Genomic DNA, 144,179 nt, shown 5'->3' on the forward strand with positions numbered 1-144,179 from the left:
TCTAGTTAAATGTCCTTTGTAAAGTCACAAAACCAGTTTTTTTCATTTCTCTAGCTATAAATTTTCATGACATTGGGATATTTGGAAGTTTAATAATTTGACTGTAGAAAACATTTGCAGCTGAACAGGATACTGAAATAATGTGACTATTCCCTGAATGCAATCTTTCCCTCCCATTACCAGTACAGGTACAGCAAAGCAGTGGAAATTTTGCAGTTCTGCAGTGTAAACATTCTTAGATATTAGACAACATTGTGAAGGACCAAAGTGGTGATCAATCTCAGTAAGTACTGTTTAGAATGGCTCCGAAAAACAGAATGTGCCCTCTGTATGCCTTTACATTTTAGCACCAAGAAACTAAATGCTTATTGCTACTGGAAGTTAATAATTATTCTCCAATCATATATTGCACATTGTGTGTTCTCATTCTTTTTTATGTGGTTTTTAATCATAGAAACAGAGGAATTTTACAGTTCCTGCTGTCTGGAACAAAACTACATCATATTCAGTAGTTTGCAACCTAATAACAAAAAATTAAGCAGAACAAAATCAAGTTTATAAAAGAAATCTACGAATATTTTAAACAAGCAGTCATGTAATAAAGGACTCATTGAATTATAGTTTCTCTGTTCTTTGTAAGGAACTAGTCAACTTTTCTGCAAAATAGGCGAGACTGAATTTCTCTGTGACTCAACACACATTTTAATCATCCTTGTATCACAGCTGACAGCTCTTTCCTGAAAAATTTGGTTCTGAGCAAGTTAATCAAAATTCCACTTCCAGAATTATGATATTTGGTATTGTTTCATTAAGTTTTATTTTTAGTAAGGCAGAAATTTTCACATGTCGAAGGCTCCTGAAAAGTATCCTTTGAGTTCTCTTTTCTAGCACTAAGTCATATTAAAGCTTTGCTAAGCAGAGCTACTGCTGGAACAAATCATTAATTGAAAGGTAAAACCTTAAGATGCCTACCTCTGACTCCAGGATATTTGATATTGCTTTGATTCTAAATAATTAACTCAACACAGAAAAAAAAAAGCACAGTAATAACTATCATCACTTGACAACTACCGTGTCGTGTCTATGTTTCCATGGAGATAGAGTTACTTGATTCTCTCACCTAATAATCATCATTTTAAAATCTAACCTGAGCATCTATGTCTTTGGATCAAACAGTTTTATGCATTTATATTTATTGTAATTACTGTTACGTTTGGATTTATTCCTGACAGACTATTTTACCCCCCTATTTACCATATTTTCTTTTTTCCACCCTCTCCTTTCCTATATTCCATTGGATGAATGAACTATCCTTTTGCTGGTTTATTTCTATACTTCCGGTGGTTACCACTAATTTTTTTGATAGCACACATTTACTTTCTCTTATCACTTTTTTTTTTTTTTTTTTTTTTGCAGTATGCGGGCCTCTCACTGTTGTGGCCTCTCCCATTGCAGAGCACAGGCTCCGGACGCACAGGCTCAGCAGCCATGGCTCACGGGCCCAGCCGCTCCGTGGAATGTGGGATCTTCCCGGACCGGGACACGAACCTGTGTCCCCTGCATCGGCAGGCGGACTCTCAACCACTGCGCCACCAGGGAAGCCCTCTCTTATCACTTTTAAGCCTATCCATAGCTAAATTTTTCCCTTTTAAAATGTCAAGAGCTAGCTCACAGGGCAGATTTGTGTGAATTAGAGAAAGGCAACTCTCCCTGAGGAAAATAATCATTTTAAGTTAGTTAGCCTGGGGATTTTTCTGGAGCCCTGGCAGGCAAGCAGCCCTACCTCCCTATATGCACATGTGTACTTCTCTTGGCAGTTCAAGTGACCCATTCAACTCAGATCTCACCTCCATCCCACCTATTAGCTAGTAAGACAATCACATGAGGGCCAGAACTCTGGCCCTAATTATCTCTCTGAGTTGTCTCTGTAATGTAAATGATGCCTCTTTGGTGGGATGCCATTAAAGCAGCATAGACCTGAAGCTCCCTATGCTGTAGGGTTGCCTGAACAAGGTGAAAGCTTCAGCATACACTTACAAGCTCTGGCCTCTCCACAACACTGCGGTCAGCATATAAAATGCTTTAGGTCTGGATTGCTTGGCATATATTTTAGCTTGTTTTCATCTTTCATTGTTTAAACAGTGAACCTTACCAAGTTAGTTACTCATGCTAACTTCCCTTATCTCAAAGTATCTTAGATTTATTTCTCTTCTTGTTTGAGTACTTTGTCCTAGAGCAGGAGTTGGCAAACTTTTCTGTAAAGGACCAGATAGCAAATATCTTTAGTTTGTAGACCATACATTCTGTCGTAACTACTCAGCTCTGCCATCGTGGCAGGAAAGAAGCCATAGATTATACACAAGCGAATGAGTGGCACTGGGTTCTAATAAAATGTATTTACGAAAACATGTGATGGACCTGTTTTGACCCATAGCCCATAGTTTTCTGACTCTTGTCCTAGAGTATGTTCAGAAAGGCTCACCATTGTGTGGTAAATATTCTGAAGCACTGTGTATGTCATGATTCTTTATGTGCATTTAAATAATCCAGCTGGGAAAAATTCTAGATTCAAATGTCTTTTTATTCAACACTCTAAAAATAGTATTCCATTATCCAACATTGCTATTGCACAATCTGATAACAATGAAATCCTTGTTAGATGGAGAGGATCTGCTTTTAATCTCTGGAAACTATTAGAATTTTTCTCTTAGACTTAGTTTTTCTTACATTTCACCATCATATGCATGGGTATAAGTTATCATTTTTCTATTCTATTTCCCACTGCATAAAATCTGTCAATTCATTGCATGAATATCTTTCCTTCGTTTAAGGAAAACATTCATTGTTTTTAAATTATTTCCTTCTATTCACTGTTTGTCTTGCCATCTGAAACACCTCTTAACAAATATCGATGCTACTTCTATTTTCCTTAATTCTTAATTTTTTGTCATGTGGTCCTTCTCTTTATCCCTTTCTGATGCCTTTGGAGTAAGGTCCTGGACCTCATCTTCCAGCTCTCTCATTTATCTTCCATTGTATCCATTTAGCTTCTCAATCCCTCTACTGAGTCCTTGATTTAAGCTATCATATTTTTCATACTAAGCCTTTCCAGTTGAATTGTATACATGACTGTTTTCGCCTTCATATGTCCAATTTCCTATCTGCATTTTAGGGGAATTACTCTACCTATGTGTAACATAAAATCTGATTAAGCAGGGCTTAAACAAATTAAGCTGTTTACTTTTCACAAATAGCAAGAGGTTTGGAAGTAAATGGTTGCTAGTAGTTCAAAGTGTTAGGGTCAAGATCTCTTCTTCCCACTGTCTTTCCCCCATGGTGGCTAGATGGTGAATGCCTCCAGACATCTTCCAGCTGCAGGTAGCTGGAAGGGAGGGCAAGGAGAAGGAAGAAGAAGCAATACCTTTATCAGGCAAAGACTTTCCCAGAATTCCTCAGCGGAATTCTTCTCTCTGATTAGCTACCACTGTGTTGCATATCCAACTCAAGCTGCAAGGCCATCTTGATGTTAGGTTTTTGGCTTCCCAGACTCTAACAGTAGAGGAAGGTAAGACAAAAGCTGGTCAGAAAGGATACTGAGTGAGCCTACAATGCACAGTATCTGCCACAATCCTTATTTCTCTGAGATTTTGTTTGCTTATTTTAAATTCTTTGTTTGGTCTGTGTATCTGTTCATCTGGTGTAGTTTTTAAATTTGTGGTATTTTTTAATGATGTTCTCAAACTTAAAATGTCTTAGAAAGACATCCTTTAGAAGAAAGAGGTGTTAGAGACCTCATCTAGCAATAGATGCCTCAGAGGAGAGGTGTGAGTCCAGGGCCTTTATTTTATTTTATTTTATTTTATTTTATTTTTTTTTTTTTGTGGTAGGCGGGCTTCTCACTGCTGTGGCCTCTCCCGTTGCGGAGCACAGACTCCGGATGCGCAGGCTCAGCGGCCATGGCGCACGGACCCAGCCGCTCCGCGGCATGTGGGATCTTCCCAAACCGGGGCACGAACCCGTGTCCCCTGCATCGGCAGGCGGACTCTCAACCACTGCGCCACCAGGGAAGCCCCAGGGCCTTTATTTAATGGGAAGGAGGAAGATACCCTCACGGTGTTGTTCTGGACTGTACTTCTCTCCTGGCACTGTTCCTTTGCATTTGCAGTCTCCCACAGTTAAAGGGATCTGCACCTACTGTTCATCTCTCTCTACCCCAGCTAGGCGTGGTGTTACCCAACTACCTATTGCTAATGCTGGCCTGGCAGCTGGTAAGCAAGCTAAAGACAGGTCACATAGTGACAATTCTCTGGAATTGTTGAAGACCAGCAACCTTGCAACCAGAGAGAGTGGGGATAGGATAGGGCAAATTAAAAATCCACAAAGCTGGGCTTCCCTGGTGGCGCAGTGGTTGGGAGTCCGCTGCAGGGGGGTTCGTGCCCCGGTCCGGAAGGATCCTACATGCCACAGAGCGGCTGGGCCCGTGAGCCATGGCCGCTGAGCCTGCGCGTCCGGGGCCTGTGCTCCACAACGGGAGAGGCCACAGCAGTGAGAGGCCACAACAGTGAGAGGCCCGAGTACTGCAAAGAAAAAATAAAATAAAATATAAATAAATAAAAATAAGATTGACCAGTAAGTTAATCAGAAAGAGAAATCTCATTTTAGGGAAAGAGGAAAGGCATCAACTTTAACTAGAAAGAACAGAATAAGTTAAATTATTAAATTCAGGTAACTATACTGGCCAGCCATAATTTGGAGTGGGAGAGAAACACTGTGGGGAGAAAACCTGTAGAACTGTGAAATGGTTTCTATTCTTGTCTTCTTTTAATGCTGAGAGGAAAAAAAGGAACACAGAGGGAATCTGACCAAGTACACCTAAGACTGCATTGTACAGACTCCATTTCTAGTTGCTTAACAATAGGAAATCCCCAACCTTACAGCATTATAATGAGAAAATCTACAAGAAAATGTAGTTAGCAATAAATAGGTGCTAAGTATTATTGTACGGTCTAGTGAGCTCTCCCTTAGTGAAAAATCTGGGGAGGCAGTGGAGAGATTTGTGCCCCAGGCACAGAATGACAAAACAAAAGAATGAGATTCATCTGTAAGGTGATCACGTATCCTGGTTTACTAGAAAAGGTTTAAAACTGTCTTGACTTAATTATTAATAGTTCCTCTTTTCACTTTCAGATATGTCCCAGTTTGGACAATAAATCATACGGGCCATATATGCAGTCACTCTACTTATATGTGACAACTTGAGCCAGTCACCTAGAGAGGGAGCTTTTTGACCCCCTGGCTTCTCTCCCTGACTGCCCTCAGAATCAGTGTGGCTGATAAGTCATATCAATTCCCATCCTCAACGTCACAACTGGTCTGATCAAGTTTGCTTGGAAGGAATTCCCAGATGCTCAGGAAGCCCAGCCTTGTTTTGAATAGGGGTTCAGAACAATCAGGAAGCTCACAGCTGGACTTTGCTCTCTCTTCCCAGCCTTTGCCATCACCCTGAGGAAAGGGAACAGGAGGGAGGGGAGCTGACTGGAAGTCAATCAGTGAATTCTCTACAAACGCAATGCTTCACGTTTTTAACCTTCTGGAAGGTATTATAAATGTGGACACATTTTGTTCTAAACAGAATACTTTTTTTTTTAACATCTTTATTGGAGTATAATTGCTTTACAATGGTGTGTTAGTTTCTGCTATATAACAAAGTGAATCAGCTATACATATACATATATCCCCATATCCCCTCCCTCTTGCGTCTCCCTCCCACCTTCCCTATCCCACCCCTCTAGGTGGTCACAAAGCACGGAGCTGATCTCCCTGTGCTATGCGGCTGCTTCCCACTAGCTATCTATTTTACATTTGGTAGTGTATATATGTCCATGCCACTCTCTCACTTCGTCCCAGCTTACCCTTCCCCCTCCCCGTGTCCTCAAGTCCATTCTCTAGTAGGTCTGCATCTTTATTCCTATCCTGCCCCTAGGTTCTTCATGACCTTTTTTTTTTTTAGATTCCATATATATGTGTTAGCATACTGTTCTCAGATTTCAGTATACATGTGGATTAAATGCTAATTAAACGATTTCTTCTGTCTATTTAGTTCTCCCAGGAACCCATAAAATCCTTTCTTTCTCTCCTTGACCTACTGTTAAAAACCTGTCCAAATACTCTCTCATAAGAACTTAGATATAAGTATTTAATTTACTATCTCATCCCCATTGGCCCTGCTAGAGGCTTCTGTCAAAGTTACTTTGATCTACTTTATCTTCCTCCTTCCTCGGTGCTTGTTAAAGGGCAGCAAACAACACATGGCTCATCCCACTACAGAATAACTCTGCCGCACACCCAGTAACGAGGACCATCAATTGATGGGTCAACAAAATAGAGCCTTGTATTTGAAATGTAACAAGCACCTAGAAAGATGGAAACCTGGAGGACTCAGGAATCCTATGAGCACAAGCACGTTTTCTTAGAAAACATACCACAATATTATCAGTTTTAACGACAAAATAATAAATATTATTATATATTATATTACTAATTGTCCAAATTTACAGTCATTCTACTTACATGTGATAACTTGAGCGAGACATGTAGTTATAGATAAGTCATTGCAGTTACTCAGCAGTGTAACTGCACACCAGTAGGTATGATTTTTTGAGTAGAAGGAATGTCACTCTAACTCCTCCTTCAGAAGAAAGACTTCAGGGAAATGATCAACCAAAAGATCTGAGACCAACTGGTTTTTAAACCACTGAATGCATTCTAACCAATATGGAAGAGAAGCTACCAAAGAAATTCAAAGCTCCCTTGAAGAAAAAAAGGGAGGGAATAAATAAAGAAAAAAAATTAATGAATGAATGAACAAAGAGATGTTCATTGTAATTTTAGTGAAAGGGAAAGAAGTTTTTTTCTTAATTTTTACCACACTAGTATTATGAAGATCAATATTTTTGTCATTATTTACAACATGTAAAATCTGTCATCCTCAAGTTCTTTGGATTAGATTATCTTCTTTCCAAAATGGTTTTAAAGGAGCAAATAAATGAACTCAGTGAATTAACACAACCTATTCTGGGCCTGGGATTCTATCTGTTTTTCATAAAACGCAATTTAATTTTCACAAGGTGATTATGCACAGCTCTTAGTAACACTGGATGCAGTGCCTGCCCAGCAGGGTGCCTCTCCTACAGGAGTAAAACCTAAGCATCAGAAGTTAAGATTTTAATAAATATCTGGTCCAATCTACTATTAAAGCCAAAAAACAAACAAAAAAAGATAACACAAATTTTGGAAAAGTCTAGGAGGCTTAAATTATCTAATCAATCAAGGTTTTTTCCTACATATCTCTTTTATTTTTTTTAATAAATTTATTTATTTATTTTTGGCTGTGTTGGGTCTTCGTTGCTGTGCGTGGGTTTTCTCTAGTTGTGACGAGTGGGGGCTACTCTTTGTTGCAGTGCGCGGGCTTCTCATTGCCGTGGCTTCTCTTGTTGCAGAGCGCGGGCTCTAGATGCACAGGCTTCAGGAGTTGTGGCTCACGGGCTCTAGAGCGCAGGCTCAGTAGTTGTGGCACACGGGCTTAGGTGCTCCGCGGCATGTGGGATCTTCCCGGACCAGGGCTTAAACCTGTGTCCCTTGCATTGGCAGGCAGATTCTTAACCACTGCACCACCAGGGAAGTCCCTTACATATTTCTTTCATATTCTAGTGTTTCTTTTCTAGAATTCCTTAGAGAAAGATAGGTCAAAACCTAAATTCAGAATAGAATTTTCTCCACTGAAAGGCAAAGCTAAAAAAGGGTTTTACATGGGAATTCTCTGGCGGTCCAGTGGTTAGGACTGTGAGCTTCCAATGCTGCGGGCTCAGGTTCTAAGATCCTGCAAACTGCGCGGCAAGGCCAAGAAAATAAAATAATTAATTAATTTAATTTAATTTAAATTAGATTGTGGTAATGGTTGCAAAACTTAAAAAAGGGGGGGGCGTGGTTTTAGACTAAGGGAAGGTATTTGACCTCATTTCAACGAATGTCTATAGTACACTTATCATGCCTAAGACTCCAGGCAAGCCATCATGAAAGGTAAATATAAGTACAATACATGCACCTGTCTTCTAGAAACTCTTGTCTCAGAGGAACAGTCATGTATAAAAACTCCACTGCATACATAAAATATTGACAAAATATTATAATAAAGAAAGAAACAAAAGATTGTTGGAAATGGTAGTAGTCAAAGTGAACTTTAAAGGATAAGCCAGAGTTCATCAATCAAATGTGCCCCTGACAATTCAATTAAAACACAGGTCTGGCACACACGGGTCCCCAAGAGTAAGACTAAGACATGTTGGTGTTTTCCAGCATAAGATTCTATAGGCAGGATTTTTTTCCTAACACCTAGGCCAATACTATCCACAGATATGAACTTAAGAAGTTACTTAGATAATAATCATTTTACTCATTTTGATCAAATAACCCCACTTCCTATTTTATACTTTCAATCGGTAGGTAAGAGCAAATGGAAAGTATTTTAAAGTGTGAGTCCTAAGGATGAAATAATCTGGTACGATGTTTAAACCAATAGGATTTGGACTTAAAATAGAGTTCAAATCCTTCCTATAACACCAGCTATTTGATCTTGGAAAGGTGACTTAGTAAATTTTGTGTCCCAATTTCCCCACCTACTAAAAAAGTAAGATGATATCTGCTTCATAGCCTTGTTGTAAATATAAAAGTAATAATACATCCAATATTCTCATCCCTACTTTACAATTAAGGAATTGTTACATTTCTCCAAAACACATGTTTTATTACAATTTTTACCGAGTTACCTGTTTGTGTTCATATACTGATTGTATCTGCTATTTACTTTCCAGTTTATTGTTTCTTAATGCCATGGACAAAGGCCAAATATATATGAGAAATATATTTTGGTCAACTCAATGCCCAAATATGTATTTCTTGGAAATCACAACACAGTACCTTATCCATTAACTCTGAGAATAAGTAATGTGGGAATTGAAGAGAGTTATATATGTGGGTATAAGTTAACTTCAGAAAGGTTTAATGGAGAAGAAACTGTGCTGCAGAAAAAGAATTTGGTTTTGATTAGGGCAGAAATGGAAGTCAGGATGGAGAAGAGATGGACCCATGAACAGCACTTCAACCTTGCCTCCCAGCAGGACTTTTCCAAGTTCCAGAGAAACTTACAGCAAGGTCCTTTATCCTCTTCCAGTCTATCCCTGGGCTATGCCTTAGCAGAAAGGAAAAAGTTACACAGAGGGTTCAGGAATCTAGTCCCGTTTTAACTACTTATCATTTGTATGACCTTGAACAAAACCCCCTGTGCCTCAGTGTTCTCCTCTGTGATGCTGGGATAGCAAGGCCAAGGCTGCCTGTCATACAGGATCAAGTGGGTCAATGAATATAAAACCCCTTGGAAGTGTGGGAAGAGCAACACACACATCAGTTATTATTGCCATCCCCACTGTCTCTCTTGCTATTTGCAAAAGCAGAGGGAACTGAAGCCTAGATATCTTCTATTATCTTTGAAGCCATAGAGCTATGTGTGCAAGATAAGCTTTCTTTTACTGACGACATAGATTTGGGCTTGCATAGTGGACACAGAGCACCAGCTTACCAGCTGTGGTTATGCAGTTCACTTATACAGTCAGATAGCCTTTCGGGGCAATTTGAAAAATTTCCTGGATGAACGCATATCTCTTCACTGATTGGCTGTACCACCTGTTTCCATGGCAATTCTGGAGCCATTCCACACTCACCCACCTTCCGTTCCCATTCACCGTAACACCCCTTTAACAGCAAGGGACAGAAAGTTTAATAAAGTAGAAGCATTTTAATAAATGGAGGTACAATTTAAATGGAAACTTTTGGCATTTTTTGAGTCTCCAGAGTTTTCTATATGTTGCAGTAAACTCATAGTTCTTTCCTCTAAGGGTAATGGAGGAAAGCAGACACTTTTAATAAAATTCCTTATGAGAATATTGAGAAAACATTGCCCCATACATCCTCTGCCATATTTTATGAATAGAGATCACTAGCCAACATTCAGTTCACCTTGTTCTCCCAGAAGAGAAATGGATGTTCTGAGTTCTCATTTGCCACACACACATCTTCATGTCCATTTCACACTCTTCCTTCTACACATCTTAGCGTCAACCAAGATGTGTCTTGACGGGAGGGCAGTCTAGAATTCGGGCAAGGATCACAGCCACACCAAGACTGGTATGTCAGGGTTCTGGGCAAGCTCACAGCAATCCTATGAAATAGTAGTATTTTTCCCATTTTTCTTTTGGCATTACTGAGGTTCAGAATATCTGGTTAACTGACAGTGTTGTAGGGTATGAGCCAGGATCCAAACTCACATACAAGTGTGTCTTGACCACACAGACTTGACCACATCCTTGGTGGCTGTACTCCCAGTACTGTGTGATCACCACAGTTTTGAAGGCTGCTAAATGACTCTGGTTCTTAGTTTGGGTTCCCCCAGAAATCAGAACCTGAGACAAAGGCTTGGGAGCAGGTAGTTTCTGTAGGAACTGATCTCAGGAAGCAGAAGCAGAAGTGGAGAGAGTAAGAGAGGTGAGAGGAAAAACCACTCTAAGTTGTTTTTCGAGGTCACAGATGGATTCCTCCAGGAAGGAGTCTCGATTCTACCAGGGCCTCTGAGAAGCAATATGGAAAGCCTTCTAGAATTATCCAGCTGACAATGGGAGGCTGGAGTGTTTATGCACTCCTCTCCCTCCCCCACCCTCGTTGGCTGAGAGTTGCCCCTGGGCAGCTAACTCTCCCACAACTCCTGGCTGTTCGTGTGCACAACGTAAGAAGCTCCTAGAGTGTCAGCGAAGACCCTGGGGTAAAGCACAGAAAGACCCATAACTGGCCTCCAGGTGGAGGGTGGCTGTGTTGAGTTGAGACTGAACTTCGGGATATCTGCCACCACAGCTGCTGCTAAAATCAGAGCTGGACCTAGAGACTGTGTGGCAGACACCAGGGGAGTCAGCTGCACCCGAATTCTAGGATATTTTACAACTTGCTGAAATAACTATTGGTTTAGCCTTGTGACTCGCACACTCACATCTGACATGAACATGACCTGAATGATAGTTATAGAGCAGCACTGTCACAGTACACACAGCTGATTCAGCAGGAGCTTCTCTGGAGTGGTGATCGTGTTTCAAGTGTGGGCTCTGTGTTCCAGGATCCACTCCTAGTTTCATCACTAGAAAGTCTGCATGCACAAGTCACTTAAACTCAATGTGTTTCAGTTTTCTCACCCATAAAATGGACATAACAAAATCCACCTCATAGTTTGATGTAACGTTACATGAAATAATACATGTAAAGCACTTTGAAGAGTGCCTGGATAAAGCAGGTGCTCAAAGGGGTGGATAGAATTTTATGAATAACTTGCAATTACCAACATTTCCATCTCCTCTCATAGCAGGAGGTTAGTGCATTAAAAGCACTCTGTCTTCCCACTCATGATTATAATACGCTAACCAAAAGCTTAAAACAAAATAACAAGTCCAAACACCAAACACCACGGTGACAGGAAATTTCACGACTCCAAACCCAACATTTTCTTAGCACTTTGTCTCAGACTAATGAAAAGCATTTGGTGGCATTCCTTTCGCACACAAACTAGAGCTAAAAGGAAAGATTTCAAAGGCTCATATTTCCACAGGGTAAAAATCCTTTACTCTGGTGGAATAACAGCTGATTAGAGAGGGGAAAAAAACAGCCACTACAGGAGCTGAGTAGCTTCTGGTCTCCAGTAGCAGTGTATCATACTCTGATCCTTTTAATCACCTAACTCCCTTAGGATAAAGAAAGGAGCAAGGAGACAAAAGCGTCAAGACAAAAGAAAAATGTCGCAATTTGTGGAATGGATGATGATAAGTCAGTAAACATGGCCAGGAGGTGACTCTAACCACCTACAGTTATGTGACATTTCCTTAGAATTACTCTTTCACTGAGGGTGATAGGTTACTATTGATCAGGCAGAGGTTAGTTGAAATTCACGACTCATTCCCCCCCACCTTGTATGCCACAGCACGTATGAAAGATGGCACCCTGGGGACGGGGGGTGGGGCAGTTTGCAGACAAGCCACAATTCATAGCAGGATGACTGGTCGCCACAGGAGTGAAATTCACGATACTTTTCTTCTTACTGTAAGCCTTCGTTTGATTTCTAGGAAAGATGCTGAACCACTTTGGAATGATCAGAACAGCATCTCAAAGCCAGACTCATGGAGCTCTGCTTCAGGACCCCTGGGGGCATTGTTACCGCACAGATTCCCAGGGCCGATCATCAGAGATTCTAACAGAGCGAGCCTGGCGTGGAGCCAAGGAAGCTGAATTGAACAAGCAGCCTCAGGGGGTCCTTATGCATCCTACACTTGGAAACCACTCATGTAGATCTGGGGAGTTACTCAAAAATCTAACTTTAGCTAACTTTCCTTCCCTCTGCTGTTTGTGTTGGCATTCAAAAGATCATTTATAAATGTGACAGATTCTACTTTTCTATAGATGACCTACAGAGATAATCCATTTTTGAGACAAATAAAACAACAACAACATAGGGAAGCATTCAAAACCACTGAAGTGAAAGAGAACAAAAATCTGTTTTGGAAAAAATAGCCATAAATTCACAATGAAAAGCGTAAACTTTGGCTTCACTAATTTTATTTAATTCCCTATATCACCACACCAATTATAGTAATGCCCATCTAATTAGCGTACAGAATATCTTTTCCTTTTTATAAGACAGAATTCTTATGTTAAAATACAGAAACCTAGTGCTGTAAATCACTAACTTATTTCAGACCTTCTGAAAAATTATACAAGTTACATTTAGATGCCCATCCAATTGTATTCAGAAATTCAAACGTTTACCAAGTACCTTTTAAATGCAAGGCAGTGCTCAATGTGCTGGAGTTAAAGGAAGTCAAAAACTCCTGCCAGGGCTTCCCTGGTGGCGCAGTGGTTGAGGATCTGCCTGCTAATGCAGGGGACACGGGTTCGAGCCCTGGTCTGGGAAGATCCCACATGCCGCGGAGCACCTAGGCCCGTGAGCCACAACTACTGAGCCTGCGCGTCCGGAGCTTGTGCTCCGCAACAAGAGAGGCCGCGATAGTGAGAGGCCCGTGTACCGTGATGAAGAGTGGTCCCCGCTTGCCACAACTAGGGGAAGCCCTCGCACAGAAACGAAGACCCAACACAGCAAAAATAAATTAATTAATTAATAAACTCCTACCCCCAACATTTTCTTAAAAAAAAAAAAAAAACTCCTGCCATCATAGAGCTTACATTCTAGGAAGAAAGAAAATAAAAGTTAAGTAAAATAGCTGCCATGTCAGATGGTGAAAAGTGCTACCAAAATATATAAAGCCAGGAATGAGATGGTTCCAGGTTTTTAAAACTGGTATGAAAAACCTTAAAAAAGATGATGACAATTGAGTAAAAATCCGAACATGATGAGGGAGCAAGTCTTACAAATACTGGGGGGAAATGTTCAAGGCAGAAGAAATAGCAAGGGCAAAAGCCCTGAGGCAGAAGCATACTTGGCCTCTCAGGAACATCCCCAAGGCCAGTGTGGCTGGAAGGGAGTGTATGAGGGAAGAGTAGTAGAAGATGAAGTGAAACATAATATCATTCAAGCAGAAGAGGCATATATCATGACCTTTGACTTTTATTCCAAATGAGATGGGAAGAAGCTACAGGAAGATTTTGCACAGAGAAATTACACAAGCTGACTTAGGTGTAAAAGGATCATTCTGGCATCTGATCTGAGGATAGACTGTAGGAGAGACAATGACAGAAAAAAGGAAACCAGGTAGAAGGTATTCCAGGGGTGAAATGATGCTCGATAAGACTAGAATGGCAGTTGTGGTGGTAAAAGAAGTGGTAAGATTCTGGAAAAATTTCAAGGCAGAGCCAAAAGGATTTATGGAAGAATCTGGTGTGGGCTTAAGAAAGAGAAGGGTCATGGTTTCATCTGAGAAACTGAAAAAATGGAGCTGCCTTTTACTGGATGTTGGAGACTGAGAGAAGCAGGTGTTGGGACATGGTACTATTAAATCATCTGTTAGACATCCAGGTGGCAATGTCAAGTAGAGAGTTGGATCCATGAATCTGAAGTTCAGAAGAGATACCTGGGCTGGAGGTATAAATGTGTGAATCTCCAATCTGGTTGATATACACTACGTAGTAAGTGTAAATAGAAGAGGGAAGTTCAATGTCAAAATACTGCTGCACCTCAACATCTAAAGGTCAGAACTGAATAGGAACCACCAAAGGGACTGAGAAGGAGTGACCAGTGAGGTAGTAGGAGTGTCCTTGAAGCCAAGTGATGAACACATTTCAAAAAGGTAGGAATGACCAGCAATGTCAAATGCTTAGGGGTCAGTAACATGAGGACTGGGAATTGACCATCAGTATTCACAACAGGGACATGAATGCTAATCTTCACTAGAGTAGTTAGATGGGCCTGTGGGATTAAAATCCTGATTTCATTGAATTTGGGAGAGAATAGGAGAAGAGTTGAAGAGAAACAATACAAAAAATTCATTTCAAGGTCTTACCTAATGTGAGGTCATGAAAAGTGACCTTTTCCTTTTCTTTCTTCCTTTCTTTTTTAGAATATGAGACTTTAAAGAATAGTTGCAGTGTAAGAGAAGATTCAAGTAGAAAGGGTCAATTTGATTACAAAGGACAGGAGGGAAGAATTGCTGAGCAATGTCCTTGAATGGAGGAGAAGGGATGAGATCTAGCAGGCAAGTAAGTGGAGGCATTGGAATTTTTTTCTTTGGTAACAAATTGTTCATCAATAACATTAGGAGAGAAAGCAGACGCATAAAGCTGTGTAGAAGTGGTTGCAGCAGCTTATGGGAGTCCTTGCTGTTTGATGTTTTTCTCAATGAAACGGGAAATAAGCTCATCCGTAAGAAGGGGGATGGTGAACGGGTTTTGGAGGTTTGAGCAGACAGAGAAGGATGAGAACCTGGCTGTGGTCCTGGAGCCTGGGAAGGGAATGGACTTGGGAAATATGATACGACTGCCAGCAACATGAGGGGTCATTTTGATGAAAGTAAAGGGAGACTAGTCAGCCATTGCAGCCTAAATATCTAAAGAAAGTGTAAGTTTAAGTGTCCAATCAAAAAAAAAAAACAGGGCCTCCCTGGTGGCGCAAGTGGTTGAGAGTCCGCCTGCCGATGCAGGGGATACGGGTTCGTGCCCCGGTTTGGGAGGATCCCATATGCCGCGGAGCGGCTGGGCCCGTGAGCCATGGCCGCTGAGCCTGCGCGTCCGGAGCCTGTGCTCCGCAACGGGGGAGGCCACAACAGTGAGAGGCCCGCATACCGCAAAAAAAAAAAAAATCTTTACTAGCCATCATAAAAAGCTTTCCAATTCACTTAAGAAATTTCTCCTTTTTTTCCTGCGGTACGCGGGCCTCTCACTGTTGTGGCCTCTCCCGCTCCGCGGCATGTGGGATCTTCCCGGACCGGGGCACGAACCCGTGTCCCCTGCATCGGCAGGCGGACTCTTAACCACTGCGCCACCAGGGAAGCCCAGAAATTTCTCCTTTTAATCTTGACAAAAATCAGTTTGAGTATTTCTCACTCTTCCTAAACAGTGCTGAATCATGACTATTACCCCTGCCTGCTAGATGTGAATTTTGGAGGGTTTGTCGCTGAATCTATCAGTCTTTCACTTTATAAGACAGTGAGGAATATTTTTTAAGTGCCTCACTCAATCCAACCTCCATCTTTTACTCTATGGTATAAAAATCTCTATGGTGTGATTTAGACTAACATACTTTCTAAGTTTATTCCTACCAATACTATGCTAAATGCAAATCAAAGGAAATCACTCTCAATCTTGAGCTTTTGAAGACTGAGATAGTTATACCAAAGGATGATGTAAAATTTCCCAAAGCTGAATTAATTTTAGTTCAAAACCATATGGCATATTACATATAATTTACTAATGGCAAAAGAAATCAAACTCAGATTAACCATGAAAGGATTTTACAGCTCAGAAAGTCAGGATATTTTATATGAATCACAGGAATTCCTAAAGTCAGTCCTGCTTCTGAATTCTTCACAAATCATGAGTTTCCATTCATTGCTTCTAATTAACACTGCTTCACATCTTGCTGCATTTCCCATTCATCCACTGGCTGCTGGAGAGTGACTCAAGTAAGCTGTGATAGAGGTATAGTCGGCATTTAGAAAAAAAAAATCGAGACTTATAGCCGCTTTGTAATTTCATAGACACCACCTGCCGTCACCAGGAACAACTGGAACTTCCTCGCCTTATCCACGGTGATACCTCAGGTGCCTAATATTACTTTATTGAAACATAAAAGTGGCAAGAGAGGGAATAATATCAATGCCCACCTTACAGGACTTCAATATATATTTTTTTCATTTTTAAGATGTCTTACAAGTTTATATTCAAGTGAATATGCTTGTTTGTGGCATATTTTGATCACATATGTAGTCATCTGATAATGGGTATTTATTGTCCGAGCCCTAATTATAGCGCATCCTTATGGAAAAGGGGAATCCGCCTTGCCACTCTGTTAATATGATGCCGTTTCAGGGGCTGCCTGTGTCTCTTTTGTGGATCCTTTAGTTGACTGGCTAATTGATTAAAAGACTGGTCTATGTCTATGGTGATGTGCTATAACAAGAAATAAATATTTCCAAGCATATACTAGTTTCTTAATAAATATTACTTCATCTTTGCATTTTTAAAATCTCTTCAAGGTCCATTCACCAATGAACATATCATCGAGTTTATATTTCTCCTCTATTGTGGGTCCTCTGTGTCGCTTTGACTTTAACTTTCCATTCATAAACCTTTCTTTCTGATGATCCATTCAAACAGAAAGTAGCTTAGATGCTGGATAGAGTATGATTAGAGTCAGATTATCCAAGCTTCAGTCCTGACTCCAGCACTTGGTACCTGTGTGATCCTAGGAAATAGACTCAAAGTCTATGAGCCTCATTTGTTACATGGAATAATAATAATGCACACATCATAATGTCATGGTGTGGACTAAACACACTAATTCATGTAACATGCTTAGCACTGTATGCCTAACAAATAGGAAGAATTCAATAAGTTTTATATGTTTTTATATATTTATAAATGTACTTTATACACACACGTATTATATATAATACAATTATATATATGTGTGTGTGTATATATACATATATATATATATAGAGAGAGAGAGAGAGAGAGAGAGAGAGAGAAGTTACTTTATCCAGACTGCCTAGGTATATGGGAAGTATTTAGAATGGGTTGATTCCAATTCTTCCATTTACAAGTTGTTTAACCTCTTTGAGACTCAGTTTTTCAGTTGTTAAAATGGGATAATTCTTACCTCAGGTAATTCATAAAGGCCTCCTAATATAGTCCCCCACACTTCATAGGTATTCATTAAAAGGTGGTACTAATTACTATCTATATTCATTTGCTAGATCTGTAACAAAATACCACAGAGCGGTTTGGTTTCTTCTGAGGTCTCTGTCCTTGGCTTGCTGATGGCCATCTTCTCACTATGTCCTCACCTGGTCTTTCTTCTGTGCACACACCATCCTGGTGACTCTCTGTGTGTCCTAATCTCTTTTTATAAGGACACCAGTGAGATTGGATTAGGGTCCACCTTAATGGCCTCATTTTAACTTAATTACTTCTTTTAAGGCTCTATCTCCAAATGCAGTCTCATTCATACACATACATGTAAGTGTGTGTGTGTGTGTGTGTGTATATATATGTGAATCTGTTTGCTGTACACCTGAAACTAACACAATATTGTAAATAAACTATATCTCAATAAAAAAAAAGAATCACAATACTGTGAAGTGAGAAAAAATTTTAACAGATATAAGAGGAAAAAAATTTTTATCAGAATTGATAACATTAACTTGCCAAAACCAACTTTGGCACACACCATAGCTTGCCTACTCAACAGTCATTTGCCCACCTTTGTGCCAATAAAACTAAATTGTGTCCATCCCCTTCAAGAAACCATGGCCACAGAGGAAGCTGAACTCTCCAGACCCTGGGGGTGAATCATGATTGGCTTAAAGCCAAACATAGTTATTTCACTCCCTTTTGCAGTGACTGGCCTAGGTGTAGACCAAAGAACATGAAGGTGAGTCTACAAAGAGCTGTGGAAAAAGGAATACATACAAGAAAGAAGTCATTTCTTTCAAGTACTGTTATATGAGGATATGATTCTTGGAGCTCCTGCAGCCATCTTGTTCTCCAGAGTAAATTCCTTTTCTTTCTCCCCTCTCAGACTGTGCACAAAATAAGAGAACAAAGCTTCTGAAATCAGAGACTAATTGTTCTTAATACGGAAATTAATGTAAAGGAATTGCTGAAAGACAAACAACCTAGATCACTTTGACACTCAGCTACAAGAAGATCAAGAGCAAATTACTGGGGAAAATATATGATTCCAGACCAGGATTCTTGAAGAATTGATAAAGGAAATGTTCATATTAGTGAGAAAGGTAAGAAATTGTTCTTAATTCCTTTTAAGAGCATTATCTTTGAAAATTATTCTTCTCTTTAATGCTATTTGTATAATAAGATTAATATACTGAATTGGAAAAATTTTCTGTTCACACAAAGAGAATTCAAACAGTAAGTCACTATGATCTCTTGCAAAACCAGCAGAGACAGGGTAGCCCTACTGTTGTCGACAGCACCTTGCCATCATTTGGCACCATTTTATTTGAGAATTAAAACTCAAGCTTAAAAATATTATGAAAAGATAGTAATTATTAGACTAGTATTCCCCTTTAGTCTGGACCAGTCACATTGGGGTATTTTTAAATTATGAATGAATCTAAATTTTACACGGCTAGAAAAGTCAACTTTTTTCACTGCTCTCTCCCTTTCATTTTCAAATTCACCATGACTATGTGTCCATGTAAGTGAGAGGTGGGACAGCTATACGTTCTCATGATATGTGGAAGACATGCACTGCAAGAATCTTAGCATCCAACTGGGAAACTCTAGGCCCCACGGGAACAGAGATTGGGTCTGTCCTGCTCACCTCAGTGTCCTCATTGCCTTGAGAACACAATAAATGTTTGTTAATGGGTGAACGAATGGGATGAATGAATGGGAGCTAAAAAGAAATCAGAGCTACCATTAAATACTAGTTCCCTCTATCCCTCACCCCACACCCAATTATTGTACTTAACTATTGATTAATCTTCACTGTACAACCTGATTTTTGCTTACTCCAAAAAGATTCTGTCAGTCATGACCATTAAATCCCAATTCAATACCTAGATTTATACTTACAATCACTTTTACCAGTGTTTCAAAATTTTTCATGTGTTTCTTGAAATAACTTTACATGCCCCTACCTGTCTATCTGTGATCTGGCATCGTTTTACAATAGGCCATTTTAACTACATTCAATAAATAAGACTATGGTTCTTCACAACTGCTAAGAAAGATGAATTTACCCCATGATGCTGTTTTCAAGGAGCTGGGAACAAAAGATGTGACAAAACAGGTCAGAAAAAAAAAAACTGATCATGTTGACGGGGCTCTGTAACACAGTAATCACACAAACCAGAGTGGCAAGATGATCACAGGCCTTTGGCGACAGGACTGATTATCTTAAAGAGCAATTTAGCAAGACAGGACAGTTCATCTTGTTCAGTGAATGGAAACTGTCAGAGTTTAAAAGCCATCATTTTTATAGCCTCTGTAGACTAGCATACAGAAAAAGGAATCATGAAGTTTAAATCCAGGTGATAATTTATTTCTGGTAAACACATTATTAAATAAGCACTTAATTTTAATTTGAATAAGTTAACACTCCCCTCCTGGACCCATACTATCCCTGTTCCCTTTTGAAGGAATGTGGTAAAGAGTGAGGGCAGGGAGTAGTGGGGGAGTAAGAGGAAGGCTCTTGGTCACCAGCTGATAACCACTCCCTCTTTTGGCACTGATTCTAAAAAGCTCTTAGAGTCAGATTGTCTCTTGGAGCAAAGGAATTTAATTAAAATATGGAAGATTATTCTTCACCTTGGAGGAAAACAAATATTTCTTGGCTAGGTTATAGACTTAGAGGCAACTGGAATGCCCACTCTTTGCAGTAGCCTGGATTAATGACTTCTGTCCTTCCAAATCTTCATGGAAGCCCATCTGGGCCAGTAGAAAGGCCAGGCAGAATCAGCAGTAATGGAACAAGAAACGGTTAAACCTTCTACATGGCAATTCAGTGCTTTTAATGTAATTACACCCAATGATCTCATCTTCAACTTTCTTAAAAAACACCCGCTGGCATTTCAGAGCAAGATTAGAAATATAAATTAGCACAGAGAAAAGAAGAGAGTCAGTATGGCATGCAAGACAGCAGTGCAACTTCTGAAATGAGACCCATCTGAGTACAAAACCCAGGCTCCCCATTTTTGCTGTGTCTACTGGGGAAGCTACTTACGCTCTCCAAGCCTCGGTGTTCCCTGTACGTTAGCGGAGATAAGCGTTCCTATGTCACAGCATTGATTTAAAGATCACATGAGATTATGTATGTAAAGCATTCCCAGAGTGCCTGCAGTTGGTAAGCACTCAAGAAATATTACTTACGATTATGCTACTACCAATAATGACCTATATTCCCATCTCACAAAGAAGCACTGTCAACATTTTAGCATGTAGTCTTCCATTTAGTTTTCTATGTGTAAGCTCCCCATATTTTTTATTCAATAATGGAGATCATAGTATGCTTAATGTCTGCAACTTGCTTTTTAAAAACAATCTTTCCATGTCAATAAAGTTTCACAATACAATTTCCAGTGGCTTCATAATAATCTGTTTTGTATATCTGCAATCATTTATTTCATTGATCCCCTTAACGCTAAGCATTTAGGATGCACCCAAATTTTTGCCATGATAAACAATCCCATGATTGTTGCACATAAATACCTCAATATAATCCTCACTGGGTTAAATTCCTAGAAGTGAAATCACTGGGTCAAACAAAGTGTACGTGCACTGTTTTAGATTTTTTGACACATTTTGGCAAATTCTCTCCCAGAAAAGCCTCTCACTGAGAATACATGAAATTCACTTTTTCTGAAACTGTCCACAACACTGGGTATTGTAATTTTACTTTCAAAGAGAAAAAGCACTGCCAATATCGTAGCAATGAGAAAGTGGTTCATTGCTGTCACTAAAAAACAAAAGCTCTTTAAATATTAATTGAAATCTCCTAATTACTATTTTCCAGTTGAAGTTTATTCTAGAGGAGGAATCGACAAACTATGGCCCACAGACCAAATCTAACCCACAATCTATTTTTGTACAACCCACAAGCTAAGACCTGTTTTTACAGATGAGCATTTGCAATTGATTTGATGACAGGAAATACTACCTTGAACTCCAATTAAGCAAAATGTTACTGAAAAAAATTCAATTCTTCTCATTAGCCAACCTGTATTACAAAACCTTGTATGTACTCAATAATCCTTATCATTATATTTTGAATTTTGTAAAAAAAAAAAAAGATATTTTGTGGATATTTGTTTTCTCTCATGTTATATAAGTATGTAATATTCTCAATTTTGTATCTTGGCCCACAAAGTGCAAAATATTTACTCTCTGGCTGTTTACAGAAAAATTTGTCAACCCCTCATCTAGAGTGTTCATTAAAAATACAAAAGTTTAAATATATTTTTAAGTATTTCACCTAATATACTAGAGTGACAAATTTAACAAGGGCATTCGTTTATTCTGCATGTCAGTACTTTCCAAACCTGCAGTTCTCAGGTGTCCCAGAGACGATCTCAGGAGGAAAATAAGGGCAAGAGAAGCCAAGTCCCCATACTTGAACCATTTCTATTGCCTTTTCTTTCACATCTGGGTCCCAAATAACATTTTATGTAAAAATTAATCTCACTATTTAAAAAAAGAGTCTGAAAGCTGCTTCCAAATACGGAACAGGGCTTCGCTTAAGCCACAGGCTGCTTCTGTGTATTCTCATCTAGGGCCTGTTGACAGGAAACAGTTCCCAGCAGGCCCAGCCCATCAGCTTTCAGACCAAACTGCTCCACTTCTTAAGAGGTTATATTTCTGATTGATGAAAATAACTAATGATCAATGCAAATAAATCTAAATTAGTACTAGTCACATTTTCTCCTTTCAGGAGGAGACTAATCTTGATTCATGCAAACTATTTCACACTTAAAACTGTTAAGCAACTATTCCCACAGCAAGGGAGGCAAGATAGAATGTACAAGGAGCGAATAAGCACAGAACAGAAAACGTTAAGCCTAACTTTCTTTCAGTTTTCTGAGCCATTTATTTAGGCTGTGAGAATAAACTTACACTGACGCTGTTCCTTCTCTCTGTGGCAAAATGTAATGCAATGGTTAGGAGCGAAAAAATAAACACAGGAATAAGGACTGGGTTGTTTTTCCATTAACTGTGACTTTTTTGATGATTGTGCATTTCCAGAAGGTTTAGCATAATTGCCTCTTCTCCCTTCCTGAAGCTCTTTTAGATACATCCTGACACATTCCCACATGCATAGCTCTTCTACCCTCTGGGTGCAGTTTGGCAGAGAAATTCTTTCAACTAAGCAAGAAAGAAAATAGTCTGTTCTTTACCGGGTTCACGCTATTGAAAGTCAACAACAAAATCGCGTATCAGTTCCATAACAGGAACTCTGGGTACTAGAATTTAAATTTCTGTAATCAGTTTATATCAAATATCTTCAATCAGGTAAATCAAGACAATGAGAATATAATCAATAAAACTGTCAAAAGAGTAACATGATAATGGCAATAATAACTAATGTTTGGGTGCTTACTGTATAGCAGGCCATGAACAGGTCACGAGAACCAGATTCGATTGACTTTCAATAATAATAACACTCACTTATTATAACCATGCCCTGTTCTAACTCCACTGTGTGTATTAACTGCTTCAAGGTAATGGCACCAATGAGGTAGGCGCCATTATTATCACCATTTTACAGATGTGGTTTAGCAGATCGCCATGTTTATGGAGCTAGTCACAGTGGACCTGGATTTGAGCCTGGGCCTCTTAATCCTAGAGCCATCCACAATGGTGCTCATCCATGACATTCCTTTGCCTCTCAAACCTGCCTGATGATGGAAGGTGAGATTATAGTAAGATAAGCTCTAGTCTTAGCTGTCACTGAAATACTGAAAAGAACAGCTAAAAAAAAAAAAAAGATATAGAAACTGCTGAGAATGAAATAGGAGGTAACTACTACAAAGGGTGCATTTGACCTCTGTCTGTTATCTTCAAAAAGCTTCTAGAATAAAAACCAGAAAGCTGAGCTCGATCTCAGTCTCAGTACATTGGACCAGTAGATGAAGAGGACAAGAGTCCTCAGATCTGGCCTACATGGAAGGGATGACCACAAGAGGGGCAACAGCTAAGGACCTAGCAGTTCCTCCCAAACGCTGATGCAACCACAGCATTGTCAACAGGCACCGGGATAAGTAGCAGATGCTATAAGAATCACAAAAAAAGGAATGAAAGTAGTCACCATTTCCAAAGGTGTATTCTAACTGATCCTACTAAGAATTATCCAAATATGGGGGGGGGGAAGGCTATGTGGGTTGATAATATGGGGAGACGCTGGGTCAAAAAGAGTTACACTGGCTTCTTTACTGCAGGACTTCTAGAGTCTTTGATATACTCAAGTGAAGCTCCATGGGATGACTACAATATGCAACACTTCTTAAACCTTTTGAACACAGAATTCTTTCTTCTTAGAAAAAGATGTTAACATTTTGTAGCTTACCCTTTTTTCCATGGAACACAGTTTGAATGATTAATCAACCTTTATTCTTTCTCTGTGGTGAAATTATCAGAGTGCATTGCTGGGGGAAGGCTTTGTGCTGTGTGTCCCAGGTGTTCACATCCACACACACTTGACATGTAAATCAGTGTTATAAATCAGCAAAACCAGCTGCCTCATCAGGTGCACTGCAATGTGATCCATAAACAGTACTGTTGAAACTAGAGGTTCTCTTAACTAGCTGAGTTGGGGAGGGGAGATTAACTGTAGACAATGTGTGTACGTATTATTTCTGCTGTATATGGAGAGAGGTACCCTCACGTTCATCAGAAATTCAAAGGATTCCAGGATCCAAAAAAGTTTAAGAACCAACTGTACTTTACACAGTAAAAATAATCTTTGCAAAGGTGATATTAACACTGAATCCCAGGAGGGTGGAAATCAAGATGGCAGAGTAGGAGGACACTGGCCTCCCCTCCCCTCACAAACATGCAACACTACAACTTGCATACAGAGCAACTCCCACTAAAGTCAACTTGGGGACTAGCAGAACAGCTCTTCCATAACCAAGGTGGTAAAGAAAGATCCATATGGAGTGGAGGAGAAGCAATCTGTCCAAGACCCACACCCCTACCAGGGGACCCAGAAGAAACGGGGGATACCATAGGCTTGGGCATCCTCCCTGGGGAGCAAGGGGTTCGAGCCACTTGTTAGGCATCCCAGCCCTGGGGTCTGACACTGGGAAGACGAGTGCCCTCAGCTGGTTTGAAACCCAGTGGGGCTTACTAGAGAGCTGTAAGTACCCCAAGACTCGGCTCTTAAAGCGTGCACACGGGCTTCCCTGATGGCGCAGTGGTTGAGATTCCGCCTGCCGATGCAGGGGACACGGGTTCGTGCCCCGATCTGGGAGGATCCCACATGCCGCGGAGCGCCTGGGCCCGTGAGCCATGGCCGCTGAGCCTGCGCGTCCGGAGCCTGTGCTCCGCAACGGGAGAGGCCACAACAGTGAGAGGCCCGCGTACCACAAAAAAAAAAAAAAAAAAAAAAAAAAAAAAAAAGGCTTACCTGGTGGCGCAGTGGTTGAGAGTCCGCCTGCCGATGCAGGGGACACGGGTTCGTGCCCCGGTCCGGGGAAATCCCACATGCCGCGGAGCGGCTGGGCCCGTGAGCCATGGCCGCCGAGCCTGCGCGTCCGGAGCCTGTGCTCCGCAACGGGAGAGGCCACAGCAGGCAGAGGCCCGCGTACCGCAAAAAAAAAAAAAAAAAAAAAATGCGTGCACACGTAGACTTGCTTACTCCCAGTCACAACGTGGAAGCAGAAGATAAAAGACTACGTGGGGCTCTGCTGGCTTGTCAGGACTGCCACAGTGTGCCCCGCCCCCAGCCCACTCAGGGGCCGTGCTCCAGCCCCTGTAGCACCGTTACTGCACCCCACGGAGGCAGGGACCGCCATTGCCAAAGACATTGCGCATGCTTGGAGAGAACAGGGCCGGCTCAGACCCCAGCCCTGCCTCTGATCACAGTAGAGGCAGCCATTGTCAGCGTGCACGTCACTGCGCACAATGGGGAGGGGCAAAATGAGCTCCAGGGCGGAGACTACCCTCGCAGGTGAGCGCCTGCCTGTGCACGTTTGGGAGGAAGTGAGGACAACGCCTCTGACTCCAGCCCCGCCTCTAACCAAGGCACGCACACTGGGGGGAAAGTGAAACCAGCGCAGAAGTGCAGCCCCAAAACCAAGGCAGAGACTGCCGTCCCACCTAGGAGAAGCCCAACTCCCTCAGGGCTCCTAGTCCAGCCCCTCAGGCCCCGATCTCTTGCCCAATAGCGCTGAGACAACCGCTGAGCATGGGAGAAACCCTGGCTTACACCCGGCTCTGGCCTCAGCCCCTCCAATTCCAGCCGTGACTTCCACCAAGGCGGTAGCTGCCAGCACACCCCAGGGGAAGACACAGCCCATGCTCGCTTCACATCCAGCTCGTCCACCACAGTCACTGGGCTCACACAGACTGCATAGGGACACTCCCACACAAGGACACAGCGTCAAGACTGGGATAGGTAACTGTTTCAGGTAATTTCATAGAGACAGAGAAAGTTAAACAAAATGAGAAGACACAGGAATATGTTTCAAACTTTGATGAGCATAAAGTGCTTATTATTATTATTATTATTATTATTGTAACATTGAATCATATTTCCGCTATCAGAGGCAGTATAGGAAAGGAAAAAAATCTGTAGCATTTTGAGTAATGTGCGTCTGAAAACCACCACAAACTACAAAGAAATAGGAAATTATCAAAGAAGAATTAAAACCAAAGCAAAGTTCTCTGTCAGGCAAGATCAACATGACAATTAAGTCATTTCATGAATCCATCTGAATCCAGGCAGGAATTCCACTGATCTTAAGTACCTATTGCAAAACACCAACATTTTAAGTGAAAATAACATTTAAGTATTTATCTTCTAAAATAATATTAGTAATATTCCTGCTACACGTATATACTTTCAAAGAAAGCAAATCTAGGGTAATAGCTAAACCTTAAAAACACCCTCAATTAAAATTCTTTGTAAACAATAATAAGCTCTATGGTCTTGTTACCATGAAATAGAAACTGTTATCTCTAGGTGATATTCGGAAAATGAAGAAGCTGATAAAATAATACAAGTTGAGTGTTTACCACTTACCAGACATGTTTCATGCATGGCCACTTTTAACCCTGCAAGACAGAAATTATTATCCCTGTTTTGCAGATAAGGAAACTGAAGTTCAGAGAGGTATAACCAAGCTCACATAACAAGTAGATATCAGAGGTAAGATTAAAAGTCCAATCTCTCTGATTCCAAAATCCTTTCCCCTTCAACGCATCTGTTCCTTCTATGGTTTTTTAAAAGCTAAATAATTAAAATTAATGAACTAAAAAACAACTGTAGAGAAATATTTTTAGTGATATAAGATCAAATCTAAAAACTTAAGTACCTGAAATAAACTCACAGTAAATTTTTAATAAGGAAATATTTCTATAGTTATCCCAGAAAGTTATTTTTATAATTACATCCATAGGAGAAACTTCAAAAGGAAAATTACTTTTAACAGAAGTACCACGTAGTAAGTGGCAGTATAAGTGGTAAATGAAAGAAATAATATAACATAATTTAAAATAGCAGAAGTACTTAATGGCTAGTATTTATTGATTGATTGGCAATAGACCAGCACTGAAAAAAATACAAGTGTTATATTTAATAAAATGTTCTCTGCTCAATATTACCTATTTTTATACAGATCTTGAAATAGCAATGGCAAGTTCTGTATTTTAAAACCAGGTTGAAGGATGATCTAGTTTCTTTGCACCCTCTGAGCCCTTCTTAAGAAAGTTTTTTACCTTCACTAGTTCTGTGAGGGTAGCTCACAAATCATTTATTTCAGTTTGATAAACAAACCATTCAAGGAAGACACTTCCCATTCTTTATTTGTCAGCAGAGAAATACCACCTTCAAAAATACCTTTCCCTGAATATCCATCCACCACCATTTCTCCAATGAATGAGTAAATGAGATTCCATACCAGCATCCCAGGTTGGAAACTCCAAAGTGTTGTCAGGAGATCATTCAAGCCCATGACTCACAATGCAAATGGAAGCAGGACAGCCAGTTGGGATTTCCACCTGGAAATTAAGAGCTGGGTAGCTTATATGAGTATAATGAATTATCCTCTTCCCCCAAGTCCATAACCCATTCCCCAGTGGAGGTGTGAGTTAGTTTAACAGCTTAAAGACACAGGGAAGCCCCATGAAGATGAGGGAATCTTAGGAATCTTAACCCCATCAGCAGAAGGTAGGGGGATGCAGCACCTGCACAGGGACAGCTCCATGGGCAGTGGGGCTGTTCAAGGACAGGAAGTTCCACAGGGCCAGCTTTCACACCCACTGCCCACCTCCAAGTCCAGGAAATCCCACCCTCTTTGATTTCCCAGGCCTCCTGGTGTTAAGCATCTTCCTTTTCTCTCTTCCTCTTGGAGATGATCCCAACCTCCCAACCTCACCGAAGCTTCTCCTCACCAAAGCAGAGATTGGAAATGGCAATGATTCTTTGGTTCCAGATTCCAGTCCCAAAAGCCAACTCCAAAAAGTGAGAAGCCAGAGCATCAGCCAGAAACTGCTTCTTCTTCTTCTACCCTGGAACAATCAGACAATCCCTGAAGGACCATTAAGTAAGGACCGGAAACCTATGAGAAAATGAACAGACCGGTCTGTCTGTTTGGCTTTTCTCATAAAATTTAGCTATTTAAATGTCATGACAGGGGTCATGGCTGGCTGAGCTCCTACGGGTGACAAGAGTTAGATAACACACTTCCTTCTGGTTTTCACAGAAGTAGGAAATCTTGGGAGAAAAAACATGAGTTAGCCTTCTTTTCTTCTTGATTTTGTGTGTGTGTGTGTGTGCGGTAAGAACCATGAACATGAGATCTACCCTCTTAACAAATTTTTAAGTGTACAGTATCGTTAACTCTAGGTGCAATGTTGTACGGCAGTTCTCTTGAACTTCTTCCTCTTGCTTAACTGAAACTTTATGCCTATTGATAAACAATCCCTATTTCCCCCACCCCCTAGCCCCTGGCAACCACCTCTCCACTCTTTGATTCTACAATTTTGACTATCTTAGATGCCTCTAGATAAGATACTTTTAGATAAATGGAATCATGCAGAAACAAAAGACACCAAATGTTGGCAAGCATGTGGAGAAATTGGGGCCTTTGTGCACTGTTGTTGGGAATGCAAAATGGTGCAGCCATTTTGGAAAGCAGTATGGAACTTCTTCAAAAAATTAAAAATATTGGGATCGACATATATACACTAATATGTATAAAATAGATAACTAATAAGAACCTGTTGTATAAAAAAATTAAAAATAGAATTACTGTGATCTAGCAATCCCACTTCTAGGTATTTATTGAAAAGAATTGAAATCAAGATCTTGAAGAGATATTAGCACTGCCATTTTCATAGCAGCATTATTCACAATAGCCAAGATATAAGAACAACGTAAATGTCCATTGATGGGTGAGTGGATAAAGAAAATACACTATATACATACAATGAAATATTATTCAGCCTTGAAATATGAAGGAAATTCTGCAATCTGTGACAACATGGATGAACCTGGAGGACACTATGCTCAGTGAAATCATCCTGTCACAGAAGACAAGTGCTACACAACTCCTCTTGAGTTTAGACATATAGAGAGGCATCTGGGGACTAGTGGAGGAGGGTGGCCCGCAGGCAGAGTTGGACATCAGAATTTGGATTACAAAAGGGAACACGCAGGAGGGCTGAATCAGTTCGTTTGTTTTGTTAGTAGTCGAAAGCAACTCAGAAGGGTTTTCTTTTTTTATTATTATTATTAGTTTCTGCTTTATAATAAAGTGAATCAGTCATACATATACATCTGTTCCCACATCCTTTCCCTCTTGCGTCTCCCTCCCTCCCACCCTCCCTATCCCACCCCTCCAGGCGGTCACAAAGCACCGAGCAGAAGGGTTTTCATGACTAGGAAAAGTGATTGTTACACACGTGAGGAAGTCCCAAGGAAATGCGACTCCAAGGAGGAGGTTTGTTAATTCAGCTGCTAAGGCTATCATCCTAGACCACAGTTCCATATTCTATCTTGCATCCTCAGCACATCACCTGTGTCCTCATGTTATTACCTCTCAAGGTAACTGTTTTCATTTGCTGGGGCTGCCATAACAAAGTACCACCCACTAGGGGGTTTAAACAACAGAAATGTATAGTCTCACAGTTCTTAAGGCTAGAAGTCCAAGATCAAGGTGTGCATAGCGTTAGTTCTTTCTAAGGGCTGTGAGGGAAAATCTGTTTCACGTCTCTTTCCTAGCTTTTGGTGGTTTGATGGCAATCATTAGCATTCCTTGGCTTGTAGAAGCATCACCCAATCTCTGCCTTCATCTTCTCTTGGCACTCTTCCTATGGGCAGATCTGTGCCCAAATTTCCCCTTTTCATAAGAACACTAGTCATAGTGGATTAAGAACACACTCTTCTCCCGTATGACCTCATTTTAACTAATTACACCTGTAATGACCCTATTTTTAAATAAGATCACATTCTGAGATACTGAGGATTAGGACTCCAACATATCTTTTTTTGTGGGGACACAATTCAATTTGTAACAGTAGTAAAACAGCTGCTCCAGACATCACATCTACACACAATGTCTCAAAGAAGTAAAGGGTATCTCTTCTTTTTAAGAAACTTCCCAGCACACACTGTCCTGTCTCAGGGATCAGAAACTGTGTCATATGCCTAAACAGTCACTGGTGAAGTGGTTGGAATTGCTGGGATTTGGAGGTGGGATGCTCCAGAGAATACAATGACCACTTTGACTGATAGCCAAAGGGAAGTAACATCACAAGATACTAAGCATGTCAGTTATGATGTTCTCCTAAATTTTTCTGTCCTCTGAGTTATGAACTGTTCTCCTTTTTTTCTAATTGCATTTATTAGGTTTTTTTTAGAATAAATGTTCACTGAAGAAAATTGAGAAAGTATTAAAAAAAACCCCAAGTTTTTAATGATTCATATCCCACCAGCTGAGATTTCTTCTTCTAAAACACTGGTATATATATGCATGTTTATTGAAGAAAATTGAGAAAAGGTTAATATTTGACCAAGAACCAATTTAAACTAGCTCGTAATCCCACAAACAGAGATTCCCCCTACTAATGCATTAGAAATATCTTTCCCATCCGTGTATACTATACATACATCCATATATAAAGAAAAATTGGGATTACAGAGGGCATACTGCTGAGTAGCCTACTTTTTTTCAGTTAATATTAACTTAATTGTTTACATTGCCTTTCTTAGTGTATTAGAAGTAATTGTATTATCTAGAAACACCCCACCTCCAGTATATTTACACTCTACAGTGGTATAAATGATACCAAAATATATGTACTTGGGATCAAGGGAAATCCATTAAATAGATACAGTGTAAATGACAGCAGTGTCTTGATATCAAAAGTATCATTCTGGTGATCCCAAAAGCATCATTTAGTCTCGTTAATTGCAAAAGTGTTCCATCTCAAGTTAAGTCACAGAGGGAAGTTCTTGATTCGAGTGATGGGAAGGGAAAAAAGGTCTAGTCAGAAAGGAATTAGATATTCACTAAAACCAAAGTCAAAGAGTCAAACACAACCTCCTCTGTGAAGAATTGCCTGACTGATTCCCACTCCAACCTAAAGAGAATTCTCCCACTTGTGCTCAATGACTATTTGCCGCATGTCTGTCTGTCTGATTGCTGGTGTCCTCTATCGTAACACCTATGACTTGTGGTATCATTGGTTTTTATGTGACTATTCCCTCACAATCCTCCTGAGAGCAAACATGAGCGGATTCATCGTTGTATCCTCTGGGCCTTGAATGTATGTTTTATTGAAAAAATGAATGAATTCTTTCACTCATAGAACAAGCTCAGAAAATTTTTTCTCATTCCCTGCAATGGTCTACCTTATTTTTAAAAAACAGTTAAAGTTTGAATGGTTAACTTTTAAAGTTTTATTTGGAAAAAAGTGAAATGTAGTTATTCCAACACTAACCTGGATATTATGCTTAAGTATTAGTGATGCATGTGCCTAAAAAAGCCAGGTGTCTATAAAAATCAAGTAATAACTTGACAACCAGGTGATGGTTGCTAAGAAACTGCATTTTTCTGTGAACACATGGTGTATGAAGTATGGCCTAGATTCATATCCTACATAAAACATCTTCCTCAGAGTTATCTAAAGAGTCTGATTTTGCATGGCTTGTCAAGGCATATAAGTGAGTCTTTCTGCTGTCCTACTCCTACTATTAAAAATCATGATTCTATACATAGAATATTATTTCATCACCATGACCTGTTCTGGACTCCAGGTTGTTTAAATTACAGACTAAGGCCCTCTTCAGCTCCAAACATTTCAGTGGCATCAAATGTTACCCTCTCCTTGGGTCACCAGTGAGGAACAACCATGGCTTCTGACGGACTAGCAGTGCTAAACACAAAAATTAAAATATCTACAATGTTTCTGTATTCCAAAGTGAAATAATAATGAACTGGAGGTTATCTGCAAGTTTTGAAGGACTTTTGTTCACCACTAGAGGAACATAATGGAGATTTTGCTATATTCTGTCCCAAATAGGAAGTTGACTCCAAATCTTGACGGCAGGGGGCAGGGGAGATGTTGTCCAAAAAGTACTTAGGGACTGTGCTAAATTTAAGTGCTAGAAATTGCGTTTAAAATAAATATCTCAATATTTAACTGCTGTATTAGTTAGAAAGTTTTGTAAAGCACAAGGAACTATATTCAAATCCTGTTATAAACCATAATGGAAAAGAGTATGAAAAAGAATATATATCAATAACTGAATCACTTTGCTGTACACCAGAAACTAACACAACATTGTAAATCAAGTATGTTTCAATAAAAAAAAGAACGTTTTCATTTCGAGTAATACAAACTCAAATTATCTAAAGCCAAAAGAAAAAAGGACTTAATATTGAAATAACTTGGATAACTCACAAAACTGAAGGAACTGCAGAAACAATAGAAACATACTGAGGATGTCAGAGACTAAAACCATGGACAACTTAATGATAACTCTCTCTCTCTACCCCAGTCTCTACCCTGTCATCTTCTCTCTGAGCTTCAGTCTCATTTTCCCAGGTGTCTCCTCATGCCAAGGAGCACTGGAATCACCTCCAAAGGCAAGAGCTCTGGCTGTTCCCCTCCAGTGTGGGAAGTTCTGTGGAAAGATTATGACTGACCTGCCTAGGTGACTTCCTGGTTCGTGCGGGGGACGGGTGGGGGGGGGCAGTGGCTGGAAGGCCCTCTGGAACCATTGAGGATGGAGCAGCCAGATTCTGTGAGGAAGAATGAAGCCATTACAAGAAAGGCAGAGTCAACGTGAGCAAGAAAATCAACAGAAGTCCCTTACTCCAAACATGTTGGTAATTTAATATCACTTTCACCCGTTTTGTCACTGCAAAGGTATGGGGCAACTCAACCCTTATTTTATAAATATTGTCTCGAATATTCACTATTCTAAAATGTTTTGAACATTTTTCACCCTAAAACACCAAGGAATCGGTATGATAGCACAGTTGATGGCTCTCCCACGTGTCCTTCTATAAAATGCTTACGTAAAATTCTGAGGTTTCGTTTTTGCAAATTAAAAGACTTTTTATTGAAAGACAAAAAGCAAAGGTGGAGAAAGGAGAAAAATGTATATGACGTACCTTCCCAACAATTTCTAAGATTTCCAAAATCAGTGTTTCTAAGTTCATTAACAATCCCACATTTAATTATAAGGGTAACAACCTTAAGGCTAACAAATAGAATGACTCCCGAAGGAAAAATACTATTCAGAGGTGTCTGCTGCAAACAGGAGGAGCCTCCCCTCAGCTCCATGGTTATAAGCTGGCTCCCTGCTTTCATCACTCAGATATGCCTCATAATAATTCATAGTACTTTTGTTTGTTTGTTTGTTTGCGGTACGCGGGCCTCTCATCGTTGTGGCCTCTCCCGTTGCGGAGCACAGGCTCCGGACCTGCAGGCCCAGCGGCCATGGCTCACGGGCCCAGCCGCTCCACGGCATGTGGGATCCTCCTGGACCGGGGCACGAACCCGTGTCCCCTGCATCGGCAGGCGGACTCTCAACCACTGCGCCACCAGGGAAGCCCAGGAAGGAATCCTTTTCTTTCATCTCTCTTACTCCCCGTTTGCTAACACGGCATCTGGCGCTACAAGGGTTAAGTGCTTTGATGGACGAGGGGAAAGGAGGCACAGAAAAGTTCTTATTTGATGGGTACAGTCAACATATGACTCCGTGCCGTCTGGTTTGACTTAGAGCTGTCTGAGGACTTGAAGCTAACCCTTTTTCTTTTTTTTTTTTTTTTTTTTTTTTTTTTTTTTTGCGGTACGCGGGCCTCCCACTGTTGTGGCCTCTCCCGTTGCGGAGCACAGGCTCCGGACGCGCAGGCTCAGCGGCCATGGCTCACGGGCCCAGCCGCTCCGCGGCACGTGGGATCCTCCCAGACCGGGGCACGAACCCGCGTCCCCTGCATCGGCAGGCGGACTCTCAACCACTGCGCCACCAGGGAAGCCCGAAGCTAACCCTTTTTCTTATTGGCACTTTTAGGATTCTTCAGAGGGTCTCCTCCCCAGTGATGTATCCTAATTCTCCAGTTGTCCCACGAAATTCAGTCCTTGGCTTTTCCAGAAGTCGACTCAGTACCAACCTTCTCTGTCCTCAACATGGCACCCTTCTTACACACGATTTTAAATTGTTCCAGACCAGATCTCTCATCCCCCATTAGATCACACTAGGCCAAGGGGTATTCACGCGTCCTTTGTCCCAACAAACTCTAGGGCTGAAGTCTAAGCTGAATGCACCAACAACTCTCTCACCTGAGCCACCTGCCAGCCTCCTCTCAGCCTCTCTGTTTCCAGGAAGGGAGTCAGACACCAGTCCACTGTGTCCATAACTGCAGTGGCTCCTACTGGGCTGTCTGCAGGACCTTCTGATGGAGTTACCACAAAATCCAGAATGAGACAGGTTTTGTAAACTTCCTCAGCTTTGTGAGGGAGGGAAATAGTTCTGATTTGAATTCTTCCTATGAGACCTGCCCCTGTAATTCAAAATATTTCATCTTTATTTTTCTCCCCCATGACCCCTGATCAAACCCCTTTGGTGACCACAAGCATGGTCATAAATTATCCACGTGTTGCCCTATTGGGGTTTTCCCACAGATAGGTGTATACAGTTGTTGGGCTCCCATGCACAACCACTGCAACAGGAATTAAACCATTATATAAAGTTTAAAACATGCAAGCCCTACCCATGAAAAATATTCTTTGGTAATATTGCTGTATATACCCAAACGAAGCGATGTAAGATTTGGTGCCGCCCGTAGCTCATTTAATTATCTACAAAAATCAGATAACATTTCTGATCCAACTTAGCTTAGGCTACATAGCTGTAATGACCCATGACGAGAGAGGAAAAAAACAAATGATTTTTTAAATTTATTTTTGCCAATTTCTACTGACAGTACTTAGTTTAACAGTTCTGGGTTTGAGCCCCATAATCAGAAGTTTCAAATAGAAAGATGAACGTCCATAGAAAAAGAGAGTTTCCTTTTTTGTTTTGGGGTTTCTGGTTTTCTGTTTGTTTGTTTCCTGAGAAGGTAGCCCGTCCTGTGAAAAACACAGGATGTCTTCAAGGTAAATAAATAATACTCACAACAGGCTGCGACAGAGAAACTAGAAAGTACAAGTGTGTATGAACAATACTGTTTGTAAGGTAAGATTGGTCAGGTGGCTCAGGATAATTAAAATGGTCAAAGTGTCAAGGAATTAATCTGAAAGAAGTCATGAGAATCCTTAAAAGAAGCAGTTCCCTGAGCTGGCTGTGTCAGAACCACCTAGAATGATAAGTTCCCCCCCAAGTGAACCAGATGCAAGCCTGTCTTTACCTGACAGAGTCACTCTACTACCCAATATCCATTCTTCGCTTCTTAGAAACAGAACCCTGACTTTATTGGTGGTAGTATATCCAGCTAAAAGCACCATTTCCCAGCTTCCCCTGCAAGTTGGTGTGGCCTGCGACTACACCTGATACGTGACTGTGAGTGGAGATTGCTGTATATTACTTCTGAGAAAGCTCCTTCAAGGGGGATGAAGAGCTAGGTGTGAATTGTTTGCCTTTGTACCCCCTCCTCCTTCCTGCTATGTGGAATTTAGGCGGGATCTCTCTAGCAAACATTTTAGCATATAAAGTAATCTTGAAGTCAGAAGCCAAAGATTACAAGTCAAAGGAGCCGGGATTCCCAATGACCAAGGACCCGCAATGCCAGCCCTGCACTGCTTCTCCCACACTCCTTTTATAGGAAGGAAAGTGAACCTAACATGTTTACACACCTGTTATTCTATGCTAGCGAATCCTAAATGCAGTGATGCTGGCATTTTCTTGGTCTTACCAGATTCCAACAGACGATTTTCCTTTTCACACAACGATAAGTTCCTCGACAATGTCTCAGAATTAATGGCACAGAAATTTGGAGTTTTCAGTTTATCCCGCTGCCTTAGCTTACCTGAAATTTTACTAGTAAAGTCCCTGATTGGGAGCCTCCAGTATAAGGAGTTAAATGACCATGAGAGAAGGCTCTGTGAGCACTCAGCACAGAAAGGAAGTTAAGGGCAATGCAATCTTACACAGGTATTTCAACCCACAGTTGGGGGAAGGCAGAGTGTCAGTGAGAAAGCAGATGTAGCAACATCAGTGCTAAGGAATTTATTTATCACAGAGTTAGAACCTCTTGTATTGTCAACCTCTTGTACTGTGATGGACCTTAAATAAAACAGAGGGAGTCTGGAAATCATGGTAGCCTACTGCTAAGGACCAAAGTGAAGACAATGCCAATCAGAGCATGGAGGACAGATTGGTAGTTAATGTTCCCCTGGCACAGACCATCAATAATTAGTTCTGTTAATACACCTACACTAATTACCTGGTAAATCAGAGTGCTCTTTGGTTCTTCACAATTAATTTATTTTTCAAAAATTTAAGCTCCTAGGTAAAGAAACCCTCTTAGATGTTGGGTTGGTAGGTTGGAAATACTAAACATCTAGAGGTCATTATGAAATGCTATTCAGGGGCTATTATACAACTGGACTCTCACATTGGCACTGCTAAGCAACTGCTATAGAAGTGAACCTCGCAGGGTCAGACTTGCAAACTGAAGAAACACAGATTATCCTGACTTAGAGCAAACCGGTGTGACATCCATACATCTACACACAATAACTTACACTGGTAAGGGAAAGAAAATAATATTCTCATAAAAAGGAATTGGTATTAAATACTAAGTTCAAACATGAAAGCAGTTCTGGAAACTTTGGGTGAATTTGTATTAGATATTTTCTAAGGAAAATGAAATAATAAATCTACATAGGGTAGATTGAACCCATTTGCACTCTTCAATCTCCTCCTGCGTTAGAATTGCATGTCTATTTGCCACTTGACTCTGCAGCACCTCTTACTACACTGGCCCAACCTACATGACCCACAGCCTGAAGTGGAGCAACCCAGCAGAGCCCAGGCTGGATCTGCTCATCAGACCCGTGAGCATGAGAATAACCTGTCGCTGTGAGCCTGGGGTCTTCAGATTCTTCAGGTTGGCTGTTACTCCACATAAGTATGGTAATAGAGGTCTCCTATGGTCTGAATGTTTACGTCCCCCCAAAACTCATATGTTGAAATCCTAACTCCCAAAAGATGATGATATTAGGGGGTAAGGGCTTTGGGAAATACTTAGATCAAAAGGGTGGCGCCCTCATGAACGGGATTAGTGCTCTTACAAAAGAGGCTCCAGAGAGATCCCTTGCCCTTCCACCACCTGAGGACACAGCAAGAAGGCTCCATCTTCAAACCAGACACCAAATCTGCCTGTGCCTTGAGCTTGGACTTCCAGCCTCCAGAACTGCAAGAAATATATTTCAGTTGTTTATAACCTATTCAGTCTGTGGTATTTTGCTATAGCAGCCTAAACAGACTAAGACAGGGTCTGACTCAGTACTCAAAAAATGCCAAATTAGTAATCATTGTTATAAAGTTCAATAATGCAAAAATAAAAGTATACACACCCATATAACGCATTGAAATCATTTTTGGTTTGCCACACTAGCATCTTTAAAGCCTGAAATTATAGAATATTCAACTGGTATAATGAATGTCTCAGGATAAGGTATGTTGACTGACAGGTTTACATTTTGTTATCTAGGATAATTTAAATTTAAGCATGGCTTCCCATATCCTACCTTCTACCTGGAACCATAGCCTCTAATAAGTAGCAATTTTCTGTTCTGCTTTTTCTTCATACCTTATTGCCTCTGTTCTCCTCAGAGAATGAGGAAAATGACCAAAAGATCAACACATGGAGAGAGTAACATGAAGCACCCAGACAGTCCACATATACGCTGATCTACACCAAATGACAGTTTGTTAAACCATCTTGTTTTAATATCACGTTGCAAATAGCTTCTTAACCGAGACATACAATCTGTGCTTTAAAGAGGTAAAGATTATTTCTTAAGATTAAATGTCAACAGGTGAAATGATAAAAATAGATTCTATGTTTACTGATTTTAATGAACAATGATTAATCTTTACAGTTATTTATTTGCTGAATATCTTTGAAATAAACATAGGTATTTCTCTCCCTCATAATACCAAGTACATGGAAGTCACACAAAAGATACATATTAAAATGAATAATGAATGACACAGTACATGGAGTCAAAGGTGTTTACTGTTTGGTCAAACAATATTCTTTAATTGTCAGTCATAGAGTGAAATGTACATTAACATACACGTTACATAATCATCCCATCTGCATTATTGCTATGTGACATCATTTTATGGTCTGTAGAAAAATATAATTCCTGAGATCATTGTTGGGCTCTTTCAATCATTTTCCTCACTGTCAAATCATCTTTCCTTAAACGACTTGGGAGTGTGAATTGGGGTTAGGATGTTCAATTATAGACCAACTTTTTGTATCTGCTAAATGAATAAACAGGCTCTATCTTTTATAAAGGGTAGAAAAATAACCATGGCGTGTGGAATTATTTTGCAAGGTATACAATATAGGAAAAATGTAGGCCGAACACAAAAGAAGTATTTTCTGAATGTCTCTCAATCACCCATAAGGAACATATCTTTCCTAGCCAATCAGTCTTTGGCATACAGCCGTCCAGCTGTTATTTTGCATTTACTTAAAATACCCTCTGCTAAATAGTTGTGTTCATCTTTAAAAGTAAATTGCTTAAAAGTACATTCAATTTCTTTCTATAAACCAACATTTTCTTCACCTTCACAAGCAAACACATTGGATACCGAAACGTTGTTGTCACCAGCTTTACATACTGTTCTGCCATTTGCCATGGTACAACCATAACATAAGTCATAAGAAAGCTATTCTGGCTTTTTACGGAATCTGGTGGAGTTTACACTGAGTCTGGACTTAGTAGGGCTAACCAAACTTTACTGATTTCATAATTCATATCATTTCAGGATGGTTTTCAAAACAATCCTAGAAGTCCCTAACTGAAATATAAAACAAAACAAAAGCTATGAGCAATCTTTCTCTCCTGGGTTCACTGAGGCCTTGGAATCATTTGTATCTGTGTACTTGCTTGTGAAAGCACTAAAACAAATTAATTCAAAGAAAACCACTCTGAAACTACTTGAACATTTGATACAACCACAGAGGTTCAAAGGCTTATATGGCCTAGTCTGTATTTTTCTCCAAGTCTTGGTGTCAAAATGATTATAGAATGCATTGTTTCTTGCTCTGTGATGATTTTTAGTGTGCATGAAACATAAAAAAAGTGAGTATTTAACAAATACCTCATGTGTCAGGCTTTTCAGGCTGGAACTGAAAAGCTTTTTGAAGGATTTTTAACAACAAATAATGGCCTATTTCACAGATCAGAAAACCAACAATCAGTTTTCTTGACCTACAGCTGAAAACAAAATTATCTTTTAACTAAATAGGAGCTGTTTCATTTATCAAATGCCTTCGTTAACAGCACCATCTTTCACTTCCTATTACTCCAATTCAATTTCTCCTGCATACAAAGTAATGAGCAGAATGGCTGTGAATCCAGTTAACACCCCAGCATTCTGAATCATGAAGAAGGTGAAGTCGGTTTTTCTTCCAGTTACCTTTTCTCTCAGCATATCATTCATCTCTGGAAACTAGAGGAAAGATATATTGTTAGATAACTGTTGCCATCTTGTGGGAGAACATAAAACTGTCCCTGATAGATTCCTGTGGAGGTGGGAGGGGACGAGCATTTCTCTGAGTTGTTTAGACGTTTTAGTATAGAGAGCATAACAGTGATATCCAGCCCTACCAGACATCAACAAGAAGAAAAGTACGAAAATAGTGTTCCCCCAGTGAGTCAATACAGTGGGATGAGATGTACCTCATTTTATGTCTCTCTCTCTCCCCCAGCTCTCTTCTTTTCTCTCTCTGCTTCATCCACACCATTCTTTTAGGACCTCAAATGCATCCAGCCTCTTTCCATCCTCAAAATCTTCACACCCACCAAAACCTCTATCTGAACTCTTTTCCCTCAAAATTTTCAATGAGCTAAATCTTTGAGGTTTCAGCTTAAATCTTACTTTCCTCGGAAGGCTTCTCTTAGGCCCTCCTAATTTAGCTTCCCTTATTATCATCTTTCATCATATATATTGTTTTCCCTTTCATTTCACAGTTTTTTATTTGTAATTATGTAATCATATGTGTGATTTTGTTTGTTTGTTGAATTTCAGGTTCCCCTCTTTGTAGACAGAAGCCCCAGGAACAAGGGGACTGTGCCTTTTTGCTCCCTCCAGGGTCCACAATTTCCAAGCCTGATACAAAAATATCAATCAGTAGTAGCTGATTAAATACATTTTTAGAAATCACTATATACTTAATTCCTGTTCTCTTCCATTTGTTTCCTTTTGCTTGTTCTGTCCCTCACAAAATCATAAGGTTTTTAAATAAACTGTGCTCTGTTCTTGAAATGAAGACTATAACAAGCTTATTGCAGTGAAAGCAAATAAAACCCCAAGTTCTGTACTTAAAAGCTATCCTTTCTCAGCATATAACTTCTACTGAAAAGGCTTCATGAGGAGATCTGTAAATGCCATCGTTTCAAAACATATTTCAAAGTGATTTGCTATACATACAATGCATACAGTGGTGCCTTGTACCAAAGCATCCAAGAGGTCTCCAGAATCCACTGTCAATCCACCTGCCTGATTTGAGAAAACTTACTGGGATAAAATGGATGAAATTTATGAAACTGTTCTGAAAGAAGCAAGTATGCTTTCTGAAAAAAGCAAGTAAGTATATACAGCATCCTTTATTAGTATTATTTCTTTAAATTGAATAACTCTAGTAGATTCTGTTCTTACATTACAGAAAGGAGAAGTGATGACCTAGCATAAAATATGCTATGAGGCATTGATTCTGTGAAGAAAAACATAAATGCAGTGATGGTTCTAAGAGATGAAATCCTTGCACTTCTAAGGGCCTGTACAGAACAATGAACAGAGCTAGACAGTTATCATTTGGAACTAAAAATGCAGATGAAGGAAATTAAATTATTAAATTACGTAATACTTCCTCAGTTCCAAATGCAAAAGCAACATTCCTTGAGTTGCATCCACTTAGCACATTTTCATTTTCTAGAAAGCTGCCCATGATTTATTTGAAAATGCACAGGGCCATTGGTTTTCTCTCTCTTACACACATACAGACATAAAGACAGACACAGCATAGACATAAACATAGATACAAATATATACCGTCCCAAGTAAATACCATTCAATTTTAATTTACCAGTTTTAGTTTAACTCAAAAGGCTCTCACTGTTCAGAACTTTGAAATAACAAAATGCTATTTACTTTAACAAGTTATTCCCTTCTGAATATGACATCCTCACAAAAGAAGAGAGAAAAGTCCTATGGAGACATACTACAGAATACAAGCTTTACCCACAAGGCAAAACACCTGGGAAGATATCTCTCCTTCAGCAAAAATAAGTCATTTCATCCTCTGTCAATGAGATCCTAGATCAAACAATCAATGAGAATCACTTTCAAATCACTATTAGTACAAACTACTGAAAAAGAGTTATCTGTTGGACCAGGAATATTTTAAACTACAACACTGTGGAAAGCAAAAGGTCACCCTTAGTCAATTCATAACCCACATGTGTCATTCCAAATTTAAATTAAAACAAGATAAAAATCTTAAAATTCCTTACCATATCCGCCAGAGAAATATAGAGGAACATGCCTCCAGCAAGGGCAAATATAATATTTGGAGCAAAATTATTGCCCACCAAGATGCCAAAAGCTAGCCCAACATAGCAGGAACACGCAGAAAGGAAATTGAATAACAAGGCTTGTCGAGTACTCATTCCTGCATTGAGTAGGATCACAAAGTCCCCTAAAAGAAGAAGAACATATCAAGTGAGTAGGGTTACTTTCCTATTTGGAGATGAACTAAAAGAAAATCATCATTGTCTAAAAAAGGGCTCCATCTTTTTGAGGCATCAGCAGGATTCTTAAGAGTGTGTCACCTGAAACATCTCCCTCCCCTGAAACCAAGAAGCACCGGACTTGGAGAACAAGAGCAGAGTCCCTTACCTAACTCATGAGGGAACTCCTCGCACAGGATGGCGATCGAAGTGCTGAGTCCCTGCAGAAGAGACAAGGTGCAGGAGGCCCCGATGGCCAGGCCATCGATGAAATTGTGGAGGGCATCACTGAGCGTTATCATCCAGGCAATGGTCCCTATTTCTGAGAGCTTTGGCCCCTTCATACAGGTACATGAGCTTGACTCTTTTTTTCCATCCTGTAAAATAACAGAAAATCAGTCAACAGGATACCACCAATATTTCTTGAAAGTCTAAGCGATGCACAGACGTGGATGTGTTACATGTTGAGAGAGACAAATGTTTCCACCAGAAAGTCTTTCATAGTAGATAGGAACCCCTAATCATATAAAAACAGAGAAAAAAAACTTATGGGAGGGAGAAAGGAAAGGAAGAGATTGACAGGCCTTGAACAAACCACTTGAAAAACATTTCACTTTGGTTTCACCTTCAAACAATCCTTTCGACTTGTATGAACAAATTCTCACTACTGCCTTCCTAAAGTGTAACTGATATCAACCAAGAATTTGATTTATTCACATTCTTTAAAGTAAAAGAAGTTTGTCAAAGACTAAATTTAAAGTCTCTTCCATGTTACAATTTAAATGTGAGATCCACATTTAAAGCATGATGATATCAAGGAACATTTATTTTAATCTATCTTATGCCACTGTGTGACGTGGGCAAGGAATCTGGGCCTCAGTTTCTTCAATTGTGAAGTGAAGAGAGTGTACTCAATGGCTCATTTATTTTTCAATGACTTATTAAGTTTCCACGGTATTCAGGTAGTGTGCTGCGTGTTTAGGTTGTAACAACGTGGTCCCTACAAGCTCTAAATTTCAATGATTCTCTTAACAAATTCCATGAAGTGTGATTGGAACAGGCTTGCTTTTACACAACACTTCTTTCCACTTTGAAACAATAATAAAAATAGAAAACCCTACAACAGACCCTTTGCAAGAATTCAAATTTCCATCAAATTTACAAAATTGTATAAAATCAAATGACAGATGACAACTGAAGCATTTTCCAGAAACTGTGGAAAAAGATAATAAAAGGCAAATTCATTTTTAAGCAGGGAAGCAATTTGCAATTAACTGGAGAACATTTTATTCCTAATTCTCCTTCCTGCAACTCTACCTCAGCAGCTAATCAACATATTTATTGAACACCTGCAATTTGTACAACAGTGTGCTGTATGCTATGCGAAGTGCACAGAAGTGGAAAATACAGCTTCTATCTTCAAGAAGCGTATTTACCTTGAAGAAGCAAGATGTAAAGTATACGACTGACTCTTTTAAAAAATGTGCAACAGGGCTTCCCTGGTGGCGCAGTGGTTGAGAGTCCGCCTGCCGATGCAGGGGACGCGGGTTCGTGCCCTGGTCTGGGAAGATCCCACATGCCGCGGAGCGGCTGGGCCCGTGAGCCATGGCCGCTGAGCCTGCCCGTCAGGAGCCTGTGCTCCGCAGCGGGAGAGACCACAACGGTGAGAGGCCCGCGTACCGCAAAAAAAAAAAAAAAAAAAGTGTGCAACATATATCAGCTGAAAAGGGCTTCCTTCAGAGCAATCATCTGTGCAGTTGTGTGCGTACTCTGACGTCACTTCATTGCTCAAAACAGTTTGGGGACCTCCTTTCAGAATTGAAGGTAGATCCTGCCACACATCTTTTCACTGTTTCATTAGTGGCAAATCTTCAGCTTTGAGGGATGTTTTTTGTTTGTAGACACAGCCAAAAGTCATTTGGAGCCAATAAATTCTTAAATTAATATGAAAGGAGGGAGGATCATTAGTAGTAGTTGCTAGCTGTTAGTAGTGGTAGAAACAGTAATAGCAAAGGCATATGGTGTTTATTATGTGCCAGGCACTGTACTAAGCAATTTAGATATTTAATTCCTTTAGAACCATTCTGTGAGTTAAGTACAGCTATTATCCATCATTTTATGGTTGAGGACACTAAAGCACAGAAAGGCTGGTGAACTTACTAGGGATACAAAAGAAAGAAGTGTGCTTTTTCTAGTAACTGTTCTACTACTCCAAACTTATGGTGGGGGGTAGGGAACACCTCTTGTTTGTGGTAAAGTCTGAAGGCGATTTGCAAGGAGAATACCCCCTTTCTCTCAAAAACACTTGAAGCAACGTTGGAATAAGTATTTAATCTCCTTTTACTTTAAAAGGCAATTCTCATCAGCATAAAAAGAATTCCATCTGGTTTTAAAATGTGGTCTTTTTACTGTATAGTGTTAAAACATAAACTGAGGCAAACTAAAAAGTTTAAGATCTTATTTGAGCAAGAATGGATTCCAATCTGGCAGAGAAGTGGTTAGGAGCATTCCATGGACAGGAAGCGCAGGGAGACACTTTTACTGAGGAAAGACGGAAGCAAAGCAAGGAAATTATTGACTGGCTACAGCTTAAAGTCTAGATGGCTGTTTGCAATGGATTGTCCTTAGGTTTTGATTTTGTAACATTGAGGCATTTACAGGCTTAGATTTTGGATTGCTTGTATATGACATTACAGCCATCTCAGCTTAATTGTCTCCTTGTTTAATTAATTTAATAATTGATATATCTTAAATGCACAACATAATAAACAACAGTGACTTAGTTCATGTCAAATGGGTAGCTTGGATAAGAAATGCTCCGGATCAGGAAGCAATTACTGCCAAAAGAGAAACAAAGGCAGTCATGAGAAAAAGCCACAGAGGAAGTGACCTTGGCTTTGCAAAAACCTTCTGCCAAGATACATTTAATAAGACCAGTTGTTTTCCTCTTCCAACTTGGTTTACCTAATCACATATTTATAATTTCCTTATTTACTTGTGATGATTTAGGGGAAAGATTATAAGACCAAGTCTTTTTTTTTTTTTTTTTTTTAGTGTGTCAGCATTTGAGGTTTATTTATTTTATTTTATTTTATTAGTTTCTGCTTTATAACAAAGTGAATCAGTCATACATATACATCTGTTCCCACATCCCTTCCCTCATGCATCTCCCTCCCTCCCACCCTCCCCATCCCACCCCTCCAGGCGGTCACAAAGCACCGAGCTGATCTCCCTGTGCTCTGCGGCTGCTTCCCACTATAGAGTCTGTCATACAGAGTGAAGTAAGTCAGAAAGAGAAAGACAAATACCGTATGCTGACACATATATATGGAATATAAGAAAAAAAAATGTCATGAAGAACCTAGGGGTAAAACGGGAATAAAGACACAGACCTACTTGAGAATGGACTTGAGGATATGGGGAGGGGGAAGGGTAAGCTGTGACAAAGCGAAAGAGAGGCATGGACATATATACACTACCAAACGTAAGACCAAGTCTTGACTACCTGATATTTTGTACAAAGTCTGTATACAAACTCCCTCAATTCTGAAAAAGAAATTAAATTAATATATCAGGCATGGTTCTCTTACCTCTGAGTACAGATATTATTGACTCTATTTATTATGCTTCCTTTTAGCCTTACAATCTTAGGTCTCAAATGACACGGTTGGGTAGGTTAACAGCTATACATTTTTAATAGTCTTAGAACAAATGAAAGAAGGCAAACATTCACAAACAGTTCTTTTTTAATTCACCTGGAACAAAGTCACTGAGCAGAGAGACAATTAAGTCAAGTCCCTTTAGTTAAATTAGGGAGTATTCTTCTCTTTCCCTTTATTTTTTATTTTTCTTTGCTGTTGTTGCTTGCTTGCTTTCTTCCTTGTTTGACTTGTATACTAAATGTGAGGCTCTTTCTAACCTCAGCCAGGATAAGGCAACTCAATCTAGTGAAAAGACATCACTAGATGGTCCAGGAGAACCAAGTTCTCACTCGGCTCTGACAAGAATTACTGTGTAATCATCAGCAAGGCTCTTAACATTGCTCACCTTAATAATTAATGAAAATGAAAGTCAAAGTAAAGTGCAGACTAATCAGAATAGGGGGAGAAAGAATAGCATGGAACAAAGTCATGATTAATAAAATTTTTTTCATGGTTTATTGTCTATATATTTTATTGATAAGAAGGTAAAAGTGAGCAACCACTGCAGGTGAAGTTAAATTTCAAATTCTACATCCCATGCTGAAAGAATTTTGCAGAGCAAGAACTCTGGTTAAAAAAAAAAAGTCAAAAAGGAAAGTAGAAACACTTCAAAAAACATAATGAAGATGGCAAAAGGAAGTACAAGTAAACAAACAAGAGCTGAAAATTGTATGCAAAGGAACATAAAATCTATGCCCATAAAAGAGAAGTTAATGTAATATAAATAAAAACAATAAAATATTATTTTAAGAGGCTGCAAATAAAGAGAGGTGAGAGTTAAAGAAAGGGGCACTGAATGCAAGCTAGCTTAATGATTAAAGGGTATGGGCTTTGGCACAAAATGAGTGTGAGATTAAGTAATGGCTCTGCTACTTAACAGCTCTGTGTCATTTGGAAAGTTACTTGGGTCCTAGCTAACATAAGATAAGAAAAGGAAATAAAAGGTATACACACATAGGGAAGAAATAAATAAAACTTTTTGTTGGCATATGTCTATGTAGAAAATGCAAAAGAATAAAAAAAAAAAGCTCCTAGAATATAATAAGCAAGTACAGCAAGGTTGCAGGACACAGGTTAATATATAATAGTTGCTTTCCAATATACCAGCAATGAACAAGTGGAATCTGAAATTAAAATCATAATACCATTTACATTAGCAACCCCTAAAAATGAAATACTTAGGTATAAATCTAACAAAATATGTAGAAGATCTATATGAGGAAAAGCACATAACTATAATGAAAGAAACCAAAGAAAAACTATTCTGTTCGTGCATTAGAGGACTCAACATAGAATTGTCAAGATGTCAGTCCTTCCCAATTTGATCTATAGATTCAGTACAATCCCAGTCAAAATCCCAGCAAGTTATTTTGTGGATATTTTGTGATTCTAAAGTTTATATGAAAACGCAAAATACCTAGAATAGCCAACACAACACTGAAGGAAAGAAACGAATTTGGAGAACTGACACTATCTGACTTCAAGACTTACTACAAACCTACAGTAATCAAGATGGTGTGGTACTGATGAAAGAGTAGACAAACAGATCAATGGAACAGAACAGAGAGTCCAGAAGTAGACTCATATAAATATGGTCAACTTATCTTTGACAAAGAAGCAAAAGCAATACAATGGAGAAAGACAGTCTTCTCAACAAATAGTACTGGAAGAAGTGGACATCCCCATGAAAAAAAAAAATGAACCTAGACACAGGCTTGACACCTTCACAAAAATGAACTCAAAATAGATCATAGACCTAGATGCAAATGCAAAACTCTAAAACTCCTAGAAGATAACACAGGAGAAAACCTAGATGACCCTGAGTATGGCCATGACTCTTTAGATACAATACCAAAAGCATAATCCATGAAAGAAATAATTGATAGGCTGGACTTTATTAAAATTTTAAAACTTCTGCTTTGCAAAAGACAATGTCAATAGAATGAGAAGACAAGCCACAGAATGTGAGAAAATATTTGTAAAAGACACATCTGATAAAGGACTTAAACAAAATATACAAAGAGGTCTTAAAACTAAACAATAAGAAAACACAAAACCCTATGAAACAATGGGCTAAAGACTTTAACAGACACTTCATCAAAGAAGACATACAGATGGCAAATAAGGATATGACATCATATGTCATCAGGAAAATGCAAATTAAAGCAAGATAACACTACACACCTATTAGAATGGCCAAACTCAGGAACACTGACAACACCAAACACTGGCGAGGATGTGGAGCAACAGGTACTCTCATTCATTGCTGGAGGGAATGCAAAATGGTACAGCCATTTTGGAAGACATTTTGTCAGTTTCTTATAAAACTAAACATACCCTTCCCATATGATTCAGAAATCATGCTCCTTGGTATTTACCCAAAGAAGTTGGAGACTTGTGTCCACACAAAAACCTGTTGTTTACAGCACCTTTATTCCTAATTGCCAAAACTTGGAAGCAACTAAGATCTCCTTAATTAGGTGAATGGATAAATAAACTATGGTACATCCAGACAATGGGATCTTGTTACACACACCCAAAATGAGCTATCAAGCCATGAAAAGACATGGATGAATCTTAAATGCATATTACTAAGTGAAAGAGGCCAATCTGAAAAGCCTACATTCTATGATTCCAACTATATGACATTCTGAAAATGGCAAAACGGGAGACAGTAAAAAGATCAGTGGTTGCCAGGAGCTGGGGAAAAAGAAAGGGATGGATAGGTGGAGCACACAGAATTTTTAGGGCAGTGAACATACTCTATATGATACTACAATGATGGATATATTACACATTTGTCCAAACCCATGGAATGTACAACACCAAGAGTGAACTATAAACTATGGACTTTGGGCGCTTATGATGTGTCAATGCAGGTTCATCAATTTTAACAAATGTACTGACTTGCTGGGGGCTATTGATAATGGGGGAGGCTAGGCAAGTGTGAGGAAGGGGATATATAGGAAATCTCTGTACTTTCTTCTCAATTTTGTTATGAACTTAAAACTGCTCTTAAAAAAAAATTACTTGGAATCTGACTTCAGATTCCTTATCTGTAGAATGGAGAAAATAATACTACTAACTTCACAGGATTGTTGTGATGATTAAATAAGATGTTTATGAACTGCTAAGTGCTCCACGAATAGTTATTACTGTGTCACACAGATCATTTTACCTAACAAAGTACAGATGAACACAGCATTATTAAAAGGAAGAAAAACAAAAACTGCCTAAGAGAAAAGTGTGCAAGACAAAAGATTGCTCACATAAGATCCTTGAATAAATTCAGGAGCATACTGATCAAGATGATTGGAGAAAATAGGAGAACAAGTAAATCTACCCAAAAAAGAGCTTTAGAGAAGTGACAGGGTGCAGTGACACGTGTTAAAAATAAACAAGAAAAACTTTTAACAAGGATGCTTGAGCTTGGACATAAATATACTCTTGAAGAAAGCTATTGAGCTTTCAACTACTGGAGTTCAAGGTGTATGAACGAGTCAGGAGGTTAATTAGCCAGAAGGTAAAACCCACTGTGAAAAGTATGCAATCTAAATTAGTAAGTTTATATGAATCAGATAACTGACTGGTATAGGAAGAAAGGAATCTCTAAGATGGAAAGTAGTATCTTGCGTATTCAGCATTTCACAGTTTACAAAGCACTTGCATATATTAGTGTCTTCGTTTCCTTTTGACCTTTACAACATCCTCACAAGTAAAACAGAACAGATAGTAGTATCCTAATTTTAGAGATGAGGAGAATGACAGTCCAAGAATATAAATGACTTGCTCAACATCACACAGGAGGTGTTGGGATTAGGCTCCTTAATTAGTTACCAAACACCTATTTTACAGCAGGCAGAAACAGTGCTAAGAACCGAGGACAGAAATATAAATAAAAGAATCTCCATGTTGCTGGAATTTATAGTCCAAAAAGGAACATCCAAGACTCAAACTTCAGGCCCATGACAATTAATTCCCCTCTGCCCTTTTAGAATGACTCTCCACCCTCTCACCCTGCTCTCTGTCCTGAAGCTGTTTTCCTGGATGAGCCACTGCTACAGGCTTCCTATCCTCTGGTTTCCATTTGACATAGACCACTGGGAAGCCCTAGAGGGAGCTTAGGGGAAGAAAGGCAGGAGAAGTCAGGGTATTTATTCCTCTGATACCCTTTTGTGTGGTCACCTCAAGCTGTCAATGACCCTCAAATGGAGAACACAGCTCTTCTCAAGACAACTCTCTTCCCAGGTTCTGCTCCTTCTTCGCCATCCTTTGGGCCCAGGGGTGGTAACAACTTTACCATTACCAGTCCCTGGTTCATGCACTACTCTTATAACCCACTCACACCTTATAAATAAATCTTCCTCAAATTATTCTAATCTGAGTAGTCCATCTATTTCCCATTGGGATCCTGATAGAATCACTGGTACTGGAAGTGGCCATAAAAAACAGACCCCCCAAAATGGAATTTAATTGGGTTTTTCATATATTCAAAGTATGGGGAAATGGGACATTGGTTACCCATGGGTGGGCTTCAATTTTCAATGAAGCCCAGAACATGAAAGGACTCTGCAGGCTCTAGGCTATATTGCAAGCTTTCCTGCCAGTTGGTTCTTAGGACCCAGCAGAGCCAGTGGAATTGGAATAATCTGTGGCAGACAGAGATGCTGAAAGGAGCCTTCTGGCAATCCCTGATCAGAGAATCACAGAGCAGACCCTTAAGATGTTAGGCTAAAGCCATGACCTTTTTTGCCATTAACTATTCTTTATCTCAAAAGCAGTTCCTTGCTTGTTCCTAGGTACTTCTAGAGACTTACCTTGTGCCCACGGAACATCTAGTGGCCCTGAGATCATTCCCAGCAAGCCATAAAATCAGCTGTTCACACCAGCATTCCATCATTAAATTGTATATACAAGTACAAGCCCACACCAGTCTTGAAGACACAGATTGCAATGGCAGTTGATTCAGACTCTCATAATCTAAACCTGATAGTTCATCTCTTTTCCCTTGACAACAATAAGGCTACATGGGGCATTTCCTATAGCCAGTTAACTGTGAATAGTGAGTGTCCCAGCACCAACCAGCTATACAATCTTACTCACAATGAACTTAAAACAATAAAGATAAATCCTCCAAGTGGGCAGAACTTTTGAGTGTTGTGTTGAATTTCGTGTAGAAATAATGGCCTGAGATATACATCTACTCTAACTCATGGGTGGGTGCTAAAAGGGTTGGCCAGGTGATCAGAGACTTTCAAAAAACAAAATTGGAAACTGGTGGCACAGATTTGTAAAAGGCACAGAATATGAAGACAATTCTATTCCATTAAATCTCACAAGAGGCTATCACTGAGGATGGTCTCAGTAATAAAGTGAGCAAGAAGACCTGACTATAAATGTCACTTGTATCTTTCATTGGCCATCCCAATGTTTGCTTAATTTATCCCCCAGGCTCCCTCCTTGAGGGGCAACTTAGGCTGGCTATGTCCCTAATTAAAGATCACTGCTCCACTGAACAGTAGCTTTCTGTACAAGATTAGTTCCCTCCCAGTTCTAGTAGCTTCTTCCTTCCCCTTTCCCTTTGGACATACAATTGTTAACAGCTCCACCATTTCAAGCCCCAGGTTTACTGTACTCTCCCCTGTGGTTCACCCACAACTTGCCCAGAGTTTTGTAAACTGCCCCTTTTCTATTTTTTATTTATCCTTACTTGAAAGTGCCATCTCATTCTGGAAAGGACACGACTGATTCCAAGTTAAATGCTCATTCCACATACAACACTCACAGACTCTTTATATACTATTATATATATTTGAACAGGAAAACTTATGAAAAGGATTAAATAGACACGAAGATATAAAGAGTTAAAGGCACTATACAAATATAAAATTTCAATGGGCTTTGCTTTTATGGCTGTACTTTCAAGAGATTTCAATGGACTTTATAGCTGGTGGTTCCTTTGTCCTTCCTCTAGCCCTTAAGAGTCAGTCTCAGCTCACTATAAACAAAATCAAACTTCATATGAGAAAAGAGAAATTAATTTTATCTTTAATGCCTATAACCAAATATAATTCAAATGCACTTAGTCTCTAGTCATTTGGTTTCAAGACAAACCTCATAACTATTTTCAAAACTCTCTTTGCCAATGAAAATAACCATTAACGAGAAAATAATAATTTCCCGAAAGCTTGAAAATTGTTTCCTTTCCCTCCATCCCTTCTGTGAGAGGTGATTGAAGTTATTTAGCTCTTTAGGAGTTGAAATAATTGTCTTTCATCTGCAGTTGGGACCATATCATTTTACTGTCCTGATAAAAATAATTTAGGAGAAATCTGAGGGGTTTTCAAGAAATTATGCTACTATTTTGCCAATGGAACTTAGAGTATATACTAATTAAGTATTTACAGTTACCCTAATGGACTACTTACGCCTCTCTAAAAGGATGCCTACTGTTACTACAGATGGAGGAGGGCATTAATGCTCTGATACATTCAAGAAGCAGGATATCGTTTCTTAGAAAAAGCTTGCATGATGTACTTCCCAGCCCACGCAACTCTCATTGTTACTGAGAAGACCTTAAAGGAAGCCAGAGCACCAGGAAATTGGTTAAATTTTCATTTAAGTTGGAGAAATTTGTTGCGGGGCTCCTGAAAAATGGGGTTCCCCAACGGCAGGGATATCTACATTACTCAGCATCAAGTCTCCCAGAATAATTCAGAGGAGGAAACAGGAGTAGGGTGGGATGTGGTAGAGGAACCGACCCCATGCAGCAGCTGCCTGTGTTGTAATTACCATTTGACATGAATTATGTGAAAAGAACTGAAATAAAGAAGACGCCATTCAGTGTACTACAAGTGATTGACTATTGAGCCCTGCAAAAGATGAGGGCAGGCTGTCTGATTGGCAGAGATGTAGAAATGCAAGCCTCTTAGAGCAAGAAGTTTGGGGAAGCGATAAGAGGCAAGGGATGACAGGTGACAAGAGGGACAAGAGCAAGTGCCAACCACAGTCACCGCGACAGAAGAGGTGATGAGGGCCACGGGGGGGCACTAAGAAACAGGCAGTCTGCCAGGAGAGAAGAAAGTGAGTAACAGAGGGCTAGAAATAACCCTGTTCTCTGAGGAGGCAACCAGCCCCGGTCTCTATTTCAACAGTTTAGAAAAACAGAGCATCTCTACTTTGTATGTGGAGAGTGAGGGGTGAGAACTACACAGGGGATAAGGGTACCAGGACCTCATTTCCTCTTAAAGACGCAAATGGATACTCTGAAGATTTGCTCACCGGTTTAAGAAAAGAAATTTGTATTGAGGTATAGTTGACTTACAATGTTGTGTTAATTTCTGCTGTACAGCAAAGTGATTCAGTTATATATATATGTATATATATATATATATATATATATATATATACATTCTTTTTTTATATTCAAGAAAAGACATTTGATAGTGAGGAATTGAGCATGAAAGACACAGGATGTGCTCAGGGAACTCAGAACAGTAAAATGATAATAGTAGTAGCACAAGTCATTAGTAGTAAAGTCATTTAATCTTCACAATAACCCCATGAGGTTATTAGTTCCATTTTATAGATGAGGAAATTGAGTTATAAAGAGGTTAATTAAGTAACTTGCCCAAAGTCACACCTCTAGAAAGGAGCAGAGACAGGATTTAAACTTCTAGGCCAAACAAACTATGCCTGTGATCTCCAGAAAACATGGGGTTTTACTTTCTCTTATTCACTCCTGTTCATCCAGTATCTAGCACTGCAGGCACTCTGAACATTTGTTGTCTGAATAAATGAAGGTCAAGTAATAGTAAAAGTACATTTTCTCTCATGACAGGTTCACAAATCATTGTCACATGAAGCATCTATTCCAGTCTTTCCAAAGAACAAACATAAGGGCAGTTACACAACATGGGCAAAAAGTGCATAGAAAAATGTTCATTAATCAATTCCAAATTGGTTCATCTACATTAAAAAAAACACTCTGAAAGTGCAGAAGTGTTTTTGTTGTTCCTTGCTTGTTTTGTCACCAATTCTTTAACGTCATAGAGCCAGATCAAAAAAGCTCCTTGTGGGGCCTCCCTGGTGGCGCAAGTGGTTGAGAGTCCGCCTGCCGATGCAGGGGATACGGGTTCGTGCCCCGGTCTGGGAGGATCCCACGTGCCGCGGAGCAGCTGGGCCCGTGAGCCATGGCCGCTGAGCCTGCGCGTCCGGAGCCTGCGCGTCCGGAGCCTGTGCTCCGCAACGGGGGAGGCCACAACAGTGAGAGGCCCGCATACCGCAAAAAAAAAAAAAAAAAAAAAGCTCCTTGTGGACAAGGATTTTTTCTTTTTTCATTTCAGCCCAAAGTTTAATATTAGTAGGTGTTCAGTAAATTTTTCTTTTAAATAAATCAAGGGGAGGGGGGTCTTGTTTTGCTGAACTGGATGGAGTAATGGAATGCCAAGTCACATCCTAGTCAGCAGACATCAGTGCCTCCACATCCGTCCCGGTGACCTCCAAAGGGCAGAAGACTTTTACCAGCAGCCGCCTTGCATCTAACTCGAGGATACTTACACGTTTTTCAGAAGATTGTTGGAGGAAGGGGGCAAAATATCAAAGTAGCAACAAAGGCGACTAACACTGTTGAGTGCTTACCATTTGCAAGGTACTCTGCTAAACGCCGTGAGCTGAGCACCTCTAACATCCAATCGCAGATGCAGGTACTAGAGGTAAGGCCTGGACCAAAACCACACAGCTAAAGATGGAAAAGCCATTGAACCCAGATGATTTGACTCCTAAGCCCATGCAATAAAAGGCAGAGAAGACTGCTCAAAAGGACTGAGTTTTTCCAGATAAGAAATTCTGTGTTCAGTAATTTATTCCTAAGAAATTCTGTGTTCAGTAATTTATTCCTATGATAATAGGTTATTTTATTGCTGTTGCCAGTCTCCATCATGGAAGGTGCCAGTAATTCAAGTACCTCTGGTTTTTTTGTTTGTTTTTTGTTTTTGCAGTATGCGGGCCTCTCACTGTTGTGGCCTCTCCCGTTGTGGAGCACAGGCTCCGGACGCGCAGGCTCAGTGGCCATGGCTCACGGGCCCAGCCGCTCCGCGACATGTGGGATCTTCCCGGACTGGGGCACGAACCCGTGTCCCCTGCATCGGCAGGCGGACTCTCAACCACTGCGCCACCAGGGAAGCCCATACCTCTGGTTTTGAGTAGAATACACTAAGCTGATGTTTTGGGGGTTGCTGACATTTCAGACACACTTAAAATAATGCCTCCAATCACTGAGGGAATAAAACACCATCTCGGGCTTTCAAATCTACTCCATATCATCTGTTGTTTACAGACTGCAGTATGGATAGGAAATATACAGTTGTTTTTTGACTGTCCCTTCCTGAGTCTGTTACATTTAATTTAATAAAATGTAATTTTAGAACCAGATGCTTATTTGAGATTATCGATACTTATTTAAATGTTAAAACACAGTAACACTTACTTTGAAGGAGTTCCATCTAAAATTTTCTCCAATGTCATTTCATGCCAGCATCCCTGTGCCTTTGCTACTCTGATCTTCTTTCAATTCCTAAAACCCACCAAACTCTTTCCCACCCTGGAGACTTTGTGCTGGCTGTTTCCACAGCCATGACCGTCTTCTCCCTGATCTTTTCATAGAGAGCTGCTTCCTACAGTTCAGATTTTAGCTTAAATATGTTACTGACCACCCGAACTAGCTGCCCAGACAACATCACATCACATTTCAATTCCCTGCACAGCATCTGTAACCCTATAATGTTAGGCTATGTACCCACTGGAACAAAAACAGTGCCAGAGATCGGAGACATTTTCTGTCTAATTTGCCACAATATCTCCAGGGGGTGGAACAGAGACTGACATTAGGCACGTGATCACAGGATACATGACAAGTGAATGAATGACAGAATGAAAAACTAAATACCATACTCCTGCCAATTAACACAGCTTTACTGATTTGACCTACAGACCAGGATGTCATTCAGAATGTGAAACATTACCACAAAAGAAGGCTCGGTTTAAGATTGCCTTGATTGTTTTAATACATAAGTTGCATGACAGAAATTTTAGTCCAAGTCAGAAAAACTACAAAGAATCCAGAGAAATTTTCTGCAAAATGATGCCCTCCCAGTAAAGGATCTTTGAAATTTTACTTTCCAAATGTAAAACAGTCTCTAGATTTGTTTGTTTTGCAGCCTAGAAAACTATTGATGATCCCTCACTTCAGTTTTTCTGATATGTATTTTATAACCTAGTAATAAAAGTAGATAAACTAGAAAGCATCAACCCAGAGACCTGCATGGTTTACTGAAACTTCAAAGGTGATCTTTATTGGTGCTTTCTCAGCCAGTGAATTTTTTTCTTTAATCTGCCTTCACTGAGTTATTATAAAAGTTTAATAGAGTCATCCTCATTAAGCAATTTGATAATCCTCAGTAGAAGAAGATTCAATAAAGTTTGTTCTTTTTTTTTTACTTTTAATGCTCTGATACCTGATATCAGAAATAAGAAGAAAAAGAACCACTTTAAAAAGAAATGGGGGCTCACACATTGAGGTTTCTCCTTTTGACTGATAAGAACTCAAACATACAATAGATCTGAATAAATTGGGCCACCAATCAACACAGTGAGCAAAGTTAAAGACAGGAGAAAGTCACCACTTAATTAAAAAAAATGAAGAGTCATTAACTTAATTGCACTGAGATCCTCAAAAAAGGACTGAAATCCCCTATCTAAAAAGCAAGCACACGGTAAAATCAAATTCCACCACCCAATCAACGATTTGACTGCAACCTGATGGTAATTTACTAAGAGTGAACACTTAATTTGGTCTTTAAACACCTTCAATTATTTTTTTTGTAATATAGGTATTTATTTAGAAACTGAAAGAAAATTTAGATAGACATTTAAAGGAATATGAAACAAAAGTGACAATGACAACTGACATTGGTAGAAATTATTCTGAGATAAAGAAGCAACTTGAAACAAGCAATTTTCAAGTTATACTAAGGCAATAATTCACTGAGAAAGAGAAAAAAATTTTAAATGGAAATAATGGCTTTTGGATGAGAATCATAACACACTGGAAAAATTTTAATTTCTGGCTGTTTTGCATAAAATATTGACATTGTACAGGTAATGTGAAATTCATAACATGCCACCATGATGCAGACACTGATGACATGCTGGTTAATGAATGTCATCAATTTAAAGATTTTTAAAGACTAGTTATTACACAAGGCACCTTGAAATGCCCTGAAATTTCTCATCTTATGTTGAAAGAAACGTAATAGAAGCCTCCCCAAATTTGCCAACAATCTTAATTTACATGACATCACCCATGAGTTGTGAAGCTGAAACACCTAAACCATCAATATTTTAAAAAATATTCAATCAAGCTAGAGGAATTATTTTCCTAGTCTCTGTACAGAAATGATATTATATGATTATTATATAAAGTGGCAAAGAGTCCATAGCAAAACAAAATGTAGGAGAAAAGGTATTACATAGTGAATCAACAAAAACTGTGATGTTCCCAGATTTTGTGACATTTATGGAATTTGTCAGCTTTTTCAAATGTACTGTTTGTTGTAACTTTTTCTCATTTTATTTATTTATTTTTTATTTATTTATTTTTTATTAGTATCTGCTTTACAACAAAGTGAATCAGTCATACATATACATCTGTTCCCACATCCCCTCCCTCCTGCGTCTCCCTCCCTCCCACCCTCCCCATCCCATCCCTCCAGGCGGCCACAAAGCACCGAGCCGATCCCCCCGCGCCACGCAGCCACCCCCCACCATCCATCCACCCCACGTCCGGCAGTGTATACACGTCCATGCCTCTCCCCAGCCCTGTCACAGCCCCCCCGCAATATCCCCAAGCCCACCCCCAGTAGGTCTGTGTCTCTATTCCTGTTTTACCCCTAAGTTCTTCATGACATTGTTTTCTTCTTAAATTCCATATATATGTGTTAGCATACGGTATTTGTCTTTCTCTTTCTGACTTACTTCACTCTGTATGACAGACTCTAGGTCTATCCACCTCATTACAAATAGCTCAGTTTCGTTTCTTTTTATGGCTGAGTAATATTCCATTGTATATATGTGCCACATCTTCTTTATCCATTCATCCGATGATGGACACTTGGGTTGTTTCCATCTCCGGGCTATTGTGAATAGAGCTGCAATGAACATTTTGGTACATGTCTCTTTTTGAATTATGGTTTTCTCAGGGTATATGCCTAGTAGTCTTCAATTATTTTTTATTCACTAAGATAATCAGTGAAGTATTTCTAGTTATAAAAGTGTTTTGTGTGATCTGGACATTTGCCTCAGACATAAAACTGAATAGATAGGAATATATAGGCAGATAAACATCTGTGTGTGTGTGTTTGTGTGTGTGTGTGTGTGTGTGTGTGTGTGTGTGTGAGAGACAATCTGCTAATGCTCTACTACAGAGTGTAGTAGTGTTAAACTCAGAAAACATGTTGGAAAGACCACACTTCATTTGCAAGATACTTTAGCTTTGTGATCTTTCTTATTTGGGATTCTTATTTTTGAAATATATAGAATAAATATAATATGGAATACTAGAATATAGAATAAATTCTGCCTCCCCAATAGCCTCTCCTTGGGACATGAATTTTATGTATTACAATAAAACATCTCATGCTTTGGCAAATTTTCCATCATGCAATCCACTGAGTAAAAATTACTCACCGGGTCTTGATCCAGTGTTCCCAAACTGCAAGATGCAGCATGTAAAAAATATAGCACCACATAAATATTTTCAAATGAGCAAACAGCAAAAATTTTTTTAAACAGAGACCAATTTTGGCAAGCCCAGTGTTTATGACATGGACATCTTTTATAATTCAACCTTTAAAAAAGACTGAAAAAGCTGATGTTAAAGACGCACCAGCAATAGAATATATATTTACATTTTTCCATTGCTTATGTTAGTTTGCATAATAAAATTAAGCAACTTTCTGATGCCCAGAGTAATTTACTTGAACCTCGTAATTTTTTTCCTCATTTTTCAAAAGAAAAATGTGTTGGCATTCATCCTCAATTTTTTTTTTATCAATCAGCATGCACAACAAAGCAACACAGCAATTCTTCATTATACTAATGGGGGAAAAATTAACTTGACATCAAGCCTAATTGATGTAAAATTGAGTAAAACCTCACTAATTCTAAATAGGGATAAGTCCTGCTTGTTTAGTGAAAGCAATTTAGTATAGAACACGTTTAGATAAATACACTTTTATAGCTTTCCAGAATTCACACTCACAAATAGCTTCCACAGCAAGCACGGGGTGTGGTAGAGGGCCTTCAGAAAACCTGCCATGTTGTATGGATAAGATTAATGTAGCATCTCAATTACAAATAACAACTTGGTGTTTCTTGAGATAACTTGCAAACTTTAGGTGCATCTTCCTAACAAATTATTTCAAAAGCAATTTTTATAGAGGATGCCAAAGTACTCTACAGCCCAGTCTATAAGCAAAATGTAACAAATCATACGTTATTAGCTATGACACGTTAGCAGAGTCAAATTTAATGAGGTTTCACTCTGCAGGCAATCCTCAAGTTGCACTGCAAAAGTTCATTTGTAAGTTCATGGTTAGAAATCAGAACTGATTAGAGCAATGTTCCCATTAGGAAGGTCGTGTCATGCCTATATACAGAAGGAACACGGGGTTGGAACTCAAGACCCCAGGAGGGGATCTCATCATAACTTTGCCATTTATTATCTGTGTGAACCTGTGTGAGTTATTTAACTTAACTGAGTCTTAATTAAATCTGTAAATAGACTTAATACCTATTTCCCAGGACTTTTGTAGGAATTAAACATAATAGCTGTAAGGCACCTACTACAGTGCTCTCTACTTCCACCCCTGGGCATTTATTTTCTTTTATCAAGTATCTCTCTACATCAGAGACGATTAGCTGGGCGGTGGTAAGGGTGTTTCAGTTGTAGGGTGTACATACTTTAAATTGGATGGAATAATTAGTGGGTCTGTATATTCTTCTGTTGCAAAAGTTCATGCATTTCATCAAACAGCTTCCTAAGGGGGATTCTTTTTTGTTTGTTTGTTGTTGTTTGTTTGTTTTGCGGTACGCAGTCCTCTCACTGTTGTGGCCTCTCCCATTGCAGAGCACAGGCTCCGGACGCGCAGGCTCAGCGGCCATGGCTCACGGGCCCACCCGCTCCGCAGCATGTGGGATCTTCCCGGACCGGGGCACAAACCCGTGTCCCCTGCATCGGCAGGCGGACTCTCAACCACTGCTCTACCAGGGAAGCCCCTAAGGGGGATTCTTAAGACCTGTTCTACAGGGGTACTTGCTTACATTTTTAAAAATTAGAAATGGCCAAATGCTTACAAATAATAATTGGAAGTATCCTCTGCACCTATTTCATCCTATCTTATTTACTTAGCAACCTCACACCTATCCTTCACAATTGGTACAAGCATCATCTCCTCAGGAAAGCATCTGGGACCACTTCATCTGCATCACTTCCCACCCCAACATGTGCCACATCTTTCTCAGCACAGCAACTTGTGTATACATCTACTAGAGTGCTCATCACCCCACACTATAACTATTTTTACATGGATATACCTACCTTTAAGGAATTCCAAGTACATGGTAGATTCTTAATAAGTGGACAGAATTTTTTCCCACAAAAAATGTATTTATATTTGTTCATTAAAAGTAGTCAAAAACACTAATTCAAAAAGATAAATGTACCACAATGTTCATAGCAGCACTATTTACAATAGCCAAGACATGGAAGCAACCTAAATGCCCATCAACAGATGAATGGATAAAGAAGATGTGAGACAGATGATAGATAGATAGATCCATCCATCCATCCATACATACACATGATGGAATATTACTCAGCCATAAAAAACAATGAAATTTTGCCATTTGCAGCAACATGGAAAGATTTGGAAGGCATTATGCTAAGTGAAATAAGTCAGACAGAGAAAGACAAATGCTGTATGAGATCACTTATATGTGAAATCTAAAAAATACAACAAAACTAGTGAAAATAACAGAAAAGAAGCAGACTCACAGATACAGAGACCAAACTAGCGGTTACCAGTGGGGAGAGGGAACGGGTGGAGGGGCAATATAATAGGGGTAAGAGACCAGAAAAAGGGTTATTATGGGATTATATGAAGACATCTGTGTGAAACTTTTGAAAATTGTAAAGCACTACAGAATTTAAAGAACCTTTCATTCAACAAAAAAATTGTTTTTAGGGCCTCCCTGGTGGCGCAAGTGGTTGAGAGTCCGCCTGCCGATGCAGGGGATACGGGTTCGTGCCCCGGTCTGGGAGGATCCCATATGCCGCGGAGCGGCTGGGCCCATGAGCCATGGCCGCTGAGCCTGCGCGTCCGGAGCCTGCGCGTCCGGAGCCTGTGCTCCGCAGCGGGGGAGGCCACAACAGTGAGAGGCCCGCATACCGAAAAAAAAAAAAAAAAAAAAAAAATTGTTTTTAAAAAGTAGTCATTTTAACTGATGAGAAACATGCACATCAGAAAGCAACATGGCTTCAGTAAAAGATCTTTGAGTTTGACAGATCTAATTTCAAATAAATCCTAACCTCTCTGAAATTCAGTTTCCTCATCTGTGAAATGGAGATAATCACACCTACCAATCGAGGTTGTACATGAATAACATTTGTCTAGTACTGAGTATATTCCCTGCACAAGATCTATACCACCAACAGCACACCACTAACTACCACCATCACAATTATTGCTGTTAATTATTCAGGAGTGACAGGTAACAGAAATCTAACATGCTTATTGATGGATTGCTCTACCTGACACTGGCTATGGCTCACAGACCAGAGAAAAGAAAATCTGTGCGGGGACAGCTTTCAGGAGGCGGAGCGCAAAACGATATTTCTGGAACTTCGTACACAGGAGCAGGCTTCTTTCCTGTGTGACCCCCTGGTTCCCAGAGCCCTCCAAAGGTTGCAGGCATGCTGTTCTCGGGGTCTGCAACAGTGTGGGAGTCTACCCAGGTGGAGTATCACCGTCTCTGCCTTGCACCCATGCAGAGTATTGCTTGAGTTTGTGAGTCCAGGATGAAAAGGTCAACATTTCCACCCCTGAAAGTAAGGACACAGGCTCAGGGTTGAGAAATCTACCTTTCTACCCAGCAATCTGTTATCATCTCTAATCCCCTCTTAACTACATTAACAGAGAACCTATTCCAAGCTTTTCCTCTCTTCGCCAGCCCCACGCTCCTTACTGCTACTTCCCACCTGCCTGAGATGGAAGCATCTGACACACACCCTCCCCTCCGCCCACAAACACATTCTCCACCTTCCACTAGATCTTAGCATAAAAACCCTTCTCCTTTTGAAGATCAGCAGTTCCATTCGTGTTCTAATTCCCTTTTAGTTTCTTCTCTAAGAATTTGCTGCATCAGACATTCTTGCCAGGACTTCCACTGTTCTCTGCCTCCCCAACCTCTGGCTGTCCACTCCAGCCTTTCCTCTCTGTCTGCAATCTCCTTTAGATTAACGAATTCCTGAATCCTGATCCTCCCCTGAACTGCTGTTCTCCCTCATTCTTCTTCCCTTCGATGACAAACTCCTTGAAATAATTCACTTCTCTAGTCTTTTTCTGCATCTATTTATTAAATCTGGCATTTCCTCTCCTTATAGCCTACTGCAGCAAAGTAATCCTTAAAAAGTAGCTATATCTGACTTCAGAAGCATTGAAAATTTATAAATTCTTTACTAAGAACTTTTTGAAAACACCGAGGAAAGACTTACTCAGTACACACAGCACCATTCTAAATACCCTTCAGACCTCTCCTCCTGGCCATAGTTTCAGCTGTCAGGGCAGAACCTCCAATCTCTACTTTCTTGAAAATTCTTCCAAATTTTTCTCTCCCCCTGCCCCCCACACACAGCAGTTCTCCATTCTCAGATAAACTTATTATTATGAAAGCTGATTGATTATTCTCCATCATTACTCTGTGCTGGGGCAATGCAAATAAAGACATATTATCAAGGAGAGTCTGCAGTATACTGAAGGTCTATGAGGTTTCTTCTATTTACTGCTGGAAACATAGCACCACTCCATCCCACCGCAGCCCCTGGCCATTTTCTTCTACATTCCTCTCCAATGTCCCTGAGGACAGCATTGTCTACTGCACGGGACTTTGTGCACCAAAGTGTCTTCTAATGAACTTTGATGCTGAGAAGTTTTGGTCTAAAGGGAAAGCAAATCAACCTCAAAATTCAACTGCCTTCCTATCCTTTATTCAAACTTGCTATTTGGTTTTACTCTCTGCAAACTTCCATGAAAACCCTGTTCTCAACTCTTCTGGAAACCTTCATTAATATAACTCTTGACTATAAATTGCTCCTGCACTGAAGTAATCCATCTATTTTTGAACTTTCAAAATGTACCCCACCATATTTTCACAGAAAACCCACTGCGTAAAATGCTTTCCTCCTTCCAGTTGACTCGTGCTTATAAACCTGACATATGAGCCCACAACTTTGTACCAAGTTCCCTACTCGAAATCAAGAGCTGCCCAATCAATATTCTGCTATTGAAAAAGAGAACGTTGTGGCTTTGAGGCCACACACAAGGTTGGCTATTGTTGCTCTCACTTAATCCCCATAATTTCTCAGGAAGATGGTCATGTTTGGTAGTATGGACGTGGTAGTAATAAGATTTAATATTTACTTCATAGCTGTACTTTTTCATTACTTTCAAAATATTTCATTTTGTTTGTAATAATCCTGATTGGTAGAGACTTTTGCCAATTTAAAGATGAAAAGAAATAGTTTTAGAAAAGTAAAGTAACCTGATTAGTGGTAAAGTATAGTTGATTTACAATGATATGCTAGTTTCAGGTGTACAGCAAAGTGATTCAGATATATGTGTGTGTAAACATATATGTATATTCTTTTTCAAAGTCGTTTCCATTATAGGTCATTACAAGATATTGAATATAGTTCCCTATGCTATACAGTAGGTCCTTGTTGTTTATTTATTTTATATATAGTTGTTTGTGCCTGCTAATCCCAAACTCCCAATTTATCCCTCTCCCTTCCCTCCCCTTTAGCAACCATAAGTTTGTTTTCTATGTTTCTGAGTCTATTTGTTTTGTAAATAAGTTCATTTGTATCATTTTTTAGATTCCACATATAAGTGATATATGATATTTGTCCTTCTCGGTCTGACTTACTTCACTTAGTATGATAATCTCTAGGTCCATCCATGTTGCTGCAAATGGCATTATTTTGGCTCAAGTTCTTTTGACAAAACAAAGTTGCTCTAACTTTCATGTTACTAATCAATTAACACCTACTGAATAATACTGTAGTTCAGAAATGACACAATTTTTGCCAGAAAATATTCTTATTTATTCATTTAGTCTTTCACTCTGCTTTAAGAGTCCTCAATTCTAAAAGTAAAAAAAAAAAAAAAAAATTCTTCTCAGAAAGAGAGAAGCATTGCAGATTCTTAACAGAGATACATTTTTCCTCCTGGATTTCCAAAAATTTTAAATAACAAATATATTTTAAAGTTTTAAATTAAAATTTATAAAATAAAAAATTAAAGTAAAAAAATTAACTAAGTATAGATTATCCATACTTTATAGTACAGAAAAAGGAAAAAATTCCAATAAAATTCAACATTGAGAAAAACTCTTAGTAAATTCTGAATGTGAGAGAACTTTCTTGATCTAATTAATGGTATCTATTGAAAAAAAAAAAAAACTAAAGCCAGCAACCTACTGAACTTAGAAGTGTACCCATCAAAGTCAGAAACAAGACAAAAGGGCTTCCCTGGTGGCGCAGTGGTTGAGAGTCCGCCTGCCGATGCAGGGGACACGGGTTCGTGCCCCGATCCCGGAGGGTCCCACGTGCCGCGGAGCGGCTGGGCCCGCGAGCCATGGCCGCGGAGCCTGTGTGTCCGGAGCCTGTGCTCCGCAACGGGAGAGGCCACAGCAGTGAGAGGCCCGCGTACAGCAAAAAAAAAAAAAAGAAACAAGACAAAACACCAGCTATCACTACTTCTACTCAGCATTATCCTGTGAATCCTTGCCATTGTAATAAGAAAAAGTTATAACAATTGTAAAAGAAGAAAAAATTTGCTTCTTTGCTCATTGACATCTACAAAGAAAATCCAAAAGAGTAAATAAGTAAAATACAAAGAATTGCAGGAGAGTTCAGCAATACTGCAGGTTTAAAATCAATATACTGAATTCAATGTACTCCTATATAATAACTAATTAGAAAATGGAATAGGAAACAATACCATGTATAATACTTGCAGAGCTACAAAGTAATTAGGAATAAATCTAACAGAACACTCTAAAGACATTTTTATAAAAAATTACAAAACAAAGAAAATCTGAAATCTCATAAAGATGTTAGCTGCCCCTCAACTGATCTCTAGGTTCAATGCAATGTCAATAAAAATCCCCAACATATTGATAGGGAAGAACAAAGATAACTTTCAGTGAAAACAACAAGGTGAAGAGCCTTGTCTTGGGGCATTCTATGTTCACTACAAATTATAATAATTAAGGTACTGTGGTCATAAGGCAGAAATTTTTTAATAGACAAATGAAAGACAATAAAAAGTCTAGATATAAACACATTGATATATAGAAACTTGACATATGGCAGAGATAAGATGATCTATTCAGTAAAAGAAGCTAGGTTAACTGCTTATCTATACAGAAAGCAGAAAGTGTCTCTTTTTTTATATACAAAAATAAATTCTACATGGAATATTAAACCTTTTGGAAAAAAATACAGAAGAGTATCTTCTTTACTTTGGCAAAGGGAAGCTATCTTAAACAAAATACAGAAAGTAGAAAGCTTGAATAAAAGTATTGATATGTTTGACTACATTAAAATTAAAACTTAAAAAAAATAAAATATAAACAAAGTGAAAAGAGAAGTCAGAGACTTTGAGAATATATTTGTAATCCATTTAATCAATGAAGATTAGCATCCAGAATATATACAAAACTCCTACAAATGACAAAGAGTATCCTTGACTAAACTTTAGTCAGGATCCTCTGAGCCCTGTTCTCAACTAGACCTTGTTCATGGGCTTCTTTGCCCCTCCTTCCAGTTGTAGCAAGAATCCTGCTAAGTCAATTTAGTAAGATTCCCCATATTCTTGATATCGGATCATCTTGGCCTGCCTTTAGCAAGAATGCTGTCAAGTTGGTTTAACAAGGATCCCTCTTACTCTTGAGGTCTCCTCTTAGTAATTCTCTATCCACTGACACCCTCACTCTGCTTGTTAGCCATAAATCCTCAGCTGTCTTTGCTATATTTCAAGTTGAGCCCCATCTCTCTACTCTATTGTAATAGAGTTGACCCCTATCTCTATAATCTTGAATAAAGTCTTCCTTGCCATTTTAACAAGACTCAGAATAAATTTTCTTTCATACAAACCAATAAGAAAAACGATAAGCAACTCAACTAAAAATGTGTGACATAGATGAACAGGAAACACAAAAGTAAAATGGCCAATAAGCATATGAAGAGATGCTCAACTTCACTAGTAATCAGAAACATACAAAGATAATCACATAATCACAGAAAGATACCATTCCAAATTCGTTAAATAAGCAATAGATTTTTTGAAGTCTAAAATTTCCAACAATTGCTAAAGATGTGGAGAAAATGTGAATTGTGCTGCTGCTCAGAGTGTAAATAAGCATAACAGTTTAGAGAGCAACTTGTTTTTCTTCAATAAAATTACATATGTGCATACTGTATGACCCATTTCTTACAAGTCTAGCTATGTACCCCAACCTTTCTCACAGAGTTTCTGTGAGACAATTAAGCCCTAGTGCCTTAAGGCATCCATAGTATATAATAAATTATTTTCTTTTCTGTGCACTTTTCCATACATATGCTTTGCCTCCATAACAATGTTTTCATTTAGAGAAAAAGTAATCATCTTTCCTCCTCCCCTCCTTCTTCCAGAGTTCTCTTTCCAACTGCTTCATTTCTGTTAATCACACTATAATTTTTTCTGAAACACAGGCTCATGCACTCATTTTCGGTCTTTCCCTCCCAGAAGACCAACTCTTGCCAAGACAGGCCAGTACTATCTGGAACTCTTATCAAATATGTCTTTCTTTTTTTTCCCACCAACATCAAACAGATCTTCTGTTTTCTCTCTTACTCTGCATTTTGTAAATCAAGTTGGAAACCAAGCAGTTTTTGGCATCTTATCCTGATAACTCACAAAAGGTTTCTGTACACTATGAGTAGTACTCTTTTTGAGTGAATTTTTAATGATTCTTTGGCAAACAATATGTGGGACAGAAATCAGTCAGAATTTCTCTGGCAATTTCTAGGGAGGTTGAGAAGACTTCTCTGGGAATGTCTCATTTTTGAATGCTTTTTCTTTCTTTTCTTTTTTGTACTTTAAGATATTCATTATTTAACAGAAATTAAATTGTGTGTGTGGTCCATTTACAAAGGCAAAAGAAAACCCTAAAACTCTATAAGTTATAGCCAGAACTCAAATTTTCATAACATTTTAATTATGTTTGCATACAAATGGATTAAAATTATAAACTCTACAAAAAGTATTAACTGTATAAATGTTTATGAGCAACTAAAATATTCCCTTTTCATTTGGATATCATAGCAGTCCCTGACTGAGACCCTTAAGCAACTGTTTGTCTTCAAATAGATTAAATAGTACGGATTTGGGTACATTTCAAAGCCCTTTCACGTACCGTACATTACCTTATTCGATTCTCCCAGCTGACCTAAGAGTCAGTAGTACAAACTCTTTCTTTATGAATCTGCTGTGTCAGTGGTGATGCTACCAGCCTCCCTGTGTGAAAACGGGGATGTCTTAGCTGGCCAAATGACGGGCTAATTTAAGGAACAACAGATAACCCTAAATCCCTCCTCACACTTGGTATCAACTAAAATGTTTGTGCAAAATTTACGTATTTGGGACATGGTCTTATCTGGAAGAGAAAACGTGGTACTTAATGGATAGTTCCCCTTTCTGGCAAGTTGCTCTGGTTGACATTCCAAACCTCTCCACTTTCGTTCTGATTTAATTTAGATTGCAGGTACTATCTCTAGTCGTGTGACTTGATTCACTGGTGCTCTAACTCATCTTTCAAATTATCATTTTTACATTTTGTATCACTAAATTTTTCATCTTTAGAATTTATCAGTATAAAATGTCCGTATCCAGATTTAAAAAGCTAACAGCACTAACTACAACTCTTAATTCAATTTTAAAAGATTTTATGCAGCCCAATTATTTCAATAACACGACAATCAAATATCTTCCCTGCATAATTAAGGTGCCATTATTTTCATGTCCTTTCAAATGAACTGAATGTTTCAGAGTGTGACAGATACAACTGGATGGATGAGTGTGTAGCTGAACAACTCGGAGAGAGAATCTGCAATGCAAAAACTGATAATATCATTCAAGTGACAAGTTACGTTGGACTTTAAAGTTTTATTCCAGGGTGAGTAAATGTTTCAAGTTCAATTAGTCTATCTGACAGAAGTCAATGGCAGGCTTGCAGGCATCTGCATTCAGGAAGTTGTCTTTACTACCAAATAGCCTTCAAGTTTTAAACATCAAGCTTTAATTTCTAGGAAAGGCACTCAAATGTTTTAAAGGGTAAATAATAAAGATGAGAAAGCATGGAATTCTGTATGTTTTTATCCTTTCATTGTGGTACTCTATCCCACTGAAAAAAATACAAATCAATTCAAAAGCCTTTACGGCTTAGTATAAGAAGCCCTCTTCTAAATGATGATCTGTAAATAATTATGCACATAGATTTAAAAGTTAATCCCACAGGAATGAAAAGTGAAGCGATAGGATTTGATGAGATCACTATGATTAAAAATGAAGGAAAGAGAAGAAAAAAATTTGGTGAATGGAAGAGGGAGGGAAATATATATTGATTGCATGCATGTAATGTCAGACACATTGTTACATAGTTGGCCTATAGAAAAAAATTTTCACAAAAACTTATTAATTTAAGGATTTTTGCTCCTCATTTTACAGATGAGTGAACAAAGACTCAGAGATGTTAACTAACTTTCCCCAAATCACGCAACATATTTTATTGCCGAGACGTTAACACTGGCACCATGTAACTCCAAAACCCTTGCTTCCTCCTCCCAGCTGTCCTGCCAAGAAAAGGAGATTCTGAGAAAGCACCAAGAAAATGGTAGCTAAAATGGCAGGAGAAAAATAGTATCATGTCACAGAAACTATCTAATGAGTAATTCCAAGAGGGAGGAAATAAGTTCCAGTAAAAAATCTGCCTTTATATTCCTAGCATTTAGCCAATAATAGGTATTCAGATGTGTGCTAAAGTACAGGAATGCTTCAGAAAGGGTGAGCATGAGTGTTAAGAATACAGCCTGCTGCCTAGAAAAATCACTTGTGTCATTCCAGAGAGAAATTTCAGAGAATAGGTAGTGAATTTTTGAATTACAACAAACATTTGAGGAGATGATGAATAAGAGGAGCGAGCACGTAAAGACTAGTCAGCAAATGGAAATAATAGGCAGTGTAGTCAGGGTAATGGTTAACCATCCCAGGAGCCAGGAAGCCTGGACTGAAATCCTAACTTGGCACCCATGTGACCTTGGCTAAGTTACTCAACTTCTCTGTATATCAGTTTCACATCCTTAAGATGGAGATAATTACTGTACTCACTTCATACCGTTGTTACCCTGAGCAGTAAATGAGTTAATATATGTAAAGCACTTAAGACAGTGTCTGACACATATTCTTATTTCAGTATTAGCTGACGTTTCAAGAAATTGGAGAGTGTAGAGAAGGAGAAGATTTGAGAAATCTTAGGGAGCGGCAGAGTCAGGAAAAAGGAATAGTTTAAGGAAGAAGAGACTTTCAATGTTTATAGACATGGGGAGAAGGAAAGATTCAGGAAAGATAAATGAAACCGGAAGAGGCCATGGGAAAGATGAGCACATGTGGAGGAACTGGCCTTAAAAAAAGAGAAAGGATACAAGTTCTGACACAAAAGGGAAGGTAGACAGCAGATGCACGGAGCACTTTTCAGGAAGTAACAGATGGGGTGAGACAGCAAAGTTCACAGAGATTCCAAATCGTCTTCGCAGTCTCCTCCTTAAAGGAAGAAAAGGTTGTAGTGAGAATTTTGTGGAGCAATGAAAAGTTTTTTGGAACAGTTATTCTTGAAAATGTGAAAAGGTGTTCACTAAAAATGAATAAAAGTGGACTTAGTAAAGCGTGGGCTAAACTCAGAGCAGATTCAAGTACAAATTTTTATGACTTTCAAAACACACAGACTGCAGCATGATAAAATAGTCTGTGGGGTGCAAGGAAGCATGGAGATGGACCCAGTGAGAAAACAAATGCCACCAAGAACCAAGGTGGACTCAGAATCCCTCCTCATGATTGCGCAGGGGCAGCGTTTGCCTCTAATTCAACCAGCGTTTTTGGAAGCATCCGTCAATCAAGACCAATGAAAACCACTTCTTATATAATTTATTATATGTATCATTTTCAATTTTAGCTAATTGTTAGTATAACCCCATAAAAGGAAGTAACTGATTTCTGTTTTTAAATCTTGTGATACTCAAAAACTACCAAATGTAAAACAGATAGCTGGTGGGAAGCAGCCGCACAGCACAGGGAGATCAGCTTGGTACTTTGCGATGACCTAGAGGGGTGGGATAGGGAGGATGGGAGGGAGACGCAAGAGGGAGGGGATAAGGGGATATATGTATATGTATAGCTGATTCACTTTATTATAAAGCAGAAACTAACACACCATTGTAAAACAATTATACTCCAATAAAGATGTTAAAAAAATAACTATATGATTTAAAGTAGTGAATAGGTCTTTGGTGAAATATTGCACACTAGACATACATATTTTTCTCTAGTCCCTCCTGAGACTTCCTAAAACTAAAGACTAAAAATGACATAAGTCACAAGGACAGAAAGAATGGAAGATGAGAGCGCTGAGATATTTATTTTGGAGGATGAAAAGAGGAGGATGAGCTCTGACTCCACAGAGGAAAAAAGTCAAAAGAAACAAAGTGATGCAGGGCCCAGAACATCAGAAAAGTTTAGAGAATGGAGGCGCCAACTGCCTCTGAGAGAAAGAGTGGAACTAAAAAAAGGAAATCAGTTGTAAATTTATTTAGGGAGCAATAAAAACCCCAGATTATTGCTCCCAAACCAATTCAGCAAGGCAGCCACTCCAAATGATGACTAGAGATTTACCCACTGGGGAAACTGAACCAGAAGAGGCCCTCGATCCAAGGACACAAAGCGAACTGAAGGCTAGAGTGAAATACAGTACTGAAGACAAGGGTATCAAGTCAGATATTCACAGTGCTTCAACCCCTTTCTCTCCCACCCTCCTTCCCAATACGGGCAGCCAGGAATGCACACCATCCTTCCCACCTCTGGGCAAGAATGGAGAAAAACCCATCACGCAAGAAGAAAGAGCAGTAGGCAAGCCCCACACATATACACAGAGCTTCTGATTTGGTTTTTTTGGACTTGAAAAAAGGATGTTTTCCACTTTTGTGTATAATATTTTGGTATACTATACAGTACTTCAGTTATGCTATGGAAGGGCAGAGAGTTTGTTCCGCCCCACTGATGAATTCTCAGTACTCAGAATAATGCCAAGTACATATTAGGTACTCAATAAATACTTGAATGAATGAAGTGTTTTTAAAATCTCCTGGACTCTCATGGATACCCCAAGCACCTCAAAAACGTTATCTTTATATTTGTAGAGCATCACTTCCTTTCAGTTATTGACAAAGTCATAACATCACCACACTTGGCAGTTAAATTCCACTTCATTGCCCCTCGATTTTAAACATAAAATTCACAATAGTCAGTTTCTAAAAATGGCTGATATTAATTGTTCTTCTATTAGGAAGAATAAGTGGCTCATATCACTTCATATTTAAGAGCATTCATTCTTAAATGAAAGCACAGGAGGTTTCATTTAGAAAAAGATACTGATTTTGTACTACTGGAGGAATGAGCTAGATGGGCCCTCTAGTGGCCTGGAAGAGCTAAAACTCCCCGAAGTATTTGACATTCCTGAGGAATCAACGTCTACTAAACACAGTCTTTCTGAAGCTGTAGACTCAGGGGGAAAAGACCCACCTGGCTGTGGAGTTACTGCAATGACTCCTCCCTGTGTTTGCGTAGTAGTCAGAGAGAGCAAGGAACAGAGCACGAATCACAGGGTGAGATGTGAAACGTTACTTAGAGGCACTAACGGGATAACTGGAGAGATGGAATCCTGAGCTCCAGTTTGTCCCTCATAACTGCTTCCTTATTATGCCTTTATCACTGCTACCTTCCCCCCAGACCATGAATGCTCCTACATGCCCACAGCAACGCGCACACACGTGCCACACAGGCTGCGGTGCAAACATTTACTGAGACTGGAACAAGGGTACTACGGAAGTTTCACACCATTTGTCTAAATATTTAAAAGTTATAATCAAGCTAACAAACTGTTAAATAAAATATCTTCTATCCTCATACTGTGATAAAGTCGCTTCCATGGCAATAAAATTTTTAAAAATACATGTAAAACTATCGTTTTTATATGAGTGAATATAGACAAAATACCAAAGGCAACTAAACTTAAACTATTGCATTTCTGAGTATTCGGTGATGAACCAAAATTGTCTGGATGAATATTGATAAAGGCATCCCGAAGTCATGCATTTTAATTATTCTATAACATTTCTTTTGTTCTTCCTATATTCCAGAAAAACCAAGAATCATGTTGTTGTAATCCAGATTGTCATATAATTTGTGTTCTTTTGATAGCAATGTCAAATTAAACTACTTTTCTTAACTCGCTCTTAGATGGTTTCTTATTATCTTCAATTTGGAAAAACTTCACTGTGTCAAAACAGTAAAAACAGGAAGTGTCAACGAAATTCTCAGGGCAATGCTTGGGCTTCGAAATAAACCATGAATTTTATACGTCATGTTCAATCATTGTAATGGGGTCACCCAGGTTAAATATATTCTCATCGGGCCTCCCTGGTGGCGCAGTGGTTAAGAGTCCGCCTGCCGATGCAGGGGATACGGGTTCGTGCCCCGGTCTGGGAGGATCCCATATGCCGCGGAGCGGCTGGGCCCGTGAGCCATGGCCGCTGGGCCTGTGCATCCGGAGCCTGTGCTCCGCAACGGGAGAGGCCACAACAGTGAGAGGCCCACATACCGCAAAAAGAAAAAAAAAAAAAAAAAAAATTCTCATCATATAAAATACTAGAAAATATTCTAATTTTATTATTAAAATCAGTATCACTCATATTTCTCTATCTATTGTCTCTTAAAGCAATATCTGGACCCTGATAGCATTTCTTAAATGTCTCTTCTTTCCTCTGTTTTTAATGCGATGTGAAGAGAAAACCGAAAATAACAGTGTGTTGCTCAATTTGTTTAAATCTCTCTTCACTAGAGATTGTACCTACAACCAAAATGGCCAGAAAATAGTCCCCAGATGAAATTAGCATCAGGACTTTCTATGTGGCTCATGTCAAGGCCTGGTTCATGGCTGTCATCCTGGCACACACCTTCTCTACTTCAGGTGGACTTCTCATTCCTAGAAGTAGATTTCAAGACTCCTAGCTTCCTTCTGCTCTCTCACTGGATTGGTAGTTTACCCAGGTTTACAATTCCACAGTTGCCTCTGTTCAGAATATTGAAGGTACTGTGCCACTGGTCTCCAGCACTGATGTCAGGAAATCCAATGCCATTCAGCTCCCCGTTCCCTTGTATGGGACCCATTTGATTATTCTCAAAGCTTTTGGAACATTATTTTCCCAGATATTTTCATGGCTGGTTCTTCTTTCTCATTATCCAATTCTCCTCTGACCTCTTAAGGGACCGTTCTTGATAGATCAAAGAAGCCTCCACATGTCACTGCCACATCACCATGTTGTATGTTCATCGAAATAGTTAATGCTACCTGATATTGTCTTGTTTTACTCTTTTCTATATTATCTATTTCTGCTGAATAAACTATAAGCTTCACCAGAATTTGTTTGCTTCTGAATCCCCAGTGCCTAGGACAGTGAGCAGGCACTCAATAAATGTTTATTAAATAAATGAATGAAAGCCTGTATATTAGCACTACTACCAGAAGCAAAGAAAGAAGGGCCATTTGACTGATATTTCTAAATTATGTAAAACAGGATCCTGTCTAGGACCCCATCTTTGCCACGGTGTTTGTGTTTACTGCAAACATGTCTTCTGGCCACTGTGAATCAGAAACCAGAAGTCCTAAAACTTTAAAACTAAAGTCAAACTTTTGAGCAGATCAATTGTATTTGTTCTCAGAAAGCAATAACCATGGGCCAAAATTATCATCTTCGCTCTACAAAACTTAATATTTATTAAGAGTTAATGTTATCATCTTGATCCTAACAGCACAGTGACATGATGAAGGCAATCCAGCAAGGCGTATAAGAGTGCAAGCTTCCGCATCAGATGGCCTCAGTCCTGATAGAAGCCTCGTCATTAGATGTGTGTCCTTGGGTTTATTTAACCTCTCTAAGCCACAATCTCCTAATTTTAAGAGTGCTTGTCTCCTAGGCTATTATGAGGATCAAATGAGATCATTCATCTAAAGTTCTAGGCATAGTCCTTGAACATTTAATAAAGGTTAGCTGTAATTATTATAGGAAATTATCTATTTGAACATTTACATATTCTTTGCAAAGTCTTGCCTAAAAGCATCATTCACTATATTGCATGAAATAATTTCCTCTCTTAGCTTAGTGCTCACATAAAACTGCCTTTTCAATCCCTCCTGAGATTTTCCTTCATCGGGTGGGAAGAAGTATAGGACCAATCATATTTTCTTTCCAGAAGGAAACTCAGATCATTTGCGTTAATAACCTCTTCCAAATATCGTTTTTCTTCTTTTTTTTTTCTTAGCTGACTTCCTTCTGATTTTATTTTTAATTATCGTCTTTTATATTGTATTTAACTTTGTAGCTTTTGGATCTGTCATTCATGAGCTGAGAGACCCTGGAGAGGTTACTTAGCATCCAAAGCTCCACTTTCTTTATCTGTCAAATGAGACATGTGTGGACACCCATGACACTAGCACCCCAGTCTCCCTTTTAATAACCACTCTTCTACCGCATCCATATTCCCTTGGGGCCATACAAAGGGCTCAACCCTCTAAGCACTTAGATGAGTCTACAAGTGGACATCTAATTCAAGCTGGACCAAGGAGACACTCGCCAGAAATTTGGGATTTAGGACTTAAAGAGGCAGGTCCATTTCCTTCTAGTAGCCTAAATTATAAAACATAAATCCCAGGAGTTGCTAGTGACTGTGGTTCCCGTTTATGAAGGAGCCCATCCACAGTGAAAAAAGAGAATGACTCTAAGATGCAGAGAGGAGAAGGGAGTGGGAGTCCTAATAATGCTAATGGTTCCAGGGTTGTTGATCTTCCTATAGCCTGGCTATCCCATTAGATAGCCACTATCTTTCCAATAAATTCTCATCTTTGCATACATAATTTGGGTTTGATTTCCAAATAATTCTAATACATAGAAAATAACCCCTGCTTTTAGTTCTAATAGTTCTAATATGTAGTTCTAATATGTAGAAAAGAATCCCTACTTTTAATCGTTGTTATAAAAAGTAAATGAGATAAAATAAGTGCTGGCTTATTACCTGGCATATAACACTTGCTCAAGAAATAATACCTATTAACATTATTTAGAAAATGGGAATGAAAATTCTAAATCAATTAATTAATGAACACAACTTTAATAGCTTACAAGTCTTCTTTCAGTTTCAAAATCACTCAAAGGGATTCTTTGGTTTTGTATCTCGAAAGAATTGCAAAATAAGAGAAATGCTCTAAATTAATTTTGCCACATATGATTGTATAAATCTTAGTAACTCTTACATAGTTAAACAATCTTAGAGAATACTAAAGCCTCCAACCCAGCAACCTACAATTTATTGCTAAACTCGCATATTTGCAGTAAATTGATGGAGGGAAAGTGGAAAAAGAAACAAACTTACATTCCACTTATCCCACACATGCAGGAATAAGTCTGATACAATTAAATGTGCAAAATACTGACTGGCTGCATGCACAACAGTCTCACATAGTGTGAAGGATGCAGTAAAGAGAATTACAATACCTGTAGAGATACCACACTGACATTATCAAAATGAAGGTGTCCATTAGGCTCTGTGACAGCTGGATTTGCATAACATGTCACACCATTGATGGCAGGTAACGTTTTAGGCTGATGAGTTTTTTCTTGAGAAGAACCAAAGTCATCATTTCCAAAGTGGGTATGACCATCCTACAAGAAAAATAAGGGAGGAAAAGGTTATAAGAAGAAACAAAGATGGCTCATACAGGCAAGAAAATAGAGAATTTAATGGTTTTTATTTATAAGAGAAAAATTTTATATCTATTCTGTATATAGTATAATCTTTTTAGATTTATAAAATTTCTCTTCCTTTAAATGTATCTTCATTTATTAGATTCTCCTGTTTTTGTTTTTTCATGTTAGGGTGCATATACCTTCTTATGTTGGTGGATATGAATGGAATACAAATTATGTGCATCTGTAATTGGACATTAAGTTGTTAGTATTTACTCCAAATTCTACAATAAGAATCAAGTGTTCCTCTTATACTTATCAATATATTGATCCTTTTCTTTCTCTCCTCACATTCATAAGTCTAAAAACCAAACTGTTCACATAATTGTAAGAATAAAATTCCTGCCTTTATTTGCCTATATAAAGTAGCTTTAGTGGGTAAAACATTAAACATTTTAAATAAAGTCCATTTACCTGACCATACGTCTTCAATAACATCTTAAGTGTTCTTTCAAAAAAGAAAAGTATGTAAAATCCACCAAACACAGCAACTGCCTTCTCAACATACTTGTCAATTTTGGGATTGAATCCAAATGCCTAAGGGAGAAAAAAAGGCAATTCAGGTAAGACCAAGTAATTTAATTTGATTCAGTAAATAATTTTCACCACAGTCCTAAGTCCATCCTTCACATCCAGGTAATATTGGGAATTTACCTGCCAAAATCATAAAACAAAAATGCTGAAATCTGAGTAATCAAACTGTAAGAGATAGCACTGAAGTCTTATAACCAGAGGAAGTCCTATTAAATAAAGCCCCCAGAGTACCTTATAGTTTCCTAGCTATAACACCTTCAGCGATACTTGCCTTGAGAAAGTAAACTTTTAGCAGTAAAAAAGCAGCACTGATTCCTGTATTTATAAGATAATATTAGACATGGGTAATTAAGACAAATGAGACATTGATTATCCACTTTTACTAAAAGTAATATATTTGCCCATAATTTCCAGAGTCAACTTTTTAAAGCAAATATGGCAGGTCACTTGGATTACTGTTTTCCCGAGAGAGCCCCTTGAACTTAGAGGATCCTAATAAGTCCTAAAGAGATAAATAAATCGAGGACTGAGCCCCAGAATAAGGAAGAAAAGATATAGGATACCAGGCACTCACACACACACATACACACACACTCACAAATGATGAGAATGAAATAATTCATTGTTTAAAGGACACAGGACAAGAGCTGGAGTTTGAAATTATAGAGTCAAGATGTTCTAGGCAGACAAGAAATACAAACTTAAAATAAGTAAAATAGCAGGGGAGCATAACATGTGAAAAGCCACAGCTTTATACCATTCCACACATTGTAAATTTCCCTTCTGAACAGCAGTCTAGAATAGAAAATGCCTGGGTTCTTGTTCTACATCTGTCTCTGGGGAGACCTCATGCCACATCTTCTTTTCAGTGACTTCTCCAGACCTATTTACACAGTGCAAAAATGGCATAAAAATACCTACTCTATACAACTAACACAGTGGTTATGAAAATAAAATAGCAAAGGGGAAATAATTTTGCCACAAAAGAAGTAACTATCAGGACTTCCCTGGTGGCGCAGTGGTTAAGAATCCACCTACCAATGCAGGGGACATGAGTTTGAGCCCTGGTCAGGGAAGATCCCATATGCTGCGGAGCAACTAAGCCCATGCACCACAACTACTGAGCCTGTACTCTAGAGCCCGCGAGCCACAACTACAGAGCCCACGTGCCCCAACTACTGAAGCCTGCGTACCTAGAGCCCGTGCTCCGCAACAAGAGAAGCCACCGCAATGAGAAGCCTGTGCACCGCAATGAAGAGTAGTCCCCGCTCGTTGCAACTAGAGAAAGCCCATGCACAGCAGCGAAGACCCAACACAGCCAAAAATAAAAAGTATATAAATTTTTTAAAAAAATTTTTAAAAAGAAATAACTATGTAAATTGGGGGTATTATTAAAAAGATAGATTCTCTAGTGTTTACATAATTCTCTGCTCATATCCATAATTCCCTAATTATCACAGAAAGGCAAAAGAACCTGTATAAGTGCTGTTGAAGAAGTTTATTTTCCTAATAGACATTTTAATGTATTATTACGTTTTCAATAAAACAGGGAACCTCAAAATCATAAATGTACAATCCTCAGTCCACATACCATGTTAGTTTGTTTAATTTAATTTGACTCACCACAAATCAGGTGAGTTAATATATATAATACTATATCAAATATATTACATATAATTTTTAAAATCAGAAAATCTGTTTTGTCATCCTAGCTTTGTTACTAGCTGATTATATGGCTGTAATCAAGTCATTTAATCCCCTTGGATTTTAATTTTTTCATCTCTACAATTGAGGCTTTGAAGTAGATGTTCTCCTAGGTCCTTTCTAGATATAATAATAATTTTTAAAACTATGACTTTAAGAAGTTACATCCCCACTTTCATATATAGCTGCGAAAACTAAAAGGAGCTTTAGTTATAATTTTCTAAAACTTATGAGCTGAAGGTGATACTGTACATTTTCTTTTTGTTCAGAGCTTGCCCCTCCACCTTTGTGTGTGCACGAGTGGGGAGATACTGTCCACGTGTACATGTGTTTCTCCAGTTGCCCTTTGTGACTCCCTCCTGTTAATGTCTCTTTCTCCTTCCTGTCTCTTTTCCTCTCACTTATTCTCCTCACTCCATCTCTCTTCCTTATATGGCCACATTACAGATTTGAAATAAAACATATATATCATGTGCTGATGAACTGAATAGCACACTGTAGTCAATGGCAGATCAATAATACGTTTTACCAAAGGAACAAATAAGCTGCTGTTTATTTATTGGCCTTCGATTGATTTTTATCCACAATCAAAAAGAATGAAAAGGTTTGTCAACCATGTTCTAATTTACCCTCTAGTCTTCTTTAGCTGTAGTAAATACATGGAGGAATTTTTTTTAACATCTTTATTGGAGTATAATTGCTTTACAATGGTGTGCTAGTTTCTGCTTTATAACAAAGTGAATCAGCTATACATATACATATGTTCCCATATCTCTTCCCTCTTGCGTTGCCTTCCCACCCTCCCTATCCCACCCCTCTAGGTGGTCAAAAAGCACCGAACTGATCCATGGAGGAATTCTGTTGTATATCTTAGTAAATTTGACACTGCGTGCACTTCAGAAATAAACAAGTAAATAATAAAAAGAGTGTAGAAAAATTAAATTTGCCAAATGTGAGACAGAATAGAGTTGTAAGGCCTTCCAAGGTGTCCCAGAGCTGTCTGAGCACGTCCTGGTGCCTGGCCGCCCAGAATATTAATTTTCTCTCTGACGCTGACTTCCTCTGCAGCTTGGGACAAGCTTTTTCATTTGCTGTGATTCAGCTTTCTCTTATCCAAAACACTATAAACCAGACCATAAAATGGTGCAAGAATTATGGAGGCTTAAAATGTACAAAGTGCTGAAACATTTAAGAGAAACAATTATTCACAGAAACAAACAGCCAACCTCCTTACCTCTGGTATAAGTTGGAAAATTGCATTTGAAAATAGAGTCCCAATAGCCAGCCCCACAAAATAGGTCAAAATCTTAGGGAAATAAGATTTCTTTATCAACGGAGTCAAAATCAGTCCGAGGAGAGATGCCAGATTAATAATTGTCACTGACAGGAAGCCATATCCCCAAACTGTGGATCAGAGGGAAAAGAGTAGAAATTAATTAGAGCATAGGAGCCAAATGACTTCTCACTGTACATTAAGTCTGAAACACATTTCATCTTTAAAAGCTTGAAACAGGTATCTTCTTTAAAACAATGAAACCTTCTCACTGACAATTATACAGAAAATTACTGAGAATATAAATATTAATAGTAACACTGCCTATGCTTTCCTCAGTCCTAAGTCATCATTATGGGATTACAGACTTTTATAGCTTGCAGGGAATTTGAAGAACATCTAGCGGAGTGATCATCCAAGGCCCACAGGCTCCAAGCTACCTAGCTGCATCTGTGGCTCAAAGCCCAGTTTAAAACTAGGCCTTTCAGAGGACTAACAGAGGCAGTGTGTGTTTCGGGGAGAAGGTATGGGGTGATGAGGGCAAGCGGAGGGGTGGGGTTGTTAGCTTCAAGATGACCATAGTTGCTGACACTGAGCTCGTCATAATCATTTGTCTGCAGGCCCTGTGGACAGCACCTCCTCGGGGAAGACAGCACCTCAGCCCCCTGCTTGGGCCTCCAGGGAGCCCCAGTGCAGTGAGCACTCAAGAAAGGAGCACATGGCAAGAGCAGAGAGTGGATACGTTGCACAACTCCCCCTACCAGGCTCAGACGAAGGCAACAATATCCCACTGAGTGGAGACAGTGGTGAAAAGGGACGTGCAACATTCTTCATGTCTCCATCCTAGGGCCTGGCCCCCTAGTGGTGCTTAAAAAATGTTCCTTAAAATGACATGAACGGATGGCATCCTAAGGTCAATATCTCCCCGGTTATCCTAGAGGGGATGGTTTAAAAACAACATGGGAATGCGAGTGAAACAGACTGTGTGAACCGTACAGGGGCAGGTGGCAGTGCAGGCTGACATACCAATTGCCTCCAGAACTGTGCCACGTTGGCTTTGCCTGCAGCCCCACTGACTGTGCGCTAAGGACAGTGTGAAAGATTAGAAAGCTGCCTCTGCATTGTCACTTCTTTAAAATGCCCAGAAAACATTTTTAAGTGTCGGGGCACTTTCCTCATTGACACTATCCCTGGAGTACGTAGTAACACCAAATGCTTGGAGAGTGTTTGCCATGTGCCAGGCACCATACTAAGTGACTAACCTGTATTAATTCATTTGATCTTCACAAAACCCTGCGAAGCAAGTACTATTACTACCTTCTTCATGCAGTTGAGGAAACCAAGGTACGTGGAGTTCAAATCAGCTGCCCGAGTCATGTGAATAGAACGCAAGACTTTGAACCCAGTCTGGCTCCAGGGCCCACAATCATTAGCAATATGCTTCATTACTCCTTAGAGGTAATCTAATTTTTAAAAAGCTCAAGGGACTCAACCAAACTGCGAACATGTCATGTTGTGCTTCATGAATACAGGATTGCTCACCATTATTCTAGTGATTCTAACTACAAATAAGCCATCTTAGCAAACATTTATGGAGCCTAGGTTGTAGACCAACAAGGAGCTTGGACTTTTGGCTTGGGGACGCTAGAGGGCACACACATACACAAAGCAAAACAAGGTAGCTTGTGCTGAGTACCACATGAAAAGGACAGATAATAAACATTACGTCACCACAAGAACCATCGCAGCACTGACCATGCCTTTATCTTCTGCAGATAATTTCCTATCAGTTCCAGACTCCTAACCATGCCCCAGAGTCATCTCATGGGACTCACAAAGGTCCACCTCATTCCCATCTATTACCTTATCACCTAAAGCAACACTACCCACTCCCCTTAGCGTTTCCACCTCTTCCTCCATGGTATAATCTATGTGTAGTTGCCCTTAACACAAACAGTCTTCTATCCCATCACTAGCCTACATGTGTTCATTCATTCAACAGACATTTATAATCTAATTAGGTAGACAAGATATATACAAGTTGGAAACTAAAATCAAAATGCAAAGAACTTTTTGAGTACCAAACAGAGGCAAAGCCACTACACATATTAAAGTCATCAGCTTCCCCTGAGAAATCCTATTTCACTACCCTTGTCCACTGTCTCCATAAATAGCAGAAACATCAGGATCAATTTCAATTTCTCACTCTCCACAGTCAATTCCAAAGACAATTAGTGACCAAACTCTACGAATTTTGCTTGAGATATCTCACTCCACGTTCTCCATCGCATCACCTCCCACTCCTCATCTGGTGCACTATGACAGCTTTCTGTCTGGTCTTCCTCCCCGTACTTGACATGGCCACCAATCTTATTATCCTAAAACACAGTTCTGATCATCTCGTGCCCCTATTTGCTGTCCTTCATCAACGGACTGTCACACAACCTCTCCAATGTTATTTACCCCCTTATCAACATGGCCTTTATGCAGACACAATGTTTTCCAAATATAGAATTACCTTTGCACTGTGGTTCTTTATCTGAAAACACCTTTTCTATCTTCATTGCCTGACAAACTCACACACGGCTCTCCAAGCCAATGCAAAGACCTCCTCCATGAAACTTTCCTGGATTTTCCAGGCAGCAATCCCTTGCTCATCAAGTTTCCCATAGTTCTTTGAAGGTATTTGGGCCACTTACCATTTCTTGTGTGCTACCATCATTTTATTACTTATATATTCGTCTACATGATACAAATGATAAGATTTTCAAGGACAGGGGCTATGTTTTATTCTTCCTCAGAGCCTAGAATGTTGCCCAGCAAATAGCACACATATCTTGATGAATGAATGAATGCCATATTTTCAAGGTGCAGCCCAGAACTCTGTCAAAAAATTACCAACTCATTTGCTTGTCCAACATTTCTAACCTTCCTTATAGTATTGTGCACATCAGAACCACTTGGGGAACTGTGGGAGTGGGAACTGTCATGCTCCAGGCACACAGCATAGTCTCCCCCCCTTCTTGCATTGTTAGCACATTATTCAGGGAAAAAAGATTCATTCATCCACTCAACCTGAGCACCAAAGAATGAATTAGTATAAGAATACTCCTTGGGCTTCCCTGGTGGCGCAGTGGTTGAGAGTCCGCCTGCCGATGCAGGGGACACGGGTTCATGCCCCGGTCTGGGAAGATCCCACATGCCGCGGAGCGGCTGGGCCCGTGAGCCATGGCCGCTGAGCCTGCGTATCCGGAGCCTGTGCTCCACAACGGGAGAGGCCACAACAGTGAGAGGCCCACATACCACAAAAAAAAAAAAAAAAAAAAAAGAATACTCCTTGGACCTCTCCATATACACAGAGGTCTCCCTCTAATGATCTGTTTCAGAGAAAATCCTTTCTCTCTGCTTCTTAGTGAACTCTGAAGAATTTTAATACATTTTCAAGGAATATTAGTAACAATAGCGAACATTTATTGAGTGCCCACAATGTGCTAAGATTCTTCTAAGAACTTCACCTTTTTAAGCTCATTTAATTCTCCTATTTCATAGTTTTTAGAAGAATTGAAATAAAACCAGTTAGTTCAGACCCTGTAATATAGTAACTCTTCAATAAATGCTATTATATATATTTTTAAGTTAGTCAGTAGACATCACGTAAATTTTAGTTCATTTGGATCACTGTTATACAATGAAAGATGAGCAAACCAGGAGTCAGGAGCCCTGGGCTCTCATCCCCCCTCAGGTATGTACCTAGAGGAAGCCATTTAACCTCTCTGGAACATAGACTTATGTCCTCAACTGTATTACAGAGTTGGACAGTGTGATTTTCAGGGATACTATTAAGGATAAGATACTATTATTCTTATCTGTTATTTGAACTGAATGGTATTCTGTGATCTTAAAAAAAATGAGGCAACTTTGGACCATTAACTTATTGCTAAAAATGTAATTAATCTCCTAGAGAATTTAATTTACCATCAGTTTATTGCACTCATCAATATGAGTTTCTAAAGTACCTGAGAGGCAATTTCAAAATCACAAACGGTAAGGTCTCAGGTAAGTGAGATTCTTTTTATCTGCCCATTGAAATATCAGAGTTTGGCTTGCTTTTATTTTGGTTTTTCATTCCCTTGAATGAGCTCAAAATTGACTCTATATTAAGTGAACTATTATAGAAAGAATCCAGGGCATTTCATTGTTTAAAATATCCTTTCTTTGTTAGAAAAGAACAGGCTTACACAGGGGCCAGGGAATAGAGTCAACCTATGAGCATATGCATAAGAAGAGCGAAGACATATTTTTCCTACTCTGTTGCAGGCACTGTTCTAGGTACTTGTGCATATTAACTCATTTGATATCCCCAACAATTCTGTAAGGAAAGTACAACTATTATCTCCATTTTGCAGATGAGGCACAGAGACATTAAACAAGTCACCCAAGGTTACACAGCTGCACAAAAATAAAACAAGATATTACACCAAGTAACGGCCATATGCAGTCAATCATTTTAGACTAGTAATGAATACTCTACTAGTATGCCTAATTCTCCGGAAACTTTTCTATATCTTCTCTCACTCCATCCCACCCATTCTAGCCTTACTTCAATTCCTAAGATAATGTGCACCCTAAGAGGCATTTCTCTCTGCGTCCTGCATCCGAATATTTGGTGCTTTCCTGACCTTGTAACTTAGGAGTGATGATTTTTCCATTTTATGGCTTTGCAGTAGTGATCCTAGAATTCTTCCCCTTATTGCTTACCACTTTCCTGTTCCTACTTCCTGGTTCCTGAGAGGGTAACCCGGGAATTAATAGGGGTTAAAACAGTTTTGAATATCAGTAATTAACCTGCACAGCATAGAGGATTTGCTTTTTCTCAGAAGCCTCACCTCCTGTCCCCAGAATTATGTACATGTCAGAGATAGTTCATGTAACAGATATATATATAGTACCTGTGTGCCAGATAATATTCTAAATGCTCTACAAACATTAAGTTATTTAATCTTTATAGCAACCCTATGAGAAAGGAACTATTTTAGATGAGAAAATTAAGGCAGAAACAAAGTCAAGTGCCCAACATAGCTGGAAAGTTATAGAGCTGGGATCTGAGCCTAGGTTGGCTGACTTTAGAATCTATGCTTTTACTACACTATATTATTAGTAAATGTTAGTACAGAAAGCATTTGCTGAATTTAGTTTTGAATATAAAGTGCAAACTATATTAAATAAACTTGTAGAAATATAAACATATTCCCATTTAGTACATCCTCTAGAAAAAATATTTGTTTGAACAATGAGCTCTGAAATTATTGTTACTCACAAAATCGTTAATTATACTGATAAATTATGGTTGGTAATTTCTATTCTTTGTATATGTAAATATAGAATACAAAAGAGAACATGGGTTCTGAAGCTGAGACAGCCTGGGTTTGAACCTGGCTCTACCATGTACAAGCTGTATAAATCTTGAGCAAATGACTTTGAACTCTCTGCACCTCGGTTTCCTTGGCTGTAAAATGGGAATAGTTGTTCCATCATATAGTTGTGCAAAGATTAATTGAGTTAACATATGAAAGAACTTGGAAAAGTATCGGTTATAGAAAGGACTACATAAAAGTTGGCTGTTATCGTTATTTTTGTCTTTGTTGTTATCCCTTTTATTCATATATAGTGAGATTAAAATGCTCATATATACACAGAGGAATCCAAAAGTTAGTATCGGGCTGGCCAAAAAGTTCGTTCATGTTTTTCATGTTACAGAAAAACCCAAACAAACTTTTTGGCCAGCCCAATAAAATAGGCACTCCCTTTGTTGAGGCTTCCCTTTTCTTCTTCATCTTTCCTCTCTTTATATTCGCCATCTATATTCACATTAGATGTGCTCACTCAGACCAGTGGCTCCAAACACCATCTCTGAGATGACAAATCTCCAGCCTCGACTATTCTCTGAAATCCAAATATGTGTGTGCCACTGCCTACTGGACATGTCCCCTTGTGGGTCTACATCAATGTCTCGGACTAACCATGTCAAAAATTATACTCTTGGTCCTCACCACTCACTTCCTCCACAACAAAGTGCTCCTTCCCCAGTCTTGTCCATCCCAGGATATGGTGCAACCATCTATGCAGTTTCTCTGGCTTAAACTTGGATTCATCTTTCCCTCCCACACATCCAGCGCAGAGGCGAACCACATTAGCACAGTCTCCAAAATCCATCCTGAATCTGACCAGACCTCCTTACTTCTCCACTCCCACCTTAGACCAAGCCCCCATCAAGCTGAGCACCAACCCTGGCAATAGCCCCCTGACCCCATCTCCTTGCTTCTACTCTTGCCCCTTAACAATTTATTCTTCAAACTGCAGGTAGAATAATCTATTACAAATCCAAATAAAATCACATCACTCCCCTGTTTAGAACCCTACAGTGTCTTCATACCACATTCAGAATAAAATTCAATCAGTTTTCCACACCTTACAAGCCCTCCCTATCTGGCCCCTGGCTACCATCTCCTACTCTCCTTCCCGCTCACTGTGCTCCAGACACACACGCTTTCTCGCTGTCCCTTACACATGTCAAGCTCATCCCCAAACCAAGCTTAGGCTGCTGTTCCCTGGACCAAGAATGCTGTCCCCCAGAGAAGATCTAGCCATGGCCCTCTCCCTCTCCTCAGTCAGGACTCTGTTCAAATGTAATCTCATCAGGGAGGCCTCCCTTGACCCATCTAAAATCACACTCACCCACCATCTCCTACCCTTTACCTACTTTATCTTCTTCATAGCATTTATCACTCTGAAATTATATAATTTATTTGCTTGTTTGTATAAATGTTTCCTATTTCTTTTCTTCACTACATGGTAAGCCCTAAGAGGGCAGGGAATTTTTCTTCTTGTTCACTACTGAATGCTTAATGCACAGAAATAAAGGAACCCAAAAAATGAGAATTAAAATACTCATGTGGGGCAGGTAACCATTTGGGAATACCAACAAATTGCCCCTCAGCAACTGATTTATCTCATTGGTGACAGAACTCTTCTACCTGTTTAATTAAGTATGTGGACTATACAGTAAGAATATACTTACTTTCTTATATTTAAAAATTTCTTTACAATATCTATGGCAACACCACTATAAGCACTTAAAAGAGTCACTGGAATTTCTTTTATTTATGAAAATTAAAGCAGTAATAACTCAGTACCTTAAGATTTAATTTAGAACCACACTAGTTCCCTTATCTCTTTACTGACAATGACAGATACATTGACAGGTTTTAAAATAATATGATAAGTACAACGTAATGGAAATTGATCGATTATGACCCAAATAGTGAATGTGCCATCCAATATACACAACATAAAACATGTATTGCTTAAAATCAAGAACTGAATTTTATAAAATTTTCCATTGGTACCAAGTAAAATTTTGACTCCATAAATAAAAGAGCATAACTTCTGGAGCTTAAATGAGTTCTAATTATGCTTATTCTAAAGACTTCCAGAATATAAGTATTTTTTACCAAGGGATTCTATGTAGATTAATTAAGAGCAATAAAGCAGAAAAAGAAGCATCTTAATTTCATTTTAGACTAGCTCACAGAGTTTTCAAACAAATGGGAGAAAAACCTTGCAACATACCCTCTGAAAGACTTGGTTTTGTTTTGTGTTTGGACCGATCTTCGCAAGGGTGAAAGTTCAATTGCTGTAAGACTGCTGGACAGATGACAGAGAAGTCTGAGCTGGTAATCTGCGAAGCATTTGAAAAGCCATGAAGGGAAAAGATCTCTTCCGCAGATAAACACTGAAATAGAAGAAACAAAGTAACCATATATGTGTCAACATAGTAAAAGGCTGCAAGCAAAGATACTATAAAGAGGCACGGACTATTTCCTCTAGACACAGAACACTACCTCTTTTTTTTTTTTAATTTATTTATTTTTGGCTGTGTTGGGTCTTTGTTGCTGTGCACGGGCTTTCTCTAGTTGCGGCGAGTGGGGGCTACTCTTCGGTGTGGTGTGCAGGCTTCTCATTGTGGTGGCTTCTCCTGTTGCAGAGCACAGGCTCTAGGCGTGTGGGCTCAGTAGTTGTGGCATGCGGGCTTCACTAGTTGTGGCTCACAGGCTCTAGAGCACAGGCTCAATAGTTGTGGCGCACAGGCTTAGTTGCTCCGCAGCATGTGGGATCTTCCCAGACCAGGGCTGGAACCCGTGTCCCCTGCATTGGCAGGCGGATTCTTAACCACTGTGCCAACCGGGAAGACCAACACTACCTCTTCTACAAAAAGTCACTATAAAAATGTATCAACACATGAATGGATAAAGAAGATGTGGCACATATATACAATGGAATATTACTCAGCCATAAAAAGGAATGAAACTGAGTTATTTGTAGTGAGGTGGATGGACCTAGAGTCTGTAATACAGAGTGAAGTAAGTCAGGAAGAGAAAAATAAATACAGTATGCTAACGCATATATATGGAATCTAAAAAAAAAAAAAAAGGTTCTGAAGAACCTAGCGGCAGGACAGGAATAAAGATGCAGATGTAGAGAATGGACTTGAGGACACAGGGAGGGGGAAGGGTAAGCTGGGAGGAAGTGAGAGAGTGGCACTGACATATACACACTACCAATGTAAAATAGATAGCTAGTGGGAAGCAGCTGCATAGCACAGGGAGATCAGCTCCGTGCTCTGTGACCACCTAGGAGGGTGGGATAGGGAGGGTTGGAGGGAGACGCAAGAGGAAGGAGATATGAGGATGTATGTGTATGTATAGCTGATTCACTTTGCTATAAAGCAGAAACTAACACACCTTGTAAAGCAATTATACTCCAATAAAAATGTTAAAATACATATATTATCAGTGGACCAACAGCAATTCACACAAAGAGCTTTAAAACAATTCTACATCCTCAATCTCCCATCTCTGTTTTTCCTCAGTTTGAATAGGTATTTTGTGGAGGCTATTGGAGTAGCTCTGTATAGCGTTTCTTGTAGACAAACACACCTGGTTCCCTTACAACTTCATGGTTAAGAAGTTCATCCATCCTGGACTGCAATAGTAACCTCAATACATAAAAGTTGTTTTAAAATATGTCTTTAGAACAAATTGTTGCTTGCTATAATATCTATTATTCTCAATGATGGCGGGTAGCTTTTCTATATTACAATGTTTCTATATTATAATGGTGCTAGGCTGTTTAGAAGTTCATTTAACTGTTAATAAGGAATAGAATCTGCATTAGAAAAAAGTTCTCTGCAGAAATAGCTTTTTAAAAGTACCGTTTTACTCTTGGGCATATTTTAACTGTAAACTTTCTTCTATATACTTGCATTATTAAGAAGACTATAAAAGAAATTAAATGTGTTACTATTGCTAATAAATGTTATAAGAATTATAGAGTATGAAAAATACCCATTCACTCAAAGAAAAAAGTCTATCTTTAATAACTGCAAAGAACGTTTCTTTGTATACTTCAGCCAATATTTAAACCCCACAAAGACCTTAGCTTTGTACTCTGGACTGGATTGTGTCCTCCGCAAATGTATATATTGAAGCACTAACATCCAATGTGATGATATTTGGTTATGGGGCTTTTGGAAGGTAATTAGTGTCAGATAAAGTCATGAGGGCAAGGCCCTGCTCCAACTGGATTAGTGGCTTCATAAGAAGAGACACCTTGTCTTAAGCAGCCATCTGCAATCCAAGGAGACAGCTCTTACCAGACACCAACCCTTCTGGCACCTTGATCTTGGACTTGCAGTCTCCAGTCTGTGAGAAAATAAATTTCTCTTGTTTGAGCCACCCAGGCTACAGTATTTTGTTACGGCAGCCCAAAGTCACTGATACACTATGAACCGTACCAAGAACTCAAAAGTTGTTGTTAACTGTTTCATCATAAAGTGCTATAATTCCCCTCACAACAGAAACAATCAAATTAAAAGTGTAAGTTTTGGTAAAAGATCACTATTGATTATGAAGGAAAGATGAAAAACATCAGATACATCAAATTGTATGGAGTTGTCAAAAGGTAAGAATTCAATTGCCTTAAAGAAAATACACATGTACACACCATTTTTGTAATGTCTAAGAATGTGCCTAAAACTGTTCTTTACTGAACCTAAACTCTCCTTTGGGTTCGTGACAATGATAGCCGTGTGCCATCCCTAGAGTAGGAGACAACACTCAATGCTCTGTTAACAGACTTCCCTAAGACCAAGAATAAGGGATAATGAACCAATGGAGGGAGAAAATAGCTTGATAGCCAACTGGGGGAGAGAAAGTGGGTATAGTTTATTCATTACTGTGAAGACACCCAAGAGCATAAATGCTAGGCTCAAAAATTACAGAGTCCAGGGAATCATCCCCTGGCGGTCCAGTGGTTAGGACTCCACACTTCCACTGCCAAGGGCCCAGGTTCAATCTCTGGTTGGGGAACTAAGATTCCTGCAAGCTGTGCAGCGCTGCCAAAAAAAAAAAAAAAAAAAAAAAAAATTACAGAGTCCGTGTGGCTCGACTGCCCCACTGCATGATTCCAGGAATAAATAGGTGTAGAAGTGAAAATACAAAGCAGCACTGTTTCCCTGCAAGGAAGTTCCTCCAACTCCAAAATAGGAGGAAAAGGGATGCTGCCCATAGATGATTTGCAAAAGTCTTCTCAGAATGAACAATCTAAGACTTCCTAAAACTTGATGACTGTTAAGCAGTTCCTTTTAGACTCTAACTGTGACCCATTAGTGGATCAGAAAATCCACTTACAACATCACAGAGAGCATTTTGTAAGTAAGTAAAAAGCAATATAATAGAAACCACAGAGTGTATCACACATAACAGGAGTAAGTATTGCTTAGTCAAATTTTTGCTTCAGTTACACTTTATACATACCATGCACATGTATACTGGACCACAATATAAAGTTCATTTTTTACTATAAACGGCAGTCAACAGTTTTAAAGTCACTATCCTTAAGGATGCCCAGACTGCCCATTGTACATCATTAAAGACACTGTCCTACATACAGTTAGGGAAAAACAAAAAACAATGCGATCAAGGAATATATACTCAATATTGAAAGATAGCTGAGAGTCTTGATGATCTGTTCAGAAAGAACAAAAAGGTAGAGAGATGACAAAACTATAGGCCTTGCTTTATGAGTTTAGAATGAGGATGGACTACTAATAGTGTGACAAAACTGAATTAATGACAGGCCTGCCTTATTTAAATTAGCGATCTACCTTCAGAAAACAAACAGTGGTTGCCAGAAAGGGGGTTGGGGGGGGCATGAATTAGGTGTAGGGGATTAAGAGGTACAAACCTCCAGTTATGAAATAAATTAGCCATGGAGTTGTAATATACAACTTAAGGAACATGGTCAATAATATTGTAATAACTTTGTGTGGGGACAGATGGTTTACTACTTATCACGGTGATCATTTTATAATGTCTACAAATGTCAAATCACTACATAGGACACCTAAAACTAACATAATATTGTACATCAACTACCTTTTAATTTAAAAAATAAATAAAAATAAAGGAGTGAAGTTATGAGTGAAAATTAATTAACTAATTAGTTTAATTAAATAGCTATCTACCAGCAAGTGGAATGCAAATAGTTTTATACTGCACCCTATTTGGCTTTAAACAATATTGGTTTTTATTACGCTTTGATTTAACAGAGTTGAACCTGATGCAAAGAAAGCAATTGTCTAAGAAAGGGCAGTGCTTCCCAGAGCAGAGACAAACAGGATGAGTGCCCAAGGCCTGAACAGTGAGGACAGGGGAAGGTTAAATGATTAGGGAAAATTCCTCCCTCAACATTTTATACAGTGGAAATCTGCTTATAATAAATGCCAAGGAGTTAGGAAAGATTTGACATTACACAGTGTAGATAATTACACAGGCTATCTACTTGACTAAGCTTTAGTCAGGTTCTTCTAAGTCCTCTAGACTTCGGCCTTGCGTCCATCCTTGTAGGGCTGGCACTGCCCAGTTTTAGCAAGAATCCTGCCAAGTCTGTTTAGAGAAAATCCCCTAGGCTTAATATCTGATATTATCTTAATATCCTCAATATCTGGTCAAATTCTTCATTCCTCACCCTGATATCTGATTACCCTGGCTTCAGCAGGAATCCTGTTAGGTCTATTTAACCAAACTCCCTCCCTACCTCTGATGTTTCCTCTTAGTAATTTCCCATCCACTGACCCCCACTCTGTTCCTTGGCTATACATCCCCACTTGTCCATGATGTATTCAGAACTGAGCCCAGTTCTATACTGAGGTCCCTCTTCCCCTATTGCAATAGTTCTTGAATAAAATCTGTTTTTATTACCTTACTGTCAGACTCTGGTTTTCTTTAACAATACCAAGTATAATAACCATGTAATTATACTACACATCACATAAATTCTTTCCTTCATTCAACAAGTATTTACTGCATCATAAAATTCTGTGTATGACATTGATGGAAGAAGTGGAAGGTGGAGGGTGACAACAAAGAAAGAAATAGTACAAAGATAAATAAGTCGTCATACCTTCCATCAAGAAACCAAAATAATTTCAGCAGAAAGAAATCAGATACACCAGTATCTATAAAACCAGAGAGAAAGTGATAAAGTAATTATAAAGAACTATGAGAGTTCATATAAAGCAGAAATAATATGCAGAGGAAATAGTCAAAAAATTCTAACTTTGAGGTTAGAATTCCAGCAAAGTAGAAAGAGGATATTGCTACTGGTGTGATTAGAGAACCTAGGAAAAGAAAGGCATTTCGGAGGATGGTGGCAAGTTTCATTTTAGACATTTAAAGTTGCAGTGGTGCCTGTGGGACACCGGATGGAAATGATGAGTGAGCTTTCTGAGACAGCTAGAGGCCAGAGAGAAGGATGTGGCTGTCTTCTGTAAGGAGATAGCAGTTAAGTGGGAGTGGAGGAGATCATCAGGAGAGAGAGTATAGAAAGAGGAGAAAGACTTTGGGAATACACGTATAATTTGTGCAAAAGCAGGAAGGGGAGCCAGAAAATAAGACAGAGTGAGATAAGCCCAAAACATAAATAATTAAGGCCAGTGAATGCTTATCATTTTTGCCTGCCTGAGACTCCTTCCCCATCATCCAGTAACAGACCACCTGCCTGTGATGGGAGCCTCCCTCTATGTGATTTAGTTGGGGCTGACCAGGGAACATAGGACCACACTTGTTCACTCTCTGGTGGAGCTATTGAAGAAATCTTCTTCCACTAGGATTGCTAGAAGTCTATGGGCTCCTTAGGCCACTTTTCCACCATGTGAAAGAAGGTGAACTAATAAGCAGAGAAAGGCAGGTATCCAATACCATCACTAATCCCCTGGAGATATCTGTGCCTAAAGCTGCTTCTGCCCCTGGAATCTTCAGTTACCTGAGCCAATGAATTTCCTTTTTGACTTCAGCTAATTTCACTTAAGTTTCTTTTACTTAGAAATGAAAGAATCCTAATTGATATATAAAGTAACTATTTAAAAGACATTTTTAAAGCTAGCAAAGGGATGTTACGTCCAGAACCTGTGTGAAAACAAAAAGATCAGCTTCTCCACCCTTCTTCCTTTTCCCAACACATGGGCTGTCTTCTCTACTTGGCTGTCTAGTCAAATGGCATCCACTAAATAATACAAAGCAATAAGACCATCTGATCCCATACCCATTAAGCCTAGGCCTTCACACTACGCCACAAATGAAATATCATCCCACTCAAAGGTCACCCCAGAGATGGTTTCAGATTCTGTTTTGCACGGACTGTGATTCTGTGGAAGCTGAGCATCTCACCTTCCTAATAAGGCCACTGCTACAGGTGGCTGAGCTCTCAAGGCAGGGAGAGAGAGCTCTCCTGATGCATTTAGACTCAGTGACGATCAAAATTAGAGTGAAATATCAAGTCCTGTCAGTTTTTCTGGGTTGTCAAGTAATTGAGTCACACAAACTTTTTTAAACCCAGTATTCTTGCATTTCAAGCAGAGAAGCCAACATGTTGCTTCATCCTTCTAAGCTACCATCATATAACCATACAACTACGAGGCAAGGAACTGGTCTCAGATTGTTAAGAGTGTATTAGGAAGAGGAAAAGATGAAGATCCAAAATCATTATGTAATGGGAAGGAAACTTCTGGAATCCTTGAGCTCATATCCACCTTAGTATTTACAAATGATAATACTAACAATATAATACTGTATGCCTGGCCCACAGCAGGGCTTAGTAAATACTTGTTGAATGAACAACTTAGTAAATGAATGAATGAACCCCTCACTTGTCTTCACAGTAATTTTTAAAACCAGGTGCAAAACCTGTTTAAGTTCATAGTAGTAACCTAAACAAAATGATATAAAAGCAAAAAAAGTATAAAAGCAAAAGAAGATGAAGTGTACACAAGAATGTTTCAAATATGGCAACTGGACAAATATCCCAAGAGAACAATTTAAGTATTTAAAGTTTAAAAGGGTGGTTTGAGTTTAACAATTGGGAGGCCATTTCTGACCCTGAAACCAGTGAAGTGTCCCATTAACTTTCCCCTTCAGGGGTGACTACACAACGTCAAGGAATTGGTGATTTAAATGCTCCACTCTGGCAACAGGAGCGGCAAAGTGGGAGTGACCGTGGGCATCACTTCCAGGTTTGTTACTGACACAACAATGGAACTACCCAACCGCAGTGACAAGGAACTCGCATACCGCTTCCAAACCGCCTGGCTCTTGCAACACATATATATGTGCTCAATCATCCTCTACCAACTTTCTCTTGAACTTTTTCCCAATTAATTTCCTCTTTAAAGTTTACTCATGATTACTTCACCATGATAAAAGAGTTTTCTAAGGTTTGAGCAAAGAACATTCTAGAAAGATGATCTTCTAAGGTGTAAAAGGTGGCTAATCAGGTGATCCCAGCTCTGTTTCCCCAAGATTTGTTCTTCCATTTTTCCCACAGATTTCCTTACAGTTCTTACTGAAGCCACTATGGTGCAGATGCAGTCCCTCCCACAACGTACACAGGCGTGCACACACACACGTGCTTATACACATTCTCAAAGCTCTTCCTTAAGAGCAGACAAAAAGAGCCTTTCCTGGATATATTATTTAAAGGAGAAAATGATTTATTTTATGATACACTGATAAGGGAAAAAACAGATTATTACAAAACAATATGTATAGAATGATACCACTGTTCTAAATAAGGTTAAATAAAATCTGAAGATACGGTGCAAGAGGGTTCCCTTTTCTCCACACCCTCTCCAGCATTTACTGTTTGTAGATTTTTTGACGATGGCCATTCTGACTGGTGTGAGGTGATATCTCATTGTAGTTTTGATTTGCATCACATTAGTGATGTTGAGCATCCTTTCATGTGTTTGTTGGCAATCTGTATGTCTTCTTTGGAGAAATGTCTATTTAGGTCTTCTGCCCATTTTTGGATTGGGTTGTTTGTTTTTTTCATATTGAGCTGCATGAGCTTCTTGTAAATTTTAGAGATTAATCCTTTGTCAGTTGCTTCATTTGCAAATATTTTCTTAATTGCAGCTCTGTTTACAATAGCCAGGACATGGAAGCAACCTAAGTGTCCATCGACAGATGAATGGATAAAGAAGATGTGGCACATATATACAATGAAATATTACTCAGCCATAAAAAGAAACGAAATTGAATTATCTGTAGTGAGGTGGATGGGCCTAGAGTCTGTCATGCAGAGTGAAGTAAGTCAGAAAGAGAAAAACAAATACAGTATGCTAACACATATATATGGAATCTAAAAAAAAAAAAAAAAAGTTCTGAAGAACTTAGGGGCACAACAGGAATAAAGATGCAGACGTACAGAATGAACTTGAGGACACAGGGAGGGGGAAGGGTAAGCTGGGACGAAGTGAGAGTGTGGCATGGACATATACACACTACCAAATGTAAAACAGATAGCTAGTGGGAAGCAGCCACATAGCACAGGGAGATCAGCTCGGTGCTTTGTGTCCACCTAGAGGGGTGGGATAGGGAGGGTGGGAGGGAGACGCAAGAGGGAGGGGATATGGGGTATATGTATATGGATAACTGATTCACTTTGTTATAAAGCAGAAACTAACACACCATTGTAAAGCAATTATACTCCAATAAAGATGTTAAAAAAAAATCTGGAGATAACATGCTTCAAAATGTTAACAGTGTTTACCTCTGGTGGTGAAATTATGGACGATTTTTTTTGTTTTTTCCTTTCTGCTTCTCTATATTTGCCAAAGTTTTAGACAACATGCATGTATTCCTATTTTAATTAAGAAAATAAAGTTAAATCATGAGGCTTTTCCAATCTTTTTACAGGTTCCTCCAAACGCAATTAAGACAGGCTGGAATTTTTTTTAATTTTTACTAAAGAAAAAGAAATTTTAAAAGCTGTGATACACTCTTTAAAAGAGGTTTACAACATTTTCTGATGACCACAGCTACTGACAAGGTTCTCAGCCCTGCCCCCCTTCTACGTGCAGTTTCCAAGGCTCTCTCACCCCCAGAAGCCTGGTGTGGTGTCAGAGCACAAATAATGTGGATTTTTGACTTCATGATCCTGACCTGGCTCCAGGGGCTGGGGCCACCCTGCTTTCCATCACCAGCAAGATAGTCCCCTAGGCCTCCTCCCATTTGCTGCCAAGACCAAAAGGTCTTTTGGCCTTGCTCTCACCAAGGGCTCCCCACTAAGTCCCCTGGGAGATAAAGTGTGGAAGGCTTGCCCTTTCTCCAACTCAAGGCTGGGGCAGATGCCACAGAAGTGAGCTCATCCTCAAAGTCATCTAACCTCTGCATACGTGGAATGACCTTGTCCATCACAGACCCAATCATATCACAACCCTTTGGCACAGTGGTTCTCAAAGTGCAGTCCAGGGACCACCCCCCCACCCCCACCCCCACCCCGCCCAGGGGTTACTAAGACCCTGCCAGAGAAAATGCAAGGTCAAAATGATTTTCATAATAATGCTAAAACTGCATTTTCCTTTTTCACTCTCATTCTTTCATGAGTGAACAATGGATATTCCAGAGGCTAAATAACATGTCACAACAGATGGAATACAGAAGCACATATGAGAATTCGCCTATCTTCTACTAAGCCAGACATTAGAGATTTGAAAAAATGTAAGACAATGCCATTCTTCTCACTAATTTTTTGTCATGGTAAATACAGTTATTTTTCATTTAAAAAACAAGGTTAACATGGTATGGCCTTATTACTGTCATTTTTTATAGGTTAAACAAATATTTTAAATTTTTCTTAACATTAATTTCTATAATGGTAGATATCAATAGATATAAACCACATGGACTTTAGTATATTGGGGTCCTCAATAATTTTTAAGAGTACAAAAGGGTCCTGAGACCAACAGGTTTGGCCTAGAGCATAAGAATGACAGATGGGTCCTTACATTTAACTGACAAGTTGGGAACTTCTAACTAACCTTACCCAATACATGTCTCATCTTGTTTATCCTTACTCACCCCACACACCAGACTATTTCTACTGAAATATTGCCATTGTCAATCTTCTGCTCAAACTGGCCCCCAACACACACACCAAAAAAACACTTTCCTTCTGCCAAGAGTCTAAAGACCTAACACTGAAGAATTATCTGTCCCCAACCTTCCTTCCTCCTTTTGCCCTCCACCAAAAGCATCCTTAAACTGTTTTAACCAAGCAGTTCTAATGCCTTCTATTTTACCTTCACTGTGACTTTGCATGCCCCATGAGCCCTACCTAGAATTCTGAGATACCTCCTCTCAAAGTATCCAACTTCTATCTGTCCTATATTTGGCCCCCACTGCCTCTACTTAATATTGCTATGCTCTCCAGATTCCCCGACCCATAGGATTTGCATGTTTAGCACTTACTGTGTGCTTTCTCGTATTAACCATCTGCTCGTGAAAATGGATATCTCTTTAATAAGATCATGAACATCTAGAGAGGAAGGATGTATTATTTCGTATCTTCCTCAACTCCTAGCAAAGCTTCAGACACGTAAGTCATTCAACTTATAACAATCACTAACATGACAGATTAAGGAAAGGGCAGGGAATGAAAGAAGATAAGAAACTAGCACATAGTGACTGAATATAATTCGGAGAAATACAAATTGATAACCTGAGACTTATTTACTAGGAACTCTGAAGAATCAAATTTTCTAGTCACAAGTTGCCTTGCTCATTCTATAAAACTTACCTGGCATCAACTCAGTAGAGCCCTGATACTACAAATAAACTAATACTGACATCAATGTTTCCAAGTTGCCATAAAAATTACAGCTATAGGCTATGGAGAAAATCTGAGTCTAAATTATGACCAAAGAACTCTAAAAATTTCAGAAATTAGAAGGAATAAGAACTTAATTATTTCCTTCTACTGATATGACACACAGGTTCAATTTTAACATACTATTTCTTTTCTACTATTTTTTTATTAATGTGTCTGCATCAAATAAATGGATTGCTGGCTTACTTTGAACTAAATGAGACATCTAGGTTGACTGAAATAATTTTAAAAGTTATATTGGTGTAAAATTTATTGTAAAAGGTTGAAGTTATTCATTCATTTAACAAATACTTCCTGAATACCTACTATATGCTAGACACTATGCTAGTTACAGGAATAAAGAAGGTGACTGAGATAAACCCAGTCCCTAACCTCACAATAGATATCACAGACTAGTACAGGGTCCAGATTTTTTAAAAAAAGTAATTACAGTATGGCCCGGTAGGTGCTAGGGTAGGATCCATGAATGTGAAGAAGACAGAATAACTAACCTACCCTAAAGGAATGGGATTGTCCAAGGATTCCTGGAGAAAACAACATCTAAGATGAGATGTGAAGAAAAAAGGAGAAATAAAGTTGGAGAAATATGGGGGGTAAGGGTAGGTACTGCAGGGCCTTAAATACCAGGCAAGAAGTTTAGATTTTATTCTAACAGTAATTAGAAGCCATTTGAAGATGGTGAAATGATAAGATTCATGTACTTGGGATATAAATCTGGCAGCAATGTGAAAGATAGGACATGGGGCAGCATGGAATGCCATGGGCAGCATAACGCCAGGCCCAAACAGAATGCAAGATCTGTATCTAATTAAATCTCACAACAATCCCACGAAGTAGATAAAATTATCCCCCCTACACTAAAGAGAACACTGGAATTTAGAGATATTAAGTAAGCAGTATTCAAGCTATTGTGACACAACTTATGCGCGTTTGACATGGGAAGTAGAGAGAGAGAGGACTCAAGAATAACATCCCGTTTTTCAGCTTCGTCAGCGGAGTGGATGGTGACACTGATCACTGAGACTGACAAGACAGGATTACAGTAAGTCCTCTACATATGATCCTTCAAGTTGCGAACTTTCAAAGATGCGAACATGCATTCGCATGTCCAATCACATAAGTTAGTTCACATGTCTGGCGTACATGGTCATGTGTGTGCATCCTCTACAAGTGGTTGTGCTTTTGTGTACTTTACTGTACAGTACTGTATAGAGCACAGTAGTACAGTATCCTTATTTCAAGCCCAGGATGTCCAGAAGCAAGCGTAAAAGCAGCAGTGATGTAGCTGGTACTGCTAAGAAGCGCCAAGCAATGACGATGGAAACAAAAGTGAAAATAATTGAGTGGAGCAAGGCTAAAAGATGGTAGATGTTGCTTATTCTAATAACACTGAACTCCCTGCTGTGCAACACAAGGAGCTTACTAATGAAGACCTGCCGGAATTGGAGGCCCAGAGAAAGGACAAAGAGAGATGAGAGGAAGAAGTAAGTGAAGAACCGAAAAGATTCACAACACGGGAAATGGCAAGGGGATTTTCTTTATGTGAGGAGGCACTGTTAGCTTTTGAGGCACAGGATCCAAACTTAGAACGGTGCACGAAGTTTGCAGCAGCCGTTCAAAATGCAATCCAGTGCTACTGTGTCATCAATGACGAGAAAAAAAGAACTACTATCCAGACATCACCGGATCGCTTTTTCAAGAGGGTAGATAGAATTGAATCCAGCAAGGAACCAGAACCTGTGGCCTCAGTGTCAGGCGTGAGTGACATTGCCGCTTGCCCTCTGTCTCCTGTTGCTGACGATCCTTCAGCTCTACCATCTCCCACCTCCTCTCCCTCCTTCAGTCATAACTCTTCTTGCCTGTTCACTGGATGCCAACCCCTGATGCCAGCTGTTGTACTGTACTACTGTATTTTTCAAGGTACTGTAAGATTAAAAATGTTTTCTTTTTTGTGTGTGTTTGTTGGTTTTTTTATGTATTATTTGTGTGAAAAGTATTATAAACCTATTACAGTACCGTACTATATAGCCGATTGTGTTACTTGGGTACCTAGGCTAACTATTGGACTTACGAACAAATTGGACTTACAAACGTGCTCCTGGAACAGTACCCATTTGTATGTAGGGGACTTACTGTACCAGAAGGTGTTGATGCAGAAAGGATGGAGTTGATGAGTTCCAGCTGGGACAGGTTTAGACCTGCTGAGTTGGGGAGGGGAGAGAGTTAGACATCAATCGGCAACCAGGATGTCCATGGTTAAGCCTCAGGAGAGAAATGTGAACCAAGCCAACCTAATCAGAAAGCACCCACACACAGGTGATAACTGCAGCCAGGGGAGTGACTGAGGTTGCACAGAGAGTGTGCAAAATCAAAAGGAAGAGTGCTTAGGGTAGAACCCCAAGGAACACCGATATTTAAAGAATGAGCAAAAGACAGTGAAATTGAAAAGAAGCAGCCAGAGAGGTAAGAAAACCGAACCAAGGTAGACACAGCTGTGGGCAAAGAGAGAATGTGTTTCAAGCAGTATGTGTTCAACTCTGTCAAAATTAACACAGAGGTAAAGCCTGAGAATCTCTCATTGTATTTAGCAATAAGAAGGTCTGCGTGACGTCCTATAGAGCCATTTTAAGGAAGCATTGGGGACAGAGCCATACCGCAATGTGCTGAGGAGTGTCTGGAAGGTGAGAAAATGGAATAGACTTCATACATGTCCACCACCCAGTTATATAAAGAAAGTAAGGCACGAAGACCATGGGATATTCAAGGGATTCATAGCACAGGGGCCACGCTAAGGCAGCACCTGCCTAAAACCAGCACAATGGAGAAGAACTGAGGATTCGAAATAGGCACCTCTGTTCTCCCAGTCAAATTTCGGCACCTGGTGACTTCTGCCAAAGACTTCTTTGTGCCTCAGTTTCTGGGGAAACTGCTATGTCCCGATTCTCTCCCAACACTGTTTGGAGTATCGAATGTCAATGATCAGGAAATAACATTGCAAGGTTGAAAAATAGCTTGGGAAGGAATTAATAGTCTTGTTTTAGAGCTAGACCTGACCATTGCAGAGACACCTCCAGCAGGAAAAATTGTAAAAATAATTGTTTTTTCTTGTGGTACTGAAACAAAAGAAATCTCAGCAGAAAATACCTTCCTGCTTTAAATGATTGTACTGTTCCCAGTGGCTTCAGGAAACTAGCATCACTTCTACTCTGACACCGAGGCACTTGGATGACATATGAGGTGCTAAGATTTTTGGAAAATAAACCAGCCCCTCCGTGGGATGCTATTCTTCGGTATATGTGGAGCAACATATGGAGAGAGAGCCTGGGTTTTGAAGTCTAGTCACTCTGGACTGGAATCCTCACTCCGCCACTTCTGAGCTATGACTCTGAGGGAGGTATTCAACCTCGCTGAGACTGGGTTTCCTCACGGAAATACCTAGAGTACTTACCCTGTGAGATTAAGAGGCTTCACGGGATGGTATATAAGAAGGTACTGGGCACAATGCCTGGCACATGATAAGTACTCCATACATGTTAACTATCACTGCTCTTAGGATAGGACCTGCTCCCTCTGCTGCAGTGAAGGTCCTACCTGAACATTTACTTAAATGGCATTCATCCCAAGATTAGGGGCAGAGCCAGTGTCTAGACATTCTCAACAGATGTGTAGGTGAAGTAACCAAAGAATATACATGAATTCTGAGATCCCTGCTCCTAAAGAAAACTGCAGAGCATCATGATTTGATATTCAAACTCAAGTACCTGGTATCATCAGTAGGGTGCATCCCCTAACAGAAGGGTCCATGTGTTTTCTAGCATATGTGTTCAATATTCATTTAAAGCAGGATCTGTTACCCAACTCAGAATCGTCTTACTGATTTTACCTCTCGTTTGAAGTTTGGACTAACTTCTCTTTCCCTGTCCCTGAAGAGACACATCCCTGACTTATCATAGGCAGACCAAAGTGGCTCCTGTTCTCTTACCTGCTTCCCAACTAATAAGGTCAGCTGAATGTGGAGGACCCTGGATTCTTTTGGCTTGCAAAACCCATACAGAGGTCCTGAGGTAAATCTAAATTTAAAAGCACAATTACATCAATTTCTACAAGTATAACATGGATTTCCAATCATTCACATTTCAGTATTGATGTAAAATTTGGACAAAAATAATAAAACAAAGCCAACTCCTAAATATAGCCTCAGAAGTTACAGAGGTCCTGAGGTAAATCTAAATTTAAAAGCACAATTACATCAATTTCTACAAGTATAATATGGATTTCCAATCATTCACATTTCAGTATTGATGTAAAATTTGGACAAAAATAATAAAACAAAGCCAACTCCTAAATATAGCCTCAGAAGTCCTCTGGGAGGACCTAAGGTTTACATTTTCAGGAGTTCACATTTTTCAGGAGTTTATTACTAGTGTTTGATGAAAGGGAAGGGGCAAATGGTAAAAGCCTTTCTCAAGATGAGAGTCACCACTGAAACTAACACTGAAACCACAGTCACTGGACTGATGTATTTCTCACTGAACTTTTTATTTCATTAATCCTTGCTGTCTTTTTATAGCCCTGCTTTCCTCAAAGTTGAGTAACCCTAAGGTGCTCAGGCCTCCAGTGAACGACAATTTTGTTAAGGGTAGTTAAGCTATTGTTAGGCTATATCAACTAATACAGTATTATAATATAATAACTATGCACTGAGCATATAGTTTGAGCCAGGCATGATGCTAAGTATTTTACATGCATTGTCTTTTGTGTTATTTATTTTTTTAAGTAATACAGGTAATGGGAAAAAACAGATTATTTGTTTGAGTTACTACATGTAATACACATAGTAGTAAATATAGAAGTGCCTAAAATACAGCGATACTCAGTAATTATTAGTATTGTTCTTATATTTTCATTCACAACCATCCTATGAGTAAGGTTCATTTTTTCAATTCACAGATGTGAAAACTGAGGATTAAAGAGATTAATAAGTCATTTGCCTGTGATTCCCAGCTAATAAGTGATTAGAATTTCAGCCCAGGTCTGTTTAAACCCCAAGGACAATTTGTTAACCATTATGTTGTATTCCTACTACAGTTAGAGACCTAAGAAGCCCATTGAATATACCGATGACAAGTGTATTATTTTTGAATACGTTCAAAAATAGAACTAAAACAGAACTAAAGTCTTAGAAGCCTTATCAATGCTCACTTGGTTTTTTTATTTCTCTAACTATTTAGTTAAGTATAAAAAAAGTCAAGGTATTAAATATTTGGACTTCAAAGGCATAATACTACTTTTCAGGTTAACACCTTTGATCTAGATTCACAGATTTTTGTTTTTGTTCTCCTTAACCTTCAGGCCAAGAAAAACAACAGAGGACCTTTGGAAGGAGACAGAAACCAAATTAAACAAGGCTCCATTCTGAAGATTTTCTATGTTCCCACATCCCATCATCACAAAGGTAATTCAGTGATAGTTTCATTTCTTTATAAAATAAACCTCAAGGCTCGGCAAACCCATTTGGCTCCTGAAACAGACAACTGGGAATAGTTTGAGAATAAATTAATTAGTTTCAATTACAAACAGGAATCCTACCATCATCTGAAGCTGGAAATGGGAACACTCTCTGAAAACTACAAGTTTCTTAGGTTGTCTAGAGTTTAGTAACATTCTTTTTTTTTAATAAATTGCATTGTAAATGATCTTCATATTAACTGTGTGCACTTAGTAATATGGACAGTCCCTTGAGGACATGCCACTCTGAATCCAAATAGCTGGCAAACTCTTGTTACCAATCACATCAGGCTACCCTCATTATGGAGTTGCTTTTCTTTTCCCTGAGGAATGCCATTCCTTCTCAACTTTAGGCCTGTTTTCCATGCCTATTTATATTCCTATTTTCCTCCCCCGACCTCTACTACCACCAAAAGAAATTTAACATAGAGGTTTCAAGTGTATATTGAATTTAAAGAAAAAACTCTTAAACTGCAGTCATAGTTGAGAAGCAATGGGTTTTTATGATGGGGAAATGAAGTCCCTGACCATCAACATCTCCCAGTGTGGGCATCACCTGGAAACAGAGAGATGGTGTGAACCATGGAAAGCATAGAAGCTGAAAATCTCCCACCCAGCTACTCTACTTTGAATATCTCTAGAGAGAAATAAAGATCTATCTCAATTAAGGGGAAAAGTTTATCACTCCCTCTCCTGGTAACTGTGTGAGAGCTCAACTCCCATCTAGCAGCAATGAGATTCTAAGAGTTAGTAATTCTGTTAGTTAGTACCTCTGTGAGGGTTAGTAATTCTGTTAAAGTAATCTGCTCACCTACTCTTCCCTCCTTGCTTCAACTCATTCCCTAGCACTGATGCACAGTCCTCTTTCTCCAGTGTAGTGCAGTCAGCAATGCAGCTGCTTCACAGGCATGAAAAAGGAGGACTTACAGGATTAAGAGGAACAAACTATTATGTATAAAATAAGTCACAAGGATGTATTGTACAGCACAGGAAATACAGTCAATATTCTATAATAACTATAAATGGAGTATAATCTTTAAAAGTTGTGAATCACTGTATTGTACACCTGTAACTTATATAATACTGCACATCAAATATACGTCAATTAAAAAAGAAAAAACACGTAAAAAAAAAAAAAAAAGGATTATCTGCCAGATTATCTGCCAGAGAGAAGATGGCACAATTTTTTTTTAAAAAAAGGAGGACTTACATTCTAAACTGCCTGAAGAGAGAGTGAATTCATTGGCAGAATTCTTCTAGAGTAAAAGTGAGAACAGGACTGAAAAATTTAACACTAGACATGGGTGTTTCTCCCATTACCTGCAGTCTATCCATAGAAGAAAGAAGAAGCTGATTAATATGCCTTTCTCCAGGAAAACTTGTGAAACTCAGAATTAGGAAAACTATTGTTGCCAAAATATTTTCTCCAAGAAAAATTCATTATATAAGAAAGAATTAAAGAAATTTTCATTCTATAAAAGAGAATTCATGTAACCCACAAGAAAATCCATCTTGTGATTAATAGCACAGACACATTTGGCACAAGCAGATGTTCATCCAGTAAGTATTTTAAAAACTAAAACAAACAAGCAGAATCCTCCAGAATGAGAATTGACTGACTTGTAACTCCTCCACAAGGTGTTTCCCAGAAGCCTCCCACAGAACATGGCTCCCAAAAGTATTTGTTTGGCAATTAATCGCACACAGCCTAGTGATACGTCTTGCAATATTTCTTTCAGTGATTACTTAACTACTGCAGTTTTGCCTTGCATACTTTTCACAAGTTTCCACCTTATTTCTTAATTAGATTATAAGCTCTCTGAGGACAAGGACCTGTTATCGTCATTGTAGTTTCTGTAGTCTTAATACTGTTCGCTTAACATGACTAAGCAATGGAGCTACAAAAGCGATTGATGATTTGTAACATCTACCCATAGATCAAAATCTGAGATTAACAGTTGCCCTGGCTAGGGAGAGTATGATTGTCTAAACTATAATTCAAAAAATCCACTATAGGATTTAGGATTGCCTGAGGTTTTACCACTTACTGTGTGATTTTGGTCAAGTACTGAATCTCTCAGCATCACATATTTCTCATGTGTAAAATTAAGTTAATAATGGTATCTGCATCACAGGATTGTTGTGATTTTGAAATGCGTTAATACAGATAAAGTGGTTAAGAGTTATGTCGCACAGGAAAAAACCAATAAATCCTAGATATAATTATTTATGTTATGTACAAAAGGGTCCATGTGACTCCTAGGGTAGTGGGTAAAGATGCAAGTTTGGGAGTTAGAGACGGAAAGAATGAAGGGTATTTGCTCATATGGATCCCAATCACCCCTGGCACGAAAGCAAACTAAGCTCTGACATCACAGTCAAATGAATTAGGAGTGTCTCTCATTTTCCTAAAACCTTTTGGAAACAATGATCACACTGTACACAGTCAACTTAAATGTGAGTGATAAAATATATCAAAATAGATCCATTGTCTTGAAGGAAAAGCCACCGGAGACCTAAGCACAACCTGGCCCTTCGGTCCAGCCCTTCCTGTCAGGTTCTCACCTGAACAAGCAGGTTGGAAGGCATTCCCAGAAGATTTACCCGCCCATTTCTCAGAATATAAAGGAAAAAAAAAAAAAAAGAAGAAGGAGAGAGATGCTCTCTCTCTCCTCCATCCATGATCAGTGCTTCCCAGAACCTCCCTCATCTAATGCACCATTAACCCCCAGCCCAAGAAAAAGTACACTAAGCAACAACAAGCTATGCATACAACATGTATGTAATGACCACACAAACTTCTGTTTGCTATAGACCGCTAGCCTGGCCATCCATTGAAATAAGCCAAGAGTTACCTCACTGCCGCTGCCTCTGGCATCCTTGGGCCATAAACTAATGAAAGGAAAGATCTAACAATAGTTAAATGACTGACTGCTACAGGCAAAAGACTGAAGTAGAAAATATCTACCTTTGGGGCTGTTGCCTACTCTTCAGCCACGGCTGCTCTTCCAGAAGAAGGCAGAGCTTTTATGTACCTCCTGACGGCCTCCAGGATCAAGCAATCATTACATCTCCTACAAACCACTGCAGTTTCCTCCTCAGCTCCTGTCTCGACCCACTCTGACACATTCCACACTCTCATGCAGGTGAATTTTCCAAAAACACAAGTCTGATTCCATTCCACTTTCTCTGAAATTCTTTAATCAGACATATCGTTCTATCGTGTATTATAGTTACGTGTGCACAGGTCATACGTCTACCTATTAACTGTAAAGTCATGTGAGGGCTCAAATTGCCTTACTCATATTAAACCATCTTCACTCATTCATTCAAAAATATATATAATGAATACATGTTATATACCAGGCACTACACTAGCCCCTAGAGAGATGAGTCAGATCAGTCCCTTCAATCTGTTCAAAATCATATGGGTGTGTGTGTTGGGGTTGAGAAGAAGCCATATAAACAGAAATTTATAATACGTATAAAATTATGTCCATATTATAATTGCAATATATAATATGTTATGATTTCACAGGCACCAATTAGTATAGGGTCATATAAAAAGGGGCTCCTACTAAACCCCTGAGCAGGCTAAGAAAGGCTTCTTGGAAGAAGTAATGTCTAAACTGATACCTAAAACATAAGCACACATATATGGCAAACCAGGAACTACCGGCAGTCCATGAAGACTGGAATAACAGCAAAGAATAAAGCTTGAGAAATATACAGGAACCAGATCATAAAAAGGCTTAAGCCACATTAAAGTGTTTAAAGTTTATCTTGAAGGCATTTAGTTGTTTTAATAAAATGAGCAATATGATTAGATTTGTACTTTTAAGGGGCCACTCTAATCAGAGTATCGTAGTTATTTGAAATATTTGTTGAACACATGAATCACATGTCGTTAGCATAATAAAATAAAAATCACATGTCGTTAGCATAATAAAAAATTTCAAGAATTCAAAAAGACAGCAAATCAGTGGTGGTTGTGATGCCCCAGAAAGGTTTTATGGAGTTTAGCTGGGTTTTTTCAAATTTAAGATTTTGATAGGGCAATTCAAGGAAAAAAAGGACATTGCAGTTGGAAACAGGAAGGGTGCAAGGAAGATAATGAGGTAGAAAAGTGGTTGAGTAGAAGTATAAGTGATTTCTTTCATAGAAGAATGAATAATTTAATTTAGTGAGTGCTAGGTCTGGGCAGGCAGGTTAACGTCTCAGGGTCAACCTTGCGGTGCAGAGCCTTAAATGCCAGGCTTCAGATTTAGACCTCACCAGCCAAGAGACAGTTCATGGCGGAGATCTGAAAAAAGAGAGGCATACTCCAAGTATTGCTTTAGGAAGATTGAAGGTGAATTGAAAGGGATGTAAAAGCAAGGTTCAGGCAACCTCTGAAAGAAAAAAAGAAGATGCGCTGCAGGATAGGTATCAAATGAAAAAATAAAGTTAAGGAGAGAGAAGCAAAAGTCTAAGGTTGAGTGATGGTGGGAAACAAAGGTTGCCTCGCATGCCAACCTGCCACACCCACACCCACATCTCCATCACCCCCACTAAGCCTCCTCAGGAGACTGAGTTATTTAAATGGAGGCATTTCCTGCAGCTTAGTGTGATAATTTAGAGGTGAGGTGTTCTGAAGGAGAAATGAAGAGAAAAGACCACTTGGAGAATGAGAAAGGAACATCTGAACAAACAAAAGGTGGCACTGAGCCCATTCTTAAATCCCCTAAATTAATCACCCAGGGTATTCACTCAGCTGGGGCTTCCCTTTGTATTTTAGAAACTCCCTGAGATAGAGCAGACTTCCACTCAGTCATGGGCCCCACAGACCCCTTTAGATAAAAGAACTCCCTCCTCTCACTTGTTTGGGTTGCTTCTTCTACCTGTTCTTTGTACCCTCAGAAACCATAAGAAGCAAAACAGTAAACTCAATTATTCTATTGTTTCCAGTTTGAACTCAGGTCACTTTGATATCCCAAAGCAACAAGTTCTTTTAATAGTACTTAAGGACACTGAAAAAAATATTAGAAGACCTTCCAAAATTGTCTAAATTTTTAGTACAGTAGTCCTATTACATGGGAAAAGCTGACCTAAGCCCTCATCCAAAGGAACGATGTCTTCTGTAAACAGACCTCATAGAAGATTCAATAAATCCCTGGCCCAAAGAAATTAATTCTATCTTTTCAACCTTCTTCAAAGTCAGAAAATCAAGCTTTTCACACATATTATTATTCTACTTTGCTGCAGGTAAGGAAACTAAAATTGCATTCTTTAAGGTATGGAGATATTAACAGCCCTAAATTTTCCTCCAAACTGGATGACTTCCTACTGGAGCAGACATAAATGTCAGCAAATTAATAGATTCTTCTGGAATGGCATTTCATTCGACATCATTTAACTGATGATTGGTGTTTTCATTAGGACTTTTTAGAACATCCAACAGATGTTCGCTAGGTCTGATTAAGTGATAAGTTTTCCACGGCTTCCCTTTATTTCCAAAGTAACTATGGGCTTCTTCCCATCTCTTTTTGATGCCCACAGAGGCCATAATCAGGGTAGTTAAATATGCAAACAGAAGAATGAGAAACAAGGTGTCAACATACTTATAATTTACCTATTGAGGTGTCCTACTTACTCATAAACTGGGACTCATACTGCTAATAAACTTAAGCAATTTTCCTAAATTATTTAGGTATATTTTCCGGTGTCTTTGCCAAGGCGTGGCTCAGCGGTCTTTTGTTCCTTTATAAGTCATCGACACCTCCAGACATTGCGTGGCTCAGAGGTCTTTTGTCCCTTTATAATTCATCAGCACCTCCAGACATTGCAAGATAAGGAGATAATTTAAGTCAAAACAATGTGTGGGCTACAGATACGCAGCTGCAAGTCAAGTCCTCAAGCTTCTTTCTAAGCATTTGACCGCCCCTACTCCTACCTAGAAATGCTTTAGTCAGGTCAGCTGTTTCCCCCACTTGAAGAGACTGCAACTAGACAGAAAATACTTAGGAAGTTGTTTGCTTTATTTTCTAAAATATCAGTATAACATGGGGTCATTTCAGTTTTTCCAATGTGTCATTTCTTAGACATTGAACCAACTGTAATGCCATGCCAGAACTCGATCTATAGATGTTTACTAAGGAACATGCATAAGAGGACCACAAAACCCTTCTAGATCAAAGGGAGGTCACTTTGATCCCTCATGGCATCAGAGCCTTATACTTCTTGAACACTGCATGTTTTAAATGAGGTAAGATATTTCTAACAAAAAGAAATATGCCAGGGCTTCCCTGGTGGCGCAGTGGTTGAGAGTCCGCCTGCCGATGCAGGGGATGCGGGTTCGTGCCCCGGTCCGGGAAGATCCCACATGCCGCGGAGCGGCTGGGCCCGTGAGCCATGCCCGCTGAGCCTGCGCGTCCGGAGCCTGTGCTCCGCAACCGGAGAGGCCACAACAGTGAGAGGCCCGCGTACCGCAAAAAAAAAAAAAAAAAAAAAGCCAAACTATAATGTTATTAGCAAGGAATTTATCTGATTAAAGTTTCCCTAACTATAATCTACGGTCAAATACATCGGGAAATGCTAGATTTCCAAGAGTGGAGTATAGTATGCAACATTTCCCAAGCATCTTGGACCACAAAAACCTTTTGTAACACAAACTAATATCACGCAGAAGTGACAAACAATACGGAAAATACTGAACACTGCCATTCATCATCAGTTGTCACTGGAACCAGAGCAGAAGGAAAAAAAAATCAAAGCACTGAGTAAACAGAGTTTTTAAAAGTAGAGAGAAGTTTGGGGGAGGATGCCCAAAGCACACTTCGCTTACTTCACAATTTTAAGAAATAATCATAGAATATTTATGACGGAAATAACGAAGAATCTATAATATCATCCTTTTTGAAGTTTACCAGCAGGTATGGTCTTAATTGCTCCTAGGTAACTCATGGTGACCCTTAAATTTTAGGAATTACCAAATGCCTGTATAATACTGTGAATATGTCCTAAGATAGGTTTGTTTGTTCGTTTTTGAATGAATGAATGAACATTCGAATCAAACCCTTGACCTGACAGATGACTAAAAACTATGGCTTTAAACCCAGTTCGACCCACCGACTGAATGCTTGATCTTGGTCTCAGGGTCCCCCCCACCTCGGCCTCCCTATCTCTATATAGTAGGCCCTTCAGCCCCAAATGCCTCGGATAACGTACACCGGAAAGACAGAACTACATTACATCTCGACAGCAGTCGTTACCCACCGAGCTACTGTTAACGAGGGTGGCCTGTGAGCCAGTGTCTCTGCCGGGAAGACTTCAGGACGCCATTCCTATCTTAAACGCATCTCCTAAGATGCTTCCCGCTCTCATCTACTTCATAAACTTTTGCATAAAATCTTACAACCACAAGCGTCTGAAGACTCAGTTCATCGGGCGTAAAACTGCAATTTCTGGCTCCCTCGTCACCGCCAGCACTTTAACCCCGGCCAGAAAGCCAGGTCTAGTGAAAAGCAGGACCCGCCTCACACTGGAGAAACGTAACGAAATTCTTTCTCCAGCACTTTCCCCCATTAAACAGCGTTCCTGGGCAAATGGACGTCTCCGGACACCCCGGCGGGGAAGAGCGGCCGGGCCCGCGCCCTACCTGGTTGAAGTGCAGCTGCCCGGGCTCGGGGTCGCCCTCCACAGGGGCGGCTCCCAGCTGCTCCAACAAGCGCCCGAGCTGCGCCGCCGACAGGCTCAGGTTCGCGCCGAACACGCTCAGCACATCCTCGCTGAAGGCGAGCGCGGGCCCCGCCGCCTCCCCTCCGAGGCCGGCGGCCGCCAGGAGCAAGAGCCCAGCCACCGCCCGGCCCGGGGCCATCCTGGCCGCGGCTGCCCCTCGCAGGCCCGAAACGGACTGGAGTGCACAGGGAAGCGCCGGGCGCCCCCGCGTCGGTGCCCAAGGGCGCGGGTCAGGCGTCGGCGCCGGTCCGAGTCAGCGGTGGCGCGGGGCGCCCTTGGTCCTCCGCCGCCTTCGAAAGAGCAGCAGCCCGCGACCTGCCGGGCATTGAAGTGGCGGTGCCGCCGGGGGTGGGGAGCGATAGACAGAGCGGGCCCCCGGGCCTCCTGGAGAGCCTGAGATAAAGAGGACAAAGGGGGACAGAGATAAAGGCCACCCGGCTACCGCCGGCCGGCCCCGGGAGCACTGCGAGGCCGGAGCCCTCGAACGCCCGGCCGGGCGTGGGGCCAACTGCCCCGGAGCCGGGTTTGCAAACGTCCCAGGATTAGCGTGCGTTGTGATGACACATGCCCTTTCCGGATAGAAAGCCCTACACCGCGCCACTTCTTAGGAAGAACTAAAAGCACATGGGCTGCAGAACCCCACCTCCTCTTCTTTATTTCTGCTTAATTCCCTCACAGCAAACTTAGAAGGGGTGAGACGTGCAGCCCCCAGGAAGCTGCAGGAAATGGCCCCTCCGGTGTCCTGGGGTTTGAGCGTCTAAACGGGACCCGCCCTCTCCCAGATCTCTTCTCTGCAATCGCCAGCTAGTAGGTTAACTAGCCTGCTAAGCTCTCACCTCGTCTGTTTGTTTCTCCGTCTGTCTGTTTATGTCCACGTGACTCTCTCTCTCTCTCTCTCTCTCTCTCTCTCTCTCTCTCTCTCTCTCTCTCTCTCTCTCTCTCCTCTCTCTCTCTCTCTCTCTCTCTCTCTCTCTCTCTCTCTCTCTCTCTCTCTGCCTCTCTCTCCCTCTCTCCCTCTCTCTCTCCCCTCTCTCTCAACACTATCCCAGGCAACTCCGAGATCCTGCCCTGCGCTCTTTACTGATAACTGGAGGAGTGGGCCCTGTCCCCGCCTCCCTGCAGCACGTGGTGACACATTCCCCAGCCTGAACTCCCGCGCGCGTCCACGCCGGGGCGCACAGCCGCTGGCCTTCCCTCCTGGCTGCCGTGGCGCACTCCCACCCTCGGCAGAGCCGGCTCCCCGCTGTCCCCCCTGAGGGTTACCTGAACGCCACCTCCTGGTCCGTATTCCTAGCCTCCTTTCTGGTCTCGCTGGTCTCTTTGTTAGCTTGTTGAAACCAACTTCCTGGAATAGAGTCTGGAACCCTTTGCATTGTCTAAGAGATTAGCAGGAATTGGTTTTTTGTCTAACTTAACATCAGGAGAAAAAGGAAACCAAATCTGGAGCGGTGGTGGCGAGCTCTCCGAGCCGGCACTGCTCAAGCCGGCCCTTCCTGACGCCGCAAGGGATATCCGCAGATCAGAATGAATGTTTGTTTGTTCAGATGAGGGTTCAAGAAAAGCTGACTTAGGTGTGAGGTCAACAAGCTTGCGCAAAGTGAATGCGGTGTTTGAGGGCAAAGGTTGTGTCTAGTGGCTACAACTGTCCAGAAATAAAGTGAAACCACGAATCACTGTTACATGGCTAAGGACAATAAAAGGAACTCAAAGCGTTGTTCTTGTCTGTCATGGGGTGAGGGCAGAGCCTCCTAAAATAGCACATTTTAAAAGAGGCACTTAGTCCAGACAAAGGGCAGAGGAAAGAATCTCATTTCCATGAGGAACTTAGATGATGGAAGAAAGAGATAGGGAGAGAAAATTCCAGAAGGATGAACATCCAGGGGGACATAACTGCAGGGCTGTCATATGGAGAGGCTTTAACTGTGTTCTAACTACAGAGGGTAGAAGGCAGCAGTAACAGGGTAAACTTACCAAGAGGAAAGTTTCTGCAGAAAATAAGGCACAACTTCTTTGGGAGGGAGTGATTTCCCCATGACTGAAAGTGATTCAAACTCAGGGGTATGTAGGATTCCTGCCTTGGAGGGAGATCAACGAAAGAAACTTGATGGTGTGTCCTTTCCAACTATAAAATCTGTGTATTCGTTGATACTAATTTACAGAATTACACTGGTGCAAAAAGGGCAAATATTTCACCCAAGGGCCAGAAATAAGTTCATGTCACACTTAAGCTCTTAAGTTACACAACTGATGGGGACACTTCAAGATTTTTCTTGGATCCTTAAATATAGTTTGTTGCCTATTTTTCCTTTGACCCCAGCAACTCAAGGTGATCTTGGAAATCAATGAACGCTCTAGATGGTTCACCTACACCCAACAAGCTATTCTTTCCCAGGTTGAACCGCAAGATTGATAAGATGTTGGACTTTCCACAAATGTAAATGGGTTTCAAATAATACAAATTTTATATTGTGGATTTTCAAAATAAAATTTTATTTATCAGCCATTTGTGTCTATATATATACATTTTGCCAGTCCATCAACCCCACAAGATGATAAATGGTAAAATAAATAATAATCTTCTTGCTTGGCATCTTTACCAAAAACAGTTAACATAATGTAAGCATGCAATTAAAAGAGAGTATTCAGAAAATTACAAGTTACTAACTACCAAATTGGTGAGGCTAATTTCTCCTACTCTAGTGAGATATAATCACCAAACTACTACTTAGATAATGTTTTAGGGCCCAAAAAATATAGCATTCTACTACCAGCAATATCATTACTGAAGAAAAGGACTTTCAATTAAAAACATAAGGTGTAATGTAAAAACTAATTTTTCTCAGAAATTTGCCTTAAAGGTCAACTAATTTTAAATGATCATAATGAAGGGAGAGTGCCAAGAACACTGGCCAGGATGTAGAAACATGTCCTTTTCCTTTCTGACTATGTCACCTGGGAAACCTGGGAAAGCCATTTGACCTAAACAAGACTCAATTCCCTCATCTATGAAACAAAAAAATTGGGATAGAAGCACAAATATTCATTCCAGCCTTTTCATTTCTAACTGTCTAATTTAGAAGTCATCTATCAGAACAAAACATGAAACACCTAGAAGATAAATAAAAGTTCAATTCTCCACTTGAAAGGGCATTTAACATCAAATCTTATTTTTCTAATCTCTTTCAAATTTTTCTAAGCAAATTGTACTATTGTCTATTACAAATAAGGAACAAATTGGCCACTTTTAAACTTTTCCATGCATCCATTTTCCTCTGGAAGGACTAAAAAGTAAACCTAGGAAATGGTATGTCTTTTCCTTTCTTCCCCTTCCTTTCTCTTTCTCTCTCTCCCAGTCCTAAAGCCATCAGGGGGAAGCATAGCATAATAAATAGTATCTGTGTGGTGGGCAGTCACAGTGGCCCAAAGAAGGGTGTTGGAACCTGAACAAGGGAAGAAGGGTATCCAAGTAGGAGGGAAACTTAGCGTGAGCTGTTAGAGCCCAAGCAGGGTGATGAAGGTGTCAAGATTGGGGGAGGAAACTTTGGAAATCAGAGGATGCATCCCTCATGAGGTAAGAGTGTATTCGTGCACCCTAGCACAGAATGTCAGCACCCAAGTATGAGGAGTGAAGCTTCCTTCCCGGTACAGTTTGTCAGAGCCCAAGCTGGGCTACACAAAGCAGTGCCCTGATGTGGGGTGTCAGGAGTCAGAGCAAGGATTGGAGGGCATCCTTGGCTCAGAGGAGAGCAAGAGAAGCAGCCGATTGTGAAGTCAGAGGCTGGATGGGTGAGGAGGGCCTCGGTGCTTGACTGTGGCCCTGCACAGAATGTCCGAGATGGACAGGGTGAGGGGGCAGACCCTGCCAAGCAGCAACACGAGGTACCAGGGTCTGTGCAGTGAGGAGGGCAGCCTGACATGGGGTGTGTGCTAGTGTGATTTATAATAAGAAAAAGACATTTGGTCTTCATCTCTGTTTCTGGCACAGAGCTCCTAAAACCCTTGGAATTACCTAAGTGTTAAAGGTGACTTTTGGGCCCCCACCTAAGGATGGGGCTGGTTGCCAAGGAAACCAACCATGTGATAAGAAGTTTCAAACTTTCAATCCCACCCTCTTGACCTCTGGGGAGAGGAGAGCAGCTGGAGGTTGAATCAATCACTAATAGTCAATGGTTTAATCAATCATGCCTATGTGATGAAGCCTTCATAAAAACCCAAAAGGACTGGGTTGGGAGAGAGTACAGGTTGGTGAACATGTGGAGATTCATGGAGAGTCATGTGTTTAGAGAGGAAAGAAGCTCCACCCCCTTTCCCCAAACCTTACCCCTTGCATCTCTTCCATCTGACTATTCCTGAGTTATTTTTTATAATAAACTGGGGATGGAGTAAGTAAAACTTTTCTCTTGAGTTCTGTGAGTCACTGGAATCTCAGATCTGTAGCCAGTTTATGAGAAGCACGAGTGGCAACCTGGACTTTGTGACTGACATGGGTGGGGGGACCGTCTTGTAGGAATGAGCCCTTAAACTGTGAGCTCTGACTCATCTCCAGGTAGACAGTGTTAGCACTGGGTTGAACTGTAGGACACCCAGCTGGTGTCTGAGAATGGCTTGAGTGTGTGTGGAAACCCATCCCCCAAACTGAAATTTGGAATTTCAGAATTATAGAAGGAGGACCCAAGGAGGAGAAGGAGGGAGTCAGGAGGGAAGGAGATGGCATCAGAAATAGAAGATTAGTCATGTATAAAGGGATCCATTAAATAAGTAAATATATTAAAGATAATAGGAGCCAGTTTTTTCACTGTCAGAGAAGGGAGTTGCAAACATCAAGAGGGAGAAAACTAGAATGAGCCCATGATTAGGTGTTGGAGATACCAGTGTTAGTTCATGGTTTTCAGTATATAAACAAATGAAAATTGATATTGCTGTAAATAACCCCTAGCTCTGTCCACCAGGAAGGGCTGGAAATGGTGATGCCCTAAGAGCAATAAGCATATCCAAGGCCCTGAGCTTGGCTTCTAAGAACTATTCTCCACTAGTAGGGAATCAGAGCTCCTTAGAAAAAGGGTTGATTCCAGGACTGAGAAGGCCAAGACCAAGATGAACCTGGAATCTCTTGCTGTGCCTAAAAACAAGGAAGTGGTCAAAAAATGTAGGAAATACATGTAAAGTATTCCAAGATAATGGAGCATCAGAGCAGCAACTTACACTCAAATGGTTTGCAGGGGAAAGGTCTTTGTACTGTGCTTGCAATTCTTCTGTAAGCTTGTAATTGCATCAAATCTTTAAAAATAAAATATTGAGTATGAATAAGGAAAGGAGAATGTGCCTGCAACAAATTACACAGAAATTAATACTAAAATTTTGCTAAAATCCCAACTTGATAATATTCCGTAAAATTAATTGACTCATTCAAGACATATTTTTGGCACCCGCATCATAGTCCATAATGTCCGGGAAAACAAAAATGAAAACATGCATTTTGTTTTACCTTTAAGAAGCCTGTAGTTAAAGTTAGACACAAGGGAGATGGTTGCTATTACGGAGATTTTAAAGGTTGCAGTGGAGAGAGATTGGAGACCTTATGTCTGCAGAAGATGCTGAGCAAATAATTCACAGAGCAATAACCCTTGAGCTTGAAAGACACGTAGAAGTTTGACAGAAAGACAGGAGAAAGCACATTCCAGGACAAAGGAGTGCAAAGTAAAAAGCCCTGGGAGACCTGAAAAAGCAAGGAGAGCTACAAAGGGTCTTTGGAACTGCAGAGTCTGGAGCAGGAACACAAATTTCCAATGGGTCAAAGAGATCTTCCTCTAGTGATGCTCCAAAACATTCCTTCTGATTATCTGTGGTAAAATTCTCCGCAGCGAATTTAAATTTCCTTTTTCCCCGTATTACAAGTATCAAATAATATTCATTCATTATTATTACAAACATGCCACACATAAAATTCTCAAATGGGAGCAAGATAATGACTCCATCCAGATTGTATGACTCTTCAGCCACCAATGCTACAAACAACGTAGGTAGGAATCAGATTTCTTCAAGTCCCCTCTGAATTTAACTCTTAGTCTATAAACTGTGGATTAGAGTCATATCTGTTCAATCTATGTCACTGTATAACTGTGAAAATCAGATATGGTAAGGTGTGTGAAAACTCTTTATAAACTGTAAAACAGAATGTCGGTATTATTATAAGCTTTTTAAAATGGTAAGGTAATGTGACCTGTGTAATCAGCCTAGTGAACTGCTTTTGGAAAATGGACAAAAACAACACAGACCCTTGGAACAAAGACTACTTTATATCTAATTAAATTCTTGAGGTTTTTTTCCAGGAAATTAAAGTGCTAATCAGAAATGGAAAGAACCATAGATATCATTGACGCTAATCTGGTCGTTTTTGAGTGAGGAAAGGAAAACTCAGGAGCGTTGAGTGACGTGGTTCAGTAACGCTGGGCCTAAATCTGCCTGTTTCCATTTTACCACCAAAAGTAAACACCTGTCAGTGTTTGGAGAGCATTACACATGTGACTTTAATTTGATTGAGTAAATGAAACTGAAACTTATATCAGCCTATGTTCTTCCTGGCTCTTCTTCCTCCTAATGGACCAATATCCCTGCTATTGGTCTTTGGTTCCCATTCAGCTCAGCTCACTCACCAGGACCTCACCATGTTTTCTGTGCTTTATAATACCTATAATACCATACAATGTTTTAAAGATATTCTTAGAATTTTGGGAAAACGTATATGCACGCTCACAGAAAGATGTTGAATAAATTAATGAAAAAAGTAGAAGCAGAATATGTTGTAAAACAATATAAACAACGTGTGTGTGTGTGTGTGTGTGTGTTTGTACTTACAATATCAAATGTCTGGGGGTTTATGCACCAAGCTGTTTACAACGTCTTCCTCCTAAAGGGTAGGTTTGGGGAGCAGGGATTCCGAGGGAAAAATAGTACCTTTCTGTGGAGGGAAAAATGAGGAAAATGTATCTTCTTTATACACGTCTATGGAGCTTGAATTTCTCAAAAGGTGTGGCTTACTTTAAAAGAATAAAAAAATGCCGAGGGCTTCCCTGGTGGCGCAGTGGTTGAGAGTCCGCCTGCCGATGCAGGGGATACGGGTTCGTGCCCCGGTCCGGGAGGATCCCACATGCCGCGGAGCGGCTGGGCCCGTGAGCCATGGCCACTGAGCCTACGCGTCCGGAGACTGTGCTCCGCAACAGGAGAGGCCACAACAGTGAGAGGCCCGCGTACCGCAAAAAAAAAAATGTCGAAATGTAGATGGTGGTAGAACTCTAGGCGGCCTCTAAAGTGGACACTCGAGGCGTTAGAATCAAGGTGCTTCCATGAGCCCAAGGAAGAGAGTCCTGAGCGGCACGGAGATGCCCTGCTGTGGGGTTGACGTGCTTCTTCCTCACAGAAAGCTAACAAAAATAGCATGGGTTTATAAAAATAGCCCTGAAAGGCATCCAACTCCTTTCACTCTGTGAATCCGGAACAGCCTCAAGTCTTTGATGGGGGATGGGGTCAGCTGAACCATAGGCATGAATAATTCTCCTTGGAATGAGGGCTTCCCCTATCTCAACTCTCCCAACACTTGAGGGTCAGAGGCCCAAAGCTGGAGTGAAATGGAGCTGCTAGGAAATTGCATCATGTGAGAACAGTTAAGAATTTTCTTTTCAAGATAAGATCTTAGTACAAAGCCTAGCCTCCGGTAAATTTATGAAATGAAACTGTGATAAGGAACTCTTTTCTCCTCTGACTTCTCAACCTCTTAACACCTGGACCCACATCCTCTTCCCTTGCCTTCCCTTCCTGCAAATCTTTTATTTTCCACTCACATTAAATATCTCCATTCACATTAAAATACAAAAGATTAAGAATTAAAAAGTGAGAACTGACCCAGGCACTATTTGCAATATTTTTATGCCAATGTTATCACTGGCATAAAGCAGTGATAGTTCACAAAGCATTTTTAACTTAAGAGTTTAAATGAGACTATTGGAAGTAAAAAAGCAAACAGAGTGAGTGTTCTCTCTACAGTGCATGTGTGCCGTAAGAGGAGCTTAAATCTACCCAAGAATCCTCTTGCCCGGCTTCACTTCTAGTCTTTTCCCTGAGGCTCATTCATACCACATTCTTGCTGCGGAAGAACTCTCACTATATGAAGCATTCATCTATGACTCCTGTTTGAAAGATGTGTGTGACCTCTAAGTGTGGCACCATAGACTAACCAACCCAAGGTCTGGCAGCGCAGTACTGGGGAAAGAACAGTGGAGTAAGAATCAGAAGACGTGAGTTCTCATTTTAACGGAAACGGTGTGAACAGTTTTGTAGTCTGTGTAGTTTGAGTCCCTTAGCTCTTTGTATACCTCACAGGGTTTTGTTTTTTTTTTTTTTGCGGTACGCGGGCCTCTCACTGCTGTGGCCTCTCCCGTTGCGGAGCACAGGCTCCGGACGCGCAGGCTCAGCGGCCATGGCTCACGGGCCCAGCCACTCCTCGGCATGTGGGATCTTCCCGGACTGGGGCACGAACCCGTGTCCCCTGCATCGGCAGGCGGACTCTCAACCACTGCGCCACCAGGGAAGCCCCCTGAAGAGTTACTTTTAATTGCTGTCCTCACTTACTCCCCCACATTTTCTAACGCACTTATTCTGGTCAGGATCCCCACCTCTTCCACCACTCCTCAAAACCACTTTTGTCAAAGTAACTTATTGTACTTTGTTTTTCTTCAAAACAAATAATATTGTATGTTTATTTCTTAATTTCGCTATTGTCTATCTGCCTCACTGGACTCTAAGTTCCAAAAAGACAGAGAATTGATGTATTTTTTCACTACTATGCTCCAGGCCCTGGCACTCAGTAGGTTCTTAGTGAAATTTTGTAGAACAGTGCAATGCATTTGCTTTTAGATTATTAATTACATGTGATACATAAAATTTCCTCTTGAATTTAAAGCACTCTTTATTTATGGATGCAATAAATTTTGCAAGTATTTTGTAATAACTTTTCAAGAATTTGAAGGTTACTAATAAAAAGGGTTTTTATGTTTTGTAAGCATATGTTACCACTAATATTTTACCCTAAGGTAAACTGTTATGTCTTTATTTTATAACTTCCAAAGCTATTAGCAGATATTAATCTTCATATTCATCCTATGTATTAAGGAAAGGAGTTTTTTTAACTTTTATCTTACATATTTGGAAACTAAATGACTTAAGAATCAAAAGGCCGTGCTGTGACATCTAAGTGGGCAAATGATAAAATGCAAACTTGGATAAAAGTTTTTCACTATCAAATTAGTTTAATTTCCACTAAAATCCCTCATTACTAACCCCACCTTATAATTTCATTGTCATTTAAGATTATTATCCTAAATATATTATAATTATATAAAATTATCATCTTAATTATATTAAATCACAAAAAATAATTTCTTCCTGGATATTAAGGCAATTTATAGATGAGGAATATGAAATCAGAGATTATGCAAATAATTGTGATTAATAAAGATTCCTTGCTCAGTTCAATGCTCTGAAGAGAAGCAGAAGTTTTGCACAATGAACTGAGTTAAAACAGAAAATTAAGGAGCACTGTTAAACATATTCATAAAATGCATTATCTAAAATGTAAACAAGACTATCATCACATTAGCCCATAATTTGACAGTTCACAGTAATCAACCATCTATATCCACATAAACTTGTCTTTCCATTTTTCCACTACCCTCCTTATCAGTAGTAAACAGTAGCTCAACAGCAAGATAAGGCAGCACATTAAACATACTGAAACTTTGCTAACTGCAGACATCAGGGCTACATTGTTTCACTTCCTATCAAGGCCTCCCTAGAAGAAAAGCACTATGTATTTTATTCAAGCTATTTTTTGGAACAGAGTAATATAACAATACCATTTAATCATCCATGTATACACACAATAACAAAAATTCTATGATACTGTGTATCATATTTGTGTTAATGTCATCTTTGACAAAATACATCTACTTTCTGATTTCATGAAGAAAATGGATTCCAGAAATTTCAAGACCGAAAGTGATACTAGATTGAACACCATAAAAATATTTATAAAAATACATTTGCATGCTATTTTATGAAATCTTACTTCAACTCTTTGTTTAACTCAAACTATCTTCTCTCCCCCAAAACTCTGCCTTCATAACCACTCCTTACTTTCCAGTCATTTTTCCCATCACTTACTCCTTCCACCCTGGACAAAGAGAAGAAGTGTCCCTACACTTACCTAAGGCCAGTCCTGTAACTGAGCTATGAATCCTTCTCTCTTCCTCCACCACAGGCATGACTCACCTCTCTCTCTTCCACCTACAGCCCTTTCCTCCCTGGTGGTTCTTCCCAGTAGTAGCACTCAAACCCAGCTACCTACTCCACGCTCCACTGGAGCCACCGCACTGTTTCACTCTTCTTCTCTCAGCCAAAGTTTTGCAACTTCTTTTCAATGATCAACCCACGGTCTCAGTGACCTCCTGGCTTCCCTCCTCTGCTATGTCTCTCAGCAGCCTTTGGCATTGGCTGCCTATTCTCTTCTTCCTGAAACAATCCAGCTCTGTCTTTCATGAAGCCATACTCTCCTGGTTTCCTCCTACTTTTCCAAACTCCTTTTCAGTCTGTTTTGTTAGTGTTAAAGGTGAGTCCTCTTAGTGTTTGTGTTAATCCTGTTAAATGATAGTTTCCCTCCAAACTGTGTTCAAGGCTCTTTTTTTCTCATTCATATTTCTTGAAGAAGCTTATCTGTTCCCCTTGTGTCGATTACTAACTGTTATGGGCTGAACTGTGTCCCATCAAAATCCATATGTTGAAGCCCTAACCCCCAGTACCTCAGAATGAGACTTCATTTGGAGCTAGGGCCTTTAAAGAGGTAATTAAATTAAAACGAAATCATAGAGGTGGGCCTAATCCAATATAACTGCTGTTGTTATAAGAAGAGGAGATTCGGGCCCAGATAGACACAGAGGAAGGACCAGGTGATGACACAGGGAGAAGACGGCCAAAGAGAGAAGCCTCACAAGAAATCACCCCTCTCAACATTGTGGTCTTGGACTTCTAGCTTCCAGAACTCTGAGAAAATAATTCCTGTTGTTTCAGCCCCTCAGTCTGGGGAACTTTGCTTTGGCAGCCCTAGCAAACTGATACACAACCTGTGATTAGGCTATGGCTCCGTCACTCATCACTGTGGTGTCAGGTCTAATCACCAAATCACATCCCACTGCCTACTGGGTCTCACCACATGGATGTTTCAAAAACATTTCAAGAATTAGGGCTTCCCTGGTGTCGCAGTGGTTAAGAGTCCACCTGCCGATGCAGGGGATGCGGGTTCATGCCCCAGTCCAGGAAGATCCCACATGCCGCGGAGTGGCTGGGCCCGTGAGCCATGGCTGCTGAGCCTGCGCGTCCGGAGCCTGTGCTCTGCAATGGGACAGGCCACAACAGTGAGAGGCCTGCGTACCGCCAAAAAAAAAAAAAAAAAAAGAATTCTACATATGCCAGTGCATCTAGTTGCCTGAACCAAAAACATGGTCACTGTAGTAGACCCTACTTGAGCCCCATGTCAAATCCCCTCAGCCCATCTCTAACTCCAGTTTCACCTCAAGTATTTCTCTCAGATCTTCTGCCTCGGGGTTTTCTCCAGAGTTCTAAGAACTTGCAGCTAGGAGTTAACGAACCTGGAGGCAACAAACCAAAGGGACAGGAGAGTTGGGGAATAAAGACCCGGGATGCAGTCTTCCAGAGAGACCCTTCTGAGAGATTTCAGTATGGTTCCTCAGAAGATCCCCTAAGACTGTGCTCCAGTTTCTGCAGCAATAAAGAGCTCAGTAGGGCACACTTGATTGGCTTTCCTCCTTCGCAGAACTGGCTTTTCTCCTTTCCTGACTCACTCTCTCTATTTCCTCAGTCTTACTTCCTGGGATTGCCTCTAAAATAAACTTCCTGAACCTCAGTCCTTGTCTCAGACTTGCATGTAAGGGGATCCCACCCACACTAAGACTGTCAATGTCATTCCCTTAGCTTTCTCCTTTATCCATTTTATCTGGCCATCAGTTATTAAGTTCTGGTGATTCTACCATGGCTTTCAAATTAATCTGCTCTCTCCAAGCCCACTGCCTTTATCCTGGGTTCAAGCCACCATCACCTATGACCTGGATAATACTACAATCTCTAACTAATCTCTTTGCCTTGTGAATTGCCCCTCACCAAATTGTTCTCCACAGGGAAGTCAGTGGGTGCTTTCTAAGTGGACTACTTGATCCTACTTACTCATAAAAACCTTCAAATAGTTCTCTAGCATCATGCCCTTAACATGATTTGCAAGGTCTTTTAGACCTAGTTTTCCTCCCCAGTCTCACCTCTCACTTTTCACTTAGACCAGTCCGATTAAGCTATTTTTAGGTCTCTGACCAGCCATGCGATCTCTCACCTCAGGGCCTTTGCACACGCGGCTCCTGCCTCTTGAAATGTCCTTCTCCACTCCTCATCACCACTACCACTCATCTTTACCCTTCCTAGTTTAGCTGACACTTACCCTTGAAAACCTCTGATGTTAATTTTTTGATTAGGTGCCTCTCCTATGTGTTCTTAAAACATATTATGCTATATTTTAATTGCCTGTTTATTTGTTCAGGTCATACAATCAATATACTTTTTGAGGGTTTTTATTCCCCACTGTGTCTAAAGAACTCCACATATTTTAGGTATTCAATAAATATTGGTAAAATAAATGAATTAATGAATACAAGTAAAATTGTTAAATAGTGTTACTAAAGATTTTTAATAACAAGAAAACTGGCAAACAAGTTTTCAAATCATATAGAAAGTGCTGAAGCAAACCAGAAGGAAGATTGATAAATAGACTCTATAAAAATCTAAGACAAAAATGCCATCTTCAGAAATCTTTGATACCATTACTGCTGTAATCATGGATACATGCCTACTCAGACTCTTTTAATCTATTACTTAGAAAGCAATTTTAAATGTTTGTAATACAAAGCAGGCATTTTCAAATGGAAGATCAAGTCAATCCCATAAATTAGTGAATTTTTAAATGACTTTTAATGACACGGCTTTAATGTATGACCTCACCCAATGAAACAATGAGGTGACAAACAGAATTAGCCTCTCAGTAAGGCTGAAAAGTAAAATCTGTTCCAGGCCTTTGACTCCATGATTCTCCTCTTGCTGCTTCCACCTCAAGTCTTTGCTCTGAAATCAGAAGCCTTCTATGTCTGTTCACTGCCCTGCCCCTTGGTAAATCTAAGAGTATTGCCAGAATATCCTGGTGAACTGCCCTTTCCAGCTATCAACTATCTAAACAACTTGTAATCACTGCCACTCCCCGCCTCTTGGCCTTGTTGGACAAGTAAATGCCAACACTTGAGAACATCAGTAAGAATCTCCGATCAGCTAAAATGGAGAGGTTGGTTTCCTGGGCAATCTACAGGAATATATGTAACCTCACCAATCACTCTGGGTAAGTGGTTCCCATCCAGGAAGTATCAAGAAGCACTTCCTAGCTGAGACCCTATCATCAGGGCATCACTGCAACCACGTAAGAGTTGCTTCCAGCATAATCCAGGTAGAGTTGCTCTGCTCAAGACAAAGCTTTATTCCTTACCAATCTCTTTTTTTTTTTTTTTTTTTCTGCGGTACGCGGGTCTCTCACTCTTGTGGCCTCTCCCGTTGCGGGGCACAGGCTCCGGACGCACAGGCTCAGCGGCCATGGCTCACGGGCCCAGCCGCTCCGCGGCATGTGGGATCTTCCCGGACCGGGGCACAAACCCGCGTCCCCTGCATCGGCAGGCGGACTCTCAACCACTGCGCCACCAGGGAAGCCCCCTTACCAGTCTCTTAACAATAATGTTTAACTGTTCTCAGGAGAAAGGATAGGGCATCTCTGAAAAACCCTCAGCTGTAGATATACTGTCAGCACTAACTATATGAAAAAGCCACTATAGTAAACCGTTCCTTAAAAACACTATATTTGAGACTGCACAAGTATTTTGATCCTCAATTTAGGAGGCAATAACTTTCACCAAAACCAAGTGCTGGGTTGATTCTAAGGAGTAGTTAATGAAATCATACAAATTTCAAAATCACAATTCTTTCATTTATTCAACGAAAGTTTTTTTTAGAGTGTCTTCTATGTGCCTGCCAGACACTCTTCTATGTACTGAAGGATTGCCTATAAACAAAACAGACTAAAATCCTTACCCTCTTAGAGTTCATATTTTACTAGGAGAAGAATGAAATAACACATATAGTTCATCTTTAAAAACACTTATCATATAATGAGTCACTGTGTAGTTATTAAATATCATCTTCCCCAAAGATAAAATTTAAAGATTTGAACATATGTACACATAATGTTAAGCGGGAAAAAACTAAGATACAAAACCATATATGCTATATATAGTAACATACATATATATAATGTATATGTTTGATACCAAAGTGTTTAAAGAATTAATAGAGGCATATGTACACATAGATATAGATATAGGTTCTAGATATAGCTAGATATAGATTTAGGTTAAAAAAAAGAGTATGGATATACACTAACAGTTACTATCAGTGCTATCTTTGGCATGAGATTACCAATAATATTTTTCTTTTTTATATTTCTTGTACTTTCTAAAATCTCATATTGAATACTCTTTTAATAGTAGCAAATAAATATAACATTATGTATTTTTAAATGCAAAAAATAGGCTAAGATGAAACTTTATTCATAATTGTCAAAAGTTGGAGGCAGCCAAGATGTCCTCCATTATGTGAATGGATAAACAAACTGTGGTCCATCCAGACAATGGAATATTATCCAATAATAAAAAGAAATGAGCTATCAAGCCATAAAAGTCATGGAAAAATATTAAAGCATACTGATAAGTGAAAGAGGCCCCAATCTGAAAAGGCTACAAATTATATGATTCCAACTACACAATATTCTGGAAAGCGTAAAATAGTCTGGAGACAGTGAAAAGATCCGTGGTTGCCAGTGGCTCAGGTAGGGGGAAGGATGAACAGGCAGAGCACAGAGGATCTTTAGGGCAGTGAAACCGTACTGTATGATACCATAATGGTGGATACATGTCATTATATATTGTCAAAACCCATAGAATTTGCAACACAAGTAGTGAACCCTAATGTAAACTATGGACTTTATCTAATAATAATGTATCAATATTGACTCATCTATTATAAGAAATGCACCCCACTAATGTAAGATGTTAATGATAGAGGAAACTGGGGGAATGAGAGGGGACTTATAGAAACTCTCTGTATTTTCCATTCATTCTTCTGTAAAACTAAAACTATTTTCAAATAAATCTATTAATTTTTTTAAGCAATAGGCTATAATGAACTCCATCTTTGACCTTCCAGTGTACAAAACACTGTACAAAATTGTGGCTCCCAGACCTTGGAACTTCAGAGACCAGTACAATTTCCCCGAGAGTCAGGAAGAAACAAAGAGTTTTCCACTTTCCTTTGCCAAGTAAGCATATTAAATCTATATGTGTGTGTGCACATACACACACACTCACTCTTTCCATAATAGCCCTTGAAAAGGAAGGCCATTTTATCACCCAGAATGTAAAAGCATAATCTTAAAGTAAGAAAAATTCCATTAAATGCAATAAACTTGGTCTTATGAAAAACCCACTCCATTTTGCTACTTCTCATTTCACCATGCCCTTGTGAACACCTGACCCACATGGGTTGGGAATCCCTGGTCTATGGCCCAATGTTTTACCCAACTGCAATCCAGGAATGGGGAGGGATGTGCTATAAAAATCAAGACTCTTTTGCCTGGACTTCCTGAGGATGGAGCGTCCATCTCCTGAAGTCAGCCATTCTCAAGCCGTTGGCTGGTCGCATGTTCCACGCTGCTCTTTGCCATTTATCATCATTGTGAAATCATGTGAAATGTTCAAATGCTAATGTCTTGAAGACAGTGAATTAGTCTTCCAAGGTGGTCATTTGACTTGTTCATGCCCTTGAAGTTCTCACATCTCTTCCTGTGAAACAGAACTAAGAGTGTATGTTCACAGAACAAATCTCCCGATAAAACCTTTAGAATACAGTTCACTGCAGAATCAATGAAGTGATGATAGCATAGTGCCAGAGGAGGCAGGGGTCGTGACTCCCCAATGATCTCAAGTAGGTACTCACTCACTGCTCCTCGACAAGAAGAGGCTCAGAGCTTCTTGATCCATCCCATGGTCCACTGCTTCCTCTGCAAGCTCTCATCTCTGCCCCAGGCCAGTAGCATCACAAGGCGTGGCTTAGCTAGAATTTCCCTCTATCTCTGAGAGGGAGTAGAGAGTGAGGAGCATCTGCGTTGAGGGGTAGGGGCCACATCCATGTGTTAGTTCTGAGTTATTTTACACTATTACCGGAAATGGCAAAGTTTTCCTCAGGGCATGACATCCAGGGAGATTCCTGATCCCACCATCCAGCCAAATTCTCTTGCTTCTAGTGTAGGGCAAGTGGGGACTCCTGGAATAATGCAAGGCTTTAATATAAAAGTCACACACAACCTTCCCTTCCTCTTCAGTCTCAAGAAGGTGAGGACAGATCCACTTGCTTCCTCTCACGCAACAGAGATTGCTCTGGGCTTCTCCTCAGCACTTGAGTGATTGTTATTGTGGGAAGAAAGCAGTGTGGCCACACCTGTTCATCTGACTCCTTCTCTATAAGCTGACAAGGAGAAAATGGATGAACTCATCTGGTTATTCCAGTTCCACAGACTTGACTCCGAATTAAGGAGAACGTTTCAGTTACAGATTTTGAGGATTGAGTTGCAAATAATACTTCATGCCTCTATTAAATAAGAGAAAATTTATCTTTCTTTTAAGGGTATTGGTCCGTTCCAAGAAAAGTAGTCTCATGCAACTGGTAAAAGAGATCAGATGGGCTACGATACAAGTTAATGCAGCCATTGTGCCCTATTTAGATTATTTGACTTCACTCACTGACTACTGTTTGCGCTTAATTAACATCTCAGGTTTGAGCATGAAATTGCCATATTCTACATACTGACAAAGTGACCTGGTACAAAATAACCCTGAAGTGTTAATAAATAACCCCTCAGCCCAGACAAAATCATGGAGGTGCAGAACATACCAACACATTGAAATTCCAGCTGTCAACATGGGACTCTCACAACAAACTAGAAAGAGTCCTTCTCCACACCCACTAATTTAGGCATGTGCCCTAAGCCACTTTTCTGCTATGCTCTTTTTTTTTTCAATCTTTAGAATCACTAGGAAAACACCAGCTGCCTGAACTCTTCTGTCCTCCTAACAATACCACTGATGACCTTTGAGCCAGTTTTCTTTTTTTTTTTTTTTTTTTTTTTTGCGGGGTACGCGGGTGTGCGGCCTCTCCCGTTGCAGACCACAGGCTCCGGACGCGCACGGGCCCAGCCGCTCCGTGGCACGTGGGATCCTCCCAGACCGGGGCACGAGCCCGTGTCCCCCGCATTGGCAGGCGGACTCCCAACCACCGCGCCACCAGGGAAGCCCGAGCCAGTTTTCTTAATTCCCTCTGCGTTGATTTGTTTGGACAGATAATTCTAGTGGGACTGAGTTTTGGCAACAAAAGATAAAAGACCCAGACTAGGCATCTTGCCTAAACCTGAGGACCTGAGTCACTTTTATTATGGGCCATTGTCACACCTTGCTTAAAGAAAGGTAAACCCCACACTCTCCGCCTTTCCTCTTCTGGTAATTCCAAACCACTCCCTTTCCAGTCTTCCACCTTCCAGATATACTGGTTAATATCTTATCTACAGAGTTAAGAAATGATGCATTACTGTCCTTTTTGCCAGTCCTGGCTTAAACTCCTTTCCAGATTCTTCTTCATTCAGAGAATGAACTACTAAGGTCTTATCTTAGCAATAAATATTAATTTTATTTTGTACTTATTGTGGTACCCTCTAGGTAAAATGATAAAGGTAAGATTTCTTTCTCAGAAATCTCTCTCACCTTCGGTCCCTTTCAGGCACACATTTCAGGCTTCTATGTTTCCTCTACTCTTTCCTCTAATATAACTGACTTTCCAGAAAAATTAATAAATCATTCACTCTAAGATATAAGGTTGGCAATATTTAGCCCCTTTCCAAAGATGTTTGCTTTAACAGAGAACCAAAATCTCAATTTCCAATTCTAGAAATGCAACATCCATAAGAGGGTTTAGGAAAAGATATCTTTAAATCATACCCCTTAGGACATAGTGTTCAAATTGGTCATAACAGCCCACTTTGTGGGTTAATAACAATTTATTTTTTTTACAAGAAAAGAGAAGTAAATAGAAATATCAAGGCAAGAATCATTTAGACTAAAGGTAAATAGTTCTTAGGAGTTTCATTTCTGTTTTACATATGTACGTATAACATATGTATGTGTACTTACATATGAAACATATAAAGGCATTTTTTATGATGTTCATTATCAAAAAGTTTGAACTAACATGTCTGACTTACACCTTTAACTGGTGCTTCTGAAACTATCAGTGGCATAGAACCAATATTTTTAAATTACCAGTCTGTCTCAGACCAATACTTTTTAAAAATACAGTAAAAATAAATAACTAGCAGAATGATATCAACACACATAAAATTAATCTGTTAAATCTCTGTCATCTTTCTTGAACGTTTTCTGTCAATTGCTGTACTTATTTCATAATAGACTAGGTAAGAAACAGTTTGCGGGCTGGGGCTGGTCTATGGCCCACACTTTGGGTAACACTGCTTTAGGATATATGTTCCTCAAGGATGGGCGCATGTTTTGTTCACCTTTATACCTCCTCGGGTAGCACAGAGTGGCCACAGCTAGCACAGATTGATTGCTGATTAAGTTGGGTCAATCAACCTACTTACAGATGGCAGCTTCAGCAATACGTAATTCAAACAACCAGTGAAAAGACTAGTGGATTCAGAACTCAGGCAATAGAAACTGGCTAAAATCAGCTTATCCTAATCAGTAGTCTACGGGGGGCCTTGGTTCATAATGGCACTCTTAATTATTCCTCTACATTAAATAGTAACTATGCTGTTTTCCATTTCACCAGTTTACACCTTAACCCCATTAATAGAATGACGTCACTTACAAAATAAATAACATAATCAAAACAAAGCCAGAGTTAGAGACAGAACCATTTTAGCTCTGAAATGAGCAAGAACTTCAGTGTTAAACTTTGATACGCAATTCATAGATTATTTACAGAAAGTACTTCCTAGTGTTGCTTAAGCATAGTCCTATTTTTAAGGGGGAGGGGAATTTGAAAAATATTTTTTAAAGTTCCCTTCCCTGAAATGCAAGCAATTATGCAAGTTGCTACCAGAAGTCTTTATAAGGAAGAGAATGAGAGATATCTGAGAAATGAAGTCAAAAACTGGGCTAGGGCGCCACTGGAGATTTCATAATACCTTTTAATTATTGCACAGGACATATAGAATAATGATTTTAAATCTCAACAGACCCATCAGCTAGCCTAAAGAGAGGACATCGGCTGAAAAAGCCCCGAGGACAGGATTTTCCAGACTTAGGTGTGTTCCCAATTCCATGTGAGGCTTGAAAAAAAATATGCAGCATTTACTTAATTGCCTTTTCACCTCTGGAGAGTAAACAAAGATACCTTATGGTTGTCCCTCTTTAAAGACATGGAGCAGTGACGTGCTGAGTGCAAAGGAGTCACCCAACCTGAACAGGAGCCACAGACACTGTGCCCAGATTAGGGCTATGATCCCATGTCCCAAAATGTCTGACCACCAAAGGACAGCCTTTTCATGGAAGTGTGGCCCTTCTCTTTTATTTTTTGGAGGTGAAGTTATTCTACTTCCTGCATGAAAGAAATAAAGTGAGATTATATAAGTCAGATCAACTTTAGATCTTCCCATATTAACTCTTAATCAGGTAACTCTATGATTTCTAACTTTCCTTCATCCTGCAATATAATACTTTTGTGAGAAAGAATGTGTGAAGTAAGTAAAACGGCTACTTAAAATTTTTTATATAACTATAAGAACAGAAACTTCCATACAGATGGTGATTTAATGCAGTGTGTTATGTCATAGTACAAACAGTGGTAATTTGTCTTGCTTTACAGAAAACTTTCTGTGTAGCAAATGAGGAGTGCTAGTTGTATTAGCCAAAATACAATTATTCATCACATTTTTATTGTGCCAGTTGTTTCTCCCGTCACACACACACACACACAAACACACACACAATTACATTCACACAATATAAAACTTGACAAAACAGTCATTCCTTTTGAATGCTAGCACAATTGCTAGCATTCCAGGTAAAGAGAATTTTCAAAATCTTTTTCAAACTCCCTCACCCTATACATCTATAAAACTAATCACTCACGTTCAGAGGATGTTATAGAACCAATTCCAATTTTTTACTTAAAAACAGAAGAGTAAAGAGCCCTAATCAAAAATTTATCCTGCCTTTCCTATATAAATCGTACTACTAGGTAACCCAACAGTAGGTGAAAGAGTCATGTCTAATAAAAGTATTTCAGCTAATAATTGAAAACCAAATGATAGAATTAGAGCATCACCCTTTTTGTGACCCCCAATGAATGATTTGAGGCAATGAGTGTCAATGTCTGCTAACATCAGAAAAACACTCAGACATAGGGGTCCACGGAATTAGTCTGAGTCTGACCAAGTTCCTGGATCCAGCTGCTAACGTTCAGGAAATATGGAGTATAAAACAGGGTGTTGAACTTCACCATGAGGATGTGATCGACAAAGTCCAGGCTGCGAAACACTTTAGTGAAATGGCCGAGGTTTTTCAACAAACTGTAAGGCAGAGACTAGAATGGAAGATAAGCCCATAGATCAAAAGAGACATACAAGATATCGAGTTTTTAATAGGCAAAATCAACTGTAGTATCAAATGATGCATACTTAAGTGATAAAATCACAAATAAGAAAGTGATTAGCTTTGGAAAGAGGGGCAGGTCTGTGGGACAGGTCACCTGGAGGGGCTTCTGGAATGACTGGCAAAACTTTATATTTTGGCCTGAGTGGTAGTTAAGTGTCTAGCTTATAAAAATTCAGAGCTAAATAGTTCATTTGTGTGGTTTTTCTGAATCTGCTTTTATTTTGTAATAAAAAAGGAAAAAGAATATAAGCCTTCTGATGGGAAGAAAAAAAAACTAATACAGCTTTATTTGACACCTCATCACTCACCTGGAAGATGGCACAGAGGCTCACAGGAATATCTTCCCTGCATGATTTACGAGGATTACCATCTCTAAAATGAAGGACTCTTTGCCGTAAGTAGGACTTGAGTTTTAAATTCCTTACATATTTCCAAAGTACACAGCTGAGACTTCCGGGGAAGATGGCGGAAGAGTAAGATGCGGAGATCACCTTCCTCCCCACAGATACACCAGAAATACAGCTACACGTGGAACAACTCCTACAGAACACCTACTGAACTCTGGCAGAAGACCTCAGACCTCCCAAAAGGCAAGAAACACCCCACGTACCTGGGTAGGGCAAAAGACAAAAGAATAAACAGAGAAAAAAGAATAGGGACGGTACCTGCACCAGTGGGAGGGAGCCGTGAAGGAGGAAAGGTGTCCACACACTAGAAGCCCCTTCGCGGGCAGAGACGGCAGTGGCGGAGGCGGGGAGCTTCGGAGCCACGGAGGAGAGCGCAGCAACAGCGGTGCAGAGGGCAAAGCGGAGAGAATCCCGCACAGAGGGTCTGTGCCGACCGGCACTCACCAGCCCGAGAGGCTTGTCTGCTCGGCCGCCAGGGCAGGCAGGGCTGGGAGCTGAGGCTCGGGCTTCGGTCAGAGAGCAGAGGGAGAACTGGGGTTGGCGGCGTGAACACAGCCTGTAGGGGTTAGTGCACCACGGCTGGCCGGGAGGGAGTCCGGGGAAAAGTCTGGAGCTGCCGAAGAAGCAAGAGACTTTTTCTTGCTTCTGTTTCCTGGTGCGCGAGGAGAGGGGATTAAGAGCGCTGCTTAAAGGAGCTCCAGAGACCGGCGCGAGTCGCGGCGGGCTCTAGAGACGGGCGTGGGACGCTGGGGCTGCTGCTGCCGCCGCCAAGAGGCCTGTGTGTGAGCGCAGGTCACTGTCCACGCCCCCCTTCCGGGGAGCCTGTGCAGCCCATCACTGCCGGGGTCCCGGGATCCAGGGATGGCTTCCCGGGGAGAGCGCACGGCGCGCCTCGGGCTGGTGCAACGTCACGCCGACCTCTGCCGCTGCAGGCTCGCCCTGCATCCATGCCCCTCCCTCCCCCCGGCCTGAGTGAGCCAGAGTCCCGGAAGCGGCTGCTCCTTTAATCCTGTCCTGTCTGAACGAAGAACAGACGCCCTTCAGCGACCTACACGCAGAGGCGGGGCCAAATCCAAAGCTGAGACCCGCGAGCTGTGAGAACAAAGAAGAGAAAGGGAAATCTCTCCCAGCAGCCTCAGAAGCAGCGGATTACAGCTCCACAATCAACTTGATGTACCCTGCATCTGTGGAATACATGAATAGACAACGAATCATCCCAAATTGAGGAGCCGTGTGGATGAAAGGTTCTTGGTGCTACAGCCAGGAATCAGTGCTGTGCCTCTGAGGTGGGAGAGCCAACTTCAGGACACTGGTCCACAAGAGACCTCCCAGCTCCACATAATATAAAACGGTGAAAATCTTCCAGAGATCTCCATCTCAACACCAGCACCCAGCTTCACTCAACGACCAGCAAGCTACAGTGCTGGACACCCTATGCCACACAACTAGCAAGACAGGAACACAACGCCACCCATTAGCAGAGAGGCTGCCTAAAATCATAAAAAGTCCACAGACACCCCAAAACACACCACCAGACGTGGACCTGCCCACCAGAAAGACAAGATCCAGCCTCATCCACCAGAACACAGGCACTAGTCCCCTCCATCAGGAAGCCTACACAACCCACTGAACCAACCTTAGCCACTGGGGACAGACACCAAAAACAACGGGAACTACAAACCTGCAGCCTGCAAAAAGGAGACCCCAAACACAGTAAGATAAGCAAAATGAGAAGACAGAAAAACACACAGCAGGAGAAGGAGCAAGATAAAAAACCCACCAGACCTAACAAATGAAGAGTAAATAGGCAGTCTACCTGAAAAAGAATTCAGAATAATGATAGTAAAGATCCAAAATCTTGGAAATAGAATAGACAAAATGCAAGAAACAGTTAACAAGGACCTAGAAGAACTAAAGATGAATCAAGCAACGATTAGAAACACAATAAATGAAATTAAAAATACTCTAGATTGGATCAATAGCAGAATAAATGAGGCAGAAGAACGGATAAATGACGTGGAAGATAAAATAGTGGAAATAACTACTGCAGAGCAGAAAAAAGAATGAAAAGAACAGAGGACAGTCTCAGAGACCTCTGGGACAACATTAAATGCACCAACATTCGAATTATAGGGGCTCCAGAAGAAGAAGAGAAAAAGAAAGGGACTGAGAAAATAGTTGAAGAGATTATAGTTGAAAACTTCCCTAATATGGGAAAGGAAATAGTTAATCAAGTCCAGGAGGCACAGAGAGTCCCATACAGGATAAATCCAAGGAGAAATACGCCAAGACACATATTAATCAAACTGTCAAAAATTAAATACAAAGAAAACATATTAAAAGCAGCAAGGGAAAAACAACAAATAACATACAGGGGAATCCCCATAAGGTTAACAGCTGATCTTTCAACAGAAACTCTGCAAGCCAGAAGGGAGTGGCAGGACATAATTAAAGTGATGAAGGAGAGAAACCTGCAACCAAGATTACTCTACCCAGCAAGGATCTCATTCAGATTTGATGGAGAAATTAAAACCTTTACAGACAAGCAAAAGCTGAGAGAGTTCAGCACCACCAAACCAGCTTTACAACAAATGCTAAAGGAACTTCTCTAGGCAAGAAACACAACAGAAGGAATATACCTACAATAACGAACCCAAAGCAATTAAGGAAATGGGAATAGGAACATACATATCAATAATTACCTTAAATGTAAATGGACTAAATGCTCCCACCAAAAGACACAGAGTGGCTGAATGGATACAAAAACAAGACCCATATATATGCTGTCTACAAGAGACCCACTTCAGACCTAGAGACACATACAGACTGAAAGTAAGGGGATGGAAAAAGATATTCCATGCAAATGGAAACCAAAAGAAAGCTGGAGTAGCAATTCTCATATCAGACAAAATAGACTTTAAAATAAAGACTACTAGAAGAGACAAAGAAGGACACTACATAATGATCAAGGGATCGATCCAAGAAGAAGATATAACAATTGTAAATATTTTTGCACCCAACAAAGGAGCACCTCAATACATAAGGCAAATACTAACAGCCATAAAAGGGGAAATCAACAGTAACACATTCATAGTAGGGGACTTTAACACCCCACTTTCACCAATGGACAGATCATCCAAAATGAAAATAAATAAGGAAACACAAGCTTTAAATGATACATTAAGCAAGATGGACTTAATTGATATTTATAGGACATTCCATCCAAAAACAACAAAGTGCACACCTGAGACTGGCCCTGTGGTTAGTTATCACATTCTGAGTCTGATATCAGCTTTACTAACAATTAAAAATCATACAAATATTTTACAGAAATTCTGTGTAAAACCTACACCTAGGTTCTGGCTATCAGCTGTGACAATATTCTGGCTTCCCAGCTTCTATTCCTGTATTCTTACAATCCTCTCCACATTACAACCAATATGGTCATTTTTTAAAACTAAATGAGAATGGTATGAGCACTTAAGGAAGAGGTCTGCTAGTGTCTTGTAAAGCAAAACACACCTGGTCTGAGACCCATCAATTCCATTTCCAGGGATTTGCACAAGAGAAATGAAAGTACAGTCAGCCCTCCGTACCCATGGCTGTGGGACCTGCAGGTGCAGAGGACTGACTGTTCTACACCATTGTACATAAGGATCTTGAGAATCTGAGGATTTTGGAATCCACAGGGGTCCTAGATCCAATCTCCTGGGATATGAAGGGACAGTTGTATATGATTATAAAAACATTTGTACATGAATTCTCTTCACAACTTTATTCATAATTGTTAAACACTGCCGACAGCCCAAATGTCCATCATAAACTGTGGTATGTTTATATATTAGAATATGACTCCAAAATAAAAAGGAATAAGTTACTGATACATGTAATCACATGGGTGAATTTCATAGAGTATCTTGAAAGAAAAGACACTTTACACAAAAGAGCACATACTGCACGAATATATTTATGGGAACTTCTACAACAGGCTACTTTAATCTATGGTGGGAAAAATGCATATAGTAGTTTTCTCTGGGACAGTGGGTATGAATATTAATTGGAAAAGAGCACAAGGTTTCTGGTGTGATGGTAAAGGTCTATATTTCAATAGGGATTTGAGTTGCACAGGCGGAAGTATTTGTCGAAGTCAGCAATTTATGCATTTCGTTTTATATAAAATTTTCATTAAAATAAAAAGAACTAAAAACTGTGTCATCTGGGTAGATTTCCTTTGTCTTCTATTGCTACCTGATTTAATTGTGCCTAATGTTCTTTTGCAGTAAAAGGCTGAGAAGTTCTTCAACATTGTGTTCAATACTGCATGTACAGCTGTTTGTGTGGACATATGTTTTCACCATATACTTATGGGTATACACCTTGGACTGGAATTCCTGGGTCATATAGTAACTCTGTGTAACCTTATAAGGCACTGCTGAACTGCTTTCCAAAGACTCTGTACCATTTTACCTTTGCGCCAGCAATGTTGAATGGTTCCAGTTTGTCCGCATCCTTGATAACAACACTTGTTTTCTGTGTATTTGTTTGGTTTTTTGAGATTGTAGCCATCCTGCTGCGTGTGAGGTGGCATCTCATTGTGGTTTTGATTTCCCTGATGAGTAATGATGTTTAGCATCTTCTCACGTGCTTGTTGGCCATTTGTGTACTTCCTTTGGAGAAATATCTCTTCGCTTCCTTTTTCCAGTTTTTAATTGGGCTGTTTGTCTTTTTTATTATTGAGTTATAGGAGTACTTTATATATTCTGGATACAAGTACCTCATTAGATATATGATTGACAAATACCTTCTCTCATTCAGCAGGTTGTCTTTTCACTTACTTGATGGTATCTTTTGAAGCATAAAAGTTTTTAATTTTGATGAAAAAAAAAAATACTGCATGTAATCCTACCTTTTTGCAAGATTTGGAATTTCACTTTGCAATTGACTTGCCTTTTTTCCAGGCATCCAAAAATCAGTCAGGGGCTGATAGAGAAGGCACTCTGTAGGCTTCATAGTGTTAAAGGGAAGGGATGCGTAAGTGGAGATTAATTTTGTAAGTAGAAGTTCATTAGTAAACGTTTTCATGTCATGAGGACTTTTGCTTCTCTATGCACATAACTGTACTTTGGGGACTCCCTTAATGGAAACTTGGAGAGCAAGTAAGGACTCCCTACATGCTTATCTCAAGCTCCTTCGGCGAGTGTTATTAAGACTAATTGATCCACTTGGCGGAATGTTGAACTGTGACTCTACTAGAGTAACAAAAGTATTAACCTCCTTTAATACAAGTGTCTTTTATTATCAAATAATTGAAACTCTTTACTCAAAGTCTACTGATTTACATGTTAATCTCATCTACAAAACACCTTCACAGAAACTTCTAGAAAAATGTTTGTCCAAATATCTGGGTAGAGTACCTTAGCCAAGTTGACACATAAAATTAACCATCATCACTATCACATGAAATTTAGTGAAATTTAGTACTGTTTGGAGGATCAAAGGAACTTACCTTGCGAGTCAGGTAAACTTCAGTAGAAATCCACCTCCTATAATTGTGTGATCTTGGACACCAGGTTACTGATTTCTTAACCTCCAAAAATAGGAATAAAATTTGCTCAGCTTAGTGGGATTATTGTGAGCATTAAATGAGTTAATTAATAATGTCTAACCTATCATAGGTGCTGAATAAATATTATCATCATTAATTTACTTAAAATATATTAACCTTTTTAATCTATATTTTATAATTGAGATATTAAACAATAGTTGTCTAAATGGGAAGTAAACTGGAAAAAGAGGGGATATATGTATCCATATGGCTTGCTGTACAGCAGAAACTGACACAGCAGTGTAAAGTAACTATACTCCAATAAAAAAAATTAAAATTAAAAAAATAAATATATAAACAATAGTTGTAAGTGTATGTTTATAATCAAATCACATTAATAAATGAACATGCATTCTTTAAACTATTTTACTAGAAGAAATGTTATAATATATAAAACTGTCTCATAAGTTGGCTGCCTGGTTTCTTTTAGGTCCCAGACTTCTATTAATAAGCAAACTTGGGGCTCGGAGGAAGATGGCGGAAGAGTAAGACGCGGAGATCACCTTCCTCCCCACAGATACATCAGAAATTCATCTACACGTGGAACAACTCCTACAGAACACCTACTGAACGCTGACAGAAGACCTCAGACCCCCCAAGAGGCAAGAAACTCCCCACATACCTGGGTAGGGCAAAAGAAAAAAAAGAATAAACAGAGACAATAGGATAGGGACGGGACCTGCACCAGTGGGAGGGAGCCGTGAAGGAGGGAAGGTTTCTACACACTACAAGCCCCTTCGCGGGCGGAGACTGCAGGTGGCGGAGGGGGAAAGCTTCGGAGTAGCGGAGGAGAGCACAGCAACAGGGGTGCGGAGGGCAAAGCGGAGAGATTCCGGCACAGAGGATCGGTGCCCTCAGGCACACACCAGCCCGAGAGGCTTGTCTGCTCGGCCGCCGTGGCGGGCAGGGCTGGGAGCTGAGGCTTGGGTATCGGCATTCAGTCGGAGCGCAGGGAGAGGACTGGGGCTGGCGGCAGGAAGAGAGCCTGAAGGGGTTAGTGCACCACAGCTAGCCCGGAGGGAGTCCGGGGAAAGGGTCTGGAGCTGCTGAAGAGGCAAGAGACTTTTTTCCCTTTTGTTTCCTGGTGTGCGAGGAGAGGGCATTAAGAGGGCTGCTTAGGGAAGCGCCGGAGACAGGCGCGAGCCGCGGGTAAGGCGCGGACCTCGGAGACGGGCGTGGGCCGCCGGCGCCGCCGCCGCCCGCCGCCGCCGCGGCCCGCCGCCCGCCGCCGCCACCGCCCGCCGCCGCCCGCCACCGCCCGCCGCCACCGCGGCCCGCCACCGCCGCGGCCCGTCGCCGCCCACCGCCGCCCGCCGCCGCCGCCGCCGCCGCGGGGCCTGTGTGCGAGCGCGGGTCACTGTCCGCCCCGCCTTCCGAGGGGCCTGGGCACCCCGCCACTGCCGGGGTCCCGAGACCCGGGGACGGCTTTCCCGGGAAAGCGCACGGAGAGCCACGGGCTGCTGCAACGTCACGCCGGCCTCTGCCGCCGCAGGCCCGCCCCACACTGCGCGCCCCTCCCTCCCCTCTGCATGAGTGAGCCAGAGCCCCCGAATCAGCGGCTCCTTTAAACCCGTCCTGTCTGAGCGAAGAACGGACACCCTCCGGCGACCTATGCACAGAGGCGGGGCCAGGTCCAAGGCTGAGACCCGGGAGCTGTGAGAGCAGAGTCAGGGAAATCTCTTTGTGCAGCCTCGGAGGCAGCGGATTAAAGCTCCACGGTCCATTTGATGTGCCCTGCGTCTGTGGAGTGCATGAATGGACAGCGAATCATCCCAAATTGAGGAAGTGGACTTTGAGGACAAGATTTAAGACTTTCCCCCCTTTTCCTCTTTTTACAACGAATTATTCCAAATTAAGGAGGTGGACTTAAAGAGCAAGATTTCAGACTTCTCGCCCTTTTCCTCTTTTTACAACGAATTATCCCAAATTGAGGAGGTGGACTTGGAGAGCAAGATTTTTGATTTTTCCCCTGCTCTCTTTTTGTGAATGTGTATGTGTAATCTTCTGTGTAAGATTCTCTCTGTATAGCTTTGCTTCCACCATATGTCCCAGGGTTCTATCGGTCCGTTTTTTTTTTCAATAATTACTTTCTAATTTTAATAACGCTACTATATTTCATACTTTATTCTATTTTACTTTACCTGCTCTTTCTTTTTTTCCTACCTTCCCTTCCTCCCTCCCTCCCTCCACTCTTCCTTTCCTTCTTTCTTTTTCTTTCCTCCCTCCCTCCCACCCTTCTTCTTTCCACTTTCTTTTTCTTTCCTTCCTCCCTCCCTCCTGTCTTTCTTTCTTTCCTTCCTCCCTCCCTCCCTCCCTTCTTCCATTCACAGTTCCTTTTGCTTTCATTCCTCCCTCCCTCCCTCCTTTCTTTCCTTCTTTCTTTCCATCCTTCCTCACTCCCTCCCTCCTTTCTTTCTTCCTTCCTTCCTTTCTTCCCTTCTTCCTTTCTTTCCCTCTCTCTTTCTTTCTTCTACTAATTCTTTCTTTCTGCTTTTTCTCCCTGTTATTCTGAGCCGGGTAGATGAAAGGCTCTTGGTGCTGCAGCCAGGAGCCAGTGCTGTGCCTCTGAAGTGGGAGAGCCAATTTCAGGACACGGGTCCACAAGAGACCTCCCAGCTCCACATAATATCAAGCAACGAAAATCTCCCAGAGATCTCCATCCCAACACCAGCACCTAGCTTCAGTCAACGACCAGCAAGCTACAGTGCTGGTCACCCTATGCCAAGCAACTAGCAAGGCAGGAACACAACCCCACCCATTAGCAGAGAGGCTACCTAAAAACATAATAAGGCCATAGGCACCCCAAAACACACCACCAGATGTGGACCTGTCCACCAGAAAGACAAGATCGAACCTCAACCACCAGAACACAGGCATTAGTCCCCCCCACCAGGAAGCCTACACAACCTACTGAAACAACCTTAGCCACTGGGGTCAGACACCAAAAACAACGGGAACTACGAATCTGCAGCCTGCAAAAAGGAGACCCCAAACACAGTAACATAAGCAAAATGAGAAGACAGAAAAACACACAGCAGGTGAAGGAGCAAGATAAAAACCTACCAGACCTAACAAATGAAGAGGTAATAGGCAGTCTACCTGAAAAAGAATTCAGAATAATGATAGTAAAGCTGATCCAAGATTCTATTTCCAAGATCCATAATCTTGGAAATAGAATAGACAAAATGCAAGAAACAGTTAACAAGGACCTAGAAGAACTAAAGATGAATCAAACATCGATTAAAAACACAATAAATGAAATGAAAAATACTCTAGATTGGATCAATAGCAGAATAACTGAGGCAGAAGAACGGATAAGTGAGGTGGAAGATAAAATAGTGGAAATAACTGATGCAGAGCAAAATAAAGAAAAAAGAATGAAAAGAACAGAGGACAGTCTCAGAGACCTCTGGGACAACATTAAACACACCAACATTCGAATTATAGGGGTTCCAGAAGAAGAAGAGAAAAAGAAAGGGACTGAGAAAATATTTGAAGTGATTATAGTTGAAAACTTCCCCAATATGGGAAAGGAAATAGTTAATCAAGTCCAGGAGGCACAGAGAGTCCCATACAGAATAAATCCAAGTAGAAATACACCAAGACACATATTAATCAAACTGTCAAAAATTAAACACAAAGAAATCATATTAAAAGCAGCAAGGGAAAAACAACAAATAACACACAAGGGAATCCCCATCAGGTTAACAGCTGATCTCTCAGCAGAAACTCTACAAGCCAGAAGGGAGTGGCAGGACATAATTAAAGTGATGAAGGAGAGAAACCTGCAACCAAGATTACTCTACCCAGCAAGGATCTCATTCAGATTTGATGGAGAAATTAAAACCTTTACAGACAAGCAAAAGCTGAGAGAGTTCAGCACCACCAAACCAGCTTTACAACAAATGCTAAAGGAACTTCTCTAGGCAAGAAACACAACAGAAGGAATATACCTACAATAACGAACCCAAAGCAATTAAGGAAATGGGAATAGGACCATACATATCAATAATTACCTTAAATGTAAATGGACTAAATGCTCCCACCAAAAGACACAGAGTGGCTGAATGGATACAAAAACAAGACCCATATATATGCTGTCTACAAGAGACCCACTTCAGACCTAGAGACACATACAGACTGAAAGTAAGGGGATGGAAAAAGATATTCCATGCAAATGGAAATCAAAAGAAAGCTGGAGTAGCAATTCTTATATCAGACAAAATAGACTTTAAAATAAAGACTATTAGAAGAGACAAAGAAGGACACTACATAATGATCAAGGGATCGATCCAAGAAGAAGATATAACAATTGTAAATATTTATGCACCCAACATAGGAGCACCTCAATACATAAGGCAAATACTAACAGCCATAAAAGGAGAAATCGACAGTAACACAATCATAGTAGGGGACTTTAACACCCCACTTTCACCAATGGACAGATCATCGAAAATGAAAATAAATAAGGAAACACAAGCTTTAAATGATACATTAAACAAGATGGACTTAGTTGATATTTATAGGACATTCCATCCAAAAACAACAGAATACACATTTTTCTCAAGTGCTCATGGAACATTCTCCAGGATAGATCATATCTTGGGTCACAAATCAAGCCTTGGTAAATTTAAGAAAATTGAAATTGTATCAAGTATCTTTTCCGACCACAATGCTATGAGACTAGACATCAATTACAGGAAAAGATCTGTAAAAAATACAAACACATGGAGGCTAAACAATACACTACTCAATAACAAAGTGATCACTGAAGAAATCAAAGAGGAAATTAAAAAATACCTAGAAACAAATGACAATGGAGACACGACGACCCAAAACCTATGGGACGCAGCAAAAGCAGTTCTAAGGGGGAAGTTTATAGCAATACAATCCCACCTTAAGAAACAGGAAACATTTCGAGTAAACAACCTGACCCTGCACCTAAAGCAATTAGAGAAAGAAGAACAAAAAAACCCCAAAGCTAGCAGAAGGAAAGAAATCATAAAGATCAGATCAGAAATAAATGAAAAAGAAATAAAGGAAACAATAGCAAAGATCAACCAAACTAAAAGCTGGTTCTTTGAGAAGATAAACAAAATTGACAAACCATTAGCCAGACTCATCAAGAAAAGAAGGGAGAAGACTCAAATCAATAGAATTAGAAATGAAAAAGGAGAAGTAACAACTGACACTGCAGAAATACAAAAGATCATGAGAGATTACTACAAGCAACTCTATGCCAATAAAATGGACAACCTGGAAGAAATGGACAAATTCTTAGAAATGCACAACCTGCCAAGACTGACTCAGGAAGAAATAGAAAATATGAATAGACCAATCACAAGCACTGAAATTGAAACTGTGATTAAAAATCTTCCATCAAACAAAAGCCCAGGACCAGATGGCTTCACAGGCGAATTCTATCAAACATTTAGAGAAGAGCTAACACCCATCCTTCTCAAACTCTTCCAAACAATTTCAGAGGAAGGAACACTCCCAAACTCATTCTACGAGGCCACCATCACCTTGATACCAAAACCAGGCAAGGATGTCACAAAGAAAGAAAACTACAGGCCAATATCACTGATTAACATAGATGCAAAAATCCTCAACAAAATACTAGCAAACAGAATCCAACAGCACATTAAAAGGATCATACACCATGATCAAGTGGGGTTTATTCCAGGAATGCAAGGATTCTTCAATATACGCAAATCAATCAATGTGATACACCATATTAACAAGTTGAAGGAGAAAAACCATATGATCATCTCAATAGATGCAGAGAAAGCTTTCGACAAAATTCAACACCCATTTATGATAAAAACCCTGCAGAAAGTAGGCATAGAGGGATCTTTCCTCAACATAATAAAGGCCATATATGACAAACCCACAGCCAACATTGTCCTCAATGGTGAAAAACTGAAACCATTTCCACTAAGATCAGGAACAAGACAAGGCTGCCCACTCTCACCACTCTTATTCAACCTAGTTTTGGAAGTTTTAGCCACAGCAATCAGAGAAGAAAAGGAAATAAAAGGAATCCAAATCGGAAAAGAAGAAGTAAAGCTGTCACTGTTTGCAGA

At 40.0% G+C, this 144,179-nt stretch overlaps 1 protein-coding gene across 1 annotated transcript; it reads right to left on the reverse strand.

The window, feature by feature from the left end:
• Positions 1 to 38,191: 38,191 nt before the first annotated feature.
• SLC39A8 (solute carrier family 39 member 8) lies at positions 38,192 to 111,308 on the reverse strand. Its single transcript, XM_060095052.1, has 8 exons — positions 111,075 to 111,308; positions 87,275 to 87,437; positions 79,607 to 79,776; positions 76,549 to 76,671; positions 75,883 to 76,050; positions 42,095 to 42,302; positions 41,710 to 41,894; positions 38,192 to 39,646 (listed from the first exon to the last, which is right to left on the reverse strand). Exons 1-8 carry the CDS (start codon positions 111,291 to 111,293, stop codon positions 39,497 to 39,499), a joined length of 1,386 nt encoding a protein of 461 aa, XP_059951035.1. The 5' UTR covers positions 111,294 to 111,308; the 3' UTR covers positions 38,192 to 39,496.
• Positions 111,309 to 144,179: the final 32,871 nt, after the last annotated feature.

Source organism: Mesoplodon densirostris, chromosome 1 (genome assembly GCF_025265405.1).
Source record: "Mesoplodon densirostris isolate mMesDen1 chromosome 1, mMesDen1 primary haplotype, whole genome shotgun sequence".
Taxonomy (NCBI): Eukaryota; Metazoa; Chordata; class Mammalia; order Artiodactyla; family Ziphiidae; genus Mesoplodon; species Mesoplodon densirostris.

What these genes read in the sequence shown, in the direction of transcription:
- SLC39A8 (XM_060095052.1), bottom strand. Translation starts at nt 111,293, where the DNA reads ATGGCCCCGGGCCGGGCGGTGGCTGGGCTCTTGCTCCTGGCGGCCGCC. An exon ending in GGCAGCTGCACTTCAACCAG is followed by an intron (nt 87,438 to 111,074) that starts GTAGGGCGCGGG and finishes CTTCTATTTCAG; the next exon opens with TGTTTATCTGCGGAAGAGAT. An exon ending in AAAACCAAGTCTTTCAGAGG is followed by an intron (nt 79,777 to 87,274) that starts GTATGTTGCAAG and finishes TCTGATCCACAG; the next exon opens with TTTGGGGATATGGCTTCCTG.